The sequence below is a fragment of the Nicotiana tabacum genome, chromosome 19 (genome assembly GCF_000715075.1).
Source record: "Nicotiana tabacum cultivar K326 chromosome 19, ASM71507v2, whole genome shotgun sequence".
NCBI lineage: Eukaryota > Viridiplantae > Streptophyta > Magnoliopsida > Solanales > Solanaceae > Nicotiana > Nicotiana tabacum.
Window position 1 is genome coordinate 137,906,929 of NC_134098.1, and position 144,179 is coordinate 138,051,107.

At 39.7% G+C, this 144,179-nt stretch overlaps 4 protein-coding genes and 1 non-coding gene across 28 annotated transcripts; 3 read left to right on the top strand and 2 right to left on the bottom strand.

Annotated features, from left to right (window-relative positions):
- Positions 1-63,388: 63,388 nt before the first annotated feature.
- On the top strand, positions 63,389-67,322 carry LOC107803832 (pollen receptor-like kinase 5). Its single transcript, XM_016627618.2, has 3 exons — positions 63,389-64,982; positions 65,569-65,913; positions 66,783-67,322. Exons 1-3 carry the CDS (start codon positions 63,695-63,697, stop codon positions 67,115-67,117), a joined length of 1,968 nt encoding a protein of 655 aa, XP_016483104.1. The 5' UTR covers positions 63,389-63,694; the 3' UTR covers positions 67,118-67,322.
- Positions 67,323-71,309: 3,987 nt separating this feature from the next.
- LOC107803839 (putative CRM domain-containing protein At3g25440, chloroplastic) lies at positions 71,310-74,511 on the top strand. Of its 5 annotated transcripts, none has more exons than XR_012703011.1 (5): positions 71,310-71,554; positions 72,004-72,472; positions 72,858-73,152; positions 73,367-73,557; positions 73,653-74,511. XR_012703011.1 is itself a non-coding variant. In XM_016627629.2 (5 exons), exons 1-4 carry the CDS (start codon positions 71,466-71,468, stop codon positions 73,490-73,492), a joined length of 1,086 nt encoding a protein of 361 aa, XP_016483115.1. In that variant the 5' UTR covers positions 71,312-71,465; the 3' UTR covers positions 73,493-73,520; positions 73,642-74,511. The 5 variants fall into 5 exon arrangements, 2 of the variants coding, with proteins under 2 accessions (XP_016483115.1, XP_016483116.1); XM_016627629.2 differs by having other exon boundaries at positions 71,312-71,554; positions 72,858-73,259; positions 73,367-73,520; positions 73,642-74,511; XM_016627630.2 differs by having other exon boundaries at positions 71,312-71,554; positions 72,858-73,259; positions 73,367-73,520.
- Positions 74,512-75,164: 653 nt separating this feature from the next.
- On the top strand, positions 75,165-75,237 carry TRNAV-UAC (transfer RNA valine (anticodon UAC)). The gene has a single exon. It is a non-coding gene; the product is annotated as a tRNA-Val (tRNA).
- Positions 75,238-75,480: 243 nt separating this feature from the next.
- LOC107803838 (uncharacterized) lies at positions 75,481-89,642 on the bottom strand. The gene is made up of 13 exons (XM_075238713.1): positions 89,226-89,642; positions 81,662-81,735; positions 81,333-81,416; positions 81,128-81,208; positions 80,620-80,700; positions 79,704-79,796; positions 79,012-79,191; positions 78,830-78,897; positions 78,376-78,427; positions 77,518-77,571; positions 77,340-77,432; positions 76,799-76,865; positions 75,481-76,121 (listed from the first exon to the last, which is right to left on the bottom strand). Exons 1-13 carry the CDS (start codon positions 89,365-89,367, stop codon positions 76,030-76,032), a joined length of 1,161 nt encoding a protein of 386 aa, XP_075094814.1. The 5' UTR covers positions 89,368-89,642; the 3' UTR covers positions 75,481-76,029.
- A 4,282-nt stretch (positions 89,643-93,924) lies between these two features.
- LOC107803837 (protein LNK1) lies at positions 93,925-100,901 on the bottom strand. Of its 20 annotated transcripts, none has more exons than XM_075238720.1 (9): positions 100,668-100,901; positions 100,211-100,319; positions 98,639-99,195; positions 98,112-98,451; positions 97,945-98,019; positions 97,143-97,748; positions 96,145-96,293; positions 94,471-94,606; positions 93,925-94,392 (listed from the first exon to the last, which is right to left on the bottom strand). In XM_075238720.1, exons 2-9 carry the CDS (start codon positions 100,268-100,270, stop codon positions 94,300-94,302), a joined length of 2,016 nt encoding a protein of 671 aa, XP_075094821.1. In that variant the 5' UTR covers positions 100,271-100,319; positions 100,668-100,901; the 3' UTR covers positions 93,925-94,299. The 20 variants fall into 20 exon arrangements, with proteins under 20 accessions (XP_075094821.1, XP_016483111.2, XP_016483112.2 ...); XM_016627625.2 differs by having other exon boundaries at positions 93,925-94,404; XM_016627626.2 differs by having other exon boundaries at positions 97,945-98,022.
- Positions 100,902-144,179: the final 43,278 nt, after the last annotated feature.

Genomic DNA, 144,179 nt, shown 5'->3' on the forward strand with positions numbered 1-144,179 from the left:
AGGACCCGCAAAATTGGAGAAGTTGGCAAGATATGGCATAGGACTTCATGAACCATTTTTGATTCAATACATAGATCACTCCTGATCTGTTCACATTGGTGAACCTGCAGAAAAAACCATCTGAGTCATTTCAAGAATATGCACGACAATGGAGGATAGAGGCTTCCAGGGTGCAATCACTGCTGGACGACAGTGAACTAACCAAGTGCTTCATCCGAGCCAAAGAGTGAATACACTTTGAAAAGATGATGGAAATGACGGGTCACAAGTTCCCCGAGTTGGTTAAGATGGGAGATTTCTTAGAAGAGGGCATAAAATTTGGTAAGGTGCAATCTATGGCAGCAGTACAAGCGGCCAACAAGGCCATCCAGTCAGGTTCGATCGGTAGCAGAAAGAAAAAGAAATAAGAATCGTCCCTACTATCAAACTGGACCATCTCATGGAAGCACCTCTTATTCCCCAAACAACCACTCACCACCACCCACTTACGCTCCAATCTATAACACCCAACCATTCTACCATCCTCGACCACAATAAACCCTCATCGAGCGAATAACAACCAAAACCCACAATGACCATATGCTCTTGTCCAAATCACTACTCACCAAAATCGACATGTGTATGCACCGCGTCCTCGTCCCAACTTTGAAGAAAGGGGTCCTAGAACCTATATCTTGATTGCTGAGCTTCTGGCCCAATTGTTTGAAAGGTTAAGAAGATTAGTATTGATACACCCAATCGAGAGAAGGTTTCCGGAACATCCCTCCAAATATTTTGATGCCACTAAGATATGCGTGTATCATTCTAATGTGTCAGGGCACGCTACTGAAGACTATTTTAAGTTGAAAAATGAAATTGAAACCTTGATCAAGAGCGGAGCTATCCAGTACACTCCAGCACCGTCTAAAGTGAACTGCAACCCATTGCCAAATCATCGAAACCAGGGAGCCAACATGATCACATTGGACGAAGAATATGACCTGAAGGGAACAATTGTCACTATCGGAAATTCAGAAGCCACAATGATCCCTCCTTAAAAGGATCCCATCATTACAGTACAACTAAAGCCTATATTGACAGTTCAAACTTATATGCAGTAGCTTGTTGATGTTACTCAGAGTGAAGAAGATCGGGAATACAAAACTGACCCATAGACCTATCAGCAAAAGGGAAAAGCCAAAATGATAGGCTCCGCCGTAGCCCATGGTATGACTAGGTTTGGGAGATGCTACGCCCCTGAAGAGGTCAATCGAGGAAATCCAAGGAGAGAACAAATTCCAAGAAGGAACATATCAAACCCATAAGCCGTGGAATTTTGGAAAAGGATGTCAAATAAAGAGTATTCTATGGAAGAACAGTTAAAGAAAACTCCAGCGTAGATATCCATCATGGATCTACTGATGAGCTCTGAAAGCCATAAGGATGCTTTGTTGAAAGTACTAAGCGGGGTAAGTGTACCAAGTAACACCACCAGTGAGGCATTGACCGCGACAATTGGGAAAATGGTAGAAGCAGACATGATCACTTTCAGAAGAGACGAGCTTCCCATCGAGGGCGCAAGTCACAACAAGGCTTTTCACAACACTGTCAAATGAGGAGACAAAGTGGTATCTCGAGTGATGGTTGACGGAGGATTAGGAGTCAACAGATGTTCGCTCTCCACCCTGCGGGAGTTAGGAATTCATTTGAGGGATGTCAAGGAAAGCCACGTAAGGGTGGGGGCTTTTGACGGTTCGTAAAAGGATGTTATTGGAGAAATTTATCTAGCCTTACAAATTGGGTCGGTCGACTTTCTAGTATTATTTCAAGTGATGGACATTTCCTCTTCTCACAATTTACTACTAGGCAGGCCCAGGATACATATGGAAGGGGTCGTGCCATATACCTTACACTAATGCATAAAATTTGAGTGGGGATGCAGGAGATTGTGGTCCACGATGAGTGGGGTCGCTCCACCTATTTGGAGTATGCTGTCCCATTCATTGAAGAACTAGATGGAGTTGCTTTCCACGCTGTAGAAATCATGTAGACTATTGAGGAGGAGGAGACTGAACAGAATCTGGGAATGCAATCGTCATACAGATCCAAGATGGCCATGAGGGAAATGATGAAATACGGATACAGGACAAGAACAGGGTTGAGAGCCAAGTTAGATGGGATCATAGAGCCAAATGAAAACAGTGGGCAGAAAGGAAGGACTGGCATAGGATATCAACCTCCAGAAGGGAAAACTCGCACCGTTAGCTTTGGTAAAAAGGCTTTTGTGCCAGAGCATGTTTCAAGTCCGGGACAGAGTTCAACGCCCGAAGATGATATCATCGACGGGATGGGAAAGTTGTTCGTGAATATGATTAAGGAATGCTATAAAGGAACTGACATCAAAACACAGACTATCAGGGATGTTGAACCAGGGTAAGAGCTATAGAATTGGACAGTCGGTCCATCTTTGGTTCGCCGGGAGTCTTGGTAGTATAGAACTGTAAAAGTCTTCTTTTGAAAAGAGCATGATCAATTGAGGCATGTCCCGTGTCTGTACCTTTTTGTCATTTGCCTCTTGTGAACGCTTAAGACGTTCCCCTTTTGATGAAATAAAAATAATTATTTTCCTAAATATCACAACTCTATTTTTACTGCTTTATTTATACCTAGATTTTCTTTTCAAACCGATAAAAAATTGCGTTCCGCGATTATGACATGTAACGAAACCGCTGAGCGCAATGATCCGGATTGTGGATTGTTGCCTCGCCAATTCATGCCAGAGCAGTTGGTTCTGAAGAAAAGCTTTCCCCACCAAGAAGAAGCTAAAATAAAGTTTGCACCGAACTGGCAAGGTCCTTACATGGTCCACAGAGCACTGTCTGGTAGAGCTCTAATCTTAGCAAAAATAGACGGAAGATTCAGCACGAAGCCAATCAACTCAGATACAATCAGTAGATATTACGCCCGAAGACAGATAGAGTTAGGATTTTGATGTAACATAATTACGTTCAACCTGACTTCCAACGGAGGGATATGTAGGCAAACTATGTAGGGTTCGGTTTCTCTCCCCCCTTTCTCTTGTAATAGAAAAATCAAATTTCATTTTGTATGTTGTTCAGGAACTACACCAACTTGATTTCCTCATAAAGGAAGATGTAGGCAATCCTCATCGGATTCAGTCATCTTTTGTAATTGAACTATGTTCTGGCCTGATTCCACTTGGATACGTAGGTTGTCTAAGTCAGACTCGACCATTTTAATTTCTTAATCTCAACATTTTGCATCTGTTGTAATCGAACTATGTCCCTACCGGATTCCGTTTTGGATATGTAGGCTGCCTGAGTCAGGCTCGGTCATTTCATCGCATTTCATCATTATCCCACGAGCTACATACATACCTGATTCCGTTTTGGATACGTAGGCAACTCGAAATGGTTCGGTCATAACCTTAAGAAACCTCTGTGATGCATTAGTATTAATTTGGATGCAGTCACAATAGTAAGTAGCCGCGTTGTCAGAGATACCATGGAAGATCAACATCAACGGGACAAAGTTCTCGAAGAGATACGTTCGCGTGTGGAGAACCCTTCGTAACATGTCATAATCCGGAATGACGACATTTGCCTTAAAAGAAACAAGTATTTTCAAAATATGTTTACTAAAATTATATATAAAGTAATCTATTCCATCTATATAAAGTAATCTGTTCCATCTACCAAACTCTATGGAGCAATCATGTCAAAGGCTGGGGCAAATCAATACCATGGTCGACGCAAACCAACTTTTTCCCCCTTACCTATTAAGAAGTTTTCTTTGAGTGCAGGATCAACAGGGAGTAAAGAATCGTTGGGACCACACTGGGGAAAATGACGAACCCGTCACCTTACCTAAGATATCTCTCCTCCTTTTATTTTAAAGTTTCGAGAACAACTGAGGCTAACTCTTGAATCTATTACAGATGCTTCGGAATCAGATAGTTGATGCAAAAATTTGTAAATAGCAAACCGTCTGCTCAATCAATCAGGGCACCTTATACAAATCGCGCGTCAGTTTCACTAATCGAAACCTTGTATATAGAAAATTGTCAGCTCAATCAATTGGAGCGCCTTGTTTAAATCTAACGTCAGCTTCGCCAACTGGAGCCTTGTATATAGCAAAATGCAAACTTCGCCAATGAAAAGCGATCCTCAGCACCACTCCTTCAATCATGAATGTCGGAATAGACAATCGCAAACCTCGTCACCAACGTTCCGCCAATCGATGGACGTAACTTAGCTTCGCAGTCAAGAGTGTAACACCCCGTACATTCGGACTAGGTGTGAATATGTTAAATGGGTATTAATTTGATATTTTAGACATATGAAGTCCTAGCGGGATGAGTATGGGTGAAAATAGTTGTTTCAGAATCAAGATGGAGAGTGAGGTGTATATGATTCAACAAAATCAACTAAGTTTACAAAAGGTCTGTCTTCCAGCAGGATTTAGTGCAAATATGTAAGGAATTTGGTAAACCTCAAGAGATAAAAGTTGTAGCCCTTTGAAATAGCTCTCCAACGATATATTGTGGAGCCCGAACAGATCTATTTGCAAAAGATTATGTGCATTTTACAGAGAAGTGCGCAATATGCGTGCCCAGGTGCGCGCCCAGGGGGTCACATGCGCGGCCGCGCACTTGTTACAGTGCTGCTACCATTTTGCATGGTCAGGTGCGCGAGGGACCACCTGGGGGGGAGGGGGGTCATATTTAAAGTCCTACTTCGTCCCCCACACCCCAAAACACAAAAACTTGCTCCAGAAAGGGAAGCTCAAAACCTAACTCCTCAAAGGTCCCTCCACCATCCAAGGTAAGTTCTAATGGTGATTCTAAGTTGATTTCAATTCCCCAAACACCTTATTAACATGGTTAAGCCCTCCAAATTATTAGATATTCAATTGGGGCATTATTGTTGAGAGAAGAAACCCTAGAACTCGAATTCAAGAGGATTAAACATCAAAAAGGTAATGTCTTCACCCTCTAATTGATTATACCATTGGATTAATGATTATATACTCTATATTCATGAGATATGAGTTGATGGGTTTGATAGAAAAGCATGAAAAATTATAGGTTTGGTTTGTTGATTATTGATTATTGGTTAAGGATATTGTTTATCTTTGGTGAAGAAGAATGATTTTGATTATAAGAAAGTTGAGATTTTAGAATTTATCTAGGAGCAAGAGAATGGCTTGTTGGGTGTAGAAACACCATTAATAAGGGCTATGAAGCTTTATGCCACCAAGTGTTTGATAAAATGCCTAAGTGACCAAAACATGAGTATTGTTGCTAATTTGGAATCCCTTTGACTTGTATTGATATAAATTAAAGTTGAAAGGGTTGGTAAATATTGTATTATGCTCAAGAACAGGAAGTTAAGGTATGTAAGGCTAACTCTCTATGTTTGAGAATGTTAATGATTCTCCCTACACTATGTTTCTTTTACCACGTTACTAATTGCCTCAGAAATATAGTTAAGCCTAGTTCCTTGAATAGTTGCAGAACTTCTATTCTCTAGCTTCATAACTCGTTCATCACTTTCATTCTGAACGTTGTGAAATCAGTGCGTAATCAATATAGACTTGGGTTTGATGCCCATGAGTCTCACTCTAGATTACTCATCATGTTATAAACAGTTGAAGTTTCAGTTTTCATAATCAGTTCATGAATACATGTATCAGTCTAGTTCTATTATGCATTCGAGCATTATGTAACTCAATATGATTCAGTATTTCAGTATCATGTATTGCATTATGATTCTCAATTCCTAATTTTAAATCCCTGAATATTGAACCCCTGTATTTGGGCCTAAGGCCGCAGTTAATGCTTTATGCATCTTTAGGCCTGAGGACGCAGTTTATGCTTTATGAATCTTTGGGCCTGAGGCCGCAGTAATGTATACGTATACCTGGGCCCGAGGCCGCAATTTGTGCACATATATATTAGGCTTGAGGCTGCAGTTTATTTATTCAGATAAACAGGTGGTTCATCATTCAGAAGAGGGAGTATTCATATCCTTACTTCCTTTGTTCTGTTCAGTTATCAGTTATCATTTCAACTATCAGTTATTAGATATCATTATCATTTCAATTATCAGTTATCAGTTATCAGCTATCAGCTATCAGTTATCATATTAGTTTCAGTTTCATTAGCTTAGTTTCAGTTTCAGTGTTTATAATTCTTTCATTCAGTTACTTTACATACCTGTGTAATTCAAATGTACTGACGTCCCTTTTTTGCCCGGAGCCTGCATCTCACGATGCAGATAATGATTTACAGGTTGACGATTCAGAGCGCTAGGATTCTCGTACCAGCTATTTGGTGATCCCCAATTCTTTCAGGGCATTATCATTACCTTATAGTCTTCAGTATTTTCAGACAATCTATGTTTTCAGTGCTTCATTAGAGGCTTCATAGACTAGAGTAATAGTTAGACAGAGTCACAGGCATGTAAGGTTAAGCAATGTTGCTACATATATGTTTCAGACTTATATTAGTGTTTCCGCATTTCATTTATATTATTTAGACTTTCAGTATATCAACATGTGTTAGTTTATCTTCCACATTCAGTATGTTATGATATCACATGTTAATTTAGCCAGCCAGTTGGTTCGCTCGGTCACATGTAGTCAGCCACCGAGTGTCGTGTTACGTCCAAGCCCAGGTTCGGGGCGTGCCATAGAGTATCTCTTAGGCATGATTATATTTCATTTTGCTGTCACCTTGAATGTTTTAATGTTTTGTTCGTGCAGCTTTAGGCATGATTACGATCACTCTCGAGCAGAGATTACTTTATATTTTTCAGTTCAAAGCTCTCCCAACAAGCGGAGACGCACTCTGCAAATCAAGCTCTCTCAACAAGCGGAGATATTTCTTAGTGCAAAGCTCTCCCATCAAGCGGGGGCACACTTTACCAATCAAGCTCTCCCAACAAGCGGTGGCAATTTTCAAAATGCTCCGATAGCTGCGGAACAGTACTCAGCCGGCTAACAAATCGAGTCAAGATCAAGTATCCCATCATCCCAATCCCAATTAACGGCTCGTTGGCAGTCAGGCATCATCATACCTGCATCATTTACATCGCATCTTAATATATTCTGCATTAGAATATATTGGTATGCGTGTATTTCATTTGTTTTGAAGGAACAAACACCGCAATGTGGAACTACTTATTAGCAGCAGACCGAACTACAACGCCATGAGGACAGCCAATCTAGTAGCGGGCTCAAGATCCCAACTCAAAATGACCAGCGAGCTTAAATTTTCAAATCATTCAAATCAGGCCGCAAAATTCAAGCCATCAAGAGTGACCAATCTTACATCTCACTGTATCGTCACAATACGATATTGGGACACTTCCTGCGAGTGCTGCTTTCCCAAAGTCCCTACTCCAAAACTACATGAGGCATGATCCTCGTTAAGCCCGAGGTATGTAAGCAATTCAAATCCAGAAATCGGCCCAATATTCCTAAATCTTTCAGATTTTTCCTCTACTCCGTCCTGCAATTCACCATCCTTATTTCCCACAATACCTGCCTAAAATTCGGGACAAAATTGGCTTTGGTTAAATTTCTTTGCCTGAAAACTCTTTCATCGTCTCCGATCAAAGAGGGGCAGATGTTGATGGCCAATTTTGACCCTCCCTTTTAAAATTAATTTATTCACGCCTAACAATTTACAACAAATACTTTAAAATATTTTTCTATTAATGAATATCTATTTTATAAATTATTAAGTATTAGTTTCAAAATTAATCACATAGTACTAATATTGTGTAATTACAAATGTATTTAGCATTATAAAACTAACTTTTGTATATACATTACATAGGTTTATAATTTGACAAAATTACTCCTTAATTTCTAATGAATTAGGTTATTGTATTAATATTTTTGAAGTTAGTGCTATAATTCGAAATATGTGTCATTTATAGAAAATTAATAATTAGCAACATATAGTAATTATAATTTTACCACATTTTTGAAATTGTTAAGTTTATTTAAATTGATTTTAAAAGGGGTTAAAAACTAAAAAGCTACAATTGCAATTCCTTCACTAAACACAAATTGGCTATTAGTTAAATCATTTTTGGCCCAAATTTGCAAGCCCAAACGGAAAACAACCCAGTCCAAACACCCCATCCCTTTCCAACTTAGCAATCCTTGACATTACCTCACAACCAATCACGAATTGACACGTCACCCTCTAATCACACTCACAAAACAAACACAAGCAATCAGGGTCGTTGATTCAAATCATCAATGGTCACAAATTATCCCTATTTTTCCTTTAAATCTCGACCCACTATCATAAATTATCTTAGTCGTTAGAACATACAGATCCAACGGTCCTCGAAATTTCCCAAAATTGATTTTCTAAGATATGTAACACCCTGATTTATCAGAACCGTTGTTCAAATGATCCAATGGCCCAGATCTCTTCCCCCTGTTTTAACTCAGAGACCATTTGGTCTCACCCCCGAAACCCTAAATCATTTCCTACCCGCCCAGCCGTCTTTCTTTCCCATTCTTCTCTCTTTTCTCTCATTTGCCCTAATGCCATTAATCAACAAACCTTGCACAAATTAGTGCAAGGTCATGAAATCAACCTCAAAAACATCTTATTTGTCTCCCATATCAAGTATTCCCGTTGAACCATTGCCAATTTCATCACCAAAAAAACAAATCTCCCAAAATCTAAACCCTAATCGCAAAGATGAAACTTCAAATAGCTACTGACCTTTCAAATCCATGGCATGCATGGTTGTTCCTTTTGTTCCTTCACTCTTAGTCCCGTCGTTCTTTCCATTTTTTCCTTTCGATTTTAAAACCCTAGTCGAAAAAATCAGACCAAAAGGGTGAAACTTCAAACTCGCCTGATTTCTTCTTTCGTTCTTTCAAGCGAGCAGGAAGTGTTAGTTGGCTTCATCATCAATATTCGACACCCAGAGGTCAAATGCAATGACCTCTGGGTATTAGGGTTCTGACCGATGGTCTCTTGTGCTTCAACGTTCAACGACTCACTCCACTCTAGTACTCAGGTGAAATCATTACTGGATTTCCCCCCCTCTGTCTCCTGATTTTCACTCGATTAGCTATCATCATCTACCATGCGTCACTCTCTACTACTGGTTTTGAATTCGTGAAGCCCTAGAGCATTGAATGCCACTATAAAAAGGGGGTTTTAATGTTCTCACCAACACACAATCTAACACCAACACACCAACACAATCTAACACCAGAACAACCTAACACTGAACGCATACAGTCCAAAACACTAAGAAAAGGGTTTCTTATATTAGCTCTCTTACTGGTTTTCTCTCTTTTGCCGAGTTTCTTTTGCTGGTTAGAGTTTGAAAGCTCTGGGATCTTTGAGCAACAAAGGAATTTGTTTGGTCTGCTGCCCTTAAGAAGGTCAACATCTTTCTCTCCCTCTTTCTTTCGTACATTTCTCTTAATGATTTAGATATGTCGATGTTAAGTTCTAAAGATTAATATTATGATGTATGTGTTTGACATTTGATATTTATGTTCTGTTAGTTTGACAATCTTTTATGATCACCTTGTTCTGTTATGATTCTCTAGAATAATAATCGATTAGGTAAATGGTAATTATTGATCTTTGTTCTAAGATTTCTTACAGTCTCCATGCCTAATTTCTTATATGTTTATGTTCAATGTAAACTTCATAGATCTCAGTGACTTACAATGAACTCATTCCTGTTTTATTACACTTTTGTAATTTTTATGAGTTTTAGAAGCCATAAAAATTCTATTCCAGAGTCGTTTGCTCAAACGTCAAATTCCGGTCAACTATTTTCATTCAAGCTTCAAAAATAAGAATTTTTCTTTCAATTTAATCCCGAATCATATGAGAACCAAACTCGGCCACACGCAAGTCACACTACACATTACGAAGCTTCTCGAGACCTTATGCCGCCAATCGGGACATTAATTCTCAAAATGACTAGTCGGGTCGTTATATTGCCCCCGTCTTAAGCAAATGATCGTCCTTGAATGTGTCAAGAACCATTCCGAAGTCATCAAATCACTAAGTGAACTTACCATACATACACACACAGGTGTTCCCACGTCACCCCAATCCACATGAGTCCGACAATACCATCTCAACTGAACCGAAATTACCATATGAGTCCCACGTCACCCCAATCCACATGAGTCCGACAATACCCCAATCCACATTACCATCTCAACTAAAATTTGTCCCTTCCATCAATACCAATAAGCCTTAGAACCGAAATTATCACCATATGATCATCTCCAAAAGACCTGATTCCTACATCCACACCCGGTATCAGCCTCAACCAGCTGCAACAACTTATGCCTACACCCACAAGGTACAACCATACGATACAACACATCACACATATGCTTATAACAACATCTTTGATCCCAATAGTTGTCCGCAATTAAATCCAACACCGGCAATTAGCCTCATATCCATTCGAACCCTGTTTCAAACCTCCATAACACTGACAACGATGCAAGAAACATGAACTCTGACGCCACCGGGGCACACATCTCGCAAACTAAAACTCATTAAGCATAACATGAATATGACTAAATACACAAGGAAACACATGAAAGAACTATCAAGCAAGCCCGGAAGGCATCACTCCCTATCAGTACCATAATACGAACCAATTACACAAGGGAGTACCATAATATAAATCCACCGCGGCACGTAGCCCAGTTTAAACATATCGAAGCGTATAACACAGCGAGGGTCTCACCTTCAACTCTTAATCGCAAGTAGAATACATATTATACCAACTGAAACATTCCACTAATTCAATTTTACCAACAAAATCAAAACACATAGTGAACTCCCACACCGGTAGGGTATCTAAATCACAAATCGTAACCCATCACCCATAAATCACATCAGAACTAGCGAAACAAGAAACATAAAAGTCACTTCTAGTCTCATAACTCTCAAAAATGAATAAAACAAAATAATAGACACGGGCTACCACTATAGAATATCCCGACAGGGGTAAACACATAAGTAGAGCACAAGATCACAAAACCCACCCATATGTGAAGTAAAACAGAAGAACTCACCCTGATACACAAAACCGTAATAAGATACGAATGATGATCATCTATAAAAAATTGAAACCATAACTGTAAGACATCATCTATAGCATCAGCCTCAGCCTTACTGTAGAAAGTATATCAACGAGTCCGGACTCTCCTTCTTGGGAGCCCTCTACTCGCCTGACTTGTACCCCAAGCTGGCGGTGCAGGGATATCAGCAACTGGAGTAGAACTCATAGCCTAAATACCCCGCTGTGACACGTCTGTCTAGAGTCTGGAGTAATCTCTCACCATGTAGTTGGTATTTCTTCACTCAAAGAAACCTCTCCGCTGACGTGGCTATGGAAGTTGTCCGGTACGGGTACCCTTAGATCCATGGGTACTTGAAACACCGTGCAAAACCTGAAGTGCAAACTAAATTGTATGACCCACAAAAACCTCTAACATGTTGTACCCTGTCTCCAAAATAGGAACTAATAGGTCTTTCCGGTCTACTAGGCCTTTTTGCCTCCCTGTCCTCTCTCTCCTGACCCCGCATGACCTCTATTCGGTGAGCGATCTCTACCACTTGCTTAAATGGAACATCCGACTCCAACTCCTAATCCATGTTGAACCGGATATCATGACTAAGTCCCCCAATGAACCTGTGGCCTCACTCTCTAACTGTAGAAACCAAGTGGGTGTATGTCTGGAAAATCGCTGAATATAATGACATACTATGACACTGACGTAGTACCCTGGTGAAACTGCTCATACTCCACGCGCCATTCATCCCAAAGGGTCTGGGGAAGAAACTCTCTCAATAACACCTCTAAAGACTGAACCCATAGAATTAAAGCTGCATCGGCCGGACTACCCAACTCATACGCTCGCTATGACTAATATGTTGTTCTTATAAGCTGGACCGTAGTAAAAGCAACCCCTCTCATCTCCACAATGCTCATAGCACGGAGAGTACGGTAGCACTCCCCTAGGATCCTATGCGCATACTCTGAAGCCAAACCGTTAAAAGTAGGAGGGTAATACTTCTTGAACCTCGCAAGTCTAAGTTGTTCTTCCTCATGTGTTGCTGCCCGAACCACGGGATTAACTGGAACAACAAGCTATGTCAACATGACACCTGAACAATGTGGGCTCGCTGCTCTGGAGTATGACGGTGGGAGTCTGAGATCCTCCCTCGATATGTGAAGTAGATGATGTAACCAGAATCAACCCCGCCTGAACCAATGTACCGAACATGCTCTGGAACTGTGCTAAAGTCTCCTGAAGTCCTGGGGTAATAACAGGCGCCTCCGGTACCTGTCCCCCAACCGGAGCTGTTCGCGGCTCCTCAACTGATGCTCTGACAGGTGTTTTAGCTGTCGCACGTGCTCCTCCTCGGCCTCTGCCTCTGCCCCGGTCCCTAGCAACACCGGCTCTGGGGGCAGCATTGTCGGTAACTACTGCTCATGTCCTCACCATTTGTGAGAGAATAGAATGAAAAAGGTTCAAAATCCGATATCAATAAAATCGCATGATAGGAATAAAAGAAGTGAAACCGTCCTAATAGTTTCGTAGCCTTTCGAAGATAAGTACAGACGCCTCTATACCGATCCGCAAGACTCTACTAAACTCGCTTATGACTCTTAGCACCTATGAACCTAGAGCTTTGATACCAACTTGTCACGACCCTAGTTTTCCTCCATAGAATGTCGTGACGGCACCTAGTCTCTAAGACTAGGTAGGCATAACACTTACTGAATTAATAGAATAAATCAACCATCAAACGAAAAATATGAGATAAAAACCTTATACACAATTACAATTCTCAAAACCGGTAGTACAAGTCATAAGCTCTACTGAGTTCACTAAGAGAATCCTTAAGTACAATTGTTCAGAATGGAAATCAAACAGTACAAAAAAGAAATCAGAAGGTGACTCCGAGGCCTGCGAATGTGATGATAGGTTTACTTTGAGTCTCCATAGCTCGACCAACCAGCTAAGAATCAACATCAACTATGGCTCCTGGATCTGCACAAAAATGTGCAAAAGCATAGTATGAGTACACCACAGCGGTACCCAGTAAGTATCAAGACTAACCTCGGTGGAGTAGTGACGAGGGACAGTCAAGACACCTACCGGACTAAACAACCCGAATAAGTGTGAAGGTGAATTAACAAAGGAAAATAGAGGAAAACCAACAACAACTCGATAAGAACAACCGCTCTCACACCAGATTTGTTCAAGCATTTCCACGAGGTACCGAAGCTCATAATCACAACTCACGGGTCCCAATTCTTGAACCCTAATCACTTGGCACCTTGTGCCCACATTTCAATCCACAACAACACGAACGACTCACGTTCCAAGAAGACAACTCTCACACATAAGGCAAGTAGACAAGAGTACATGTAATGGTCAATAACGTTAGGACTCATCTCCTTAAACTGATATAGGTGATTCATCTACATGTATGCTTGTGCAAGTGTTATACCATAATTCAAGTCCGCAATTAAGAGTGGAGATAAGGAATGACACATAAGAAACGATCACCACAAAATATACAGTGTAAAGAAGACAACAATGAAAAAGGACGTAACGCCAAGCATGACAAGATTAGCTACATAGAACTGAGCAAAAAGAGCAACACGGAGGAAAACAATTAGCAGTATGCTAAGGAAAGCAACAAGCAAATACAAGTGGACAGAAAAGGGAAAATGACAATAGAGCCCTCCCGAGGTACCGCCTCATAGTCTCAAATAGTAAAATGAATCACAACAGCATGGAAGAAACCTCGTGCAACAATAACAATAGCATGATAGAAATCTCGTGCAACAGTAACAACCGCACGACAGGAACCTCGTGCAATAATACGACCGCACGACAGAAACCCCATGCCACAATAATAATCACACGGCAAAAACCTCGTGCCACAATAACAACCATACGGCAAAAACCTCATGCCACAATAACAACCGCACGACAGAAACCTTGTGCCACAATAACAATCGCACGGCAAAAACCTCGTGCCACACAACACTAAATACAATAGCAACAACGATAATAACACAAGAATACGACAAGTAAATCAACTCAGGAACTCCAGAAGACAAAGAGACGGAAGAACGAGCTCACAGGGAAAGACACAACAGGAACAAACAAATACAAGTGCACAGAAAAGGGAAAATGACAACAGAGCCCTCCCGAGGTACCGCCTCGTAGTCTTAAATCATAAAATGAATCACAACGGCATGGCAGAAACCTCGTGCAACAATAACAATAGCATGATAGAAACCTCGTGCAACAGTAACAACCGCACGGCAGGAAACTCGTACAACAATATGACCGTAGGCAGAAACCCCGTGCCACAATAAAAATCGCACGGCAAAAACCTCGTGCCACAATAACAACCAAGCGGCAAAAACCTCGTGCCACAATAACAACCGCACGACAGAAACCTCGTGCCACAATAACAACCGCACGGCAAAAACCTCGTGCCACACAACACTGAATACAACAGCAACAACGACAATAACACAAGAATACGGCAAGTAAATCAACTCAGGAACTCCAAAACATAAAGAGACGGAAGAACGAGCTCACAAGGAAAGACATAACAAGAACAAACAAATACAAGTGCATAGAAAAAAGAAAATGACAATAGAGCCCTCCCGAGGTACCGCCTCGTAGTCTCAAATAGTAAAATGAATCACAAGAGCATGGCAGAAACCTCGTGCAACAATAACAATAGCACGATAGAAACCTCGTCCAACAGTAACAACCGCACGGCAAGAACCTCGTGCAACAATACGAACACACGGCAGAAACCTTGTGCCACAATAACATCCGCATGTCAGAAGCCTTGTTCTACAATAACAACCGCACGTCAAAAACCTCGTGCCAGAATAACAACCGTACGAAAAAAATCTCGTGCCACAATAACAACCGGGTAGAAACCTCGTGCCACAATAACAACCACACGGCAAAAACCTCGTGCTATACAACATTGAATATAACAGCAATAACAATAATAACACAAGAATACGACAAGTAAATCAACTCAGGAACTCCAGAACATAAAGAGACGGAAGAACGAGCTCACAAAGAAGGACACAACATGAAATAATGGTACCATATGGCAATAACTCAACAAGGAAGAGATACTGTGTAGCAAAGATCCCACATAAGTACAATTCAGCGATAAGAGGGATAACGAGAATCAATGGCTCCAATTAAGGTTAAGTCAACAATGATAAGGGATAACAAAACTTCAATTAGGGTTGAGCAATTACGGAAAAGATTCAACAAACTCAATTAAGGATAAGCAGATTATGGGAAAGACAATAATAACTTCAATCAAGGATGAGAGATTACGGAAAGGATATCATAGCAATAAAAGAAGCAACAACATCAGTTAAGGCACATAAGAGTTTAATCGATAATAAGGGTATAACATGAAGCAATTAATTCTAATTAAGACACATAAGGGTGAATTTAGTAAATGGGGAATTTAACATAACAAAAACAACTTCATATCTAATGTATGTAAGAACCTAAGAGCCCTAAATGGTCAATTTCCACAAATAGGCCTGAGCACGTACTCGTCACCTTGCGTACACGGGCTTCACATGACACAATTAGCACCAAAGACTCAAATCCTAAGAGGTAGTTCTCCCACACAGAGTTAGGCAAGATACTTACCTCAAAGAAGCTAGACTGCTACTCTAAAATGACCTGCTCGAGTGAAACAACCTCCGAACGGCTCAAATCTAGCCAAAATAACTTCAATTCATAAATAAAACTAATATAAAACAAATTCTGGATAATAAAACTTCAATCTTTAACAAGAACTAAAAGTCAACCCAAAAGTCAAACCCCGGGCTCACACCTTGGAACCCGATAAAATTTACAAAACCCGAACACCCATTCCGATACGAGTTCAACCAAATCAAAATTATCAATTTCCGACATCAATTCGTCCTTCAAATCATCATTTTATATTTTGAAAGATTTCTTCAAAACTTCCCATTTTCGTCAACTCAAAACACTAATTATAAGATAAAAATAAAGATGGAATCATGGAATATAATAAATTTCGGGTGAAGAACACTTGCCCCAATAATTTTCTTGAAAACCAACGAAATATCTCCCAAAATCGAGGTCTACAACTCAAAATATGTTGAAAATGGACAAACCCTCGACTTAAATGATTCTGCCCAGGTATGACCACACATGCGACATAATTAGTTGCTTCAGCGGCGTCGCTTCTGCGACAAATGAACTGCACCTACGAACCCCACTGACCAGCTTCCCTCTGGCACCTGCGGACATCATTCTGCTTCTGTGCAACCGCAGTTGTGCAAGCCCAGATCGCTTATGCGCTCCATCTTGCCTGTGCGTCCAATATTCCGCTTTTGCGGAGCCGTAGATGCGCACCAACTTTTCGCATCTGCGAAGACTTCTAAGCCTATCCCTTCTCGCACCTGCGTCTTCATCTTCACACCTGCGACCATTACTCCTGCACCCAGGGTCTGCATGTACGACCATAATAGGCTCAGCCCAAACTAGCCTTACCCAAAAATGTTCCAATTGATCCGAAGCTCATTCGAAACTCACCCGAGCCCTTCGGAACCCCGTCCGAATAAACCAACAAGTCCCATAACATAAAATGTACCTACTCGAGGCCTCAAATCACATCAAACAATGTCGAAACTATGAATCGCACCTTGAATCGAACTTATGAAATTTCTGTCACGACCCAAACTCCCTCCGAGAAATGTCGTGACAGCACCTAGTCTCTACGACTAGGTAAGCCTAACAGATTTCAAAAATATCGATAATGGAAGCAAAACTAAACAGTTAACGGCATTAGATACTGAATAACCAATAATAATACCGCTCGGCATATACAATAACCAGAACACTAGACGTACACAGTTTCCCAAAACTCGAAACATCATAAGTCACAAGCTACAGAAAGAAACTAGAATCTTTATACACCAGAGTCTAATAAAGGAAATATGGAAAGTAGATGACATAGGAGAGAATAGAGGGGGGACTCCAAGGTCTGCGGACATGGCAGATATACCTTGAAGTCTCCGTACAGCATCAAGCACTCTCAGCTAGTAGCGGGGCTGATAAGAAGTACCTGGATCTGCACACAAAACATGTGTAGAAGAGTAGCATGAGTACACCACAACGATACCCAGTAAGTGCCAAGCCTAACCTCGGTAGATTAGTGATGAGGTTAAGTCCGGGCCCTACTAGATATAATAACAAGACAGATGATATAATAAAAAATGAAGTAAAACGGAGAAGACAACAGCAAGTATTCACAAAGAAATAACAACACCACACAATGATATAACAACAGGGGCGCTCCCGAGATACCGTCTCGTAGTCCCAAAAGTAAATATAAAGGGAGAACTCCCGAGGTACCGCCTCGTAGTCTCAAAAGTAAATATGCAGGGAGAACTCCCAAGGAACCGCCTCGTAGTCTCAAAAGTAAATGTGCAGGGAGAACTTTCGAGAAACCGCCTCGTAGTCTCAAAAGTAAATGTGCAGGGAGAACTCCCTATGAACCGTCTCGTAGTCTCAAAAGTAAATGTGGAGGGAGAACTCCCGAGGAACCGCCTCGTAGTCTCAAAAGTAAATATGCAGGGAGAACTCCCGAGAAACCGCCTCGTAGTCTCAAAAATAAATATACAGCTAAACCGATAAATACAACAGTTAACAGCAAGATTTCTACAGTTCATACTGATAAAGAACAAGGAAAAACAGGAAATCAACTAGGCACGCTTCACAGAGTTCGAATAAGCAGTTAAAACACATAGACATGCGATATTAGACTAAACAAGATAACTACACAGGTTGGTATAACTCAACTAAGAATGAAAACAGGCTAATACTCATTTAAATGGTATAACTCAAATTAAAGGGAAAATAGTTTGCTACTCAGTAAAATAAATCGGGTTTTACAACAAATAGTTTGTGTACGTACTCGTCACCTCACATACACAGTGCTCACATATCATAATAGTATCAAATCCTAAGGGGATTTCCCCCACACAAGGTTAGACAAGCCACTTACCTCGAACCAAGCTCAATCAATCCGTAAGAATGCCCTTTCCTCGATTATCCGACTCTGAATGGCCCAAATCTATCCAAACACAATTGCATATCATAAATACAACTATAATAGGCTCATCTAATTAATGAAATCAATACTTTAACAAAATTTCCAAAATTCTCCCTAAAAGGTCGACTCGGGCCTACGACTCGGAATCGGGTAAAAGTCACAAAATATTAACACTCATTCACTCACGAGTCTAGCCATATCAAATTTACTAAAATCTGACACCAAATGGTCCTTCAAATCCTCAAATCAAACTCTAAAAAATCCCTAATCTCAACTCCCAAATTCCACCTTAAATACACACTAACTAGGTGGAAAAATAAACGGGGAAGCAAGATTATTGATCAAAAATAAGCACAAGGGACTTACCTCAAGAAATCCCTCAAAAATTCTCTCAATAAATCGCTAAACCCGAGCTCAAAATGTTAAAAATGAGCAAAAATCGTGAACCCTTGCATTTAAGTGTTCTGTCCAGAAATCTCGCACCCGCGACGCCCGCTCCTGTGAAATTCTTCTGCTTCTGCTATCCCTCACACCCTGGCCCCTTCCGCTTCTGTGCTCCATCTGCCGTATTTGCGGATGCACAAGTGCGGTTATACCTCCGCACATGCGACCTCTGGCCTCTTCCTTCCAAACCGCACCTGCGTCCATTGGCTCGCTTCTGCGGGCTCCCAGTTGCGGTCAATGTTGCACATGTGCGATTACACCAGGTGCAGTAGCTTCAGCTATTCTTCCAAAACCAAATTTGATCCGTTAACCATCCGAAATCAACCCGAGGCCCCTGGGACCTCAACCAAACATACTCACTAGTCCTAAATCACCATACGGACTTAGTCGAGCCCTCAAATCACATCAAACAATGCAAAACACGAATCACCCTCCAATTCAAACTTAATGAACTTCAAAGTTTCGAACTTCCACAATCGATGCCTAAACTTATCAAACCACGTCCGATTGACCTCAAATTTTGCACACAAGTCATATTCGACATTACGGACCTACTCCAACTTTCAGAATCGGAATCCGACCCCGATATCAAATAGTCCGCTACCGGTCAAAATCTCCAAAAATTTAACTTTTGCCATTTAAAGCCTAATTCAGCTACAGACCTCTAATTCACATTCCGGACACGCTTCTAAGTATAAAATCACCCATCAGAGCTAACGGAACTGACGAAACTCTATTTCGGAGTCGTCTTCACATAGTTTTGACTACAGTCAAAATCTTAGAACTTAAGCTTCTGTTTGGGGACTAAGTGTCCCAAATCACTCCGAAACCACAACGACAACCTCTCAGTAAGTAACATAAGCAGAAAAAGGTACGGGAAAACAATAAATAGGGGATCGGGGCTATTACTCTCAAAATGAGCGGCCAGGTCGTTGCATCCCTCCCCTTTTAAAACAATCATCTGTCCTCGAACGAGCATAAAGACATACCTGAAGTGGTGAAAAGATGAGGATAACGGCTGTGCATATCATGCTCGGTCTCCCAAGTTGCATCTTCGACCGGCTGACCCCTCCACTAAACCTTCACAGAAGCAATGTTCTTTGACCTCGGCTTTCGAACCTGCCTATCTAAAATAGTCACTGGCTCCTCAACATAAGATAGATCTTTATCCAACTGGACTGAGCTGAAATCCAGCACATGAGACGGATAATCGTGATACTTCCGGAGCATAGAAACATGGAATACCCGATGAACTCCTGCTAGACTGGGAGTCAAGGCAAGCTCATAAGCAAACTCCCAACATGTCGCAACACCTCGAATGGGTCGATAAGCCTTGGGCTCAGTTTGCCCTTCTTCCTGAACCTCATAACGCCCTTCATAGGCGAAACCCGGAGCAAGACCCACTCTCCAACCATGAATGCAACATCGCAAACTTTCCTATCTGCATAACTCTTCTGTCTGGACTGGGCTGTGCGAAGTCAATCCTGAATTACCTTCACCTTATCCAGGGCATCCTAAACCAAGTCTGTACCCAATAATCTAGCCTCGCCCGGCTCGAACCATCCCACTAGAGACCGACACCGCCTACCATACAGAGCCTCACACGGTGCCATCTGAATGCTCGACTGATAACTGTTGTTGTAGGAAAACTCCTCAAGTGGCAAGAATTGATCCCAAGAACCTCCAAAATCTATCACACACACACAGAGCATATCCTCTAATATCTGAATAATGCGCTCGGACTGTCCATTCGTCTGAGGGTGAAATGATGTGCTCAGCTCCACTCGAGTACCCAATTCATATTGTACGGCCCTCCAGAACCGTGATGTAAACTGCGTACCCCAGTCATAGATGATAGATACCAGTATGCCATGAAGCTTAATGATCTCGCGGATATAAATTCAAGCCAATTGCTTTGAAGAATAGGTAGTCATCATAGGAATGAAATGAACTGACTTGATCAGCCTATCCACAATCACCCAAACTGCGTCCAACTTCCACTGAATCCGTGGGAGTCCAATAACGAAATCCATAGTGATCCGCTCCCATTTCCACTCCGGAATCTCTAAGTTCTGAAGCAATCCACCTGGATGCTGATCATCCTACTTTACCTGCTGGTAATTCAAACATCGGGCTACATATTCCACTATGTCCTTCATTCTTCTCCGCCAGTAATGTTGCCTCAAGTCCTGATACATCTTCGTGGCACCCGGATAAATGGAGTACCGTGAACTGTGAGCCTCCTGAAGAATCAACTCTTGCAACCCATCTAGATTGGGCACACATAACTTGCCTTGCATCCTCAATGCACCATCATCCCCAATAGTGACCTCCTTAGCATCACCGTGCTGGACCGTGTCCTTAAGGACAAGCAGATGGGGGTCATCATACTAACGCTCCCCGATACTATCATAAAGAGAAGACCGAGAGACCACAAAATCCATAACTTGACTCGACTAAAAAATATCCAATATAACAAACTAGCTGGCTAAGGCCTGAATATCTAACGCCAATGGCCTATCTGCCCGGCGACTCAAAGCATTGGCCACCACATTGGCCTTCCTGGGATGGTACAAAATGCTGATATCATATTCCTTAAGCAACTCCAACCACCTCCGCTGATGCAAGTTAAGATCCTTCTATTTGAAGAGATGCTGCAAACTCCAGTGACCGGTGTAAATCTCACAAGGGACGCCGCACAAATAGTGCTGCCAAATCTTCAAGGCATGAACAATAGCTGCTAGCTCAAGGTCGTGGATAGGATAGTTCTTTTCATGCACCTTCAGCTATTTGGACGTGTAGGCAATCACCCTACCATCCTGCATCAACACCGCACCGAGACCAATCCGCGACGTATCACAATATACTATATAAGACCCTGAACCTGAAGCTAATATCAATACTGAAGCTGCAGTCAAAGCTATCTTGAGCTTCTGAAAGCTCTCCTCACACTTCTCTGTCCACCTGAACGGAGCACCCTTCTGGGTCAGCCTGGTCATAGGTGCTGCAATAGATGAGAAACCCTCTAAAATCAACGATAATACCCCCACCAAACCAAGAAAACTCTGGATCTCCGTAGATGAGGACGGTCTGGGCCAACTCTGCACTACTTCAATCTTCTTCGGATCCACCTGGATCCCATCACTCGATACTACATGACCCAATAATGCCATTGAGTCTAGACAAAACTCACACTTTGAGAATTTTGCATATAACTTCTTTTCTCTCAGGGTCTGAAGCACAGTCATCAGGTGCTGCTCATAATCCTCCTAAGTCCGGGAGTATACCAGAATGTCGTCAATAAACACAATGACGAATGAGTCAAGATAAGTCTGGAACACACTATGCATCTAGTGCATAAAAGTTGATGGGTCATTAGTCAATCCAAATAACATCACAAAGAACTCGTAGTGACCATACCGTGTCCTGAAAGCAGTCTTCGGAATATCTGGATCCCGAATCTTTAGTTGATGATAGCCTGAACGTAGGTCAATCTTGGAAAACACTCTAGCACCTTGTAACTGATCAAATAAGTCATCAATATGAGGCAATGGATACATGTTCTTCTCTATAACTTTGTTCAACTGGCGGTAATCAATACACATCCGCATAGAACCAGTCTTCTTCTTCACAAATAAGACAAGAGCACCCCAAGGTGACACACTGGGCCGAATGAAGCCCTTATCAAGCAACTCATGTAACTGCTCATTCAACTCCTTCAATTCAGGAGGAGACATACGATATGTAGGAATAGAGATGGGCTGAGTGCCCGGCAACAAATCAATACCAAAAATCAATATCTCTGTCAGGCGGCATGACCGGAAGATCAGCTAGAAATACATCTGGAAAATCCCTCACTACTCGGACTGACTCAACTGTAGGGGTATCATTACTGACATCTCTCACATAAGCTAAATACGCGCCACACCCCTTCTGAACCATTCGTTGAGCTTTAAGAAATGAAATAACTCTGTTGGGAGTATACTCAAAGATACCTCTCCACTCTAATCGCGGTAATCCTGGCATATCCAGCATCGCGATTTTGGCGTGACAATCAAGAATAGCATAATGGGGCGACAACTAGTCCATGCCCAAAATAATATCAAAGTATACCATGCTAAGTAATAACAAATTGTCTATGATTTCAAAACCACTAAGAGCAATAAAACATGACCGATACACATGGTCCACAACAAGGTAATCTCCCACAGGAGTAGACACATAAATAGGGGAATTCAAAGAATCCCGAGATACACCAAATATGGGGCAAAATAAGAGGACACATAGGAATAAGTGGAGCCTCGATCAAATAAGATCGATGCATCTCTATGACAGACCGGAACAATACCTGTAATAACATAGTAGGAAGCAATTGCCTCTGTACGAGCAAGAAGAGCATAATATCTATCATGGCCTCCCCCTCTAGGGCGACTTCTACCTCCCCGACCTCCACCTCGAGCTGGCTGAGCAGGTGGGGCGGTAGCTGGTGCTGGAATCATAGCCTGAGGACCCGGTGGAGCACGCGGTGTCTGAGAAGTCTGTGGAGGTGCACCTCTCCTAAATCTGGGGCAATCCCTCACCATATGGCGGGTGTCGCCACACTCAAAACAAGCCCTCAGAGGGCGTGGCTGTTATGGCTGGCTTGGGCTAGGTCTGTTGGACTGGCCGCTAAAAGCACCCCGTGTAAGAGGTGAACTAGATACTGGCGGCGCATAATAAGGCTCAAGGGTCGTAGAAGGGGCTGGAACACCACTGACGGTTGGAAGAGCTGAATGAACGGGGAGACTCCCATAATCCCTACCATGGCGAGTTGCTGGGACACGAGCACCAGAATAAGAACCAGTCTCTCGAGACCTCTTGGTCTCTCTCTCCTCTCTATCCCGGGAAAGCATGACCTCCAATCTCCTGGCGATACTCACAACCTACTGATAAGAAATATCCATCTCCAACTCTCTGGCCATACTAATCCGGATACTGGGGTGGAGTCCCTCAATAAACCGTCGAACCCTCTCTCGAATTGTGGCAACCAAGGCCGGTGCATATCGGGCCAAATCACTGAAGCGGACTGCATACTCTGACACAGTCATAGCACCCTAGCGCAGCTGCTCAAACTCCATGCGCCATGCATCCCTAAGGCTTTGAGGGACATACTATCTCAAAAATATGTCCGAGAACTAAGTCTATGTAAGTGAAGTTGCCTCATACGGACTACTCAACTCAGAAGCACGCCACCCCTGATAGGCTGCTCCTCTAAGTTGGAAGATGGTAAAAGAAACCCCACTCGTCTCCGCTACGCCCATAGTATGGAGAATACGATGACACTCCTCCAGAAAACCCTGAGCATCATTTGTAGCCAATCTGCTGAAGGTAGGTGGGTGGTACTTCTTGTACCTCTCAAGTCTGAGCTGCTCCGCCTCATAAACTACTGCCATAACCTCGGGCTGAACTGGAGCTACCGGCTGCATCGGTATAATCTCTGGAACCTGGTCGACCTGAACCCGCTGCTCTGGAGTACTGGCTACAGGAGTCTGTGCTCCTCCCCCGGCCTGAGATGTGGCAAGAGCAAGTGGAATCAATCCAGCCTGAGCTAAAGTACTGAACATGCTCAGAAACAGGGCTAGATTCTCCTAGAGGGTTGGTGCAGCAACAGGTATCTCAAGTGTCTGCCCTCTAGCTGGAGCTACTGGGGGCTCCTCTGTAGCAACTCGTGCGGGTGCTCTGGCTACACCGCGTAAACGTCCTCAGCCTTTACCCCTGCCCCGGACACTCGCAGCTCTAGCAGGGGGTGCGGGTGCCTGGTCATCAGATCCACATGTACGTGTCCTCACCATCTCTGTGAGAATAGAATACAGAAGTTTAGAATTTCGAAGTCAACAATTTCACACGACAAGGAATCAAAGAAGTGAATTTTTCCTAACAGTTCCATAGCCTCCCGAAGATAAATACAGACGTCTCTATACCGATCCGCGACTGTACTAAAATTTCTTGTGACTCACGACACTTATGAACCTAGAGCTCTGATACCAACTTGTCACAACCCAAACCCCCTCTGAGACATGTCGTGACGGCACCTAGTCTCTACGACTAGGTAAACCTAACAGATTTCGAAAATATTAATTATGGAAGGAAAACTAAACAGCTAACTGCATTAGATACTGAATAACCAATAATAATGTCGCTCGGCATATACAATAACCAAAACACTAGACGTACACAGTTTTCCAAAACTCGAAACATCATAAGTCACAAGCTACAGAAAGAAACTAGAATCTCTATACACCAGAGTCTAATAAAGGAAATATGGAAAGTAGATGGCATAGGAGAGAATAGAGGGGGACTCTAAGGTCTGCGGACGCGGCAAATGTACCTCTCTGTACAACATCAAGCACTCTCAGCTAGTAGCGGGGCTGATAAAAAGCACCTAGATCTGCACACAAAACATATGCAGAAGAGTAGCATGAGTACACTACAACGGTACCCAGTAAGTGCCAAGCCTAACCTCGGTAGAGTAGTGACGAGGTCAGGTCCGGGCCCTACTGGTATATAATAACAAGACAGATGATATAATAAAAAATAAAGTAAAACAGAGATGACAACAGCAAGTATTCACAAAGCAATAACAACATCGCACAATGATATAACAACAGGGGCGTTCCCGAGATACCGTCTCGTAGTCCCAAAAGTAAATATGCAGGGAGAACTCCCGAGGTACCGCCTCGTAATCTCAAAAGTAAATATACAGGGAGAACTCACGAGCAACCGCCTCATACTCTCAAAAGTAAATGTGTTGGGAGAACTCCCGAGGAACCGCCTCGTAGTCTAAAAAGTAAATGTGCAAAGAGATCCTCGTAGTCTCAAAAGTAAATGTGCAGGGAGAAATACCGAGGAACCGCCTCGTAGTCTCAAAATTAAATGTGCAGGGAGAACTCTCGAGGAACCACCTCGTAGTCTCAAAAGTAAATATGCAGGGAGAACTCCCGAGGAACCGCCTCGTAGTATCAAAATTAAATATGCAGGGAGAACTCCCGAGGAACGGCCTCGTTGTCTCAAAAGTAAATATGCAGGGAGAATTCCCGAGGAACCGTCTTGTAGTCTCAAAAGTAAATATACAGCTTAACCGATTAATTCAACAGTTAACAGCAAGATTTCTACAGTTAATACTGATAAAGAACAAGGAAAAATAGAAAATCAACTAGCAATGCTTCACAGAGTTCAAATAAGCAGTTAAAGCACGTAGACATGCGATATTAGACTAAACAGGATAACTACATAGGTTGGTATAGCTAAATTAAGAATGAAAACACGCTAATACTCATTTAAACGGTATAACTCAAATTAAAGGGAAAACAGTTTGCTACTCAGTAAAAAATGAATCGGGTTTTACAACAAATAGCCTGTGTACGTACTCGTCACCTCACATGCACAGTGCTCACATATCATAACAGTATGAAATCCTAAGGGGATTTCCCCCACACAAGGTTAGACAAGCCACTTACCTCGAACCAAACTCAATCAATCCGTAAGAATGCCCTTTCCTCGATTATCCGACTCCGAATGGCCCAAATCTAGCCATCTATAATAGGCTCATCTAATTAATAGGCTCATCTAATTACAACTATAATAGGCTCATCTAATTAATGAAATTAATAATTTAACAAAATTTCCAAAATTCCCCCTAAAAGGTCGACCCAGGCCCACGCCTCAAAATCGGGTAAAAGTCACAAAATATGAATATTCATTCACTCACGAGTCTAACCATATCAAATTTACTGAAATCCGACACCAAATGGTCCTTCAAATCCTCAAATCAAAATCTCCAAATCTCTATTCTCAACTCCCAAATTCAACCTTAAATACATACTAACTAGGTGAAAAAATAAATGGGGAAGCAAGATTATTGATCAAAAATAAGCACAAGGGACTTACCTCAAGAAATCCCTCAAAAATGCTCTCAAGAAATCGCCACACCCGAGCTCAAAATGTTAAAAATGAGCAAAAATCGTGAACCCTTGCATTTAAATGTTTTGTCCAGAAATCTCGCACCTGCGACTCCTGCTCCTGCGAAATTCTTCCGCTACTGCGATCTCTCACGCCCTGGCCCGTTCCGCTTCTGTGCTCCATCTGTCGCATCTGCGCACAGATGCGATTATACCTCCGCACCTGCGACCTCTGGCCTCTTCCTTCCAAACCGCACCTACGTCCATTGGCTCGCTTCTGCGGGCTCGCACGTGCGGTCAATGTTGCGCAGGTGTGATTACACCAGGTGCAACAGCTTCACCTATTCTTCCAAAACCAAATTTGATCTGTTAACCATCCGAAATCAACCTGAGGCCCCCGGGACCTCAACCAAACATACCCACTAGTCCTAAATCACCATACAAACTTAGTTGAGCCCTTAAATCACATCAAACAATGCTAAAAATATGAATCACCCTCCAATTTAAACTTAATGAACTTCAAAGTTTCGAACTTCCACAACCGATGTCTAAACCTATCAAACCACATCCGATTGATCCTCCAATTTTGCACAAAGGTCATATTCGACATTACGGACCTACTCCAACTTTCGGAATCAGAATCCGACCCCGATATCAAAAAGTCGAATACCGGTCAAAATCTCCAAAAATTCAACTTTCGTCATTTCAAGCCTAATTCAACTACAAACTTTCAATTCACATTCTAGACACACTCCTAAGTCCAAAATAACCCAACGGGGCTAACGAAATTGACGAAACTCCATTCCGTAGTCGTCTTTACACAGTTTCGACTACGATCAAAATCTTAGAACTTAAGCTTCCGTTTAGGGACTAAGTGTCCCAAATCACTCCGAAACCACACGACAACCTCCCGGTAAGTAACATAAGCAGAAAAAGGTACGGGGAAAATAGTAAACAGGGGATCGGGGCTATTACTCTCAAAATGGCCGGCTGGGTCGTTACAATTTCGAATCTTCCAACTTCTAAAACTCATGTCGAAACATATCAAATCAACCCGGAATGACATCAAATTCTGCATGCAAGTCCCAAATGATATAACGGAGCTAATACAACTATCAGAATCACATTCTGACTCCAATAACACCAAAGTCAACTTTCGGTCAAACCTCTCAACCTTCCAAAACTTTAACTTTCCAATTTTTGCCGAAATACTCCAAATTACCCTACAAACCTCCAAATCCAAATCTAGACGCATGCCTAAGTCCGAATGAAGCTATTGAACCCATAAAAATTTCATTCCGGAGTCGTTTATTCAAGGTCAAATTCCGGTCAACTGTTTTCATTCAAGCTTCAAAAATAAAAAATGTTCTTTCAATTTAATCCCGAATCATCAAAAAAACAAACTCGACCACACGCGCATGCCATACTATACATTACGAAGCTGCTCGAGACCTTATGTCGCCGATCGGGACATTAATTCTCAAAATAACCGTTCGGGTCGTTACATGTTAAAACCAATTGATAGCTTTAGGAACTGAAGCATGATCACTCCATACCTATATGCTGAGCTAGATTCATGTTGAATTTGAACTTGTTTGATATAATGTTTTCATCTCCTTGCTCCACTTGCATGATCAGTTTGGTTTTGTAATGTGTAAAGTTCTTATACCTATTTGAAGCCACTGCCTTATTTATTCTGCCCATAAGCAGTTGTCTGAATGTTGCTAGCTTTTTGCTTAATTCTGCAGCACCATGCTCTGTCTTGAACCATGATCAGTCCTTCTTTCTATTGTTAATCTAAAACTGAATCTGACTGTCTAATCTTGTAATGTCCATTTGTTGATATTGTTTGAACATGATAACTTGCTAATACTGTTAGAAGCATGATCTTATTGAGACCTTAGGGATCCCGTGTTTAAATCTATAAGTTTGTAATCATGATAAAGGTTCAGTCCCACAACCTTGATAATATCTATGTAATAATTGCTGACTATGACTGTTGGTTTGAATCTGTTGTGATATCTTCAAGTTACCAAGTAATATTATCAATATCTGTTTGAATATGTTATGCCTTGGTAATTCATTCCTGCAATGGTGTGATTATGAAACCTCTTTGTATTTGTGTATATTTTAAACTTGGCCCCTCTCCCTTTAGGTTTCCTTGATATGTTTCCCTATTTAGTATCATAGTAGTATGTATTCTCTTGTGTTGTTTTTATTAAGAGGAAAGTATATATTTGGAGTAAGTAATACCTTAATACTTAGTTTTCATTGGAAGGGCCTCATTGGCACTTAAACCCATAAGGAAAACATGACGTTAGTGATTAAGGGTATTTGGGCCTATATTCTTAAGGCCCAATCACGTGTCTCTTTACTGTTGGGCCCAATAACGTGTCTCTTCACTATTGGGCCCAATAACGTGTCTCTTCACTATTGGGCCCAATCACATGTCTCTTCACTGTTGGGCCTACCTTCTTAAGGCCCAATCACAGAGTCCAGTCCTCTTTCCCTCAACTCATTTATCTTTATTACTATTTTGTTTATTTAGTTTGTTGTTTCTACTAGTTTAATATTAGTTGCATTTGTTATGTCTTTATTGTTGTTTATCTCTTATGTATATAACACTCATATATTAGAACACATGCTCTTTTTTATGCTTTAATATCATATTAACGTAGGCAAGCCTTAAACAATATAGAATTAAAAGGGAAAATTAGCTAATAGTAGATCCTTAGTTCGCTAATTATAATTTGCTCGCTAATTATTATTTTTCTCACTCAACCTTTTTCCTTTTAAAATTTTGAAAATCCAAAACTTGGTAAAACATCATCTCTATTTCAAAAAAGGGAAAATCAGATTTCAGTTTCACTTTCAAAAGGAAATCAGAACTTCAAAGAAATGTCGCCTTTAAGGAATTTCCAGCAAGTGACCCTTTCTTTGAAAATCTTTCGAATCTAAGGTAAATTCTAGATATGCTTCCTCACAAAACATCCTTTTAGCATTATGTAAATAATCATCCCCCAGATCAAAGTGTTTTCATAACTCAATAGCTTTTATAAACTTATAAAATCTATACCGCTTATGTACCAATTTCAAAACTCTTTTAACATCTCTTATGAACCCTTTCATAAACTCATATCCCTTTAAGACCCCGCATTCTTTCTTTCAATATCATACTTAGGTGTATAGTAAGAAGCCTCCCCTATTACTAATCAAAGCCTTTTTACAAATAATTGATCCCAAACTTAGTCTAAATCCTATGGAGCTACCTCAGGTAGATTTTAAGGGGTGCCTAACACCTTTCCCTTAGAAGAACAAGAACCCTTACCCATAATCTTACCGGTTAGAAGACCAATAAAGAACATGACTTAGTAATGAAATATGTACCCTACTATACCTTTAAATATTATGTGGCGACTCTCTTTCATCAACAACAGAGAAATCACAAGTTGAATCATGTCTTGACTAGTGCAAAATAGGGCGCAACACCGATCATGAGCATGATAGGGGCCAGAGTAAGAGAGCGAGATCTTCAGGTCCTTCTGGTGAGTTTCGACGTGGTCAGAGAAAGAAGTACCTGAGGTATCCAACCAAGCCATCGGCTAGTGCACCCCCTCAGTTTGCCAGTAGGAGATTTGATCGTTCCACATATTCAGGGCCTAGATAGAGTTCCAGGGCCTCTAGTTCTCACTATAGAGGCGAGTCAAGTCAGATGAGGCCGCCCTTGCTGCGATGTGCTTAGTGTGGTAAGCAGCATGTCGGGCAGTGCTGTGTGGGGTTGGGTGTTTGTTATACTTGTGGTTATCCAGTCCATGTTATGAGAGATTGTCCAACGAGAGGTGGTGCATGTATAGTTCATCCAGCGGAATCTGTAGCTAGTTCGTCATCATCAATACGCCCCCTATGCAAGGTTCACAGGCACGAATCGGTCGTGGTAGAGGCAGAAGTAGAGCATCTAGGTCGAGCGGTCCGCAAAATCGCATTTATGCATTACTGAGTCGTCGGGATCATGAGTCGTCACCTCATGTTTTTACAAGTATATTATTAGTCTCCTCATATGATGTATATGCATTAATTGATCCAGGTTTTAACTTATAGTACAGCACTCCGTTGGTTGCTAGTAAGTTTGGGATAGAATATGAGTTGATTGAACCTTTTGAGGTGTCTACAACTGTTGGGGATCCAGTGATAGCTAGACGGGTATATAAAGATTATATAGTAGTAGTTCATAGTTGTTCTATAGTAGCAGACCTGATTGAGTTAGATATGGTAGAATTTGATGTTATAATGGGTATGGATTGATTGGCTTCTTGTTACGCTAATGTTGATTGTAGATCAAAGATGGTTCACTTCCAGTTTCCAGGGGAGCCAGTTCTGTAGTGGAAAGGTAATACTTCATTGCTGAGAGGTAGGTTTATTTCCTATCTCAAGGTAAGGAACATGATCAGAAAGGGCTATATTTATCACTTAGTTCGGGTACAGGATGTGAAAGAAGAGTCACCGATCCTTTAATCTATCCCGGTGGTTAAAGAGTTTCCCGATAAGCTTCCAGACCTTCCGCCAAAGCGGGAGATTGAGTTTTCTATTGACATATTACCAGATACTCAACCAATATCTATTTCTCCTTATAGAATGGCACCTGCAGAGCTGAGAGAGTTGAAAGAAAAATTGAGGGATTTACTTGAAAAGGCTTTATCGAACCCAGTACATCACCATGGGGAGCACGTGTGTTCTTTGTGAGAAAGAAAGATGGTTCCTTACGGATGTGTATTGATTACAGGCAGTTGAAGAATAAGTACCCGCTCCCAAGGATTGATGATTTATTTAATCAGTTACAGGGTGCCAGGTATTTCTCGAAGATAGACATGAGGTTTGGTACCATCGGGTAAGGGTTAAAGAGAAAGATATTTCGAAGACAACATTCAGGACCAACTACGGGCACTTTTAGTTTCGTGTTATGTCGTTTGGTTTGACCAATGCCCCAGCAATATTCATGGACTTGATGAACCGTGTGTTCATACCCTTTCTACATTTGTTCGTGATTGTATTTATAGATGATATTTTGGTTTACTCTCATTCAAAGGCTGAGCATGCAAATCATTTGTGTTCTGTGCTCAGAGTTCTACAAAAAAGGAAGTTGTACCCAAAATTCTCTAAATATGAATTCTGGTTGAATTATGTAGCTTTCCTTGGGCATATTATTTCAGGTGAGGGTATCCGGGTTGATACACAGAAGATTGAGGCAGTGAAAACTTAGCCTAGACCCACAACACCGACGGAGGTTCGTAGCTTCCTGGGTTTGGCAGGTTATTACGAGAGATTTGTAGAGGGATTTTGTTATCTTTCAGCACCATTGACAAACTTGACTTAGAAGGCAACTAATTTTCAGTGGACTAATGCTTGTGAGCGGAGTTTCCAGTCCTTGAAGGATAGATTAACTTCAGCACCGGTTCTGATACTCCTAGAGAGGACCAAAGGTTATGCTATCTATTATGATGCTTTGGGCATTGGATTGGGTTGTGTATTGATGCAATATGGTAAGGTTGTCGATTATGCTACTAGACAACTAAAAAAGCACGAGAAGAATTATCCTTAGAGTTAGCCGCGGTGATCCATGCACTAAAGATGTGAAGGCACTATTTGTATGGCATTCATGTTTATATCTATACAGATCATAAGAGCCTTCAGTATATCTTCAAGAAAAAGGAATTGAATTTATTTCAGAGGCGATGGTTGGAGCTATTGAAAGACTGTGATGCTGATATTTTATCCATCCAGGGAAGGAGAATGTAGTAGTCGACGCCCTCAGTCGTAGATCTATGGGTAGCCTATCATATTTATAGTCAGAGAAGAGTAAGATAGCCTATAAGATTCATCAGCTATCTAGTCTTGGAGTTCGATTACTGGATTCAAGTGATACCAGAGTTACTATTCAGGACACGACAATACCCTCTTTAGTAACTGGAGTGAACGAATGCAGTATGAGGATCATGTGCTAGCTCATTATAGATACAACCCCTCAAAAAGAGAAGACAATATTTGAGATTACAGGAGATGGAGTCCTCAGATATCGAGGTCGATTATGTATTCCTAATGTGGTAGGGCTGCGTCGGCGGGTTGTGGCGAAACTCACTATTCTCATTATTCTGTTCATCCAGGAGAAATGAAGATGTATCATGATATCAGGGAAATATACTAGTGGGATGAAATGAAGAAGGATATAGCAGAATTTGTTGCTTAGTGCCCTAATTGTTAGCAGGTTAAGATTGAGTATCAGAAACCCGGTGGATTATTACATAATATAAAGATTCCAACTTGGAAATGGGAAATAATTAATATGTATTTCATCATAGGCTTACCTAGTACCCAGCGTAAGTTTGATTTTATATGGGTGATTGTTGATAGACTTACAAAATCAGCCCATTTTCTGCCTGTCAAGACTATATATTCAGCATAGGATTATGCAAGGCTTTACATTAAGGAGATAATACGACTTCATGGTGTCCCTATAGCTATTATTTCAGATAGAGGTACTCAATTTATAGCTAATTTCTGGGGGGGTCCTTCCAAAAAGGATTGGGGACTCAGGTAAGTCTTAGTACAACAATTCATCCCAGATAGATGATCAGGCTGAGCGTACTATTCAGAAACTTGAGGATATGCTACAGGCTTGTTTGATAGACTTAAGGGGTAGTTGGGATGATCATCATCCACTTATTGGGTTCACATATAATAATAGCTATCATTCTAGCATTCAGATGGCTCCATACGAAGCACTTTACAGATAAATGTGTAGTTCACCTATCGGATGGTTTGCTGTTGGGAAAACTAAGTTAGTAGGACCAGAGTTGGTACAATAGGCAGTTGAGAAGATTAAGCTTATATAGGAAAGGCTATTAGCAGCTTAAAGTCGTCAGACATTCTATACAGATAATCGACGACGAGACTTGGAGTTTCAGGTTAACTACTGGGTATTCTTAAAGGTATCACCGATGAAAGGCATTATGAGATTCGGTAAGAAAGGAAGCTTATCCCTCAGTATATTGGACCTTATAAGATCATACGCAGAGTAGGCCAGGTAACATATGAGTTAGACTTGCCTTACAGCTTAGAGTATGTACATCCAGTCTTTCACGTGTGTATGCTCCGTAAGTGTATCAGAGATCCTTCTAGAGTCATTCCAGCTGACGATGTTCAGGTCACAGAGCAGCTATCATATGAGTAATATCCCATTGCTATACTAGATAGACAAGTTCGGAGATTAAGAACTAAGGACGTAGCTTCGGTTAAAGTACTTTGGAAAAATAAGAATGTGGAGGAGATGACTTGGGAAGCTGAAGAAGACATGAAGTCTAGGTATCCTCACTTGTTTATGCTTCCGGAGGAGGAGCAGACTGAGACATCACATCCTTTAGGTGTGTATACGATACTGGATTCTTATGTTAGGTACTGTCATTAGTCGTATGAGGCCATTGTTGTTATTGATGATCGTGGACCCGTGTGGCTTTGTACTATTGTGTTTGCTGTATGACAGGCTAGTAGTATTGCCATTACAAAGGAGACTCTGCCAAAATTTCTATAGATATCTAGGAGTTTAACATTCAAGGACGAATATTTCTAAGGGGGGAAGTTTGTTACATCTTGTGCGTCCCAATGTGACGTATAATAAATATGAGACTTGTTAATCATAATTTAAATGATTGTAGATTCATAATATGACTATATATTATATTTGGATATAAAATGTAAAGTTTGGGAAAAAATCGGATTTAAGTTGCGAAAACACCGACTAAGGATTTTCCTTGTACGAAGCGTTTTGAGCAATATATTTTTTATGTTATATGAGGTCTTCTTGGGATATATTATATACAAAATTGAACGTCTTGGAATGTAGTTTCCAACAATCTTAACCGTTCATTCATACGATATTCGTATAAAAAGATATAAGCGTCGGAAGAAGGGACAATGTTAGGGTGCCAAGCTAACACCTCTTTGACTTTTCAAAAGTGGATATATATGCCTTATGTCGTCTCTTTCTTCATTTTCCACAGACCACGAACAAAATAAGACCTATAAACTTACCCTTAAGCTTTCTACAAGGGTTTTAAAAAGGATTAACATCTCGGGTACGAAATCAATGAGTGATAATATTAGAACGATTCCTATGACGTAAGTATCATTATACTACCCCTTTTTTTCTTTGTAGTTTGAGTTTTTGAAGGTACCTCATAGTTAATAAAATGCCTACTTGCTGTATTTAAGCTTTTAAATCTCAATGAAGGTTGATAAATTCGTTTCCTAAAAGTTAGGACTCACTGGACAGTGATCGGAGCCGGGAGTTCGATTTATTCCACTTGTAGTGGACTGTTTTTGTAGTCCACTCATGTTGGACTCTTGTGCTGCTGATTTATGAAGTTTGGAAGGATAAAGGGCGTGGAGAAATGCCACATGTGGTAGGATAGTGGGCTGGTCGCTCGTCGTTGCAATTTCAGGCTAATTGATAACTTGTTGGTTGGGTGTGTTATGGTATATTTAGGCCTTTTGTTGTATTAAAGGACCTGAATTGTAGTTAGGTTGTTTCTGAGTTTTTGATTGTATTGTTTTGTTGTCTCGCTTATAGTAGGCTTGAGGAAGCAGTAAAATCAGGGGAAATATTGCCCGTTTTGTTACAAATTAAGTTACTTTCGTTCTATAAGTTAGAGAGCCATTCATAGCTAGACAATAACTTCCCTGTCATTGTTGTAGATTAAGGTGCAGTGAGCTGAGTTTAGTATTGTTATTGGACAGATTTCTATAAGGTATGTTAAGGCTATCCCTTCTTTCCTTTTGGCATGATCCATATGATACAACGAAACAAGCAAACACGCAACTTTCACAAATGACTATATTCTTAGAAGTACTAGGGTTGCCTATGTTCTTGATTCCCCATATGTCCTATTAATATATCGTCTATTCATGCTTCTCAGAAAATACGTAAGTTGATAAAGTTTATTTCGTGATATTAACCGAAGGCATGTTGATCTTATGCCATCCTGAGAGATCTTATTAACTTACTTCTTATGCATTGCATTCATTTATACATGTATATTAACCCATGACCATGCCAATGCTATGCAACTCAGTGATAAAATCATGAACAGCCCCTCGGGCTTACCTCACAATCACTCGTATACAGCCCCTCGGGCTTACCTCACAATCACTCATAAACAGCCCCTTGGGCATACCTCACAATCACTCATGCCTCCCAGTCACTCATCACTCGGCACTCGCACTCAGTAGGTACCGGCACTCACTAGGTGTGTGTAGACTCCGGAAGGGCTCCTACAGCCCAAGCGCTATATTGCTGTGGTATGCAGCCCGACCCAATACTGCTACAACGTGCAGCCCTATCCATATATTACTGCAGCGTGCAGCCCGATCTATTATCATGGCCCAAAGGCTTGTTGCGGCGTGCAACCCGATCCAACATTTACTGCGGCACGCAGCCCAATCCAACATAATCATTCTCACAATCAGGCCCTCAGCCTCACTCAGTCATCAATCTCTCCAGTCTCTCGGGCTCACATTGTCATGAAAATATAAAATAACCCAAAAATGATGATATGATATATCAATAAATAAAAATAGAGACTGAGATATGATATGTATTGAAATGAATATGACTGAGTATGAATTTTCAATTTAAAATAAATAATTCATAGCAATATGACCTATGTGGGTCCCAATGATACGGGCACATAGCCTCAACATGATTTTTAATCTACTTTTCATCTCAATTTCTTTAACTCATAAAACTGCATGAAAATGACAAGATTATTTAACTACAAAATTTCACACAAACAGTTAGGTCACAATTTCTATAGTGCACGCCCACACGCCCGTCATCTAGCATGTGCGCCATCTCCCAATAGTTCACATAATACATATATTTAGGGTTCATACCCTTATCTCCAAGATTAGAAGAGTTACTTACCTCAAACAAGCCGAATCCAATGTCGAGCAAGCTAAACAATGCTCCAGAAATTCCATTCTGCGCGTATCAACTTCCGAACGGCTCGAATCTACTACACTTAATTTGATTCAGTCCACACAATTTATAGAAATTAATTCCATATCAAAATGTTAATAATTTCCACAAAATCCGAAAATATGCCCCCAAAAATCACCTGTGGGGCCCACGTCTCGAAATCCGATGAAACTCACCAAATACAACAACTCATATAATTACAAGTTCAACCATAAAAGTTTCACTCAGATCCGACTCCAAATCGGTATTCAAACTTGAAAAATTCGTTTTGTGACATTATAGAAATTTTCTTCTATTTCTCTTGAAGATTCAATAATCTTACACCAAAAATGAAGATTAATTCATGGAATATAATCACAAGGGAGTTGAGAACACTTACCCCAAGTTGTGTGGAAAACTTCCTCTCCAAAATCGCCAAAACCGAGCTCCAAAATGTCCAAAATGAGAAAAATCTTGGAACCCTCGTTGTTAACCACTGCCCAGGCATTACCGCACTTGCGGTGCCTGGGCTCGCACCTACGCATCCGCATTTGCGGAACAAATTGCGCGCCTGCGGACAATGCCAACCTTCCAAAACCTCGCATCTGCAGCGCCCATTCTCGCATCTGCGGGCTCGCAGATGCACAAACCCTTCGCACCTGCGTTAGCCCCAGGCCAGACCCAGTCCCACTCTAGGCCGCTTCCAAGGCTTATTTCACGCACCTGTGATAAAAAATCTTCGCAGGTGCGATCACATCAGTAGGCAGCAGTTCCAATATTTCCTTATGTCCGAATTTGATCCGTTAACCATCCGAAACTTACCCGAGGCCCCCGGGACCTCAACCAATTATACCAACAAGTCCCATAACATAATACGGACCTACTCAAGGCCTCAAATCACACCTAATAACATCAAAAAGACGAATTACACCTCAATTCAAAATCATCAAATTTTGAACTTCCAAATTCTACATCTTGTGCCGAAACACATCAAATCAATCTGGAATGACTTCAAATTTTGCACACAAGTCACATTTCACATTACGGACCTATTCCAATTTCCAAAATCGGATTCCGACCTCGATATCAAAATGTCAACCCCCCAGTCAAACTTTCCAAAATTCAACTTTTGGCAATTCAAGCCTAATTCCACTACGGACCTCCAAATAATTTTTCGGACACGCTCCTAAGTCCAAAATCACCATACGGAGCTATTGGAATCATCAAAACTCTATTCCGGGGTCATTTACACATAAGTCGACATCCGGTCACTATTTTAACTTAAGCTTTAAACCTTGGAACTAAGTGTTCCAATTCATTCCAAATCCTCACTGGACCCGCACCAATTACCCCGGCAAGTCACACAACAACTGTAAAGTACAATTTGAGTAGTAAATGGGGAAACGGGGTTGTAATACTTAAAATGATCGGTCGGGTCGTTACATTCTCCCCCACTTAAACATACGTTCATCCTCGAATGTGCCAAGAGTTGTTCTTAACGTTCAAATCTTTATTCCACCTTACCACGCACATACCCAGGGGTGATCTCATGTCACCCTATTCCATATAGGCCTGACAACACAATACAACTGAAAGTCCTTCATTTAACCTTAGCCCAAAAACCTTGGAATTCAATTCCTAACCTTCAAAATTTCTTTCAAGTCATGAATCTTACATTTACAAATTGTATGAGTTTGAACAAGTTGTATCAAGCCATAACCATCACCATAAAAACTGACATAATCACCTAACATACTACACAACTCGCATGCTCGTAGCACCATTCCTGATAACAGTGACTACTCCAAAACCAACCACATACTAGTATTAAACCCATATCGAACCAAACCTCATCCCAAAACCTTCGTACACTGTTGATAATAAAAGAAACACGCGAAATTTAATGACCACTTACCATATCAACAAATCACGGAGCTCTCAAGCCCCAACCAGAACCATAATCACTTTCTAAGCCGACTTTCAATATTATACTCCCGAATATACTGAAATCAAACCTGATAGTAACTATTCTAGGTCCAATGACCTTATATTACTAAACATAACTATTCCACAGACATGCCGCACCAATATAACTCAGAGCCACAACCCGTGCCATCCGTGCACCAATACACAACAATTCAAATGTACCCAGTCATGGAAAATGACTCAAATGAGAGAACTTCCCCGCCAGATTAACAAGTACCATCACAACAAAACGTTGAAAATTCACCATACACCATAGAACCATCACCCGATCCTAACACAAGGTTCATACCTTAACATAACTCTGCTGCAATGCGTGACCCCATCCAAACGTTGGTCTATATTATATACCCCGAGCCACCCTGCTCCAAATTAATAATGACGGAGAGGCAAATGGCAAAAATGCCACACGAACCTAAAAGGACATAATCATTACGCTATCGATCATGCAATACCCAAATACTCATCACGCTCAAATTTCGCTATAAGGCTCAAATAGAACCACACCATCTGTGCACATAACCAATGAATAACAACTCCTCGTAGCACAAAGGAGTAACTCACAGATCATTTCAGAACACGGATAAGTTCAACATCAACCGAATGGCACATCTTAATTGGGCCTACCAATGGACCCCCAAATCAACTCGGGTTACCCACAAATAGATAAAAATCCCTCCGAAAAATCCATAATGACTGAATCACAACACATTCTATCATCTGGCTAGCTCTGGCCAAAACTTCACAGTCCACAACCAAGAAACAATCTGTTCCTGAGGACTCCCAATCTCCAAATCCATATAACACGCGAATTACCCTATTCGATTCCATCTCCATTGCCTGAATGTCTAACACATCTCTCATACACGATCATTCTACGAGGAATATTTCTCCTATTCTTTCGTGCCACATAGCAACGTGTTAAAATCAGCAGTCGATCAACCAGGAAAGTGCCGCAATATCTATAAAATATCCATAATTCAGTGCGCCTTTTTGGAATGTACCACTCTACTCACGTAATACCAAATAGTTATAGCATTCATCTAAACATCGAAAATTATTCATGCCCTCTAAGAATTTATGACCTCCCTTTCAAAGCTAAATAAGCCAACCTTAATCCCACACAACATACTGCATCTATCATGCCATCATTTGAAAAATACGAGAACCTCATAATCATTCTGAGTCACAAGAAAAATACATATCCGATCAGCCAGAAGCCTTCCATTTGATCCTATCCGGTAGAAAATAACAATACTCAACATGCTCTTCAGGTCGGTATGAAAATACCCATCTCAACCCGTGGTAGAAATCCTCGAGAATGCTTTGAAATCCATTTGCACATAATCAAGCCATCAGAGTGAACCTCTCTAGATCAACCAAGCCACGTAGGTCGCCAAGCCCAGGTGTATTGCCACAAAGCATGTGTAGAAAACCCTCACATCATAAGCATCCAAAGAACCGATCATATCCATTACCATATTGATCCAACCTGCTACCCAGTTGTCTTATTTTCTCCGAGTTTCTTCCAAATTTGTCTTCAAACTAATACTTCGCCTTGCTAAAACACCACGATCTTTAGCCACATCTCACCCCACAAACCTAGCATAGAACCACAACGCCCTACGACTCATAAGCAAATGTATTCTTCTTAAGCACCTTCAAAAATACCACAATTGTAACTCTCACTCTAAGAATACCTTATGTGAATTTGAAATTGTTCTTTTAATCTTCCTTATAAAAAAATATAGAATCCATAGTCATACAGAATTTCCGCAAGTCCAGGCACCACCAAATGACAATCTCAGATTTTATCCATACACAAGTCCGGAAATATTCTCAATTGCTATATATAATTCTCAAACTCACTAGAATTTTCTCGGGAGTCACCAACTTTGCTTAAATCTAATTGCACCGCCCAAATGGGCCAAAAGACACGTGCCCCATTAGCACAACAATACTCGAAGAAGTAACTCTACTTTAACACCACATATCAAATTCATACTCCGTGCGCACTACATCATTCACCAATAACAACTCACTCAAACCATGATTTTCATATACTCATATGTGCAATATAACCCTTAACCAGGAATTTTCTTATTCGAGTCATCCTCGATCTCAACTTCTGCAAGTCATAACCAACCCACAAGTATGCCTCATACCAAAATTAAAATTTAACACCTAACCATGAAATCAAGTTATTAATAGCAGACTCCCCTACTTGGCCCATAGCCATAGATTAAAACACTCCATAAATCACAATACCCATATCATATTATTGTCATAATACCGTAGTCAGTGCCACAAAATTCTTCTCAAGCTTATACAACACCAACCATAAAAATACCTCAAATCATCCGCTAAGCTCGCAATCATTCCCTTGACACTTAAGTCGACTTCCTCAGCCAGATTCAAATTCTAATCTCCACACACATGCCCCACTGGTAGAAAAGAAACCCTCCACTCACATTACAAGGAGCACACCTACGTAGATTACTCTCCAGGAGATAACCCACCTACCTAGCCTCCAATTGGCATCTTGTTATATCTTTTCGAAGCCACAATTACTACACAATCACTTAATCCTTCCAAGTCCAAACTTATTAACAAGACATGAGAATTTAATTTAACCCAAAATCTAACAATGTGAAAGATCCTTCAAAATATTCATACTCGAGACTGTACGCCACACCAAATCGAAAATCAAACACCCAATGGCCTTTCCTTTACATTTCAAGGAAACACTTCTCGTCATATTCAAATCGTCTTAACACATCCCACCTTTACATCATACTCATCACAAAGTCATTCTGCCGCTCATCGAGCCACAAATTCCACTCGTAGGGACATTACCGGACATATGAGTCCAAATGTACAAGTTACCACTGAAGCTACCTAGCTTAAGCTGTGGCCCAACCATGGCCTCAAGTCCTCCAAACTTGCCCATCACCAAAACATAGAATACACATCTTGCACATCATCCCTGAAATCACAAGCCGGCGATACACAGCTGATACCGAGCGCCCATGTGCGCATACGAATACGTGGAAGGGATTCAAAGAGTTATGTCTCAAGCTGAATCAATCCCGCATGATAAGTAAAGAAAGATGGGAAGTATATATCCTAAATGCCCTGTAGCCTCTCGAAGATAAGTATGGACGTCATCATACCGATCCACAAGACTCTACTAGACACTTGCTCATGACTTGTAGAACCTATGAACCTAGAGCTCTGATACTACCTTGTCACGACCCAAAATCCAACTAGTAGTGATGGCACCTAACCCAACCCGTTAAGTAAGGCAACTATTCACTATCCAATTCCAATGTAACTTAACAAGACAATTATTAAAGAAAATATATGAAACCATTACATTTCTCCAAGAACTAGTAGTACAAATCATGAGCTTCTAAGAATAGAGTATACAAAGCTGGTATGAAATAATACATCATCTATTTGAAAAGTACATAAACAGAGTTTTCATGAATCTAAGACTACCATGAAAAAGAGGCAGCAACAACCGGTTCTTCAAATCCGGCAACTATCGAACACAGCAAAAACGACAGCCAATATCTGCACGCAATGTGCAGAAGTGTAGTATAAGTACAACCGACCTCATGTACTGAGTAAGTAACAAACCTAGCCTTAAGTTGAAAGTAGTGACGATCTTCCACCAAGGTCGGGTCCAAAACTACTAGTTCACAATAGTCCATAATAACATAAAGTAAATAATACCAGAAGTAACTCAGAGATAAAATGCTCAGCCAAATCATGATTTCAAAAATAATAGGTCTTCCTTTCAAGTACATCAGTGAAAACCCAAATCGTTTGCCGAAGTTGTCAAAATATGAATTAGTTTAAAAATAATAATTTCTCCCAAAAATCTTTTCAATAATAAATGAGATGCTTTATTTTCCTTCCAGATAACCCGTGTAAAAACAAATGCATCACTATGCCCATCTGTCAAAATGTGTGAGAAATCATGAATGATGTGATGTTGTACAGCATGAGGAAAATACATCTCTATGCATGTATGTCATGTGTGCATGCCAATGCTATGCAACTCAGTGATAAAATCATGAACAGCCCCTCGGGCTTACCTCACAATCACTCGTATACAGCCCCTCAGGCTTACCTCACCGTCACTCATAAACAGTCCCTCAGGCATACCTCGCAATCCCTCATGCCTCCCAATCACTCATCACTCGGCAATCGCACTCAGTAGGTACCGGCGCTCACTGGGGGTGTGTACAGACTCCGGAGGGGCTTCTACAACCCAAGCACTATATTGTTGCGGCGTGCAGCCCGATCCATATATTATTGCGGCGTGCAGCCCGATCCAATATCATGGATCGAAGGCTTATTGCGGCGTGCAACCCGATCCAATATTTACTGCGGCGCGCAGCCCGATCCAACATAATCATTCTCACAATCAGGCCCTCGACCTCACTCAGTCATCAATCTCTCCAGTCTCTCGGGCTCACAATGTCATGAAAATATAAAATAGCCCAAAAATGATGATATGATGTATCAATAAATAACAACAGAGACTGAGATATGATATGCATTGAAATGAATATGACTGAGTATGAATTTTCAATTTAAAATAAATAATTCACAACAATATGACCTATGTGGGTCCCAATGATACAGGCACATAGCCTCAACATGATTTTTAATCTGCTTTTCAGCTCAATTTCTTTAACTCATAAAACTACATAAAAATGTCAAGATTATTCAACTACAAATTTCCACAGAAACAATTAGGTCATAATTTCTATAGTGCACGCCCACACGCCCATCACCTAGCATGTGTGTCACCTTCCAATAATTCACATAATACATATATTTAGGGTTCATACCCTCAGCTCCAAGATTAAAAGAGTTACTTACCTCGAACAAGCTGAATGCAATGTCGAGCAAGCTAAACAATGCTCCAGAAATTCCATTCTGTGCGTATCAACTTCCGAACGGCTCGAATCTACCACAATTAATTTGATTTAGTTCACACAATTTATAAAAATTAATTCCATATCAAAATGCTAATAATTTTCACAAAATCCGAAATTACGCCCCAAAAATACCTGTGGGGCCCACGTCTCGAAATCTGACAAAACTCACAAAATACGACAACCCATCTAATTACAAGTTCAACATAAAAATTTTACTCAAATCCGACTCCAAATCGGTATTCAAACTTGAAAAATTCGTTTTATGACATTATAGAAATTTCCTTCTATTTCTCTTGAAGATTCAATAATCTTACACCAAAAATGAAGATTAATTCATGGAATATAATCACAAGGGAGTTAAGAACACTTACCCCAAGTTGTGTGAAAAATGTTCTCTCCAAAATTGCCCAAACCGAGCTCTAAAATGTCCAAAATGAGAAAAATCTCGGAACCCTCATTTTTAACCACTACCCAGGCATTTCCGCACCAGCGGTGCCTGGGCTCGCACCTGCGTATCCGCATTTCCATAACAAATTGTGCGCCTGTGGACAATGCCAACCTTTCAAAACCTCGCATCTGCGGTGCCCTTTCTCGCATATGCGGGCTCGCAGATGCGCAAACCTTTCACACCTGCGTTCGCCCCAGGCCAGCCCCAGTCCCACTCTTGGCCGCTTCTGTGGCTTATTTCACGCACATGCGGCTTCGCACCTGCGATAAAAATCTTCGCAGGTGCGATTACACCAGCAGGTAGCAGTTCCAGTATTTTGTTAAGTTCGAATTTGATCTGTTAACCATTCGAAACTCACTTGAAGCCTCCGGGACCTCAACCAATTATACCAACAAGTCCCATAACATAATACGGACCTACTCAAGGCCTCAAATCACACCTAATAACATCAAAAATACGAATTACACCTCAATTCAAAATCATCAAACTTTGAACTTTCAAATTCTACATCTTGTGCCGAAACACATCAAATCAATACGGAATGACTTCAAATTTTGCACACAAGTCATATTTCACATTACGGACCTATTCCAATATCAAGAATCGGATTCCGACCTCGATATCAAAAAAAATAACACCCCGGTTAAACTTCCTAAAATTCAGCTTTCGGCAATTCAAGTCCAATTCTACTACGGACCTCCAAATAATTTTTCGGACACGCTCCTAAGTCCAAAATCACCATACGGAGCTATTGGAATCATCAAAACTCTATTCCGGGGTTGTTTACACATAAGTCGATATTCGGTCACTATTTTAACTTAAGCTTTAAACCTTGGAACTAGGTGTTCTAATTAATTCCAAAACCTCACCAGACCTGAACCAATTACCCCGGCAAGTCACACAACAAATGTAAAGTACAATTTGAGCAGTAAATAGGGAAATGGAATTGTAATACTTAAAACGACTGGTCGGGTCGTTACAGAGTTTCAATTGATTTGGCATTGCTCATTCCAAACTTTTGAATCCATTCCTTCGTATACTTGGCTTGGCAGATGAATATGTCACTTTTTGATTGATGGATTTGGAGTCCAAGAAAGAATGTCAGCTCTCCCATCATACTCATTTCAAACTCATTCTGCATAAGATTCGAGAAATCCTTGCACAAAAGAAGACTAGTACTACCAAATATGATATCATCTACATAAATTTGAATAATAAGATTACTTTCAGTAGATATTTTGATAAATAAAGTAGTATCCACCTTACCTCTGATGAACCCATGATTAGTTAAAAAGGAACTCAATCTTTCATACCAAGCTCGAGGGGCTTGTATGAGTCCATAGAGAGCATTAGCTAACTTATACACATGGTAAGAAAATTGTGAGTTTTCAAAGCCATAACGTTGTTTTACAATACCTCCTCATCAATGAAGTCATTTAGAAAGGCAATTTTGACATCCATCTGAAATAGTTTAAAACCTTTAAAAGATGCATAGGCAAGCAGTATACGAATTGATTCTAATCGTGCTACCGGTGCAAAGGTTTCATCATAGTTGACTCCTTCCTGCTGCGAGTAACCTTGAGCTACTAGTCTAGCTTTGTTTCTCACTATCTTTCCTTCTTCATTTAGCTTGTTTTTGAACACCCACTTTATTCCGACCATAGTAGCATTTGCTGGCTTAGGTACTAGTTCCCAAACTTAATTCTTGTCAAATTGATCAAGTTTGTCCTGCATAGCCTGTATCCACCTGGAGTCTTTTAGGACTTCATCAACTTTTTTGGTTCTACTTGAGAGATGAGTGCAATATTTGCCTTCTCTTTGAGAGATCCTCTGGTTTTCATCCATTTGTTTGGATCCCCTATGATATACTTTTGAGGATATTCAGGTTCGCTTCTCCATTCATTTGGTCGGGTTCCAACTATAAAAGTAGTTGACTCCTTTTGTAGTTCAGTAGGATTACTCACAGGTTCACTAGTTGACTTTGTGACTATGATTTTCTTTTGAAGTCTTCTGTTCACTGATCTTTGGCTGATTTTGGCTGATTTCTTCATCACCTGCAATGATTCCTTTCTCGGCCATAGTGTTATTTTCATCAAATATAACATGCACTGATTTTTTTACGGATAAAGTGCATTTGTTGTAAACTCTAAATGATCTTCTATTAATTGAATAACCAAGAAAAATACCTTCGTCACTTCTTGGATCAAATTTTTCAAGGTTATCCTTACCTTTATTATGAATGAAACACTTACTGTCAAATGGATGATAGTAGCCTATATTGGGCCATTTGCCTTTCCATAATTGATATGGAGTTTTATTCAAGATGGGTCTTATAAGACATCTGTTAAGAATGTGACAAGTTGTGCTTACTGCTTCTGCCCAAAAGTTATTTGGCAATGAATGTTCTAATATATTTGTTATGGCCATATCTTTTAGGGTTCGATATTTCCTTTTAACTACTCCATTATGTTGAGGTGATCTTGGAGCTGAGAAATTGTGGGTATATCCTTGATCATTGCAGAAATCTTCAAAGACTCTGCTTTCAATTCTCCTCCATGGTCACTTTGGATGGTTGTGATGAGATACCTTTTTTCTTTTTCAAATCTTTTTACAAAAAATCACAAAAAAATTCAAAACTTCATCTTTATGAGATAAGAAAATTACCTATGTAAAACGAGAGTAGTCATCAATAATAACAAAGACATATCATTTACATCAAATGCTAGTAGTTCTAGTGGGTCCAAACAAGTCCATATGAAGCAATTGTAAAGGCTTGGTCGTAGACACAATGTCTTTATTTTTTAAAGAGTTTCTAGTTTGTTTATTAATCTGACATGCATCACATACATGATTTCTAGAAAAAATCAGTTTGGGAAGACCAATAACTAAATCATGCTTGGAGAGTTTCTCAATTAGATGCATGCTTGCATGACCAAGTTTCTTATGCCACAGCCATGGATCATCAGATATGGATGCTAAACAGATATGACTATCTAGATTTTCAATGCCATCAAGAATATAAATATTCTCATACCTTTTCCCTGGAAGTATTGTTTTACTTGACACATCTTCAATGGCACATTCTGTTTTCTTGAATTTGACTTCGTACCCTGAATCACATAGCTGACTTATACTCAAGAGATTATAGTTAAGTTCATCCATAAGGTATACTTCTATAATATCATAGTTATTGTTGAAAGGTACTGTGCTGGTGCCAACTATTTTTCCTTTTGAATCATCACCAAATTTGACACTTCCTCCATTTATCTTCGTAACTTCTTTGAAAAGATTTTTGTTACCCGTCATGAGACTGGAACACGCACTGTCTTAATACCATTTTTCTTTGCGACTCATTCTGTGGTGCTCCTGTAAAATAAAATTATCACCTTCTTTTAGGTACCCAAGCTTGCTTGGGTCCTTGCTGGTTAGTTCTACTGGAATCAGGATTGTTTTGGGGTTTCCAAATCCATCCTGAAATATTAAAATTACGAAATCTATAAAAAAAAATATTTATGTCCAACTTTGTTATGGTAATGACACACAGTGGTTGATCCAGTTTTCGATCTACCACTTGTGTTAGTACTTGTGGACTCTGTTCTAGCTGGTCCTTTTCCAGTTGACTTGTAAGTCGCCTGGTTAGACTTAACAGAACTGTGACTGGTGGATTTGTGCATACCATTTAGTTGCGTTTGCAATTCCTGAACCTCATCTTGAAGCACACCTCTTTCGATCTCACATACTTCAAGTTTAAGTTCCTAGTCATTCTTTTTCCTATAGAGTCTTTTCAATTCATTCAACATCTTTTGAGACTCCTTTAGGGTAAGATCAAAGATTATCTTGCAATTCATTACATCTATCACAGTTATAGGATCTTATCTCACTTGTTTCACCTCGTGCCATCAAAATAGTTTTCAATATCTTCTTTGCTTTCATCATCTGATGTGTCTTCATCAGTTGTAGACATGTAACTTTTTACCTTCCCCAAAACTTTACTCCTTTTTAGTGCTTAGATGCTTCTTTTAGTTCTAATATTGTTACTTTGCCTATTTTTGGCCTTTTTGCTTCTTTTTTTTCTCTTAAAATGAAAATTACAAAAATATTTTATTTGTTTTAGCTAATTGAAATTTTGCCTAGTTATTTTTAATTTATCTTACTTTGAATAATATCGAAAAGTCACAAAAATAGGTGTGGTTAGTTGTAGTGTTTGAATTTAATTAGCTAAAATATCTTTGCAATTTTTATTAAACAATTGAAAAAAAAAAGAAGAAAAGAAAAGACAAAAATTCTTATTCTTTTTTCATGCATGACAAAATTTTCACGTGACCACTCACTTGGGACCACTTATTTTTCAACCTCATCAATTCATTTTACATTGCACATTCACATAAGCTTTGTCCACAAATTAATCACTGTGCACATGTTTTTCCTTCATTCCCATAGCAACGTCCCATGCTACACTTTTCACTACTTTTTTTTTTAATTACTAATTTCACTCACACTTTTCAGCTCTATCCAACTAACCAATTCACTCACTCTCGAGTGGTCCACACGTTTTTAGTCCTTTTGTCTTTCTTTCTTCCTCCCCAAGCACTCACCTACACACATATAAAGGGGAGGACACGGACATAGCAATAGAGCAGGGAGGACAGTGGAGTGAAAACGGGAGAGGAACAGAATAGAAAAAACAGAGTGAGAGGGAACAGACCTCAGGGAAGACAGAGACAGTAATCCCTCTTTCTCAAAAAATTACCGCCGTCTTCACCAAACAACCACCCATCCAGGGCGGAGCTACGGGTTCGGGCGAACCCAGTAATTTTTTCCGAAACTTTATATTTGTATTGAAATATTTACTAAATCTATATAAATATATACTACCAAACCTAATAATAAAAGTGGTCTTGGTTTGACGGTAAGGATTGTGGGTTTGCTGGGAAAGATGGGGGTTCGATTCCCGCTAAAAGCAGTGCTTTGTTTTAAAATTTAGAACTTACACACTTCAAATCCTAGTTCCGCCTCTGCTGACCCATCTACACCGAGCTTTACCATAAAATACATTTTTGTATGGATCAAAATTTGTAGAATATTTGAAATAAGATAATACTAAGGAAAGGGTTTTCGAACCGCCGTTGGTCTAGGTAGATCAGGAAGTTGTATGGATCAAAATTTGTAGAATATTTGAAATAAGATAATACTAAGGAAAGGGTTTTCGAGCCGCCGTTGGTCGAGGTAGATCAGGAAGCAGTAAAGCGCATCGCCGAAGAGTCAACATGAGTCGAGGTCGAGGTGTCAATCATGGTCGAGCTCGAGCATCGTCAATGAAGTTGTAATGGTTAGTTTTCGAAATAGTGTATTAAAGGAAATATTCGTGGATATTCTCTGTATATGTACTATTAGGGTTTACTAGGATTATGTTTCATATAAATAGGAAAAAGAGCGAGAATAGAGGCACGTAAGACTCATTTTGTAAGAACAACACTTTGAAAAAGATTCATTCTTCACTCAATACAAGAGTTTACTTTTCACTAAGATTCTCGTGGGATCCGAGGATTCCCCCATCATTTGAGGATTTGTCGTTCGATCATTGTCAGGTGGAAGGTTCTTTTGTTCCATCCCTTGCTGATTAAATTATTCCTCTTAATTACATGAGTGCCATTATATTGTCATTTATTGTATATCACACATATTGCTACTGTTCTTGATAGTAGGAGGCAGTTATTACATAGAATCGTTATTGCCCTCATAAATGCCATTCAACCGCCTTTTTTGATTTACAAGATTTGAGGATATTATTCTTAACTAGGATTAACTTATATTTAATTTAAATTAATTATTTGGACCAATATTTATATTTTTGGGTCAAACAATTTGGCGTCGTCTGTGGGAATTTCTTAGCTAAACGTTTAGTCTCCTCTAGATCTATAACTAATGCCAGTCACTAACGTCACAAAGCCCAAGATCTTTTCTCTTTTCTTATGCAAAATCTAACATGGCAGGTAACCGAGAAGAAAGGGTGAAGATAACAAGTGACTTACCTACCAACCTCATAACCGTCCTCAATGAGAGATGTGAAATAGCTGGTGAGGATACGACGTCGAGTGCGTCCCCTAGGCGAGATGGGTCGCCACCCCTACACTGCAACATAATAAAATCTCACGACAAAGGAGCCACTACATTTGCGGAGGAAGGGGCACCCCCAACTGTCAAAAAGCTTCTTGAAACTTGGTTGGCCGACACGCTGACGAGCATCCTTAACAAACCCACCCTAGGCTCAACTGCAGAAATCGCAGGGACTGCTACGATCCAACAAACGGACGAGCAGGGTAATCATCTACCCTGTCCAATGACAGGTACAACTCATAATGACATTGATAATGCAGGTGATGATGCCTTTACACCCATCCTAAAATTGATGGAAGAAATAGAGAATGAAAATAAGGCACTCCGAGATCAGATGAAAGATCATCAGGAGCAGGTCGATAGAATACCAAGCGCCCTTAAATTGCTACCGAAAAGAGACGCCAGTTATTTAATAGAGCAGTCGTACAGTGATGATATAGCTCCCCATGCCAAACCAAAAAACCTTCAAAATGTCATCCTACCTCAAGATATACGATGGCACGACCGACCCGAAAAATCATGTGACCCATTATGTCACCGTCGTGAAAGGCAACGACCTCGCAAAAGAACAAGTGACCTCCATTTTGTTGAAAAAAATGGGCGAAACCCTCAGGGGAGGAGCATTAACATGGTATTCACAGCTACCAGCGCGCTCCATAGAAACCTTTAAAGAGATGGCCGATAAGTTTGTAACGGCCCATACAGGGGCCAAGAAGGCCGAAGCAAGAGTGAACGACAAATTTGCCATTAAACAGGCCATAGGGGAAGGGCTGAGGGACTTCCTCGCCCGGTTCAATCGAGTGAGGATGACTTTGCCGAACGTATCTGAAGGAATGGCGGTTGCAGCCTTTCAGAACGGGCTGAGCAGGGATGGTTAGAGAGCAACCAGGAAATCATTGAGTCGGCTGATGAAGTATCCCCCAACCACTTGGGACGAAATACGTAATGCTTATTATGCCGAAGTCCGAGCAGGTGAGGACGGCCTCAATGGACACACCCATCGACTGACCTTGGTACAGGCCGAATCCAGAAAAGATCGAAGGAACTATGCCAGAAGAGATCTTGCAGCTCCGCGACCTAACAGGGAACGACATCAGCCATAGGTCAGAACGACCGTTGCGGCCTCCCCCGCTACGAAGAGAGCCCGTCTAGACAAAGGACAGGGACTCATCGGAACGAAAGAGGTATGCCCCATTTACTATCAGCTCACAAATTTTGTGTGTCACTACAGAGATAGTCTATGCTTTGGAGAAACTCGGACCGAACGTAAAGTAGCCACAGAAGATGAGGTCAAATACGAGTACCAGAAAATCCAACGCCCTCTACGAGTTCCATCAAGAACGAGGGCATAAAACCGAGGACTGCATCGCCCTAAGGCAGGAGGTCATAAACATGTTGCGACAAGGACACCTCAAAGAGTTGCTAAGCGACCGGGGAAGGACCAACTTCTCCAGAGGACACTAGCAATACCAAGGACTGCCAAAACCACCCTCGCCAGCCCGTACCATCCACATGATCATCGGCGACAGCGACGACTCATCCATCAACAACGTGAAATTCACCACAACCCACAAGCTCAAGCGATCAATCACCCACGAACGGTATAACAGACTCGAAGAAAGTATCGTCTTCGTTAAGTCAGACACCAACGATTTGACCTTTCCTCCTAATGATGCACTTATTATTACCTTTCGAATTTTAGATACCGATGTAAGATGCATTATGGTAGATGACGGGAGCGGCGCGTGCATTATCCATCCTCGAGTACTTGCACAAATGAAACTCGAAGATAAGATAGTGCCTCATTGCATCACGCTAACTAGTTATAACAATGCAGTCGAGCGAACATCTAGAGAAATCACACTCCCCGTTCTGGCCGATGGTGTCACTCTAGAAACCGCATTCCACATCATGGATCAAGACACAACGTACAATTCCATAGTAGGGAGACCATAGATACACACCATGAGACCCGTCCCTTTCACCTTATACTAGGTCGTCAAGTTCCCAACTCTATGGGAAATATTCAGTATACGAGGGGAATAACGCACATCTCGAGAATACTACCGCATCGCCCTAGACGTCCCTGTCAACCAACAAAAGAAGGATAAATAAAAAGAGGCATAGCAATCACAGGGTCGAGGTCGGCACATAACGACAACGGGGACGGCATCAGAGAACCAGATATGGACGAAGCTGCATGATCAACCATAGAAGACCTCGACCTCGTTCAATTAGACCCCAACGACCACAGCATGAAGGCTTACACCGGGTGCAAACTGCAAGAACCAGGTAAATTCCGTCAATTCTTAAGAGCTAACGCAGATTTGTTTACTTTCAGCCATGCAAATATGCCAGGTATTCCAAAGGAAATCGTCACGCAAAAACTGAACGTCGACCCATTCCACCCCAATACGATAGGTTAGGCATAAGTTTAGCTCCGCAATTAATGATGTGGTACGTGAAGAGATGGAAAAATTGTTGGAAAATGGCTCCATCAGGGAGTCAAACTAACCCCAGTAGGTCACCAACGTGTTCATGGTGAAAAAGAAGAAGGGGAAATGGCGGATGTGCGTGGACTTCATAGATTTGAACAAATCATGCCCCAAGGATTTGTTTTCATTACCCCATATCGACCAACTCATCGATGCAACGGCCGGGCATGAATTACTGAGCTTCTTGGACGCTTATTTAGGTTATAATCAAATCCTCATGGAAAAAGAGGATCAGGAAAAAACCACATTCATCACCCATTAGGGGATGTACTGCTACAAGGTCATGCCCTTAGGGCTAAAGAACGCAGGGACAACTTACCAAATATTGGTGACGAGGATGTTCAAGGACCAGCTTGGCAAAACAATGGAAGTCTATATAGACGACATGTTGGTCAAGTCCAAAAGGAAAGAAGATCACATAGACCATCTAAGAGAAACCTTCGACATACTCAGAAGATACGGAATAAAACTGAACCCCAAAAAGTGTGCATTCGGTGTGGCCTCAGGAAAATATCTTGGTTTCCTGGTATCACAGCGAGAGATCAAGTTCAATCCTGATCAAATCAAAGCCATTGAGGGGATACTGGAATGCTTGACCACTAAAATGTAGGTTCAAAGGTTGACTGATGTATCGTCGCCCTATCAAGGTTCATTTCACGATCGTCGGATAGGTGTCACAAATTCTTCGGCGTACTTAAGAAGGATAACGGCCTCCAATGGAATTTTGAGTGCGTCCAGGCCCTGAAGGAAATAAAAGCATACTTGTCATCGCCACCATTGCTTTCAAAATCAGAGCCAGGGGAACGTCTCCTCGTTTACCTTGTTGTATCCAAAGTAGCTGTGAGCGCAGTCCTTTTTCAAGAAAATAAAGGTACGCCATCCCCCATCTATTATATTAGCAAAACATTAGTTGACGCCAAGACAAGGTAACCTCACCTCAAAAAACTGGCACTGGCCTTAGTCGTAGGTTCGCGAAAGCTTAGATCGTACTTCTAATGCCACCCTATCTCGATTGTCACACCTTTCCCCCTAAGAAGAATTTTGCATAAACCCGAGCTATTGGGAAGGCTGGCCAACTGGGCCATCAAGCAATGCGAGCACGATATCACGTACCAGTCACGAACAGCGATAAAGTCACAAGTGCTCGCTGACTTCATCGCCGACTTCAGCGCAAAAGTAATGCCCGAAGTTAAAAGAGAAGCCACCCAAACTTCCCCCCAAACATAAGACCTCTGGGTCCTGTACACTAATGCCCCAAACTTCCCCCCAATGATTCACCAGGCGGGCGATCACCTCCACTCGGTCACCTCACCTTGGCTGTTCATCAAATGGTGAATGGACATTGTGGGGCCCCTCCCAGCAGAACGAGGTAACGTACGATTTCTTTTGGTTTTAACTGACTACTTTTCTAAGTGGGTGGAAGTAAGAGCATTCGCCCAAATACGGAAATAGGAAGTAATCACCTTTATATGGAGGAACATCATATGTCGGTTCGGCCTCCCCAAAGAGATCAGCTGCGACAACGGACCCCAGTTCACGGGAAAGAAAACCGCCTAGTTCTTTGAGAAATGGCATATCAAAAGGATACTCTCGAAGCCATACCACCCCGCAGGCAACGGGCAATCAGAGTCCTCCAACAAGTCGATACTGAACATCATGAAGAAAAAGCTTGAAGATGCCAAGGGACTGTGGCCGAAAATATCACCAGAAGTATTGTGGACTTACCGAAAAACTCCAAAAATGAGCACAGAAGGTACACCCTACTCTTTGGTCTATGGGACTGATGCAGTAATACTAGTCGAGGTCGGAGAACCCAGCCTAAGGTACTCCCATAAGAGCGGTACGAGCAACGACGAAAGCAGAAGGCAGGAGCTTGACGAAGTCGAAGAGCGAAGAGATATGGCCTATATAAGAATGGTCGCCCAGAAACAAAAAGCAGAACGTTATTATAACAAAAAAGCAAAGGTTGGGCCACTCAAAATCGAGTACTACGTTCTTAAAGCTAAAACACAAGCGAGCAAAGGCCCACGGGAAGGCAAACTAGGAACAAACTAGGATGGTACGTACAAGATCACAACAAAGGAAAATAAAGGATCATTCCAATTAGAAACAATGGAAGGAAAGTTACTACCAAACAACTGAAATATTAGCCACCTCAAATACTTCAAATTTTAAAAGATAAAGCATCCCCCAATCATACTCTTTTTTCCCTCATTGGAGTTTTGTCCCAGTTGGGTTTTCTCAAGGAGGTTTTTAACGAGGCGATGAATGGAACACTTTAAGTCAAAGCACGCGAGGACGACGCCGTGACTACTAATTCATTGCTCGACCTCCCAAGTACTCTCTAGGTCAACCAATGAATGGACTAGATAGATTGGGACTGGAACGTCAGTCAAAACCCGAAAAACTTGTAGATTTATCCAAGTATGTAACCAAATAAATAATACCGAGGCAATAAACTTTACGGTTATCAACACATCTTTCTAAGATTCAGGTTATGTTCGACTTTGTTCGAATTAATGCCTACTGGCCCTCGGCCATAATTAAATTTAGGTTATGTTCGACCTTGTTTGAACTAACACCTACTGGCCCTCGGCCATAATTAAATGTAGGTTATGTTCGACTTTGTTCGAAATAACACCTACTGGCCCTTGGCCATAATTAAATACAGGTTATGTTCGACCTTGTTCGAACTAACACCTACTAGCCCTCGGCCATAATTAAATGCAGGTTATGTTTGACCTTGTTCAAACTAACACCTACTGGCTCTCGTCCATAATTAAATGTAGGTTATGTTCGAACTAACACCTACTGTCCCTCGGCCATAATTAAATGTAGGTTAAGTTCGACCTTGTTCGAACTAACACCTATCGGCCCTGGCCACAACTAAATTCCAATTATAGCCGACCTAGTTCGAACTAGCATATACCGGCCCTCGGCCGCAGTCTTGACAAAAGACCATGTTCGACCTCGCTCGAACAAATGCCTATCAACCTTTGGCTGCAACTCACCATCAAGTGATCACGGCCAATAAAAAACTAAGACAACCAAGCGACATAATTAAAAAATATATAAATACAAAAACAAACCATAGGAAGAGAAGAAGCTGCAAGACACGAAGTTGGCATTTCATATTTTAAACATTCTTTACTAAGGCTCATGAAGACCCCACCAACTACATAACAAAAGATAATAAAAAAGAGAAGAAGAAACATTACTGGTCACCACCACCAGGGCCTTCCACGCCTTCACCGCCCTTGCTACCGACGTCCTCGCCACCTTGGTCACCCCCGCTTACACTACCCACGCCATCGGTATAAGCGGTAGCATACCAAGCATCCTATTCAAGATGGTCTACGACTTCATCATCTCCTTCTTCATTGCCCTCAGGAGTAGCGGGATCATACTCGTAAGCGACTCGAGCTTCCCAGGCTTTAACACTGACATCCTTGAGAGCGGCCTCAAAAATAGATTCCGCCTTGTACAAATCTCGGTACACATCTAATTGAGCTTCGGCGTGAATTTATTCCTCATACGATGCCCGAGGAATGTTGGGAAATTTTGAAGTATGGGAAGAAGAGGGTTGTGCAAGCAGTTGAGCCTTCTCAACTTCCAATACGACCACTTGACCATGAAGGAAGGCGTTATCTTTCTCCAGCTCTCTAACCCTCCCATGTAGTCGCTCATCTATAGCTTTCGCCGCAAACTGGTCGTTGTCCTGCTTATCCCGAAAGGGTGCTGTTCGCTAGCTCGAGCACCTCCAATCTCCTCTGAGCATCCACACGGGGAGATTTCGCCTTCTCAAGCTCTCTTTGCTTCTCAACAACTTCACCCATAAGGCCCCGCAACTACTTGCGCTTGAAGATCGCCCATTCTTCTAATTGCCTATGCAGCTCAACTACTTGCGCTTGAAGATCGCTACACTCGGCCTTCACGCCCTTACTTCTTTCAAGCTCCTCCTCCTTACTCCGCAACATCCCCTCAAGGATGCTGCAGTTCTCGATGGACTTTCCCAATTCATCATCCTTCTCCTTTAACTCATCTCGAAGGGCCTGCATGTCGCCCCCTTATTAAGTCAACGACGAAGTTCCCAACGCTTGCATCGATACTCAAAGTATTTGTTTTTAAATCTCATAAAAATTTCCTACGCCTCCCCTCCCTTCGAGCTCTCTGAATCTCCAATATCATCGTCGGCCACCAGAAAAAGAAAAAAAATAAGTCAGAAACAAAAGCAAGGATTAAAAAACGGAGAAAATAGGACGCCAGAAACTCACTCTAAGGACGAGACAAGCAATGCTCCTCAATAGAGTATTGTCGTCCAACTCTTTAAGGGTCTTACCCTCCGTCTTGTAAAAAAGAGGGGCAAGGATGGGGACCACATCCTCTGTGTTCTTTAACATGTCACGATCTATAGGGATCGGGATGGTCCTCGTGGACCCCTCCAACCTTACCTCAAGTTGGGTGAAACCTTCCTCTATCATTCGCAGATTGACGTCATCAATATCTGAGCCGGTCTCGTAGCCTTCCTCAGCAACATCTTTGCCCCTTTTAACGGTCGGCAAATAAGTATCATCAGCCGGTTATGAATTCGACGGCTCAACTTGCTGCAAAGTGTCTGAGACCGCGGTGGCTAACTTGTTTCCATCATCACGGGGGCATACGCATCGACATCGGGCTCCTACGACCCCGGAATCTCCGATACCGGTTCACCCTCATCTCCAATGATGATAGTCGTCATCTCGCGCAGTGAATAATCACCTCCCACCACGTCGACAGTGCGGGCGACCCCGTCATTAGTATCCACGTGCCTCCTCTTACGGGCATCAAATCTTCCTCGCCTGTTGCCAGCTCCTCCTCGTCTTCATCTATGAGACGGTATAATGAAGCGGTCTAAGAAGGAGCAGACCGAGATGTACTAATAGAAGGAGCCGAGGCACAAGCAGCGGTAGCAATAATCAAATGAGGGATCGGGGCACGAGTCGAAGATGACACCATCGAGGAAGGAGCGGAAGCAGAGTCCTTGGCATTCTACCTCTTTCTGAATGCGGGGTGGGAGCTCTCGATCTTGTCGAAGACCTCCTGGTTGAAGTTAAGGAAAATACAGAAAAGAGCGAAAAACAGCCAAAGAGAACCCAAAAAGGAAAATAATCAAGAAGTTGTTAATAAAGATGACTTATAAGTCGGGGGAGGATGAGGACCAAACCTTTTGACGAATCCCGGCCACTCACGTATCCCCACGATGTGAGGAAGAAACTGTCCTACCCAGTCAAAAATATCGTCGACCAAGGGACAAGGCAAATGCATAGCTGTACAAAAAAGACGGAGGGTTAGAACCACAGCCAAGCACGACGAGAAATTAGATACTTACAAATAAGGAAGTCGTGTACTTACGAGTACAATTCCAAACCTCAGGAAAACCCTCGGGATTGGCCACCACGTCCTCAGTTCTGACGAAGAAGAAGTTGAGCCAGAATTGGTGGTTAGCCTTATCATCCAACTTCACCACCAAGCACTTGCCTCCTCAGTTGCAGAGATTCAACAGCGTCCCCCTATAAAAGTTGGGAGCGAATAGGTGCGTCAAATGTCGGAGTGAGTGTTCGACCCCGGCCAGCTCCGTAAACTTAGTAAGCATCCTTAAGAGTTTGTAAACGTATGGTGCAAATTGAGCAAGACAAATACCGTAATAGCGACAAAACTCCTCTGCCAGCGAAAGAAGAGGAAAAGTGTAACCGACGTGGAATGGGTAGGCGTAGAAGCTGCAGTACCCAGGGCAGTGAACCTGCATCGCATCCCACCCGGCAGGGATCAGCTCGATAAGGTTGGGGAGACCATATTTTTCCTTAAGCTCCATCAAATCAGCCTCTGTCATTGCTAATTTAAAAGTTTTGGGATCGACTTCAGGCAGTTTCAAGAAGTCAGACCTGATATCAGGGTTACGAGGAACTATCTCTTCCACTGTTGGGAAGCTTCCATCCTCGGTGGCCGCAAAAACGTCCTCCGCATGAGGGGGAAACACCATCGCTCATGGAATCGCGTCGCTCCCCTCGCTTGACTCAGAAGGTACATTAGACATGTTCTCGACGAAATAGGGGAAGGTTGTGAACAATAGAGGATTAAAAATGATATGGATCATTAGAGAGAAGGGGAAAGATGTATAATAATGGAAGAAGAAGAAGATATAGGGTTTTTTTATGAAGGAAATCTTTAAAGTTCGGGATTGCATCCTCCTATCCCTATTTATAGAATTCGGATGTCAGAACCAAAGTTTGCCTTATCATTGCCTGACATCATAATCAAAGCGACATGACCAATCAGGAGTCCCACACAAAACGAAGTGATGCATCGGGAATACGCGTCATGATGACGCGTGAGGTCATGATGTCATGTGAATCATGGACAGCACAACCCTAAAATTTGCGGCTTACGAAGGGCCACGTTGCCAGTTCGCCCCAATCCTCATGACTCGATCAGCTCATGCAAACGTTCCAACCGCAATGAACACAATTCGCTCATCAAGCGCTCTTGAGGTCGGCCTCAATAAGCGGAGGGACTAACTGTATGGGTCAAAATTCGCTCTAGAATATTTGAAATAAGAAAATACCAAGGAAAGGGTTTTCGAGCCGCCATTAGTCGAGGTGGATTAGGAAGTAGTAAAGCTCATAGCCGAAGAGCCAACATGAGTCGAGGTCGAGGTGAAAATCATGGTCGAGTTCGAACACCGCCAATGAAGCTATAACGGCTAGTTTTTGAAATGGGGTATTAAAAAGAATATTCTGTAGATATTCTCTATACATGTACTATTAGGGTTTACTAGGAATATGTCTTGTATAAATATGAAAAATAGTGAGAATAGAGGCACGTGAGACTCATTAGTAAGAACAACACTTTGAAAAAGATTCATTCTTCACTCAATACAAAACTTTATTTTTCACTAAGATTCTCGTCAGGTCCGAGGAATCCCCCATCGTTTGAGGATCTGTCGTTCGATCATTATCAGGTGAAAGGTTCTTTTGTTCCATCCCTTGCTGATTAAATTATTCCTCTTAATTACATGAGTGCCATTATATTGTCATTTATTGTATATCACACATATTGCTACTGTTCTTGATAGTAGGAGGCAGTTATTACATAGAATCGTTATTAGAATCTTGATAGTACGCCTGGTTCTGAGATCCGTCTATTAATCTAATTTGAAAGGAAGTTTCTATTGAAGGTCCATTTCTCTTCACTGATCCTACATGATTTCTATTTGTGTTTTCTTATTTCTAATATCTATTTTTATTCTAATTGCTTTGTCGTGGTTGCTGTGTAAACAATTCATGATTTATACTTGAGTGAGTGCAAATGTTTTCACAATTTCGCTAGGAATTCAATTTGTTTAGACTTGAAAGTACTATTGTATTAGATAAATGGACAATTGTAAATTGATTACAACCTTGGATGATAACTGGACCGTAGGTGATTGGGGTTAAAATGCACAGAATTCAACCTTGGATATTTCATTATTTCTGTTATTTTCTTGTTACTTTCTTTAACCGCTAGGAGCTTTAGGCCGACCACACCCTGGTAGGCAACTTTTAGGACGTTTTCTTTATTTTTGGCATCAGAGGCGAAAGGTTGTTCCTTTAGTTATTATTTTATTTAGGGAATGCCCTGTAGATTTTGTATATATTTTTATTCGGGGTATGCCGCGTAGTGAATATAATTAGAGGCCGTGACGGACATCGACGGAGTGAGCATAGTACAAACTTTTAGTATTTTTCTCTTATTTTATTTTATTTTCTTTTATTTAGGTGGGGACAACCTCGAGCCTCTTGTGTGTTTATCTTTCTTTGTGTGTTTTTGCCTCAGTTTGAGTATTCTTTAAAGCCAACTAGATCAAGTATGCAACCATACTTGTTACGGGACTTGGAGAATGCCTAACACCTTTTTCCGAGTCAAATGAACCCCCTTACTTGGATCTCTGGTGCAGACTATGTTTTCGAGTCTAAACGTGTTTTAAAAGAACAAATCATTTCTAAAAAATGGTGACCTGGAACACCGAACCCAAATGTCAGGTGGCGACTCTGAAAAATCTTTTAAAACACAAATCTTTTTGTCACTTTCAGTTGAAAACCCTTTTGAACTTTAAAAAATCACTTTATATCTATTTTAAAGGGGTTAAGGGTAAAAAAAAAAAAAAGGGTGTGACATCAGTCCAGCAGCCAGAATATTTATTCGTATCATTTTATTAAATAGTCATGAAGCACATGTTTGCTATTTCCTCATGTTCAGAGTTGTCTTCATCACTCCAGCTTCCGAAGGATTTATATTTGTTGAATCGTCTGGAGACTTTTCTTTTAAGTTCAGGGCATTCAGCTTGAACATGGCCATACCTTCTGCATTCAAAGCACTTTTCGTCATTTTTGTCTTGTTCATTGTATTGCCTAGTTTGTCTGGATAACATGCTTCCTTTTATTTGTATTTCTATACCTTCTCATAGATCTATTCCTGTTTCTTGATACCATGGCAATTTCTTCTTCAAGAGTTTCTGGATCATTATCAATATCATCTTCAGGTCCTTCGGTTGTAGTTTTGAAAGCAATTGTTTTCTTCTTTTCTTCCTGACTTGTTTTCTTGAGATGAGTTTTCTCAAATGCTATAAGATCTCCTTGTAGTTCATCATATGAAAGTTTGTTTAAATCTTGAGATTCGAGTGCAACTACTTTTGTCTGCCATGTGGTAGGCAAACTCCTCAGGATTTTTCGAACTTGATCACCACTTAAGTAGGGGTTTTCGAAAGCTTTCAGATCGCCAATGATTTTTATAAATCTTACAAATATTTTCTCAATGGATTCTCCTTCTTTCATCTGGAAGAGTTCATAATCATGAACCAACATGTTCATCCGGGTTTCTTTCACTTTGTTGATTCCTTCATAACTTGGCAGTATCACAACTTAAAATTTTTTCATACTCTTCTCCACTTATAGCATTATAGAGCAAGTTTCGTGCCTTAGCATTAACTTGAACCATAGCCATTTGTTCGTCTGTGTATTCATCTATATCTTTAGGATCAGCGGGTGGTTAAGCTGCTGCTGGCAGTGGATAGTTCCCCTTTTTTATGACACGTCATACTTTGACATCATAGAATTTTGCATAAATTTCCATGCGTACTTTTCAGTGAGAGAAATGTTGTCCATTGAAGTATGGTGGTATTATTTGCGATGTCCCTTCTTGAAAGAGTGCTCCAATTGTTACTTGGTTTGACATGATCTTTTCTCACTAGTTATTAAGCAAAAGATAAAAAGTGTGAGACCTAATCTGATACCAATTGAAAGTACAAGAAGGGGCTGAATTGTCACTTTTTCTTTTTGCATTCTAAGTAGTTGACTAGTTTACCAATTAGTCGACTGAAAGATAAGAACAAAATATAAGTAAAGTAGAAGTAAAGTGCGGGAATTAAAGACACCAAGATTTTTATACTGGTTCGGATTCAATATGAATCATACGTCTAGTTCACGTGGGTTGCAAGGGTGCTCTCTTTCAGTATTTGAAGTTTCTCGATTACACAGAGTTGATGCTGTTTTACACCAACAGCTTAGTTACTATGTCAATTCTCTCTTCTTGATACAATGTCTCACCAGTATTTATCTCTTTTTCTTCTCTCACTAATTATACAGCAGATGTAAAGCGAACTACAATGCTTGTTTGGAGTAGAATAAAAAGAGTGATAGTGGTTCGTTCAGAGTATGTCTCCTCACAGCTGGTGCAGTAGGTATTTATACTTTGTGAGGCCTTCATGTCTTGTGAATCTTGAGAGATTGAAAACCCAAGGGAGTTGTTGTCAAAAAGAATCGTAGATTGATTCTTTCCAAGAATAATTCTTTTGTTGATTTGCCTTGAATCGTGGACCTGGTTTATTTCACCCTTTATTAAGTGGATATTCCCAATGTCAAATTCCTTGATTTTTGCTTAGATAGACGTCTTTATGTGGAGGAATCTTCAGCGGATAATTTTGTGCCCTTGACCTCCTTTGATTTGGAATCCTTCCTATAATATCCTGCTTGATTGATTTTACTATTCCCTTTGATTGATTTTGCCTTTTGATTTTCCGCTCTTCCTTCCTTTTTCGTCTTAATTCTTTTATACCTCTTTTCCATTGCTCAGGATTGTTTCTGCATATAAGGAGTAAATCGTTATTTTGTGTCATTAAAATCAATTTCGATCTAACTACACGTCCCTATTATTGGTTTATCCAATACTAGATCTCCAGGATTTATCCTTCAGTTTGCAAGAGGGTGTTAAGAGTCCCAAATTAATTGAGGGTATGAATTGTAGTCCTTTTATATGGTTTTAAATGATTTCTCACCTCATGAGCTAATGTTTGGGCTTGAATTTGGCTCAATTAGCTTTTCTTGTGTGTGTCTGCACTCTCGTAAGGGGCTAAATCATCCCAAATATACTCTTGATATGGTGCGACATTGTTCGTTTTAGGCCAATGCCCGCACAGTTTTCCCAAAATGTCTCGCACTATTAAGAAATCTCTACATCTTATACTTATATGTAGGTTCCCAATCTTTTTAGCTATCAATGTTAGACTTAATTCGCACCCCCAACAAAATATTTTGTTCAACATACTTGTATTCCCGTGAATTGAGGTATGTTACATACTCTGGCATTATCTATAAGGCTTCAAACGGGAAGAGACACCAAGTAAAGAGCTTTGTAAACTAGATGATCTAAAGACAATTCATTGACCTGTTGTTTGAGACAACTGGTGCTTAATTCAAATTCTAAACAAGTGCAATGTTCTGAATTAAATTTAACTCGATAATGATTTCGTGAATTTTAAACATGGTACATCTCAGTATATACTTTTCCCACCCTTGTATCTCCTTGCAATTGCAGCTAGCTAACACACTTGTCTAATAAGATAAAAAGATCTTGTTTTGCGGCTTCCCTAGGATTCTCAGCTGAGAATTAAATACAAACCAATTTCTCGTTATAATCGTCCTTGTTTTCTTCTCTCAACAATGAAACTCCCACAGCTGTCAACTCCATCCCCTGTTTTTGAACCTTATTTCCTTTCCAAAGCAAAACATTTATTTGTGTGTAACTCTTTGCCTTTGACAATCAAAAAATGGGTTCTTCTCATATCTTCACGCACTATGTTATCTTGCTTTTCATAGTGAAATTATGTACAATGGCCATAGCACAAGATGGTTCTGCTAACGGTTTCGACGGCGCAGAGAGAGAAGCCCTTGTAACAATCAAAGCTGATTTCAACAATCCTAAAGTACTCAAAAGCTGGACAGGTCTCATGTGTTACTTAAATAACACGCCGAGTTGGTTTGGTATAAGCTGTATCAACGGTCGAGTCACTGGACTTAGGCTAGAAAATCTTGGCCTTATTGGAAAACTCAAGCCAGATGCACTTGTCAATCTCACTCAGTTACAAACACTTAGTTTCAAGAACAACTCCATATCAGGAAACTTGATGGACTTCTCCAAAAACAAAAATTTGAAAGATATTAATTTATCTGGTAATAGATTTGATGGAGAAATTTCACCTTCTCTTTTAACACTTAATTTGTTAGAGTCATTGCAGGTACAAAACAACAACTTGAACGGTCCGATCCCTGGTTTTAATCAGTCAACATTGAAAGTTTTCAATGTTTCAGACAACAATCTTTCTGGTGAAATTCCAAACACAACAGCCCTTCAGAAATTTGGCACTTCCTCATACTTAGGTAACCAAGATTTATGTGGTCCTCTTTTTTCTATCACGACGTGCACTATCAAGAATAGTGATACATCAACTCCAGGTCCAAGTGATGATTCACATAATGATTCTTCAAATAATTCAAAATCATCCATGTGGACTCCTATTTTGATAGTAATTAATGTTGTTGGTATGGTTGTACTTTTATTCCTTTTCATTTACTACTTCAAGAAATCAAAGAAGCTTAAGAAAATGTTGACGAATAAGAATATGAAATTAATGGAGGTAGAAAAAATTGAGACTAGTAAAATGGAGACGACGACGACGACGCCAACAGAAACCAGAAGTGTGGAATCAAGAAGTGTGGGATTAGAAGTGGAATTAGAGAAAGGAAAACTGATATTCTTAGGCAGTGAAATAAATTTTGAACTTGATCATTTACTGAGAGCATCAGCAGAAGGATTGGGAAAAGGAAATTTTGGGAATTGTTATAAGGCAATGTTGGTAGATGGACCTACTGTTGTGGTGAAACGTTTAAGGGATTTGAAACCTTTGACGAATGAAGAATTTGTGAGACAAGTGAGAGCTATTGCTGATCAGAAGCATCCAAATTTGTTGCCTCTTCTTGGATATTATAATACAAAAGATGAGAAGCTGTTCCTCTTGAAATTTGCACCTAATGGAAGCTTATATAACCGCATTCATGGTATGTTATATTCACTGATTTTATTCTTATCAAGTTATTGATCTAGGCGCATTGTAAGAACTACTATTAACTTTAGATGGTAGAGACAAATTCCATTAGCCCGTGTTTATACTAATTAAACGAATTGATACAAGACATATGTCAGGTAGAGATGGATATAAACTTTTATCAAATAACCATAAATGATGTGAATCCTCCTCACTGTTGTTATTATTAGATTAAATGGTTTAATTTGATGTAATCATGAGTTGCGAGTAAATTTATTGTCCTTGACATCCCAATTGCTTATTCCGGAATATGGGGGATATTATTTCCTTTAAGATTAATTTTTGCTCCAATGGCAAAAAGTTGGGCTGTGATTAGATTAATTTCTATTCCAAATATATGACAAGAGTGAACTCCTATTGTAAATCTTAATGGTCAATTATTTGCCAATGATTAATTTAACTAGAAAGTCAAATTTAACAAACAAATTATTGGTGAAGTTAATTACGTTCCCTAATAAACTCGCTTAGCAATTGTTAAAGAAAAAACTTTAAATGTTGTTGCATATATAACATAAATTTTTCGTTGGAATGTATAATAGGAGGAAAAGGGACGAGAGATAGGATTCCATTTCGATGGAGCTCAAGATTATCAGTTGCTCGTGGTGTCGCTCGAGCACTTGAGCATCTACACCTCAACTGCAGCTCCTCCCAAGCCGCCGCCGCCGCCGTTGTTCCCCACGGCAACCTAAAATCCTCCAACGTTTTACTAGACGAAAATGATGATGTTCGTGTCGCTGACTATGGCCTCACTTCCCTTATTGCACTTCCCATTGCTACTCAACGAATGGTTTCCTACCGATCACCGGAATATCTAGGCTTCAAGAAAGTGTCCAAGAAATCTGACATTTGGAGCTTTGGCTGTCTTCTTCTGGAATTGTTAACAGGTTAGTGACAGAGACACCCTTTAATATAATGTTTCATCCAATATTGTTTCCTAGGAAAAAGGTTTGAATACACATTAAAAAAATCATTTAATAACATTAATTATATGGATTACTTGAAAAAATTACCCATTTATCTCTCCGTAAATTACCTTTATCTCTTTTATTAATTTTTTAAAATAAATTAGGAAAATATGATCAATGCCTTCTTAATTTTCTAAAGAGACTTATTTTAAACAAAATTGATTCGGCTAAAACAATACTACTACTACTACTTATTTTGAACTTAACAGCTTGTTTGGATGTTCGTTACCTATTGTGTTGTATCATATTATTACTTTAAATACGATGTATGTTTTTGGTTGTTACTTAAATTTTATTGTATCGTATCGTTAAATTCGTCGTTACGTAACGACGAAATATGTCACTTTATGTAACGATCGATTTGGTGTGGTTGCGTCGTTATCTTGTCTTTTTCTCTCACCTCACCCTTCACTATTATTAAATAATTTTATTTTATCATTTACCCTACCTTTTTATATAATAAATTTACCACGTATCATAATTTTTCTTTATAATATTGCAAATTTATTTTTCATATTGCTGGTGCATGATATCATGAAATAACGGCAAATGATACAATCTATCCAAACATTGTATTCATCAAACGATACAGTATAATACAATACAATACGATACATTATGAAACAATGTGTAACAACCATCCAAACAAGCCGTAAGAGAGTATGTATTATTGTATACATAAAAAATAAAAAATATCGCTGCAATTTCATACTCATTATAACTCAAACTGTAATAATAGACTGACACTGATTATATACAAATCTTGTGTATATATGCTACTATAAAAGGTAGAATTTCTTCACATTCTGCTCCGCCTGGAGTTACCGGTGCGGATCTCTGCAGTTGGGTTCATCGGGCGGTCCGAGAAGAATGGACGGCTGAGATATTTGACACTGAAATAGCTGTGCAGAGAAGTGCCAACTCGGGGATGCTTCGATTGCTGCAAATTGCTATAAGGTGTTGTGATAAGTCGCCGGAGAAAAGGCCGGAGATGAGTGAAGTGGTAAGGGAAGTGGAAAGTGTTAAGGGTGCGGTTGACTCTGAAGATGAAGAGGATCTGTCTTTGTCAATGGATCAATCTATGACAGATGATTCTATAGCAACTGCTACTCCGTCTCGATAAGATCAGGAGATATTACAAATACTTTGATAATTTTCCTTAGTTTAATTTAGAATGTACTGAGGTATAACGTGTGCATGTAATATTAGAGCAATTTTTATTTGTGAAATTATTTACTATGAGAAAAGAAAAGTGGTTCAGGCCTATGATACTATTAACCTGATTGAGAAGTGATACTTTTGGAGAGAACAATTTATGTTTGGCTTATCACTCAAAAAAGCACTTTTGAGCAATAATTTTTGTTTGGCCAAGTTTTTCAAAAAATGCTTTTAAGTATCAAATTACGAATAAGGACATGAATAGATTTACTTAATAGTTAACATTATACGTAAATAAATAATCTTAAAATTTTGTTATTACAAGCAATAATTAAATCTTTTCATTTTATTTAAGTAAAATATAAAAATAAAATTTAAAAGTACTTAATTTTTTTAATATAAGTTAAATATATTAAAAATCATTCAACAAATATAAAAGTATGCACCCCTAAAGTCACTATATATTAGGAAGTTATCCTAAAAATATTTAAAAATATTTATACATTAATATCCTAAGTATTAGGTTTAACGGTTATTTTGGTATATACTATATTTTGTTAAGGGTATTTTTGGTAAGAAGAAAAGTCAAAACTGCTTCTGCTTCTGTTTTTGGGAAGAAACTATTTTTTTCTGCTTCTCAAAAACTGTTTCTGCTTCTTCCCAAAAGTACTTTTTTCCTCCAAAAAAAACTTGGCCAAACACCTCAAGTTAGGTAAAAAAATGCCTTTGAGAAAAAAAAAAAAAAAAAAAAATTTGAACTCTTCAGAAGCTTGGCCAAACAGGTTATATGTTAACTTCGTATCGCTGCCTATCCTAGGACAACACAATCAACTAAAACTGGGTCGTACATTTGGTTTATGGTCTAGTTATGACTTATGAAGGGGTAAAATTAAAGAGATTATTTATGCGGCAAATAATAATGTAAAGATTGTTATGCAATGAATAATAATAAAAAAACTCATATGAGGTGAATGATAATACACAAATTGTTATTCTAATGATTGTCTAATTTAATGGATCTTTTTGTCCGTAGATACTCTTAATTTCGTGCATATTGTTAATACATGTATTTTTGTCTTACGTTTTATTCATATAAAATAAAACATAAAATATCGCGTAGAAATTGTATTGAAAGAAGTGAGGTCTGCTTAAGTGGTTTATTGTTTTGCAGTTGGTTTTGAACTGCACTCAGCTTCTTTAATCTTGTAGTTAGCACTTAGCCACCCTTATGTTTGCGTATGGTAATCGCTAGCTATATTATTGCTTATAATTTTATTTCTTTCTTTTTAATGAAGTCAATAAGGCAACGACAGCTTTAAAAACACATCGAATGATTCCACGTATTACTAGCACGGATCAGGACATGACTTCGTGCATCAACTAATTAATTAACCTAGACAATATCGACCTCTTATTGTTTGGAGAGAACGAACGAAAGAAATTAGAGTAAATTTTATGGGTGTCATTCAACTATGTGTTGATTATGCAAAAGTTATTTTTCTTCTTTTTGTTACGTAGAAAAATTTTAATTCTGTGTTCATTGTCCAAAAGTCATTTTTCTTTCTTTTGTTACACAAAAATCATTTTACTTTGTTCTATCTATCACAAAAGTTACTTTGGCCAGATTTTATAATACTTTTATTTGAAAAGTCTATTATGCCCTTGACATTATAAATTTTCTCATTTATGTAATACATTTTATATTATATACTACTCCCTCCGGTCTACAATAAATGACAATTTTATTTTTGGTACACCCATTAAGTATTATTCTTATACATGGCATTAGCAACACAATTCAATTCATGGACAAGAATGTATAAAGATAGAGTTGTCCTTTGAAAATATTTTCTAAGCCTTTGCAAAGAAAGTATACAAAGCTAAAGAATGTGGAGTATTTTTGTAAACAAATAACTTTATTTTTAAAAGATATGCAATGTATGTTATTTTTAATATATCAAACCAAACATTCGATAAGAAATAATTCCAGCATAATTAATTACGACATAACTAATCTCAACGTTACTAATCTCAGTATTACTAATTCACCAAATTCAATACTATTCTTATACACCCTAAAGACACCCCTTAAAGATTAAACACATGAAAGCACTTTATGGACAAGACATTAATAGGGTAAGTGCACGTATAGTCATTCTCAGGGATGCTATTTAGAAATTAGCCAGTACTTATTTTGTCCTGAATTTTTAAACTAAATATATTAACTTCAGGACAATTGAGAACATTTTTGTCCTGAAAATTTGAACTGAAGAACTGAAATCCAGGACGCACTGGCTAATTCCTAAATAGCAGTCATTTAAAGTGGCTACCTGGTGTCATCTCTAGGGGTGGGCGTCTGTCGGTTCGGTCAGTTATTATGAAAGTACGGTTCGGTTTATCGATTTTCGATTTTGTAATATTAATAACCAAATCAAACCAAAGTATTTACGGTTCGGTGCGGTTTTTTCAAAGTTCGGTTCGGTTATTTTCGGTTTATTTTTTCGATTTTAAACGGTTATAGGAACAACAAGTATTTACGATTTTTAGGAACATCAATAAACAAGGCTGGAATTTATTTGTTGTTCGTCCAGCCCAGCAAATTGTCATTTTGACTTTTGAGAAAGACAACCCAGCAACAAAAAAAGACAGTGGCAGACGGCAGTCTAACACAAGTTTTACTGACAATAACACTCTAATTTGAAACTACACTATAAATAAAACCAAGAATAGACTATATAGAACAAACACACAGAGAACAGGGAGGCCTTCGGTGCAAACAGAATACCTAAGTAGCAAAATACCGCACAGTTCAGCAGTGGCAAACTAGTCCAAAACAGTTTAACACAGTGGCAAATCTAGCAGCTACCAAAGTCCAAAATAAGTCTAGAAATACCATCACCAAACAACAAAACAGTGGCAAACTAGTCACTAACCCACAAGCCACAAAGTAAGTCTAGAAAATGATACTTAAAGTCTTAAATACGAATCACTGGATGAGGCATGAGACACTTCTTAATATGCTTCACTAAGCCATAAGTGCCATAATACTTTGGATGACAATTATAAACTCTACCACAATGAAGATACTTTGCTTTGCGGGCTTCTTCATTTACTTTAACTAGCTCAAAATGTTCCCAAATAGATGATCTAGCTTTAGAACCACGAGGCATAGTTGAACCTACAAAAAAAGAAAAGTTCACAAGTTAATAAAATATTTTTAATTATAAATAACAAAAGAATATCATAAAATAAGCAAATCTTTAAACTTACCAATTGTTCAAACTATGCATCAACAATACTATTATCTCTTTCAACAATGTAAGTTTCTCTTCCGCTCGTTGCCATATCTAAATATAATTTGATAAAGTGTGTCATTTAAACTTACAAAGTAAACTAATTTTCACTAAAACACTCATATAACGCAAAATCTTATCAAGTTCAATTTGCTCAAGAAACTCCAAATCTTCTTCAACATTAATAGGAGTACCCTCACATAAAAGCTTTTAATGCCATCCATTTTTATAGAGAGCCTTGAGGCTGGAATTAAGATATTAAACCTTATAAGCTTCGTCAGTTTTGCAGAAAAGAGTCGAAAGAAACATATTCCTATAAAGTAAAGGTAAAGCTTATCAAATGAGAGAACTTACATAAACGTTTCCTAGATGATAAGATGCTTTGGTATTTGGCATGATGTTTTTTGATTAACACAACGATAAGTTGCAGGCTCGCAGAAGAAGGAAGAACCAAAAAACCCTAAATCTAATTTTTTATTTAGGTTTGGGAAATGAGAATTGGGAAGTGACTAAGTGTATTAGTGATTTAGTCAGTGTAACCTATGGGTTTGGGTATTAGACAGACTATCAGTAAGTTTGGGTTTGGGTACACTAAATTGGGCTTCAAAGTTCAAATAGGTATTGGGCTTCAGCCTAAAATGGGTAATAACTAATACCCAAAATTTCGGTTTTTCGGTTAAACCGAAATACCAAAACCGTAAATTGCACCGAAAAATCAAAAATTAATAATTTAAAAATCGTGCACATACCGAAAAATCGATTAAACCAAAACCAAAACATCATAATTTACTGTTCCACGATTTTTTCGATTCGGCCGGTATTATGGCCACCCTGGTCATCTCATCTGTACGACAACATTAATTGTTAATGGCTTTGGCATTAGGCCACCCCAATAGCCCAATTTCAAACCGGGTCCATAGTTCTTGGGGCGGGCTGGTGCGTTTGGCGGGTCAAAATTTCAGCAGCTGAGAGAGTAAACTGAGAGTGACTGAGCAACCAGAATTCGCCGCGGTGAAGATCATGTTTGCAGTAAAGAAATACATTCGAAACTCTTCCCTCAAGTTTTGGAGCTTCATTTTCAGCCATTCCAATTTCAATGTCGCCTCAAGGTACTCATTACAGCCACTTTCGTACCTAGGTTTTTAATTAGTGATATACAGAATTTATATTAGTTTCCAATAAGAAGATAATTTGTCGTGTTGATGACATGAGTTGAGCGTAAATAAAAAAGTAAGGATTCGTACAGCCAACCTTAACTTGTTTGAGACTGAGGCGTACTTGTTGTAATTGTTGTTGTTGTTGTTGTTATTCCAATAAGAACAGAAATTCTTCATTTGTCAAATGGAAGGGTGAATTTTTTTCCTCTTAATTAGAAAGAATTATCGGTACCCATTAAAAAAACATTAATTATTTGAATTGAGGCTATTCAACAGTTCCATCTTTGGCCCAATGCTATAGGTTGTTATAAATTGGTGAAAAACATTTCTTTTATATTTTCTGTTAGTTATTTATGAGCATTTGCAATTTATCTGCTAATTGGTTTTTTCCATTTATGTAGGGGATCTCCTCTTATGTTTTGTCACTCTGGAAGAATTCTTCCAAATCGTGCATATTTGCATAAAGCAACTTCCTTTACACGTTTTCGTAGTCATGTCAACTCCTCAATTTCCAGAAACTATCACCAAATGAGATTAATTCGTAGATTACCATGTCAAGATCCTGCAACCAACGCTTTGCGGCCAAGTTCATTAACTTCTGGGTCTCGTGAGATCGTTTTGAAACAGGTCCATGCGAGACAGTTCTCTAGTCCATCGATAGAGCTGAATACAGAAAAAGGCGTTGTCAGATTTAGATTTGGTCAAGAAATTGGAAAAAGTGGTGGTCAGACAAAGGCAGAGCGTGTGGTGAAGAAGTTTAAAATGTCTAAAAAAGCAAAACTGAATGAACTCAGACTTTACAGACTGAAGGCAAAGAAGAAAATGAGATCTCCAAATCCTGAAGTTAGGATCAGATACAAACTTGAGAAGGTCAGAGCCATTGAGGGTGATGATATCCTTGTTTAAGATATGTTGAGCAGAATGTTTTGCCTCTATGTAGTAATTTTTCCCGGTTAATATTACCAAGCATTCGAATGGTCTTCTGTCATCATGACTTACACGTTTTTTTCTAAAAAAGAAGTTTGAGAAAAAGAAAATTTGTATGTCATTATTTTTTGACAATATTGTCTTGCCTGCTCTAATTTCTGATTCTGATATGTCGGAGAATCATTTATCCATGTATATCAGGCCAATGTAGCTTTGGCATGTTTGCCAAAACTGTATCACTTTCTTTTGCAATGGTCCAAACTGATGAAAAAGAAGAAGAGTGTTGAAATTTGACTTCTTAATGTTGGTTGTTGCATATATGTTGTAGGCAAAACGAAAGGAAGCTTGGTTGATTGAGAAACTGAGAAAATTTGAGGTACCTAAAGCTCCAGATGAACCGCATGATCCTGAAATTTTAACTGAAGAAGAGAAGTTTTACTTAAAGCGCACTGGTGAGAAAAAGAAAAATTATGTACCGGTTGGAAGGCGAGGAGTATTTGGAGGGGTTGTTTTGAATATGCATCTTCACTGGAAGAAACATGAGACAGTTAAGGTTGTTTGCAAGCCTTGCAAGCCTGGGCAGGTTCATGAATATGCTGCAGAGCTGACTCGGTTGAGCAGAGGTATTGTTATTGATATTAAACCAGACAATACCATAATTTTCTATCGTGGAAAAAATTATGTTCAACCAGACGTCATGTCTCCTCCAGATACTCTATCTAAAGACAAGGTGATGTATGCATTTTTCTTGTGATGTCGTGCTTGAATCAACCTGTATGTGAAAATTAAAAGAATTTATTCAATAGACGATTTACTATTGGCTTTGTAAAACTGTAGGCCTTAGAAAAGTATCGATATGAGCAGTCATTGGAGCATACAAGTCAATTTATTGAGAAAATGGAGAAAGAGCTGGAAGAGTATCATGAATATCTTGCCCGGAAGAGAAAAGAAGAAAAGAGTTGAAGCTGATGGTTTGAAGTTAACTTCTGAGGTATAGATGCAATTCTGAAATGTTTCTACCTCTCCAGGCAAGTAATAAAAATTGTTAAATTGTTAATTACTTAAAGTTGTTCCCGAAGCTTAGTGCTGGTTGTGTCTTTTGATTATCCTAGCACTTTCGCAGTTGAGATGAAAAGTGTGATGGCCAATAGGAGTGGATCTGAAAGAGGAAGGAAAGGAATCATTTGCCTTGCATGGTAGCAAATAAAAAGAGACCGAGTTAATTTTTCAACCCCTCAGAAGTTGAATGAATGGAGTAGGATCACTCTTTAACTCTCATCAGTCATCTGTTCACGTGCAGAGAAAAATTAGAAACCCTCGATACACCAGCCCCTTTGCAATCCTTTTGCCAAGCATGGTATAAAGGTATATACTAGCTTCTTCGTGCTTACTGCTGAGCTGACAACCAGCTTGAATCTTGAATAGATTTGTGGATGTTATGTCAAGTAAAAGAGTGTTTGTCTGGAAATATGTCAGCTGAATCTGTCAGCAAAGTTTCTATATTGAGTGAGGGAGTTAAGCTGGGGAAATTTAATGGTAACAAGGCTTGTCAGTGAAAATTAAAGGTAAAACTTCATGTTCTCATGTCGCAATATGAGTGAACTTCATCTGTGAATTCTCTGATTGGCTGATGTAGTCTTTACCATTCAACCTATTTCCTGGTGTTACGTTGCAAAGGGTTCATTTTAACAAGCAATCGAAAAGCAAAGACACTGTAAAATGTGTTGCAATCAGTTCAAATGCTTGTGCATTTAACTTCTCTGATGGTCAGCGCAGCCTTCTCCTTTTAACTCAGTTTTCGGATTGAGTATTCTTGCTTGTATTCAGATAATTTTTTAATGGAAGATTCAGCTAATAGCTCCCCTGAAGAGCTATCAAATCCATTGAAGCTTTCTTTCACACTTATTGTTTGTTGTTTAAGTATGTCGGTACAGTCCTTGTAACTTCGCCTATGTGTTCTACTGGTTGATATTTATTGGCAATTATAGAATAAATACAACTTACCCCTTCATGAGGGCAGGTCTTGCAGATTTGTCGACTAATTTTACTACTTCAACAGCCGATCTGAACATAGTGTGTTGGCCTTGAAACATCTGATGGAGTTATAAATTGGTGAATGTAATGGATTCAGAGGACATATATAATCATCTGAGTATGGAGTCGTTTTTTAGTCGATTATTTGTGCTAGTGCCAAAACTCCTTCAGTTTTATGTCAAAAAATGGCAGAACCGAGATTGTCCTGAACTATTTCTGATAGAGTGGAAGCCAAAAAAATCATAAGTATTCCGAGAATCAGTATCTTCTTATATCATATAGAACTACTGAATCATTCTTGCTTCTCTTTTCTTATTGTTCTCCAAATATAAACGTTGAGTTATTTACTACTAATAGGGAAAAAGAATCAGCGATCGGGATTTAGCGCACATCCCTTCTTTAGTACCCAATGTGGGTATAACTGAAAACCTATGGATTTTGGTTCCTTTTTCCTTTCTTCTTTTTCAAATTTCAAGTTCAAAGTGGAAACCTAAGCTGAGATTTTGTACCTCTTCCTAATGATATTACATTTTGTTGGTTTACGCGTTCTCCTGGAAGTAAAAACGATATGTAATAGAGAAGTTTCTACAAACAACCTGAAGTTGCTGTGGTGTAGTGGTTATCACGTCAGTCTTACACACTGAAGGTCCCCAGTTCGATCCTGGGCAGCAACATTTTTCCTCGATTGCTCTTTTTATTTCGTCTTTTTGCTTTTTGGTTGCCGCTCTTTCACAAATGAGCCAAATCACGAAGAAATAAATAGTTATTGCGAAATTGACGTCGTCGGACCAAAATCTACAATATCTTAAGACGTTCTATCACAAAGAAACTTTTTTCTTTTCTTTTTGATTTATTAATTTCTAAAGCGTCTTCGATTAGATTTGCTGCTTAGTTGCATGACTGAATGTACCAAGAAGTACAAAACTGAAAATCGCATTCTCGAAGAATCTTGTATTTATGAATCAATGTGCCGATTCTACGCTGCTAACATTCAGGCTCGTGTGGACATCCTAAAAGTATACAATTCAGTGGACAAAAGTCAACTTATACCACTCAACAATTACAATTTACTCTGTTTCTGGGAGAAAATTCGGCATGCAAAATTCAGTCCAAGCTACAAAAAAGATCATCTCTATCAATTGAACAGAAGTACAATACCTAAGATCATCTAACTCACAGGTGAAATACGAAGCACAATGAGAATGAGTTGCAGCAGAAACTACAGAAGTTATTCATATTCTGCAGTTGTGGAATTTTGCCCTTCTTAACGTATTTTACCCTTCGAAACTGATGCATATGTCTTCCTTTTTGTTGGAAGGCTTATACATAATAAATAACCAAACAAAACCATCAGAAGGCCCGAGGATGGAGAGAAATGAACAAATATCCAGTACTATGCACTAGCTACTGCTGAAGACCTGAAGTCGAAGTCGAAAATGATAAAGCGCTAGCTTGCAGTAGTGTCATTACCCAAACTTCCCGAGTTCCACTTTCTTCTTTATCGCCTTTTGACCATGGTAAATAAATGCATCTACTATTCCAGCAACTGTGAAGACACCTGAATTAAATGATAAGAACGATGTAAGTATCTTGTAGGTTGTACGAAATTAACACTGAGAAGCAAGCAAAGAACAAAGTGATTTAAAAAAATGAACATTCACCACTTGGTTGACCAGAGCAACAACTTAAGACGCTGTTGATTGAAACAAAACAGAAAGCAAATTTTCAATAAACAAAGTTGGGGACAGAATTCTGTTTAGCACCCTAGTCACAATGAAGTGTTGCCAGATCTTATAAAAAGCAAAATCTGATTTCTAGAAGAGAAAATTGCACAAAGAAAGATGGCTTGAAACAATATAGACATTCTCCCATTTTTATATATGCCCTTTTTCAGATTTACCATTTTCACAATTTATGAAGAGAACTGAAAAAGCAATGTAACTAGTCAAGCTTAAAGCAAATCAAGCATAATTCCCAATGATGGGAAAACTGGTATCTGGTGCTTGAACCAATTCCTGTTTACATTTTGGAAGAGGGGGCAAAACCTCTCTAGAGCAGCTCAAAAGAGATCTTCCAATTGTCCAGTTTCCCCTGATTTCTTCTCGGGGGCATAAAATTAAGAACTTCATATTCTACCTCCCTTCGGAAGTCAAAGAATGACATAATCCTCCAACAATCACGAGTAACATTAATACAAGAAAGGTCATCTGAATACTATATCGGACAATGAGTTACCTCCAATAATTGCACAAACGCTGGTGAGGAAATGAAAGAATGACACATGCTGCTCCGTGAAAGTCACCTGCAACAAGTAACCAAATTGGAAGAATAATCCACCTTGTCCCATAGAAAATCTAACCATTTTTGAAGAAAAAAAAACTTAGTTCTCTTTTTTTAATAACCGATAACTGCACTATTATAGGCTTCAAAACTCGGTGGATAATAGGCGCACCCCTCTTCCCTTAATCATTTTTGGTTCACAGCAAGTTTCAAACTCATAATGTGCCTTACCAGGCTATCACACATTCTGCGTTGTGCTACTTTTACCATTTAACCATATTTCAAATATCCCGTAGTCTCGCATTGGAAGCTTTCACTTTCATGCTTGCATGTTCATGATTGTGATTATTCAAATTGGGATATTTTAATGATATAATAAAGAAGGGAAACTCCTCCCAACTATATTCAAATCCATCACTTCCGAGCCCTACTAATATAAATTTAAAAAAATAACTTAGAAAGAGGAATAAAAGGGGAAAAATGCAGGAGATTTTACCTTGATTGGCGAGAGGTCATAAAAGAAGTAAACTCCGGGAGGTGATTGGAAAAGACCCATCTCTGAACTCTTGAAATGCTCGGTCGCTGAGAACTATACATAACCAATGTCCTTCATATTACAAAGACTGACAAAAATCCAAGAAAGAATGTTCACCTCAAAAAGATCTACAAAATACCTGATTTGAATCAATAGTACGGCCTCTAAAACCTTTATATATTGTAGGGACCACCTGAAACACCAGCAGACATGCTGAGCAAACTCTTATTTCTCAGCTTTGAAAACAGAAAGTTTGATTTTTGCCAATTAATTCCATCTAAATCACAGTATAGGTAGAAGATATTCGTCTGTTGTGTCACAGTTGTGCTTTTCTCTGTCAACAGTTGGTGTTTGTCTTTGACGTAACTCGTGCCAACTGCCGGCAAGACAACATTCGCAGACCACGAAGCATGAAAATGAATTCATTTAAATTTTGCTTCCTCTATTTTTCTTTAGTTTTTACAATAGCAACTAAGATTTACTTCCAAGGTGTTAATTAATTATTTATATTAATTAAACACTGTAATGACACGCAATTAGCATAGATTTACAGTGCACTTTTTGGTCTTAAACTAAGGCTTCACTTATGCAACAAGTTCAGCCATGTGGATTATTTTTTAAAAACTACTGAATTATTTACTCTTCTTTTCTTTTCTTTTCTTTTTTGAGAATGGTAACAGTATATTCATCGGCACAAAAAACTGCTGCTGGTAGCCAGATTTACAATTATTTACATAATTTTAAATCCTACCACAGCTTTACGTACACTTAAAGGAAGAGTCTTGGGTTCATAGAAACTTGATATTTACAATCTTGAGTTGCCATGCTTCTCCTGTACATGGTCCTTTTTTCACTTCAATTATGTTACTTTATTTCCTTCTCTGCCTCGAGCCAATTTCCAACATCACATGCACACTTATCAAGAATACACATATGCATGCAAATCAGGAGGAGAAAGAAGCAGAAAGGAAGAATGCTATATCACACAAACACTGACTTTTAGAAAGTATTGATACACTCCATGCTGTGCTTCCTGCGTCCAGTGAACCCTAAAAGGTAAAAGAACCAAAAATTCTCAGGCAATATACAAGTGCAAAAGATAAAATAAGAAAGGAAGTGATATGTTCTCCATTTTTTATTTTCCCCAGGGAGAGGGTGGAAAAGGAGATCGAGGGTATGTGATAGACGTAAAGAAAATATAATAAACATCGCTGTTCAGCAAGAATAGAAAGATGAATGTGTCAAATTGTAATTACATGGACAACCAATGATCTAAGCTGAAAGGTCTTCCATCTTCTAAGTGCTAATTGCAATTTGTAAATAAGCTTGACATTATAAGTTGATAAATGCATGTTAAACTTCAAGATACACAGGAAACTGCAAGTTAACCTTGAACTATAGTTAGGAGCACAAGGCGATACATAGTAGAGTGCAGAGAGTAAGGAAATTACCCATCAAGTGGATTTACAACTCCAGGAATAGAGTCGCCAAAAGCTATCTTGTTTACCCTATGACTGATCTGTATGACATAAAAAAAGATGTTAATTGAGTGTTGGTCAACATTCCTAAATAGATCAAAATTATAAGACAACAATTTATTTTTATAAGTAATTTATTTTAGAAAGCATCTTACATTATAAGTATCTGATTGTAAGGCAATCAGTTCGAAGAGTTGAAAGCTTGACTGGTGAAAGCTTTTTCCAGCAGCAAAGTGAAAATTCCCAGCCACTTTATTGACCTCTAGAGATCCATGGATGTTACATCCTTCACCTTCTTCATCTTTAATCTTTTGGACAAAACCTTCCCTTTTACACTACAAGTTAAAATATCAAATAAGCAACATCAGAATAATAAAAAGAATGACCACTGATGAATAAGTAGGTTAATAATATCCTTCTGCCATAATTAAATATAATAAAACTATTAGCACGTCCTCTGCTGCTTTCCATTTTATTCATCCTTTCCACTATGCAAAATAAAAACTTCTACCTCCCCACTATATTGTGTTGAACAATTTTACTGTGCACTCTCTTTCACTATTTATTTAGACTGTCTCCAACTTACCCCGAACCCCTTACGGTGGTGAAGCAACAAGCTAACACAAAATAAACTGGTTGAAATAAGCTTGTCAATGACTTGACAATAATAAATTGACAAATTTTTCAACAATTTTTTTTCTGCCTTTGAAGTCAACGGCCACATGCTAATAACAGTCAACAAGCAATTGAATGTGCCTACTCTTTGTTTATGTACTTAATGTTCTGTATTCAGTGTGGCCATCGTGGATTAATTAAGAGCAGGTATGATTTGAACATGAATGTAAACCTGATCGATTAAATCAGTATTTGTTATCGCCCAGCCTCTCTTTCGATATGCTTCACGAACTTCTTCACATGTATTACAACATTCATCATCTGCCTGCAAAAGACATGGGAGACAGACGTAAAATATATGGAATGTAGTCTTTGGCACTATGTTCTTACAAGGGACAAATAGCTAATCTGTCAATGAAAATAAGAGTTCAAAGTTCAAACACAGACCAGCTGCAGCAGCCTCCGTTCCAGAGAACAGAAAGCAAGGAAGCAAAAATTTCATCCAACAAGAAACCAATTGACTCAGAAAATGAGACCCAGAGAGCGATTTTAGGGAATGAATAAAAACCATTTCACTCTCATAGTGGCGGCCATTCTTTCACCCTCATGTCAACCAAGTAGTTATACTGATCTAGCACCATCTAATCATGATTTCGGTCCTTTCTGGGTTTTTTTAATTAATAGGTACCATTAATTTCTGTGCTTTGAACAAGCTTTGACAGAAAAGTGGTTCACTAGGTGATTCATTCTCAACAAAAGTGGTTCAGTATGTGATTGCAATGACAAGAGTGATAAAAACATACCCTTTACTACTAGTTCAAGATTCATTAGTTTTAATAAATCATAACAAATCGTGAAATTTTTGTTTTTTAGTACTTCAAACAGCAGCACCCAGACCTTCCTGCCCCAAAGCCAAATAGTGGCTTTCCACTTTGCTCCAATGGTTGCTCGGACACCCAACCTCACAGTTGGGGGAGGATGTCCCTTTCCACTAGGCTACTCTCTCCCTTGTTATCATGACAACTTCATGTTCACCATTCTGGGAATGTACATTTGGATGGGTTTAGAATAATACCCATTAAAAGCCAGCAACTATCTACGCTAATTGAAGGAAAAAATAGAGAAGCCTAGCTGAAGTTGAAAAGTACCGTTTCTGCACCAAAGCATGAACCACAGTATGTTTCATTGTGCTCAAGTCTGCCACCGTGCTTCTGCAAAGGCCTCTCGATCTACACAGGAACAAATAGGAGAGAGAGAGAGAGAGAGAAAGAGAGAGAGAACAATACAGTTAGTGAAGTATAAGCATACAGTAAATCTAAACTAGAATAAAGCATACAGGACAATGTGAGATCTGAATCACCAGGCTACACAGCATACTTGCCCTTTACTACAACACCCATGGAAGGACATTAGGTATAACCATGCAAGTGATTCATAATGAGGCATCACAATTCTCTAAAGCATTAAGATAACTGACACCATAAAATGCAGCAAAGTATTATATCATGAATGCGGAATTCAATAGCAGAATCATATGGACTAATAAGCAGAGGAATATTGCAAAACATTCATGAATGCATAGGCCTTCATGTTCAAATAAGTAGATAAATAAGCAGCGGAATACTGCAAAACATATAGTATCAATCACCAACAAACCTTGGGAGCACCAATTCCATCTTGTCTGACTTCAATAACAGCTCCATGGGAGTCAATCCTCTTTTTGAATATATCGTGTCGCTGCAAGTTTTTTGAAGTGAAACAAATAACATGAGTTTTTGAGAAGAAGAAACGCGACATAATAACTATAGTAGAAGTAAAAGAAAAAACAATAAAAAAATGTAAGATTATGTGGATCACATACTATGTCAAAATGTTCTTCTCCGCTAATATCCCTGGCATCAAGACTGAGCAGTGAACATGGAACAGCTGGAAAAGTGATATCAAACTGCTTGAAGAACAAAAGATATATTAAGTCTACATCTGCAGCCACAGAAAACGTAAGTTTCGCGGGCAGATTTTTTTGAAGCATACTGGTTTGAAAAGGCACTTTCAGCTATTATATCTGCCGAAGATAAAATCAATATTCTCATAGAAAGCATAAAATCTTGAAACATGAAAGGAAAAAAATGCTCTCAGAGATCATATATTATGAAGTTTTAATTGACATCTTAAGAAGACAGTGAACTTTACATGTATATGTAATTTTCCTCCCCTTGAAGTATCTACAATGAGCTGTGTTTCAGTATAACTGTGGATATACAATCCTGCAAAGCAAGAAAAAGATCAATGAATAAGAAATTCTGGTTGCCATTTTTTTAATCAAGAAAAAATTCTGGTTGTTATGTGAACAGGGGAGTGTTCGAGCTTTGTTGTAACCCACGGAGTAGCTACGCTGTGATATATGCTTCGCTCTTCAGAGTCACATAAGATATAACTTTAAAAAAAAAGATCTTCAAGTTTAAAAAATTCTGGAACAACTATAAACCATGGAAAGTTTTTAAAGAGAAACTCACATTTTTGAAGAACCAAAAAAAATTTCAAACAAGGTTAAAACTAAGAAAAATTATGAATAAAATCAGTTACTAACGCACTCACACACATAAAGTAATAGTAGATGCAAATGAAATACTTCTTCAAATAGGGACAATAAAACCTTTGCAAGTTCTATGAAACTCTGTATTTATCAAAAAAGATTCTCTGAGCATCCTTTCATGCCTAGTAGCATGTTTAGCAGAAAAGTAGTAGTTCGTCCACAAAAGTGAAAGGTCCAAGAAAAAGGGGAAAAAAAGAACATCTACGTTTAAGAGTTGTCAGAAACTGCTATCCATGTAGGACATCAGCTGACCATTGAATCTTATGTTTAAAGCTAACTATCAAAAAATTATTAAGCTTTTAAGCTGAGTGGTGGTAAATGGTAATCCCCAGAACCTTAACCTTGAGACTATAATCCCTAAATCTTTGAGATTAAACATTTCTCTTTGTGGAAACTTCCAATCATCTTCATCTCTTAAAACTTGAAAGTACTTCAGCCAATTGTCAACATATTTCGAGATGATAGTTGCATCTTTTTTGGACAAAAAAAAAGTTTGACAAGTCAAATTCGGTCGTACTGAATCACCAAAATGGTGCAAAACATATGCACGTCATCATAAATGTACACTCACATAAGTAGGCCCCTCTTTCTTTTCCCAAGCAAGCAAAAAAATTATTTACATAGGTCTGCTGGAACCGGGTCCAGCATCCACCCAGCTCAGCCCAAGACAAACAGTAAGCAAGAACCCTAGGTCTGCTAATGCATGCCTCAACAGTACTTTCTATGGCCGAGCCTCTTCTATCTCTTCTTATTCCTAAACTTCCACCACACCCATCAAGAGCCAAGCTCCCCGCGACCAAACCCCAGTAAATTCCCCCAGCAACCGCGCCCTCACGCGCCGCCAACTCGCATGTCTTTCCGGCGAGATCCCAGCCACGCGCCGGCGCGTGTGGCCTTTTCCGGCAACTTTCCCCAATTCCATTAGAATTGATCCTAAGGGGCCCAGTTTATTTCAAGCTGCGCATGATAAGGCTCCTAAGCATATGGGAACAGTCGTTCCTCCTTCCTCTGGCCATGGTGCTTCACACAGTGGCACTCCTTCACCGAGCTCTAGTGACTTGTGCCCCTCTACGATGGCCGTTGTTGCAGGGGCAGAACCGGCTAAGGATGGTGCTGTTAATCCACGGCCCACCGCCTCTAATGGACCCGATTCCATCAACCCCTCACCTGCTCCTGGGCTTAGTTGTGCTGAGGCCACACTTAAAGTTTCTTCTTCTTCTTCTGGGGGTGATTGTTGAGCATGCCCGAATTGATGTTAGTGTCAGACCAGTACTTTCAATTAATATGCCGCCAAGGGTTCCATGCTCTCTTCCACCATGCTACACTATTGATGGTTCTGGACATTCCTATAGCAGCGGCGTGTTAATTTTAGAGGTTGCTGACCCTCAAAGAAATGGTGAAACCCTTTCAGAGGTTAAAACTCCTAGTGCTAGCAATGCTATGGTCTTGTATTCCTCTGATAGTAGCAAGGAAAGGGCACATATAGAAGAAGCCTGCCCAAGTTTGTCAAGGATCGGAGGAGGGGATATGTCTTTCTGGATGGAGGATAAACTATTAAACTTTGGGAAGTTTCTAGGTGTTTCTGTTGAAGGGAAGGAAGATAGGGTGTTAGAACTGTTGAGGGAGATTGAGCAACAATCTCTTTACGATGGTGCAGGGAGGGAGTTGGGTAAAGGTGTTGAGCAAAATAACTTAAGGGATGTAGTGGTGTATCAGAGAAGGGGGCGAGTGTGTGATAAAGAGAAAGGGACCTCGGCTGGGGGGTGGGGAAATGGGGGCTATTGTCGCTTATGGAAGTTAAGATCCTTTCATGGAATATGAGGGGGATGAATGATCCAAACAAAAGGGCCATCATCAAAGTGGGAGTTAGGGAGTGGGGTGCCAACCTAGTTTGTTTTCAGGAGACCAAAATGGAAGTTTTGTCAGATGCGATCGTGAGAAGTGTCTAGGGAGGTAGTTGGGTGAAATATGACTGGGTCCCAGCAGCGGGAAGTGCCGGGGGCATTCTACTTATGTGGGATGATAGAAGCTTGGAGGTAAAGGAGATTAGGAAGGATGTTTTCTCTTTGGCAGCTCTCGTCAAAGATAGAGTGAGTGGGGCGGAGTGGGGATTTGGGGGAGTGTATGGGCCGGTAGGGGAAGGGTCCAAGGTGTCTTTCTGGGAGGAACTGGCCAATATTATGGGGGAATGGGACATTCCATGGGTTCTAAGGGGAGACTTTAACACTATTAGATTCCCGGAGGAGAGATTAGGGTGTAGTGTGATTTCGAGGGCCATGGAGGAGTTTTCTGACTTCATCAATGATCACTTTCTCATTGACCTTCCTCTGTCAGGGGAAAGGTTTACTTGGGTCAGGGCGGAGGATTCCAACTCAAGTTCTAGACTTGATAGATTCCTAACATCTCCCTTATGGGATGAGCTGGTGCCGAATGTGCTGCAGATTCCTTTACCCAGGTTGACTTCAGATCATTTGCCTATTTTGCTAGATGGATGCAGAGGGAGGGGGTGCGTGCTCCCTTCCGATTCGAAAACATGTGGTTGAAAGTGCCAGGATTCGGTCACAACGTGAAAGAATGGTGGACAAGCTACGGGGTATCAGGGTCACATTCATACCGTCTTTCGAAGAAACTCAAATTGCTCAAGGGAGATATTCTTAGGTGGAATAAGGAGGTTTTTGGGAGGGTAGAGGTTAAAATAAGGGAGCTTATGCATGAATTGGGGGATTTAGACAGAGGGGAAGGGGCAGAGTAGTTAGACGAATCTGAGAAAGAGAGATTGGGGGAGGTTAAGAGGGAAATAGTCGAGTTAGCAATAGCTCAGGAGACTAGTTGGCGGCAAAAATCGAGGGTGCTCTGATTAAAGGAGGGGGATTCGAATACCAAGTTTTTCCATAGGGTGGCGGTCGCAAATCGAAGGAGAAACTTCATAGAGTCCTTAGTTGTGGATGGGGTGAGGATTGAGGGAGAGGAGGAGGTAAAAGGGGCAATAGCGGGGTTTTATGAGAACTTATATAAAGAGGAAGTTAGTTGGAGGCCGACTTTGGGGAGAATAGAGTTCAACCATATAGGGGAGGGAGACAACGAGTGGCTAGAAAGGGCTTTCGAGAAGGAGGAGGTGCACGAGACTGTGTCGAGTTGTGCTGGTGATAAGGCCCCCGGGCCTGATGGTTTCTCCTTGGCTTTCTTTCAATTCTTCTGGGACACCATCAAGGGGGAGTTGATGGAAGCCATTGAATACTTCCATGCGAATGGTGTTTTCGAGAGAAGTATCAATGCTTCCTTTATTACTATTGTGCCTAAGAAAGAAGGTGCATCTTGTATCAGAGACTACATGCCTATTAGTCTCGTGGGGAGCATTTACAAGATTATTTCTAAAGTGCTTTCCAACAGATTTAAGAAGGTACTTGACATGACTGTTTCGTCCTCCCAGAATGCGTTTGTGGAAGGTAGGCAGATACTGGATGCTGCCTTGGTGGCAAATGAACTTGTAGACTCCAGAAGGAAAAATAGAGAACCCGGCTTACTATGCAAAGTTGGATCTTGAGAAGGCTTTCGACCATGTCAATTGGGAGTTCCTGGACTTCATTATGATGCGGATGGGGTTTGGGGAAAGATGGAGGGGATGGATAAAGTTCTGCATTTCCTCAGTCAGATTCTCTGTCCTGGTTAATGGTAGCCCGTGTGGTTTCTTTGGCAGCTCCAGGGGTCTCAGGCAAGGTGACCCCCTATCCCCCATGTTATTCATTCTAGTGATGGATGCTCTGAGCAAAATGATGGATCGTGCGGCGGGCGGAGGTTTCTTGAGAGGATTCTCAGCTCCGATTGGGGTGCTCAGTGCCCGAAGAGTCTCACATTTGCTTTTTGCGGATGACACACTGGTTTTCTGTGATGCCAACATGAATCAGTTGACCTACTTGAAGCAGGTCCTGCAGTGGTTTCAGTTAGTATCAGGACTCAAAATCAACATCGGCAAGTGTGAGATTTTCCCGGTAGGTGAGGTTACTAATATTGATGCCTTGTCTGGTGTTATCAGATGCAAGGTAGGCTCCCTTCCCACTACTTACCTGGGCCTCCCTTTGGACGCTTCATATAAGGATACTACGGTTTGGAATCCAGTGATCGAGCGGGTTGAAAAAAAATTAGCAGGGTGGCAGAAACGGTATTTGTCAAAAGGATGTAAGGAAGTGCTTATCAAAAGCACTTTATCGAGTATACCCACCTATTACTTATCACTGTTGCAAGCACCGGTGAGCATCACAGAAAAATTGGAGCGACTTCAAAGCAACTTTCTGTGGGATGCGGCGGATGGAACTAGAAAGTTTCATCTAGTGAATTGGCAGACAGTCACTTCCCCAAAGAAGTGGGGTGGACTTGGAGTGAAAGATCTTAGGGTATTTAACAGAGCTTTAATGGGAAAGTGGTTGTGGAGATTCGAGGTAGAAGAGCATGCTCTATGGAGGGAGGTCATAGTAGAAAAGTACGACTCAACGGGAGGGGTTGGAGGACCAAGGCGATCACAACACCTTTCGGGTGTGGCATGTGGAGGAGCATCATGAAGAATTGGGAAGCATTCAGTGGCAACATCACTTACAGGGTGGGAGATGGAAGGAGAATCAACTTTTGGAATCATAGGTGGTGTGGAAAGGATACTCTCAGGGTCTCCTTCCCCCACGTCTTCAAAGTTTCAAACCAGAAAGAACTGATGGTCCAACAGATTCGCAAGGAGCATGAAGGGGGTAGTATGGGACCTCTCATTCAGGAGGAACATGCAAGATTGGGAGATTGCGGAGCTCCAAGTTTTGTTGGCGCTGCTATACGGGCAAGACAGGCTTCAGCCATCCTGTGACTCTTGGAGATGGGGCTTGCGTGGCGATGGTTTGTTCACCGTAAAGTCCTTTTACCAGAGTATGTTGGTGAGAGAGGAGACCACTTTTCCATACTCCTCGATCTGGATTCCTAGGGCGCCCACGAAGGTGTGCTTTTTTGCATGGCTAGCGGCAAGGGGAGTGATCTTGACTGCTGAAAATCTCCGAAAGAGGGGAATTACACTTGTTAGTTGGTGCTACATGTGCAAAAGCTCAGGGGAAGAAGTTGATCACCTTATGTTACATTGCCCTGTGTCCTCTGCTTTGTGGAAGGCAATCCTGAATCTTTTTGGTGTTCAATGGGTGATGCCAAGCACTGTAAAGGAAATGTTACATAGCTGGGGCGGTTTTCGTAGAAGAAGAAAGCAGAAGCGTGAAAGTTCGCCCCGTTAGCTCTCATGTGGGTAGTATGGGGGGAGAGAAATAGGAGAGCTTTTGAGGAGATTGAGTCTTCTTTTTCACATCTTAAGAATAGTCTTTTATCTTTGATCGCTTTTTGGTGCACTCATTTAGCCCCTACTTGTATAGAAGATTGGGCGTTTTTTGTAGAGAATCATGTTCTGATGTAAATTCTCTACGTCTTTGGTATACTTCGTGTATACGGAAGTTCTCTCCCTTTTGATTAATACAATTTACCTTATAAAAAAAAACTAAGCCGGCGTTGAGAATTACAAAAAATGGGGTCCTCTTATACAAAATATCAATGTTGTCATGAACTAATGAAGTCTATCATGTTATTATTTACCTCGGAAGCATCTTCTAACTAGCACAAGATATCACTAAACATAAAGACCTATATTTTAATATACGTACAGCTCTAACTTTGCCCACAAAACATCTCTGATTCCTTTCCTTTGGTAAAATCCAACATATACATGCTGGAAGAGTTCTCCAAATCTTTCTCAGATCTTTCTTACTGAAGTTACAAACCATCTAGAAGAAGAAAAGAAAGATCATTCACTGATGGTGGCATCAACCAATTGGCCCCAAACATGCTCAAAAAGAAGTTCCCAGTTGCCTAGCAAGTGGACAATGCAAAAATAATAGGTGACTGCTAATTTCCACTCCACCCCCACATGCAGGTTACTCTGGATCTTTCTAACCTTTATGTAGGCTACTCTTGACCTCTTACCAAGCCTTCTACGCAAAAAGGAATCTTTCTTTACACCAACAATATAAATGAACTCTTTACATCTCTTGAACTCTTCAGTCTTCACATTGAACCATCCTCCTATTTCGCTCATTCCAAATTGTTCAGGAACAGCATAACAGGCCAGCTTTCCATGGTGTTTTCATCTAGCTCAAATCCTCCTTACCTCCAGCTTGTTAAATTTACTAACACCATACTGGGAGTAGCCAATGAATGTCCAATAGTGAACACACCACTGCCTAAAGATGTTAGTAAATCTGCAGCGTAAAAAAAAAGTGATTTACATTTTTTTTTCCATCCACTTTGCACTGCAACGCCAACACAATAACTTACTTGGATGATGCAGCACATTTACGTGAGAGTTTGAGAGAAAAATATCCTCAATATCATCGTAAGCCTGTTACCTATTTCTCATATAGAATATAATTCGTCAATCCCATTAAACCCCACCACAAATTAAAAGTGATTCATGTACTTCAATCCTACTCAATAAAGAGATTCTTTCTCTTACTTACCACTAAAAACTCAATAACAATGTTCCGTGACTACAATCTCACAGCTCCTTATCAAAAACTACAATCTCACAGCTAGCCGCAGTCATTCATATAGTATCCTCTATTTACATTCCAGTATTCCACTAATCCTTTTTAACCAGTTTAGGAGAGATGGGATAGGTGTAATAATGGACAATCATTTCCCTTGCTTATACACAGTAGCCTTGGTTGTTAGACCCAGTATTTTTAACATAGAGCATAGATATGTGCGAAATCCACAGAATTTAAAAAAAAAATATGAAACTCTGAAAGTGCAGTGGGTTCAGCGTTAAGAACCTTAGGGGTTAAACAGGACAAGTTTAAATCTTGAGCCGCCTCTGAAGCAACACATAACACTTCCCTAAAGCAACTAATGACGCACAGCATAAATCATATAAATGTACAAATCACATTACCAAATTGTAGTTCTGGAAGTTTCTAAAGCCATTGGAAACAAAATGGAAATAGAGAACCAATCAATTAACTACGCCTCGATCCCAAACTAATTGGTACCACTAAACAAATCCTTTACGTCAAGTCTGTTCTATTTTCATTCTAATTAACAAATCAATAAAAAAAAGGAACATTTGAGATGAGAATGTTGGAATCGTACCGAGCTCGTTGACGAAGAGAACGAGCATAATTAAAGAGGCGACGAGGGTAATAATACCGCCGGAAAGCGTACGGTTATAGAAATCCTCATTGATTTTAGGGTAAGCGTCCAAATTCCGAAGCTTACTGAACATTCTTTCCATTTCCACCGCCTACCTTAACTCATAACCGAACTTTTACAACAATTGAGAACACGGAACGTTGAAAGCTCCGAAGCTATCTCCGGTTCAGACCAGCTTGTACGCCGCCGGCGCCGGCGAGTAAAATTGTTGCCTTGGGTTTAACGATTGGGCCTGGGGCTTTACTTATGGTACTAGACGAGAAGATTCTTTGGATTCAACAAATGATTTGATAATAGCGGCAATGGTCAGCTAGTCAATGCATCCACATTGTTATGTTACTTACTTTGACTAGTTGCGCCGGTTGGATCGGCCAAAACGTAAATACAATAGTATTAATTGATGGACGGAAAAAAAACACAATACTAGTACTAATTCCAAAAAATATCTTATTCACAATAAATAAACAAATATATATATATATATATATATATATATATATATATATATATATATATATATATATATATATATATATATATATATATATATTATTAGTCTTTAAGAACTTGCGTTGCACATAGACGTACATATTCATAAAAGATATTTGTAAACTATAGTTAAATAAATAGTAAGGGTAAATTAGTTAAATTATACTTTTTATTTTAATAATAAATAAACTAAAAGAATCACTTCAAACAAATTAAAATTATAAGGAAGATAAGCATAATATTGAAAACTACATGGACGATTAATCTTATGAAACAATGTTTGAAGGAAGATCTCTAAAATTATCCCAAAAAATAAACGTGTACAAAAAAATAATTGATACGCTTTTAATTTGTTCAGTTAGAGTTTCCAAAACTTTTTATCAGTGTAATGATAATAAATACAATATAGAGATGCTTGCCCCATCCCTAATATTAACATGGGTTAAAACATAAAAGAATATACCCTAGATTACATTTTTAAATTAAAAAGTATTAAGTGGATACGATCTAATAATACTTAAAACCTCATAAAACAAATATAATCTAATTACAAATAATATTAATTGATATGGAATAACGTATATATATTAATAGAATATGCATATATGTATATATAGAGAACTAATTTGATAAAGAACATATCTCTTATTCGGGTATTTTGAAGAATTAGCGGAGATAGTGTTTTGAAAACAAAGTAGGAAGTAAATACATGCAATGGATTCCTATTAAAAATGAGATACAAAAAAAAATCTGAACAGTAAACATGCAACAAATTCCTATTAAAATCAAGAGAGATTCGACAAGAAGTTTTCTTCGTGAACGTTGATTCTTCAAAACAAAGTTCTCAATTTTAAATTTTAAAATTTTGTCCAATACGAAATTATTTGTATGAAAGAATTTAGCTCTAAATGGTATCTCAGGGATATTTTAGTCGTTGAACATTTAGCGTTTAAATTATTCGTACTTTTATAATATATATATATATATATATATATATATATATATATATATATATATATTATAATAAAAGCACGAAAACCCTTAGGCAAATATAGATCGTCTTTTTTATCCTTTGAAAATAGATTTCATATAGGACAAAATCATAATTTAATTATTCTTCTAATATATTAAATTTTGAAATCAACTAAATTTTTTCTTATTTGAATTTTTAAATCAATAAATATTTTATTAAATCTTTCCTTATTTGAAATCTAATGGAATCCAAATATTAGGATTTTAAAGTCGAATAAAAATACATAATAATAAGCCATAGAGATCAAATGTATGATTTATTTTAATAATTTATTTGAGATGAGATACATAGGTAAATTGTAAGATATGTGATCATTTGCAGGATCTCAAATTATTATCCAATACTAGCATTTTAAAGATAAAATACCCCTAGAATATTATACACCCAAATAATTCAATTAATGAATCGATCGGTCAATTTGATAATTAATCGGATAAAGTTATTCAAGTCAATTTTTATTTAATATTATCCATTGAAAAGTTACTCCATTTATCATCTATTTTACTTATCCTCGATTGTGAATACAATATTTATTTGTAGTGTTCTTCTTCAAAAAATTTTTTTATATAACTTGAGAAATTAACTAATTAGCAAAAGAATGCAATTTAAATTTTTTTTTCTTTATAACTTGAGAAATCAACTAATTAGCTCACAGTTTCCTTTTATTTAGCCACTAATTAGAGTTGTATTTACTCTTAAGTCATTGTTTAAAATATATTTATTCTTTTAGCTAGTGCTTTAATAAACTTTTACCCGCCCGGACGAAAATACCCTTGTGCTAGACATGATGTCCTTAACTTCATGAGTGTTGTGTAGATATTAAGGACCAACAACAACAACTCAGTATAATCCCACTAGTGGGGTCTGGGGAGGGTAGTGTGTACGCATACCTTACCTCTACCCTGAGGTAGAGAGGCTGTTTCCGATAGACCCTCGACTCCCTCCCTCCAAAAACTCTCCACCTTACTTTTGGGGTGACTCGAACTCACAACCTCTTGATTAAGGACCAAATGTTCTGAATTAGCACCTTCTGTTTTAAACTTTAGGACATCCTGTCATTGACTTCATATGTGCAGTGTATGTTAAGAGATATCGTGTCCTTAACTTCATGAGTGTTGTGTAAATATTAAGGACATGGTGTCCTTAACTTCATGAGTGATGTGTAAATATTAAGGACAAAGTATCATGTATTTGCACCTTCTGTTGTTAAACTTTAGGACATCATATGCTTTATATGTGCAGTGTAAATGTTAAGGACATGATATCCTTAACTTCATATATGCAGTGTAAAGAAAGGGTAAAACCGTCTTTTCGTATTAATTTTAATAGAGTAGTGGTTATTTTTGCTCAGCATTAAAAATGTTGGATAAAAACTAAATACCACATTAAAAAGTGGCTACCCCACGCCATTTCTACCCCTAAATACCCAACGTTTTCAGGACTCTATTTTCTTCAACAATTTAATTGTTCTTCTAAAAATTCACACAAATCCAAAGGAACTAATGTGCTGCTTTACTTTTTTACGCAAAACAATGTTGAAATTTATGTTCCATAACTATAAAGAAAATACTTTTTTTTTGTTGCAAAAGAAAGTACTCTTTCTACGACCTGAAAACAAAGTAATCATTTTATTTTAAAATACCTTTTCTACATCATGAAATACTCATTTTGTTGAAACGAAAAAAATACTTTTTCTACATCATGAAAAGAAAATACTTTGTCTACATCACGAAAATAAAGTACTTTTTTTTGTTAAAATGAAAAAAAAGACTTTTTTATATTATGAAAAGAAAATACTCATTTGTTGAAATGAAAAAAAAAATCTATCTATAACATGAAAAGAAAGTACTATTAATAATATTTTTATTTAGGGTGGGGATGGGGAGCGAGGGTGGAGGTGGGGTGGGTTGGGGTGGGGGTGAGGTAGGGTGGGGATGGGGAGCGAGGGTTGGGGTGAGTAGGTAGGGGTGTGGGGTAGGTTGGTGGGGATGGGGAATAGGGTGAGGAAGGTTGAAAAAGTATTTTGAAAAATGTTCACTTCTTTTGGTAGGAAAAATATTTTCCTCTAATTGGAGGAAAATGAGTTAATGAGAAAAATATTTTCCAAAACATTTAAGCCAACCAAACATGAAAAAATTGGAAAATATTTTCCGAAAAATGTTTATCTTCGTACCAAACACACCCTCCATCTAATGTTTTTTTAATTTTCTCTAACCATACTAGATTATACTTGCCTTGCTCTAACTTAGAATAAGATGCTTGTGATAAGTGTCTATACATTGAAATTTTTGAAAGACTTCAATTTGTTGATTGTGATGACATATTGTAGAAAGAATTGTATAAGCCCATATACATGAATATTGAGAAGTCAGCTCATGGCTTCATACACTTTTAGCTACCTTTTACTCTCTCCCGCAGGGACGCACACATGCCCACATACATGATATTTCAAGACTGAAAACGCACGAGGTGCCAATTAATGGATGGTGTGAGAAGGTACATCACTCCATTCCTGTGATATTCAACATGCTTATATAACATTACTTTCACATTTTGTTGAAATCAGCCAAGTGTAGCATATCCATTAAAGGCGAGATAGAACGTGATGGATAGTAAAAAAAAGAGTCGCGTTAGCAACTTCCAGATGCCTCTGCACTATCCAAAATACACCAAAGAGGACTATCAGCACATGCCCGAGTGGATGATAGACAGGCTTCTTGCTGAATATGGTTTACCTGCTGATGGCGACTTGGCTAACAAGCGAAAGTTTGCAATGGGTGCTTTTGTTTGGCCTCATTCTCCAGCCAAGCCCTCATCCCATACAACTACATCTCACCAATCAACTTTTGTTAACAAAAATGTAGGAGCAGCTGCTGTTCAGAATAAGTAATGAAATATCTTTCACCGCTCACCTCTCTTTCGAAGTACTGTTCTACAACTACTCATTTGTGTCAATATATGAGAGAATATAATATATATCTTTAAATATAACGTATCTGAAGATGATCTATCTTGTATTGCAATTAAGTTATATCCTATAGAGAGCAATTCCGCTGTGAATTAAATTTTGAATTAGGTTTAAAAGGGAAAAAGGGAAAAGATCCATAAAACCACAGATAAACGAACAGGTCGGAGCATCTTCCGCACTTGCAAATATCAGTTTATGGAAACTTTCCAGGTATTATCTACTTACATACAGACAACAAAAAGAGTCAGTTGGTCCACTCTACGTATACACAAGAATGGTTGTTTTTGTATGCCTTCTAAGTGTAGAAGGGTTACAGTCACTACAGATGGGATAGAAGGAAACAAAAGTAACCTGATTGTGAAAGCTCATACAACGATATGGTCTAACATGGACCAGAAACCGGGGTCCCCCACATAACACTGAAAACATAAAGGTTCCTTGTAAGAGATCTTGATAATTTCTGTACGTGACCTCCCACAAGGATTGAGAGTAGACACCATCATTTGCTTCTTAAATAGTTATGGTCAATGATCAGTTCTATCTGTTTGAGGTGCAATTTCTCCCTGAGAAATCAAGTTCTCACCCATCACTGGCGTGCTAGACAATGACCCATGAATCTGCCATTGATTCTATTGAGGATAAGATTTCATCTTGCAGACAGTTAAATATGAATATTGGAAGCAAGAGAAACCTACCAAGGAAGGCGACTTCAAAGTCCAGGAGTCACGGGCAGGGGTTACAGTTGAATCTGAAGGCCTGTGGAACAGCAAATGTGCAATAGATCGATCTATAGGGTTCGTGTCTGTTTCGATGTCCAAATATCCTGTGGACCTGAAATACAACCCCTTCGATGTTACTGACCAAAAAGTGATGTCAAAAAGAGATAGAATCTGTTACATGTGTTGCTCACCAGCTCCACAAACCCAGCACCCCTGCACCGATTTGCTTTTTAAAGTATCATTTCTGACTTGACATAGTATCCCTCTTTCTTAACCAACAGTACTTTTTCTTAACTGAGCATGTTGTATATACACTGACATTTAATAAATCGAGGACTTATAATAAGAAAAACCACCAACATATTTTGGCAGAATACATACACTCCTGCAGTACCATCCTGTCAATTGAGACACATGTCATGCATAAAACTCATCCAATATTATCTTCACTTCATTATGTATTTTGTATGCCATTTATCAATCCTTTAGGTAAGTTTATTTACGTATTTACATATAGGGAATGATATAGGGAATGATAACAATCAATTCTTTTGATACATAACTTTATCTACCACATTTATATTGTACAGTTGATATGTTGAATATACCACTCTTACTGAGCTAAATCCTCGCTTCTGCTGTTAAATATGTGAAATAAATCCAAATTTCAGGATTTTTAGGTAGAAGTGAAGAACACTAATAGTTTAAAGATCTTATCTTAGCACCAAATTTGAGCATTCAAAGAAGAATGCCGTTCCAGAGATGTTGACTATTAGTCGATGGCCCTAGAACTAGTTAAGAACTGTTCAGAAACATCAACTTTCTGTTCCAGTATAACTTTCTTCCTGTACAGTTTATGAAGTATTGATTCATCCACATCTTCTGAGATCGACCCTGTCTGTCTACTCAAAGCGATTATATCTAGCACGGAAAAACCTGCTTCGGCTCATTTTAGGAAGAGAGCAAGAGGATATTGGAGGAGATCATCTGCCTATCACCAACAGGAGCTGCAGCGTATGGAAACCACAAGGGATTCATCCAAAATTACCGTTTTAGTTGTTCAGTGAATTTTTCTGATTTTCATTATTGATCGTCTACGTGTAGAACTAGTACAATTTTTTTTATAAGATGGGTAGTACTAGTATAATTTCACTCCATACTATTAATTTCACCTGGCCAATGGCTAATCTCAACGAATAAACTTGTATAGACAAGCTTTTATGTAGCAAAATATAACTCAATGGACAAACATCTGCACAGTACTAGATTTAAATTAGGATGCTACTACTTAAAGTTGGGCTAGTATTCAACAACTCGCTGAACACGCCATCGTTGAACTAAGCAAAGCCAAGCTCAACAATGATGTCAAAATTAAACAACCAATCAACTATATAAACTAATACCAGATGATTAATTAACCCAAAATAAAAGGCAACATATATAGTTTAGCAATGCCATCGTTGAACTAAGCAAAGCCAAGCTCAACAATGATGTCAAACTTAAACAACCAATCAACTATATAAACTAATACAAGATGATTAATTAACACAAAAAAAAAAAATAGACAATATAGGAGAAGTAATATGAGAGAGCCAAGACAACAAGCTATTCAGCAAATAATGCATATAGATACTGAGAAAGGATCCATACTTGTTTGTTCCCTCGCTAATCAGTGATCCGCTGGCCCCTCCATCATCTCCAGAGCCATTATTGAGATTAGCATGTCTATGCCTTTGTTCAGCACTCCGAGCCAACCGGTACAAGCTATCCCTTATACATAGCTTTGTCCGTATGTCCAACTAAACCAAGAAAGTTGAACGTCATCTATTTTACAAAGATGTAATACTAAGAAGTCAATTTCAACTACAGGTTTAACTTTGAAGACCCACTTTTAACACATCTGCTAACAAGCCCATCCTAGCCAAAGTACACTGGACTAACATATGAATAATTACCAGAGAATACTGAAATATAAGTCATACGTTTGGATGATTTCTGCATAATCAGCCTAAAACAACAACAACAACAACCCAGTATAATCCCACTAGTGGGGTCTGGGGAGGGTAGTGTGTACGCAGACCTTACCCCTACCCTGGGGTAGAGAGGTTGTTTCCGATAGACCCTCGGCTCCTTCCCTCCAAGAACTCCCCACCTTGCTCTTGGGGTGACTCGAACTCACAACCTCTTGGTTGGAAGTGGAAGGTGCCTAAATATACCAATCACTTGCCTACCACTTGCAACAGCGACATGCACTAAAAAGACCATCCTGAAGCATGCACAAAACGAGTGTGCAGTTCTACAAAATCGGAACAGTCCCGTGATGTATGTGTGCAGCTACAAGAGAGTGTAGCAGGAGATCTTTGATATACTACATCCCTCTTCAAATATTGTAAGATGAAATACTTTGGGATATACAAAGTATAGGAATATGAAATGTTTTTATATATATGACACCAGATCAAGAAAATAACTGCGATTAGCACCAAGACTGATTGCACAACACCAGTCTACTTTGAACATGCATAGGAGAGTATGTCATACATGCAAAGTTGAGTTAACTCTTTTGCAGCTTAAACTCTTAATAAATTCATCAAAGAAGAAGAAGAAGAAGATTATAACACAGTAAATTTCATAGTGGGACTGACTACCTGTTCCATGACACGTTGAAGCTGATGAAAATTAGCTGCTTCTTCTGAATTTTCATCCAACCCAGAACTTATAGAAGAGCACTCCTGTACAACTGAGGATCCTAATTCTGCTGGAATCCCCATGCCAACCCCTTCAAGATCACGGTTATTTTCAACCTTAACTCCGGATTGGTGGAATAACTTCTCCGCCTTTTCATTTATTGTCATAGCAGCCACCTGAAAAGAAGGATCAGGAGAACCCTCCATGGACTGTACCTGATTTGATGCATAGGAGTCCTTGGGAGAAGGAGACATGAGACCATTATTTTCGTGCTTTGTAATTGGTAGAGTTGGATGGAGAGCACTCCTATCTGAATGACCGTAATCTGAATGCATGTAAGAAAAGCTACCCCCCAAATAGCCAAAATCGGGCACTTGAGCTTGCTTTTGCTGCGGGACACCTGCAGATGTGAAATTCACTTGAGTTCTTGGGGGGCCAGAAGGATGCTTCTTCTCTTCTGGAACGCTATCAGTGTAATTGAATGTGTCGCCATTTTCTAGATAGCCGCATTTTCTTTTACCCTCAGATCGATTCTGATGCTTGGAGTGTTTCCTTTGCATGCTATTCTGGAAAGAAGACACCATAAGGAATTTAAAAATAGGAGGAATAATTGTTCACATCAGGATCAATGCATTTAATAAGAAGCTGATGGTATCAAAGACAATATCATCCAGAAACTCAGGAACTGTTCCTTCAACCAACACTAAAATTCAAAGAGGAAGAATGCACCTAAATTGGAACTACCATCCATTCTTTACTCACCACTACATCATTGCTGATTCGTGGTTGGTTATTAGATGCAATCTCGACCTGTACTCCACCACCCTGTACCCCAGCCTTCTTCAAAACAACCACCTTATAGGTAAGCTGATGCAAAATATGATTTTAAAGATAAAAAGAACGATATTCACAGAGACTGAGTAATATACCTTCTTGTCAGGTACTAACTCGCACTCTGAATTACTTGATTCATTTACAAAAGACAATTGACTCAGATTTACCGATTCATTTTTCTCGGAGGACCATGAACTGCCATTATAGCCAAGTGATTGATTTTCAGTGACAGAAGTATTAGTTGAAATGTTTGTTTCCTTTAGCTTTGAAGTTTCATGACTTGCAGATGTACTTCCAAGTGCAGTGGATGCTGGACATGGAAACTTAAAAGCTGACGTCAATCCATCTCCAGATCCTTCAATAACATCTGATGATGAAAGCCAACCTAGGTCATCTTCACTACCAGGTCCAAATCCAAATGTTGAATCACAACTCCTGAAACACATTACCATTGTTAGTATTTTAAACAGACTATTCATTTTATCTATATTCACATCAAAAACTGACATAGATGTCATGGGTAGAATACTTTTTTTTTTTTGAATTTTGTTCACATCTTACCCCCTAAAAAGGATAAAAGGATGAATAAAGTCCGTTTGACTGAAATGAAGAAAGCAATTACCTGAACATCCTGTCAACATCCTCAAAGTTCTCTATCTCAGGCCAGCTATAGTATAAGAGATCATTAGAGTCTTTACCCTCGCAACTATTGTCCAAAAAGCTGAGATCATCATCGGCCTGAGGAATGGGACCAACTGGATAGCTATATGCGTTTTCCCCCACAGCAGCATTCTTGTCATCCAGAGGGCGACCATTAGAACAGGATTTGCTCTCAATTGAGTTTACATTATTACTCTTGATACGACGACTGGATGTCCTGGTATTTTCAGATGGTGAAACGTCTTCGACTTTGGCACCATCAGGTGCATCGGCCCAGGGGTCCTTTTCCAGCATTTTGGTGTTTTTATTACTCAATGGAGGAAGTATTTGCTCCTTTTGCTGATTAGCATATTTACCAGTAGATTGATCGCCTGTGTTACTTGTTAAACCAATTACTTCATGGCGAGGTTTCTTACGGCTATCATTCTGGGAGAGTGGTTCATCGGTGTGTGCACTACTTGGATGTGGCACTATATGATCATCGCTGTGGCAGAACTCATCCCAAGATATATCTTCAAGCTGTAACACCAGTTACAGAATTTTAGCTGTAAGAACGGCAGAGTATACTTCCATAAAATGAGCAAATCAAAACTAGAATTTAAATTTTGTAGTATGAGGAAATGACAAAGCACATATAATGGTAGAATGCTCTTGGTCTCCTACAAGGATATAGGTTGAGATCACCAAAGGATGAAATGACTAGCTAAGATTCACCAGCAAAAAAATAATGTTACAAATGAAGCAAAGGCAGTTTACTAAGATAACAGAAATTTTAATAAAATGGTGGTGTCCAAGCCAGCTTATGAGCAACTCGACTATTCCACCAGGTACATGCATCCTCCTATTGGTACAAGTACGGGGTAACCTTCTTTTTTTAAGAAAAGAGATACGGGGTAACTTTGCCCACATTGCTTAAGCAAATGAAAAGAGATCACCTAACTCTCTGTCAACTGTCCTCTTATTACTTCTCATTGAGGAAAGAGAATCTAAGCTACTTCCGAAGCATGAAAGAAAATTGATACAGGGAGCAGATCAGCTGAGGAAAAAGGAGGACTAAATTGTTCAACAGAATTTCTGGTACCTCTTCTTATGTAAAGAATAGCAAATGGAGGACAATGAACAAGATAATGGTGCACTTTCAGTATGATTTACAGTATACCTCTTTCTGAGGGTGGCAAAGACAAATTGAATTTCATGAACAGCAGTTGATCCTAATGTCAATTTTCCTCTAATAAAATTACGTAAAACAGAATTAAATGGTAAAGAAAGGCAACTATTTAACATCTTAATCACATTCAATGTGTTCAAAGTATCCACCTTCTCCATTCCCCCAATCACTTGTCATCAAAGGAAACCTATACAGATTGAAATGAATCTAATCTCGGCGGCACACCAAACTAAGGCAAATTCAATGTACTCACTCGCTAGCCAGTAAGAAGAACAATGAACAACGAACAACGTTAAAAGGGCATCAAATAATAATAATAGCAATTTAAACTCAGCTACACCCGTCGAGGAATGCAGAAATTCTTACCTCGTATAACTGCAAATCTAACATTCCTTTGATTTGTTTCAACCAGCACTCAAGCCACATGCAGCACACTGGTCAGATGTCATATTCAAATCTCAAATCCTTCTTTTATCTCCGTTCACGAATCAGCCAAATCAAAAAATGAAAAAACAAACATTAGAAACAATTCAACAAAATCATTTTCCTGCTCCTACTTTTAAAACAGTAAGATATCTATCAAAGCTACAAAATTTGAAGGCTCTAAATCAAGTAATTAAAAGCAGTAAAATTTTCTAAAAGTTACGACTTTTGAGTAGTAAATTCGTAATTTCTATTATTTATTTTTTTTGAGAAAAATCTTCAATCAGTTCAAAAGCTGAAAACTCTTATTGTTGAGGTTCATGCAGTAAGAAGCCAATAAAAAACAGCAAAAATTAACCGAGCAAATACCACTTTACATAGATCCTGCCGGAAAACTCACCTTAAAACAGATAAGTCGTCGGAAAGACACGACTTCGCCGGAAATCAGTACTTAACGGCACAAGGACGGCAGTAGAACCCTAATTTGATGCTCGCAAATACAAATCTCGGAGGTTCTGGATAGAGAGAGAAGGGGATAGAGAGATAGAGAGAGAAAGACAGAGCAGCTTTGTTTGCTTTGAAAATTTTCAGGAATATTTTAATATTTTTTGTATTTAATAAAAACAAGTGTCAGGCGTGGAATGCCCACGTGGCAACGCGGATCAAATTTGAGGTCGCCTAGCTTAGAGAGTGGGTATCAGAATTCGTGGTCGAGAGAGAGGGTCGTGATACGATCCGTTTCCCCGACCCGATTGGTCCACGTAAGGACAAACTGACACGTGTCAGTAGAGCCCTACTAGTGGTATAATATGCGGAACCACGTGTCGGTAATAACTGGGCCTTGCTTTCTGCTTCCGTTTACTGCTTTGCTTAAACCACAATTATTTCAATATTTTATTTCTTGTTAAACTGCACTTATTGATGACAGACGGATTGATTATTGTGGTTAACAGATTAATTTAATGTTTTTGTGATGATGACTCATTTGGTTTTTCTCCATTATTTTAAAATGGGCAAATATATACTCGCCCCTTAAACTTGACTCCAGTTTCCATTTTGACACATTAATTTAGCGCTTTTCCTATTGAACACTTTAATTCTATTTTGATGTATACCATTTAAACACAACGCATGTCCGGCCAAAGGAGCGTTATGTCCACACATGATAAGCGCGTGAATATTATTAATATTTGCTTAGGTGGATATTCCAATAGTAAAAATAAAACACACCCGTTAGACCCACTTTAAAACACCCGATTTTCCCATTTTTTCTTTCAAGAATGCCATAATTCCTCTTTCGTCTTCTTCCCTTGCGAATTCGCCATTTTCCCCTTCTACTGAAGATTAGGTGTCCAAGCTTGAATCTTGATCTGATTTATTCCTCATCTTTCTCGTTTATCAGTTCCATGTCACAAAAATCAACAACTTCTCGCAATGGAATGAAAATTTGCCACTGTGGATTTAATGCGCCACTGACTATATCATGGTCATCTGCAAATTCAGGTCGCTGATTTTATGGTTGTAAATTGGTAAGTCGATCGTATTGTTTTTGTTAGACCCTTGAATTTCTTAATAAAGAAATTTATTTTTAATTTTTTTGGCCGCATTTCTTTTTGAATTTGTAGGGTCGAGGTGGCTGCAAATATTTCAGATGGCATGATGATGAAATGCCTGACCAAGCTAAGAGGGTTATACGGGGTCTGTTGAAGAGAGTCGAAAGAACTGAGAAAACAGTTGCGCGGTTGAAGTGGTTATTTGTTGTGGTGGTGGTGCTGTTTCTATGGATTTGGCTTTGGTGATGCTGGTGGTTTGAAGAACAATGTAGTATTTTTATGATATGCTGGTGCTAATAGTGTTGAAGTTGCTGCTATTAGTTCAAGAAAAATGTAGTATGTTAGAAGTAGGTACTAGGAATTTGATCTTTTGTTAATGTACACTATCTTGTTATGAATGAAATGGAAATGACCAATTTTAATGCAAATTTAAATTTAGCTGCACTTTCATAATGTGTTATGAATGAAATGCAAATTCATATTCATGAATTGAAAACATAACTGCCTAAACATTCCATTGCATAATGTGATGGACTAGCATTACATCCAAGCTCAAAAATAAAGCATTGTTTTGGTCTACAAATTACAAAAAATAGAGCATTGTTTTCCCAAACATATAACTTCCCAAACTAATAAACTCTAATAGAGCATAACTGCCCAAACAAAAAACTGGTAGTGACATCTTAGATAACATAAATAAAAACTGATCTGCTTCACAGTGTAGATGCAGCTGAACTTGTTTGACTTGAAGAACCTTTTTTCCTTGCTGCACTCATTTCCTGAAGTTGTGACCTTGTCACTGCATTTCTTCCTTTAAACTTCAATCCGGAGGCTTAAATCCAATGTATATGTTAGTTGCAGATGCATCCTTGAATGTCCCAGCTGATATGACTCTCTCATATGATATACCAGGCTGTAAAATACAATAAATTAGTAAAAAACAGAACAATTCCAGCCCACAAAACTGCATTATAATAAACTATACACCCTTACATTCAGGATAGTAGTTCGAGTCATAGTGTTAGTGAAAATCCCAAAACCAGTATGCCTTGGCCTTTTATGTCCAATGGTTGCTGCATTAGCCGATCCCCCTCCTAGTGTAGTTCCTCTTCCTTTTCCCCTACATAGTCCATGGCCTCTTCCTCTTCCTCTTCCTCTTCCTTTACCAATCCCAGTTGATTGGTTGTTGCTTTGTCTTTTGACAACACTTGTATCCTCACATATAGAGAATGGATTGCTTTGTTGAGATGGTATTTCCTGAGATGATCTTGGTGGAGGTGGTGGCATATTTTAACTTTTGTTGAGTAGCACTTCTTGGAACATGCTGACAGAAGTAAAAGAAAAGAATATCAGAATTGCAAAAAAAGAATGTAAAAGACAGAATTACAAATATCAGAACTTACCCCTTTCCTGCATCCAGATTTGTTATGTCCTGTTTGTTGGAAGTTTGAACAAGTCATCTTTACCCCTTTCTTTGATAGTTTACCACACTTTTTTCTTGCTTCATCCTTGGCTTTTCTCCTACATCTCTTTGGTCTACGTGGCATAGGTTTAGGTTCTGGAGGTTCTATAAATGGATTTGTTGAATCCGACCATATCTTCATGTTGGGAATTGGTTGAATGAAATGCTGGTAAGCTTTAAGGAAAGTTTCCTTCCTATACCAGTGGGCAATATAATCATCTGGGTCCATTTCTCTATCATAGAATGCGCATACTGCATGTTAACATGGAATGCCCCTAAACATCCATGATCTACAAGTACATGTCATGGTCCTAAAATCAACAATGAATCTGTACACACCTTCATCAACTTCAAACCCATGTTCTGCATTCCACATAACCTTACACCTCCTAGAAAGGGTTTTGTTCTCTTCCAGTATCATCCTAGCCATTGGTGCAATGTCAATAACCTAAGTCTCAGCAAACTTCCTCATTTCAATGGTCCTATTCATGATTTTATGTCTAATTTCTTCCAACATAGTTATAACAAACTTGTGCCTAGGACCTACTATTCAAGAATTGAATGTTTCACACATGTTATTCTTAATGACATCACACTTTGAATCTTCTCTAAAGTATGCCCTACACCAATACTCTTTATCATACTTCAACAAGTCTTCACATATCTTATAACCAAACTTATTCATTGCTTCCAGTTCTTCGTTGAATTTTACTTCATAAGATGCTTTGGCACATCTCCAGAATTATTTTCTCCTTTCTTCACCTCTCCAGTTCTTGGACCAGTTAGACCAAATGTGTTTAGTACACATTCTGTGTTCTGCCATTGGTAGTAATTCCCTTACAGTTGGTACTAGTCCCTACAAAAAATAGTAATAACTGTTAGTGGACAGTATATATAAATTGGGGAAAAAAAAATTAAAAGTTGATTGTAACTTTACCTTTTACATATCTGACATAACAGTTAAGCCAACACCATCTCCCAACTGTAAATCTGCAATCAAATATGTGATGAACCAGCTCCAAGAGTGTTTTGTCTCTTGATCAACTACAACCCATGCAATAGGAAATATTTGATTGTTCCCATTTCTACCAACTACAACAATTAACTCACCCTTGCATATTTCCTTTAGAAAACAGCTATCAAATCATATAATCCTTCTGCACCCTTCTAACCATCCTCTTTTCAAAGCATCTAAACATAGATAGAAATAGACAAACAAATTCTTGCCATGAATAGTCTCACTATCTGTTCTGATCCAGCATGAACTTCCAAAATTTGTTTGCTTAATAATATCAGCATAATCAGTAAGTCTGTTAAATTCCATCCTCCAGTCACCCATGAATTGACTTATCACCCTACACTTAGCCCTGTAACAAACAGTCCTTCCAACATACAAACCTAACTTATCCCTGACCAAATTCTAAATCTCCCACAACTTAATATTTGGCTGGAAAATAATCCTATCTTTATACTTATTAGTAATGTATTTAGAAGTACATAATTTATTCTTATTTTTGGTGTTGCACTTATGAGCTGGATGGTACTTCTTCATAGTAAAGTCACATGAATCTCCATAATTGCTTGCATACAATTACTAGTTATACTTGGCTCATTTACACTTAACTCTAACCCTATCCTTTTCATTAGGCCTAATTGTTAGTTGTACTTTGTTCTCCACAACATACGAGGCTACTGCTTTTCTAAACTCTTTAGCATTTTCAAATACCATACCAAGCTTAAAAATATCAAGGTAACAGTCAGGGTCAAACTTTACCTTTTTACTTCTCCTTCTAGAAGGTATGTCAATACTCTTTTCAGCTAAAACATCTAACTCATCTGTGCTATCATCACTTCTAATATCAGAACTGGTGTAGTAGTCTTCATCCCCTCCTAATTTTCCAGCAAACTTGTCCTCCTTAGATGGTCTGCCAATATCCTCAAAACCTTTATCTATTCCAGCTTCTCCCAGAATAATCTCTTCAGTTGGAGTAGGTTTCTTTCTTTGTTTCTTCTGTTTTTTCTTCTTTCTTCTTTCATGCCTTAATGAAGTGAGCTCTTCATTCACATCACTATCATCTTCGTCAGGAATGTTATCTAATTCAGACTCACTACTTGACAGATCCGATGCCAAACTAGCATCTATGTTTGTTATTTTTTCAGCCCCTTGTAAATTCTCATATTCAACCCCAACATCAGCTAGTTTTTTCTCAGGCACAGATGTGTTATCTGCGGTGCTTTCTTGGACATTTATATCCTCTAGAACATTAGATGTTGCTCTAGCCTCTTTATTTAATGTATTTTTACTTGGTTCAATAACTTCTGGCCTACATAAAAGGCCACATGGGACAGTCTCATCAATCAACACATGCTCATTAACTACATGCTTAATATACAAATCTAAATAATCAAGATAATTAAGGTGACAAACTATATTATATAGTTGTTCATCATTTTCAATCAAGACAAAGTCATTAGATTTAGGATTAATTAAATAAAAACCCTCTACCTCAGCATAACCCATATCCTTTGTGTAGGACAGAAGCTCAAAAAGAGAAAAGTAGTCCTTGTCTATTATGTGACCATCCTCACCCCTCTCTGCTACATATCTCGGGACAGGATCCTTGACAGTATGTCCACCATGGTGAAAATCGACAAGAATATATTCGTTTGCAGACATGTCTAGACCCTCGAAACTTCAGTCACAACCAACTCCAGTCACGACCAGCTCCACTTACGACCAACTCCACTCACCACCACGGTCAAAAGAAGCAAACAATTACCCGTATTAATAATATAATGGCCAAATAGTTGACGGACAGTTGAATCTAACTCAAAATCGATGAAGATTCCACCGGGAATCGGTCTCAATATAGTTTATTTGGGTTTATTAGGCTAAAGAAAGGGGATTTTGGGTGGAAGATCGATTAAGTGAGGCGAGGTGTGTGAGTAAGGTAAAAACGGAATTTTTTATCCGACCTGGATAAATAAACACGTGTCAGACTATTATTGGTATGTTATTTTAAAAACACGCGATTAAGTTTCTACAGCCCGGTCATGCATTGTGTGTAAATGGTATAGTCCAAAGTACAATTAAAGTGTTCAATAGGAAAATAGCTAAGTTAAGGTGTCAAAATGGAAACTGGAGCCAAGTTTAAGGGCCGTACACCTATTTGGCCTTTTAAAATCTAACAACAGTTTAATACCTATCAGGAGCATGCTTAGTGGATCACCTAGAATTTTTGGACGGCTAAGCACTTGTATTTTATTTTGACTAATTATATAACTACCCTGTTTAATTGATTAGCAGTTGTAGATCAATCTCCAACTCCCTGAGACGACTATGGAGGAAAATTGTCGCATATGAATAATGTCTCGGTAAGTGAAGCTTTTGCATCGGGTATTTTTTTTTTATTCCATTTAAATTTTATTTTTTGAACTTATCCTATGTGCATCAGTGGTAATTAAGGTAACTTTTCCGCGCTTGTAACATGTTATTTTGTATATTCTTTTAGGTTTTTCTTGTGAAAAAAATGAAAATTGCTAAGAAATGGGTTTGTCGTCTTGATTTTTAACTAGAAATGAGTAATTGCTTAAAGATGTTGGTGTCATTATTAGGTTTTATATAAACTGTATTAGTAATTAAGTCGATTCTTTAAATCCACCGCAAAGAGTAACGTCGAAATTGTATGAATAATCTGTCTTTTTTTCTGTTTTAGGAACTTTAATTTCACCTATTTTAAATCAAATCATGAGTCAACTAAAGGTAGATGCTCGCCGTTTACCATGAGTTGGTGCTGCTGGAGAACATATTTTCAATTTAGAGCACTACAAGCACCTAAGTGTCGTACCTCATTTCATCATTTCGTGAACGGCCAGAAATCATTGTCAAAGAATAAGACGAAAACTTGGGAAAGATTAAATAATGCCAAACAATGGGATGACCAAATCTGAAGAATTCTCGACCTTTTCACTGCATTAAAAAGAACAAAATAAGACGCATTCACATATTACTCCTCGTTACATTTTTCAAATGTTGCAAAAGTGTTTATAACAATTAAATTTGTAAGTGATTTTAAGAAAACGCAGACTAATTTAACATAAAACGATAAATTAGATTACAATTGAAATAAATAATTGTAAAGTAAATGCAAACCACACGAATGGAACAGTCTTAGCCTTGAAAGATTAATCACCCTCGAGCCAGATATGCTTCGAACGGTGTCAGAGCACAGAAGAACAAAAACTTAAAGAGAAATAATAATAATGTATTGCTTTGGAATGCGTGTTATAATGTCCTTAATGAATTATCAGACCCCTTTTTATATAGTAGAGGAGTCTTACTTTAAGTACAGTTTTATAAAAGGTAAAAATCCCTTGATCTGCTGATTGCCGGTTCCTTAATGATACATGCCGAGATTCTCGCCGCAACATCTACACGGTTATGTATATTTCGGTCTTCAGTTAGTTATGCTAACAATATTTCTTAGAGCTCTTTCGGGGCTAGGGTCGACTCCGGGGTCTCGGACTCAATGTTCTCGAAGGAGGTATCCTGACCCCGGGCTCTAGCCTGGTGTGACTCGGGGCCGATCTTCAGTCTTGCATTGTTATGTTCCGAGCTTGTCCCTTGATGTCGTAGGAGAACCCGATCTTGACCGTATACAGATAGTCCCCTTATTTTTCGGAGAGTAGACGACGAGAAACGACATGAGCTTCCAATTCTTTCTTCGACATCACATGACAGAAACGACAAAACAGTCGAAGCGTCTCGTCAGTCAAGTCATAACGGCATTAAATGTTTGTCAGTCGCTGGTCGGACACTCCTGGATGCGAACTGTCATTGTAAAACTATAAATACCTCCTCATTTGCTCATTCAAACTTTACATTCAAACCTTCTGCCCTCGTACCTTAGCGATCTTAATATTTTCAAGCACTTATTTTTCGGTTATTTGAGATATTTTTATAAGAACTTCTGTTCCATCTTCATCCCAAAGCATCAAGTGTACTCTTTCAACTTCCCATTTTTCCTTATTTTTTCTTTATTTTCATAGAAATGGCGAAGACTTCAAAAACTATTCCCCAAAAAGAAACTCCTTTTACCTCGCGGTCGGCTTCTGAAGAGACCATTTCGTGTACTGCTGTCAAGGAACCAGTACCAGAACCTCCTCAGAAAATGTTCATTCCAGGGGGGTGCCCGGTCAATGCTGATTTTAAGATCGAAAGGCCCTCTTCAGTACCAGGCCGGTGTGAGGAGGTCTCGAGGTACATATGCTCGATCACCGAGGATATTCTTTCCGAAGTCAAAAAGGATTGTAATTGGGTTGTCAAACATGTGGTGGTTCCCGAACCTGACGAAGCCATCACCACCCACGTCGAGGGATTTTTAAGTGCTTACACTTATCCCTTCACGCTGGGCCCCTTGGACCCAGTTATCATCGACTTTTGCAAAAGATATTAGATAACCCTGGTCAAATTCACCCTTCTTTCTGGAGGATCACAATCCTCCTCTGTTTCTTTGTAAGCAATATCGAAGGGTGCCTTTTCACTTTCAACCACCTCATGTGTTTATACAGTCCCTGACTCTACCGAGGGGACTGATCAAGCTAGCCCATCGAGCCAGTAAAGCCCCGTTCTCGAGTATCGATGAAGATCGGGACCTGGGCTGGCAAGGCTGTTTCGTTCGATTGAGGACCTCAGACTTGATCCCAGCTGAGCACATGTCGTTCCTTGAAAAATGGAACATGTCACACAAGTGTAATTTTGCTTCCAAGATTTAATTTATCGCCTTTTTCCTTTCTTCTTATATGCGTTCTGTGGTGGTGCAGCTATTGCTCGGATCCCGAATCCAGTTACTCGACTCAAGGAATGGGTCGAGGGCATCGTATTACAAAGGCCTTATTTCGAGCGTTCGTGGCACAAGCTTCCAAAGGGCCAATGGGAGGCCCGTTCGCACGGTGAGATCTCTTTCATGAGTGCTCTTCGGTTTCCCTTTTGTATCACTAAGTCCTAACTTGTTTTATTTCCTTTTGCAGGTTTGTCCAAGGATGTCAAAATGAGGCCCCCATCCAGTAGCGATGATTTCCCCACCGAGTCCCCTACTCCGTGATAGGGTGAAGAGAAGAAAAGAAAAGAAAAAGGGCTCCGAGTTCTCCGAGCTCAGAGAAGAAGAAGCCAAGGAGAAGGCTGGTGCGTAAATCCAAAGAAAGCACCAGTGCTCGAGCACTATATTCAAATTCTCTCTATCAGCAGAGGGATGAATCTGAAAAAGAACAAGAATAAGCCTTAAATCTGGTGGCCCGAGAGTCTTCACGACTCGAAGGGCAAGGGGCATCCGAACCGGAGAGAAATGAGGTCGATCTGCCTCAAGTTAGGGAGGTCGATGAGGAGGCAGTGGCCGAAGCTTCTCGGAATATGGGCGATGCCTCTAAAGTAAGTACACAGTGTGGTTGGCATCACTGAGTCGCCTTCGTTCACTGAGTTCATGTTCAATGAGGCTTAGATGGTGAAAGAACAACCTAACGATGGGGTCCTCGGAGCAGACGACCCCTTCTACGGCGTTTTCTATGGCATGGATTCTACCGCCATGGAGGACGTCACCGGGTTGAGTGACTTGGAGGTGCCAAAGAAAAGTCTGTCTTTAGGGACAAGCAGGCCTTCTTCAAGCCCGAAGCTAGTTAACCAGTTTCCAGCTCCGAGTGTGAATCCCAATCGGAAGTGGTCGATCATCATCTCCATTCCGGAGGATGCCTAGATCCTTTTCGCCCCCGTAGGGATGGCCAGCTATCTTCGATGCTTGGTGACCGAGGAGGACCAAGCTAAGATAAACGAGGTAGACTCGCCCTACCAGTTCAATGAAGCACAACATGCGCTAAACCGGGTAACTTCAAATATCTATTGATGATTTCGATTCATACTTAGACTAACTTGTAGATAAGCTTAATATTTTTCTTTGTGTATGCAGGCCTCAGTGCTTCATCATGAGGTCTTTCTCCGATATCAGGATAAGCTAAACCAGCTTAAGGCCGAGGTCCGAGGGCTCACTGAGAAGAGAAATTCTTACAAACTTCTCAAAGAGCAGTGTGAGGGGGAGGCTAAGAGCCTCCGAGCTGAGCTAGAGGTGGCTCGGAAGGAGAATGCCGATTTGGTTGAGCAGGTAAAAATATTTGAGGTTAGTGACGATGAGCTAGGCTCTGTGACTAACGGTCGGAGCAGGTCCAACAAAAAATTGATTGGATCGATCAATTGCGAGCTGAGATGGACGCTGTCAAGGCCGAGACCGATGAATGGAGGGGCAGGATAGGTCGCCTGGCCTAAAAAAAGGAGACTACTCGGGCGCAGCTGGTTTCGGCTGAGGCCCAGTTTCGAGCGGCAAAATAAAAAGCCAGGGTGCAGGCCAAAAGGGTTGGGGAGCTCCAGTCTCAGCTAAGTATGGTCGTCTCCGATCGAGGAAAGCTTGCCAAGGAGATGGAAACGGCCAAGTCGGTGGTGGTTGTTATTAAAGACGATGCTGACGAAATGGTGGCCCAATATAAGGCTGATGCCTAGGCAGCCTAGGTCCGAACGAAATATATCGCCGAGCATGCGAAACGACAATCTCGAAGGGAGGTCCTCGAGGAGATTCATGCTCGGAGTTTTGACTTGTCGGCCAAAATTGAGAGTGTTAAAGGGATCGAAGCCGAGGCCAAGTGGTTGGCTTATCCCAAGGAAGACTCAGAGGGTTCGAGAGGATCCGAGGGTGGAGGAGATTACGAAGGCCCTGGCGACGAGGCGAGCTCCGGTAAAGACCATACCGTTTAAGTGTCTTGCACATTTTTTGTATTTTTGTACTTGTGTACTTTTGTACTTTTTTCAAGGCTGTTTGGCCTTTGTAAAGACTTTACGTATATAATACAAGGCTTGTTTTTCCCTTCGACAATCTCTGAGTTTTGTTGTGTATTTTGCCTTATAATTTATGCGTGCAAAGATAGAAATGCCTAAGCATGATATAGTTAGGTCATGTTCGGAGTATCAAACAGGCCTTGCTTTCGACATTATTTTGTTTAAGGCATTATGGGGGTTTGGTATGACCGAAAACCTTTCCCCAAAGTACTTATAATTTTTAGGTTATAGTTTGCCGAGGGTAGCCTTTAGAACCGGTTTTGAAATTTTTCAAGGCCTTGTTTTTTTATTACGGGTCACGAATGTCTCCGAGCCATTTTAATATGGTCGTAGCCTTCTTTGTTTGGGTGTTGCTCAGTGGGATTGTTACCTCGAGTTATCCAGGCTTTTCTAAGATAACAGTCCCCAAATGGGGATGGCTGTAGCCTTTAAGGTCCGGGCGTTTCCTAATAGGTCTTTGTTCCCCCAGGCTCTGATAGCCCTAGCCGTCCGTTTTTGGACGAAGGTGTTGCCCAATGAGCTTGTCACCTCGAGTTATCCGGGCTTGCCTAAGATAACAGTCCCCGAATGGGGATGATCGTTTGAACCCGGATAAGGCGGCCCTTAGGCTCGATACCTTTAGGGGATCGTATGTAGGAAATTCCTTAAGAAAGAAAAGAAATTTTCAAGGGACAAGATATTTATCCGCAAGGTAGAGACTTTTTTTTATTCTTGTGCGTAATAGTTACACATGAGTACAAGCTTTATGCTAGGGCTCGAGCAGTCTATGCGGACACAGTTCATTTGACCGTTTGACCCTTATAGTAAATCCTATCGATCAAGCCGAGACCATTCAATAATAAAGCTTCTTTCCTTGCTAAAATTATTATCCGAGGGTAATGCCCCCAGTGTTCGGGGCCATTTTTAGATAGGCCTCAAATACTGTTGTCGTGATCTTCGATACCGGTGAAGACCCGGCCTTCAATTCTAAGTTAGCACAATTTACTGTTGCCTCATTAAAAACTTTGCCGAAAAACCCATTTGGGACAAAACCAGTTCAAGGGGAAAATAGTGTAACGCGTGCTTTCAGGCCTAAAGATTGTATCATACTTTGATGATTACCTGTAAGTGTTAGTTCAGGATGCAAATAAATAAAAGGAAATGAATGAGGTCGTACCTTAATAGTAGTATCGCTTCAAGTGAGCTATCTTCCAGTTGTTCGGTAGTTGCTCACCATTCATGGTTCCGAGTTTATACGATCCTTTACCGGTGATCTCGATAATTTGATAGGGGCCTTCCCAGTTTGGTCCCAACTTCCTTTCGTTCTGGTTTCGGGTATTTAGCATAACGTTTCTTAATACCAAGTCCCCGATATTGAAATGTCGAAGATTGGTCCTTCAATTGTAATATCTCTCGATCCGCTATTTTTGGGTAGCCAACCAGACAAGGGCTGCTTCGCGCCTTTCGTCTAATAGATCTAGGCCCATATTCATAGCCTCGTCATTTGATTCCTTGGTTGCAAACCTGAGACTTGGTTCTCGGACTTTTACCGGTATCAGAGCTTCAACATTGTAAACCAGTGAGAACGGGGTGGACCCGGTACTGGACTTCGACGTCGTACGGTATGCCCATAAGACTTCGGGCAGGATTTCCTTCCATTTTCCTTTGGCGTCGGTCAACCTCTTTTTGAGGTTTTGGAGAATGGTTTTATTGGTCGATTCTGCTTGTCCATTCCCACTAGGGCGGTAGGGTGTCGATATGATTCTTTTGATTTTATGATCTTCGAGAAACTTGCTTACTTTGATGCCGATGAATTGTTTCCCGTTATCGCATACGATCTCGGCCGACATTCCAAACCGGCATATGATGTGGTCCCAAATGAAATCGATAACTTCTTTCTTTCTGAACTTTTCGTATGCCTGGGCTACGACCCACTTAGAAAATTAGTCAGTCATAAACAATATAAATTGAGCCTTACTGGATGCCCATGGAAGGGGGCCAATGATATCCATTCCCCATTTCATGAACGACCATGGTGACAAAACTGAATGCAACAGCTCCCCGGGCTGATGAATTATCGGAGCGTGTCTTTGACATTCATCACACTCCCATACGAACTCCTTTGCGTCTTTTTCCATATCGATATAGTAGTAGCCGACTCTGGTTATTTTTCGAACCAATGATTCGGTGCCTGAATGATTTTCACAGGTGCCTTCGTGGATTTTCCTCAAAACGTACTCGATATCCCCTGGTCCTAGACATATCGCGAGTGGGCCATCGAAAGTTCTTCTGAACAGGGTTCCATCTTTGGACAGGCTAAACCGGGCTGCCTTTGTACGTAGGGCCTTCGATTCTTTTGTATCCGAGGGCATTTTTTCGGTCTTCAGATATTCTATATATATATATTTCTCCAGTCTCAAGTTAGGCTCGTTGAGTTAATCTCGGCATGACCTTATTCCACTACCGATCTCATAAGTTGTATGACTGCCCTTGAGTTAAACTCGTCGTCCTCGACCGATGATCCTAAGTTAGCAAGGGCATCAGTCTCACTGTTTTGATCCTGAGGTACGTGTTGCAAAGTTCATTCTTTGAACCGATGTATAATGTTACTTGCAACTTATCCAGGTACTTTTGCATCCATTCCTCTCTGACCTCGAACGTCCCATTAACTTGGTTTACCACGAGGAGGGAGTCGCACTTGGCTTCGATCACCTCTGCCCTCAAGCTTTTGGGTAGTTCGAGACCTGCAATCATGGCCTCATATTCGACCTCATTGTTAGTCAATTTAACAGTTCTAATAGATTGTCTAACTACATTGCCTATTGGTGGCTTCAATACGATGCTAAGTCCGGACCCTTTTGAGTTTGAGGCGCTTGCCGTAAAGAGGGTCCAGATCCTCGAGGAGGTCCCTGAGTTTATTAATAACTCTCTTTCGACCTCGGGTATAAGGGCAGGTGTAAAGTCGGCCACAAAGTCTGCCAAAATTTGAGATTTAATGGCGGTCCGGGGTCGATATTCAATATCGTACCCACTGATTTTCACGGTACATTTGGCCAACCGGTCCGAGAGCTCGGGCTTATGTATAACATTCCTTAACGGGTAAGCAATCACGACACATATGGGGTGACACTAGAAGTATGGTTTTAGCTTTCTAGAGGCGCTTAGCAACGCGAGTGCCAGCGTTTCTAGGTGAGGGTACCTAGTTTCAGCCTCACCTAGGGTCCTGCTGACATAGTAAATTGGAAATTGCGTACCTTGCACTTCCCGGACCAGGACTCCACTTACCGCTATCTCCGATACTGCCAAGTACAAGTATAGTTGTTCGTCTGTCTTTGGCGTGTGAAGCAACGGTGGGCTCGATAGATACTGCTTGAGTTCTTCCAAGTCCCGTTGGCACTCTGGGGTCCATGAGAAGTTATTCGTTTTCTTTAATAATGTGAAGAACTGGTGGCTCTTGTCGGAGGACCTCGAGATGAATTGCCCCAGGGCGGCTATGCGCCCGGTTAATCTTTGCACGGCCTTCACGTTGTCCACAACCGTGATATCTTCTATGGATTTGATCTTATCGGGGTTGATCTCGATTCCTCGGTTGGATACCATGAACCCGAGGAATATACCTGATCCAACTCCAAACGCACATTTCTCCGGGTTCAGCTTCATATTGTATTTCTTCAATATGCTGAAGGTTTCTTGCAAATGTTTTAAATGGTCCTCTGCTCGTAGGGACTTGACCAACATATCATCAATGTAAACCTCCAATGATTTTCCTATTTGTTCCTCGAATATCAGGTTTACTAGGCGTTGGTAAGTGATACCGACATTTTTTAATCTAAATGGCATCACGTTATAGCAGTATGTGCCATACTTAGTAATGAAGGAGGTTTTTTTCCTGATCATCCGGGTTCATCCGTATTTGATTGTACCCGGAGTAGGCGTTGAGAAAACTGAGGATCTCGTGGTCGGCCGTGGCATCGATCATGCGATCGATGTTGGGCAAAGGGAAGGAGTCCTTGGGACATGCTTTATTCAAATCCTTATAGTCTACACACATTCTTAATTTATTCCCTTTTTAGGGACTATCACTACATTTGCTAGCCAATACGGGTATTTGACCTCCTGAATGGACCCTATTTTAAGGAGTTTAGATATCTCGTCCTTGATGAAAGCATGTTTGACCTCGGACTGGGGTCTCCTCTTTTGCTTGACTGGATGGAACCTCGGGTCCAGGCTTAGTTTGTGAGTGGTTATATCTGGCGGGATTTGTGTCATATCAAGGTGGGACCAAGCGAAACAATCTTCATTAGCTATAATAAATTGAATGAATTTTTTCCTGAGCTCAGGGCTTAACTCCATACCCAGGTATACCTTTTGATTGGGCAAGCGTTCACTCAATGCGACTTGTTCCAGTTCCTCGACCATTGATTTTGTAGCATCGGAGTCATCAGGGGCTATGAAAGATCTGAGGACCCCATAATCATAGTCTTCATCAGTCCCCCATTTCTCCGATTGAGTCGAGGATGGTGTCGGTGGTTTCTATTTAGCTTCTTACTTTGCGGCCGAACCCGGCCCCTTTGTCGTTGCAAGTGCGGATATCAGAATCGCCTCTTCGACCGCAAATATCTTTTTTGCGGCTGGCTGTTCTCCGTGGATTATTTTAATCCCATCTGGTGTTGGAAATTTTAATAGTTGGTACAGAGTCGAGAGTACTGCCCTCATGTTGTGGATCCATGGCCTCCCGAACAAATCGTTGTACCTCATGTCTCGTTCGATCACATAAAACTTAGCTTCCTGGATGGTCCCGACTGTGTTCACCGGTAATGTTATCTCCCCCTTAGTGGTTTCACATGCCATGTTGAATCCGTTTAGTACTCGGTCTACATGCACAATTTGATCTTGTAGACCGAGCTTCTCCACGACCCTCGATCGAATGATGTTGATCGAGCTACCTGGATCAATTAACACATGCTTAACTCAAAATTTATTTACGAATACAAATATTACCACTGCATCATTGTGGGGTTGGATAATCCCTTCCGCGTCCTCGTCGTTGAAAGACAAGGTTCCTTCTGGTATGTAATCTCGAGTCCATTTTTTCCTCGTGATGGACGCTTTGGTACATTTCAACATCGGCCCCTGAGGGACATCCCCACCGATGATCATGTTAATGACGTGTTGAGGTTCTTCTTGTTCGGTTTGTTTGTTAGAATGAGTATTTTAAAAGGTATTTTTGGGGTGAGTCCCGAGGCGAGGCGTACCAAAAATGCCTCGAGGCGAGGGTGAGGGGCGAAAGTCTCGTAAAGCGTACGCCCAGAAGTTCGGGGCATACGCCCGGGCGAGTTTTTTGGTTGAGGCGAGATTTTGTGTTGGGGCGCCAGCCCAAGAGACATCTTTTTTAAAAGGAATTAAAAACATTAAATTTAAAAGTAAAACATTTTAATATTGCTAGAAGCCCTAAATTAAAAGTCTTTCCCAATTCTTTCTGCTAGTCTGTCTCTGCCAAGAGCAACGATTTCACATTTTTTGCAACAAAAAACTTCATTCTCCTCCATACATCAAATTCAAAGTTTAATTTACAGGTTTGTTCCTGCATAAAAAGTAAAAACTTTATTATTTTGAACTCAACTTACTTTTCGCTCTTTTTATATTTCACTGTTAGTTTGTTTGTAAATATGTACGTAATTAGTTTTTCAAGTTCGGTGCTTTTCTTGCTCTCTTTCAAAATATGTATGCGTGCTTCTATATGTATTGATTAGATTTATGAGAAAGTGGGTAACTGGGTAATGCGTGTATGTTATATAACTTTGATTTTTGTATATGGAATTTGATTGTTGTCGAGGAAAATATGGAATCTTTTTCAATTTATATTTAATTATTTATCTTCATGAGTAGTCCACATACTACAAAGTAAAAGATCCTTTTTTTCATGTCTAAATCTTTACTTTGTTTTACAAAATAAAAATGAAAAAATTAAGACTTTTAACTCATTTCTGTTGTAGTAGCAGGTGAACTATTCAAAAATCAAAACTTGTAGAAAATGGATGAATTGGAGTCTAAAGATGTTAGCAGAAAAGATCCTGCATGAAAGTATACAATCTCAAGAAAAGATGCTAGAAAAAGTGAAAATTATTTTTTGAGACCTGAATGTTGAATTATTCTTTTTGGTCCCAAAATGAGAGTTGATGTAATTATGCTGAACTTTTTTAAGCAAGCTTGTGCTTGTAAGTTGTAAGTAGGTATAATATTAATGGATTGCTTTGACTAAAATTTTGTGGGGATAAATATATATATATATATATATATTTATCTATTTAATAATATTTTTTATAATTTATATTATTTTATAAAATATTAAAAATTAACTACTCATGGGGCTTACGCCCCGCTGAGGCATACGCAAAACGCCTCGCCTTACGCCCACGCCTTTTAAAACACTGGTTAGAATCCCTATTTCTGAAATGATTCTTGGCTCGGTCGCTCAGGAATTCTCGACGATGCTCGTTGTTGAATAGTCGGGCTACTTCCTCTCTCAACTGTCGGCAAATCTCCGTTCTGTGGCCGTGAGTGCCATGATCTAGTTAAGATCCTTTTGGGTTGGATCAGATTGTAGAGGTCGAGTCCATTTTGTATCTTTGATACGTCCGATAGCTGATACAATGGCGACATCATCGACGTTAAAGTTGTATTCCGATAACCTCGGTGCTTTTAGGTCTGATGGGCCTGTCGAAGCTGTTTTTGCTCATGAGTCCCCGGTTGCTCTGACCTCGATCACTTCTCCTTTTATTTCTCATAGTGTTCCGTCCGGACCCACTGCTTCTTCGGTCTCCATTATACGGCCAATACCGATCCCTGTTTGATCTCAATTCACGATCGATGTCTCTCTTGACTCTGTCGATGGTTCTGACGGGATAAACAAACCCCGAAAGGGCCCCGAGTTGATCATCATCGACTCTGATTTTCGACTGATACCGGACGTCAACCCAAGTAATGGTCGGATATTCTATCAAGTTTTATTTCAACTGCTGTGAAGCCATTGAGCTTCGAACATTGAGCCCTTGGTTGAAAGCCTGAACAACCCAATCATCAGCGACTGGTGGCAGGTCCATTCATTCCATTTCAAACCAGGACACGAACTCTCTGATCATCTCATTATCCTTCCATTTTACTTTGAAAAGGTCCGATTTCCTGGTCTCGACCTTGATGGCCCCGTCGTGTGCTTTCATGAAAAAATTCGCAAGCATAGCAAATGAGTCAATAGAATTAGGAGGTTAGTTATGATACCATATCATATCTCCCTTTGACAGGGTCTCTCCGAACTTCTTTAACAGGACAGACTCGATCTCATCATCCTCCAAGTCGTTCCCTTTGATGGCACATGTGTAAGAGGTTACATACTCATTTAGGTCGGTCGTTCCGTTATACTTAGCAATCTCGGGCATGTGGAATTTCTTAGTAATCGGCTTTGGAGACGCATTCGGAGGAAAAGATTTTTGCACAAACTTTTTGGAATCCAGGCCTTTCAATATCGGCGGTGCTCCTAGGATTTGATCTACCCTGTAATTGTAGGTTTTCACCTTTTTATCATTAGCTTCGATTTTCTTGTCCCCTGATTCTACCCGTTTTGTCAGTTCTTTGAGCATCTTTATTATCTCAGAGTTAGCCCCCGATTCGTTTTCATTTGGCCTTTCTGCAACCGGTTCATCCCTGCGGGTGACTTCCCGGGGTGGATCATTTTCAAATCTGCTCGGTGCATGACTTTGGTTCTGTAACTGAGCTATCGTTGCTTGTTGAGCCTGCAACATTTCGAAGATCACCCATAGACTGATCCTGTCTCCTCCAATGTTTTGTGTATTTTGAGTTGCCGATTGGGCTCTACCACGGACGTTATTCTCGGGGTCAGTAGAAGGTTTGTGTCAATAGCCATATGTGAATTAGCGTCAATCGGGTCCGCGGGCAAAATTCCGATGGGATCAACGGGCGGTACCTCGTCACCGGGTGCTACGTTGTTATTTTCACCACGATGACCTGACTCATTGTCAACATGTAGGGGTGCTGATTGAGAGTTCGACATTTTGAGTTTTAACCTGCAATTAGAGATACTTCAAAGAACAAGTGTAAAATAGTGTGTATTATGGAGATTGATATCAAATAACCACTATTATACTTAATCTCACGGTGGGCGCCAAACTGTTTACCCTCAAAATCGGATAACAATTGAATTTGTAAGTGGTTTTAAGGATACGTGGACTAACTTGATACAAAACGATAAATTATACAATTGAAATAAATAATGATAAAGTAAATGCAAACCACACGAATGGAACAGTCTTAGCCTTCGAAGGTTAATCACCCTCGAGCCAGATATGCTTCGAACGGTGACAGGATACAGAAGAACAAAAGCTTAAAAGAGAAATAATAATAATATATTGCTTTGGAATGCGTGTTACAATGTCCTCAATGAATTATTAGACCCCCTTTATATAGTAGACGAGTCCTACTTTAGGTACAATTCTATAAAAGGTAAAAATCCCTTGATTTACTGATTGCCTGTTCCTTACTGATACGCGCCGAGATTCCCGCCGCAACATCTGCCCGATTACGGATATTTCGGTCTTTTGTTGGTTATGCTAACAATATTTCTTAGAGCTCGTTCGGGGCTAAGGTCGATTCCGGGGTCTCGCACTCAATGTTCTCGAAGGCAGGTATCCTGACCCCGGGCTCTAGCCTGGTGTGACTCGGGGCCGATCTTCAGTCTTGCATTGTCATGTTCCGAGCCTGTTCCTTCATGTCGTAGGCGAACCCGATCTCGACCGTATACGAAATATATATATATATATATATATATATATATATATATATATACACGCATTGGTTCTTGTAACTGGTTTATACCACTATATTTGGCTGGTCTGGTTTCTCGTTCTTCACTTACGTTACTTGTATATCCTGTAATCTCTTGACTATTGAGTATAATACAAAATGCCAGTACATGCGCATTGTTGACATTTCATTTGGGAGAAACTATAGTTACATTGTTGGTCTAGCTACTAATCAAACTCAATAATATCAAATAATCTGCAGAAAGAACAAAATGTACTATATGTCTAATTAACAACATTCCTCGCTTGAATTTATACATGTCTAATAATTTCCTTTAGAAATTAAACTTTTTTCCACATTTTCGTGCGTATGTCAAATTGTCGGTTTATTCGAATCCAAAAGTAAGATGGTGATAATTTTTTTTTATAAGTATATCGTAGTGAGAGAAAAATTCTTCCGTAGCATAAATTTTGTCAGTTATAAAACCTCAAAATAATTGTTTCATTAAAACGTATAAGAGAATTTCTGGAAACCATTTTAGTTTGGTCTTGTGACATTGTGGTTCAATTATAGTCTCTTGATAAATTGTTTGTTCTTCTTAAAAACATTGGATTATTATATTAACAGCTTGTTTGGATGATTGTTACCTATTGTATTGTATTCTATTGCATTGTTACTCAAATATAATGTTTGTTTTGATTGTTACTTAAAGTTTATTGTATCGTATCGTTAAATATGTTGTTACGTGAAGATAAAAAGTGTCATTTTATGGAACGACGAATTTGGAGTTACCTTGCTTTTTTCTCTCATCTTGTCATTCCTTATTATTAAATAATCATATTTTATCCTACTTTTTTATATAATAATTCTACTACGTATATTATTTTTTCTTAGTAATGTTGCAAGCTTATCCTTCATATTGTTATTTCGTGACATCATGAAATGACAACAAACGATACATTCTATCCAAATGTTATATTCATCAAATAATACAGTATAATGTAGTATAATACAATACAATATATTAAAAAACGTCATGTAATAGGGGGAAGATTGAAAAAGAGTTTTGAAAAATATTTTCTCTTCTTTTTTGGTAGGAAAATTATTTTCCTCCAATTGAAGAAAAATGAGTTCAGGAAAAAAATATTTTTCAAAATATTTAATCTAGCCAAACATGAAAAAATAAAAAAATATTTTTCCATACCAAATACATCCTAAAACTTTAAGCGATCTGATGGCTGGGATAGAATTGAACCCAAGTATCCTCCAATTATTCAAAGAAATACCTAATAGATTTGAGTTAGACATTTACCTTCTTTTTTCTCCTTTCATTGAACATAGCATAGTTTTCGTTTGACAATTCTAAATAGTGAAATTCATTGAAAATATTTCCTTCACGCTAATAAGTCGATGAAACGTGGCCAAATTTATAATCTAACATGTATATTTTGGTCAACATATATGAATTATAATGAACAAAAATAACTTTATATTGGTAAGCCTAATCCTATAATATGTCGCCTAATCCTAAACTCCCCCAGGCCCAAGAATATGAACTGTCCTGCTTTTCATATTTTGAATGTCCAAAAGTTATGTCCAGTTTCCAAAAAGAAAAAGCTGCTTCTCACATGTTTCAATAATTTTTAGTAATATTACATCAGCTGCGGCACCAACTTTTATTCTAAAACTGTTCAAACTTTTCACAGAAATTTCTTTCATTTCCATATTGGGCTCATTTTTATTGAATTTCAATAAAATTCAAAAGTTTACCCTAATTGTGTACAGCTAAATATATGAAACACCAAAAACGGGATAGAGATATTTTTTTTAAAAAAAAAGGAATTTGGAAATTACAAAATTATCCATATTAAAATTACTAGGATTTTAATGAATGGTCAAACCGGGAATTACAAAAATGCCAATCTCAAAGTTGTACTTTTATTTTGTGTGTCACATGACCAACGTTATCTATATGAGACTCCTTTTATTTGGCAAGTGGATCATGGGTCCTACTTGCCTACTTTGAAACATGAATAAAATCAAAAGGGATAATTTTACAATAACAATAACAACATACTCGGTGTATGTAATCTTTAAGTGAGGTTTGGGAAGGTAGTGTATATGTAAATCTTACCCCTATCTTGTAGAGGTACTACCTTGTAAAGGTAGAGAGGTTGTTTCCGATAGTCTTTCGGCTCAACAAAAGTATAAACACAACAATTTTGAAAAATAGATACGGTAATGGAGAAGCCATAGAAAAAAAAAAGCAATAACAAAAGCCAGAAAAATAAGATAACTGAAGCAAAAGAAACAACATGTAGTAATAGAAGTCTAAGAATAGGGAATACAAGACTAATACAAGTATTACAGGTACTGAAAAAAAATACATGCATGAAAAAGAAAAACGCTCGACACTCTAATTCTCGATCTCTACACCTTCCTATCAAGGGTCATGTCCTTGGGTAAGTTGGAGAAGTGTCATGTCCTGCCTAATCACCTCACCCCAATACTTCTTAAGCATACCTCTACCTCTCCTTAGACTCACCATAGTCAATCTCTCACACCTCCTCACTGGGGCATCTGTGCATTTCCTTTTCACATGTCTGAACTCTCTCAGCCTCGTTTCCCGCATTTTATCTACCATAGAGGCCACTCCAATCATGTCCAGAATATCTTTATTCCTAATTATATCTCTCCTAGTATGCCCACATCTCTATCTCAGCATTCTTATTTCTGCCACTTTCATCCTTATTAAATGGCCAACACTCTATCCTATACAATATAAATCGGTCTTACAACTACTCTCTAAAACTTACTTTAAGTGTTGGTGGTATATTTTTATCACACAAGATGGTGGATGCGAGCCTCCATTTCATTCACCCTCCTCCAGTACGATGCGTCATAACATCATCATCAATCTCCCATTACTTTATATTATTGACCCAAGATACTTGAAGCTCCCCTCTTGGAGATGATATGTGTATCCAAGCTCACTTACATATCACCCTTCGAAGTCATGTCACTGAACTTGCATTCCAAATTTTTTGAAAAGAGATGATGTAAACTTAGGGTCTACCAAACTATATAGAGAACCTGGTTCTCTATCAGTCCCCACAGAATACAACAATAAGTAAATATCATAACAATATTTACGTGAAAAACTCCCAACTCACGGAATTAAAAATCACGACCTACACTGGTAGGATTTCAACTTCACTACCTGAGCAAACTTTAGATTACAACCTATTGTAATCTAGGAATTAAACTTTTAATCCCTCACCTACTCACAACAACTATATTGTAAGCCTCTCTGTACTAATTCTATTACAAAGCTAACCATTTGACTAATTCTAGTCAAAACAACCACACAAATTATGGTTTAAAAGATGTCCTACGAAATGCTTCTGAAAAGTTGAGTAAGAATTATAAGTGAATAACATGAACAAAGACACACCAATATTAAAGGTCACACGATATAATCAATACTGGGTTTTAGTCCTTTATTCTGTTGCTGTTTTGTTCTTCAATGCCTCAGAGAGAATGAAGGCAACTGCACACTCAAGAGTAATCAATATTTAGGTTTTGCAAGTGTGTGTTGAAATACCTTGCCTCATGTTGATAATATATAAGTGAGGTCATCAAAGATGATGCAATGGAGTGTCCGGTACACAACGTGCTTCAATAGTATTGCTATATTATTGCGTGTACAGTGCAACAGCCTTAACAACTGTTAGAGTTGACTTATACTATGACCGGAGGAACTGATCTCTATTTGTTCCCTCTGCTGTTCCCTTGTCTGATTTCATTAAGAATTGAACCAGACATTTGACTCATTGCTCTGAACACTAAGGAATTGTAATGACTCGACCGATAGCCTCATTCCCTCATTTACTGCTCAATTTATTCTTTATAGTGGTTATGTGACTTGCGGGGGTGATTGGTTCGGGCTCGGTGAGGTTTTGGAATGAATTGGAACACTTAGTTCCAAGGTTTAAAACTTAAGTTGAAAAGGTTGACCGGATGTTGACTTATGTATAAACGACCCCGGAATAGGTTTTGATGATTCCAATAGCTCCGTATGGTAATTTTGGACTTAGGAGCATCTCCGGAAAATTATTTGGAAGTCCGTAGTTAAATTAGGCTTGAAATGGTTAAAATAGAAATTTAAGTTTGACAGTTTGACATGGGAGTTGACTTTTTGATATCGGGGTCGGAATCCAATTCTGAAAATTGGAATAGGTCCGTTATGTCATTTGTAACTTGTGTGCAAAGTTTGAGGTCAATTAGACTTGATTTGATAGGTTTCGATATCGAATGTAGAAGTTGAAAGTTCTTAGTTTCATTAAGCTTGAATTGGTGTATGATTCATGATTTTAGCATTGTTTGATGTGATTTGAGGCTTTAACTAAGTTCGTATCATATTTTAAGACTTGTTGGTGTATTTGGTTGAGGTCCCGAGGGTCTCGGGTGAGTTTAGGGTGGTTAACAGATCAAATTCGGATTTAGAACAAAAATTGGAAACATGCTGCCATCTGATGCAATCACACCTACGGAAATTGGCTCGCTGGTGCGAGCTCGTAGAAGCGTGTTCTTCACCGCAGAAGCGCAAAGGCCGTAGAAGCGGCTTTCTCCTCGTAGAAGCGAGCCCGCAGAAGCGAAAGGAGGCCAGCCTTGCCAAACCGCAAAAGCGGTTGGTTTCTCGCACTTGCGAGACCGCATAAGTGGCTAAGTAAGTCGCAGGTGCAGAACCCCTGGGCAATATACATTTAGAAGGGGTTCCGCATTTTTCCATTTTTGGACTTTCAAGCACGATTTTGGGGCGATTTTCAGAGGGAATTCACGGGAAAACTTGAGGTAAGTCACTTGTGGTCATTGTTAGTCAATAATATTGGATTATCATTGAGTATTTCGACTAGATTACGTGTTTTTGAGGTGAAATTAGAGGATTTGGGCCTAGGAATTTTAAATTAAGAATTGAGTATCCGAGGTCGTGTACCTATTGAATTATCTGCTAAATTTCTGTTTTATACCAGTCACAATTTACTTGTTTATTTTCTCTCAGTCTCTATTATTCCTTGTTGATACATTGTATCATTTCTGTTGGGGCTGGTTTTCATGATTACTGAGAGCCCGAGAGACTGGAGAGATTTATGACTGAGTGAGGTCGAGGGCTTGATTGTGAGATATTATACTATAGCACGTGAGTTGTCCGTGCGGATCCAGATATTATACTATAGCATGTGAGTTATACGTGCAACACTTGAGTTGTCTATGCAGATCCAGATATTATACTATAGCACGTGAGTTGTCCGTGCGGATCCAGATATTATACTATAGCATGTGAGTTTTCCGTGCAACACGTGAGTTGTCCGTGCGGATTATAGCGCTTGGACTGAAGGAGCCCCTTCGGAGTCTGTATACACCCCCAGTGAGCGCAGGTAGCTACTGAGTGCGAGTGCCGAGTGCTGAGCGAATGGGAGAACTGAGTGACTGTTGCCTTGAGAGGATGCATTGATTTCATTATTGTCGAACTTCAGTTGACATATATCACTATTTTGGGAATTTCTGAGAGATATTATCTATGTTTCAGTTGAACTTGACATGAAATTACTATTTTGGCATTAAATGTTGAACTTGAAAGCATGCCTACTTTCTTATGTTGGAAATTACTGTAATTGGACTTAGCTGTGAAGCTCGTCACTACTTTCAGTCCTTTATTTAGTATTGTTACTTGCTGAGTTGGTTGTACTCATACTATACCCTGCACCTCGTGTGCAGATCCGGGTGCTTTCGGATACTACGGCTGTTAGATCTCAGAGTGTTATTAGTTCGAGACTATCAAGGTAGCTGATTGGCATCCGCTGGCCTTGACTCTCTTCCTTTCAGTTATTGTACTGTTCTATATTTTCAGGCAGTGTTTTTATTAGTCAGACTTTATTATCATTTAGATGCTCATGTACTCAGTGACACCGGGTTTTGTGAGTGTATTTATATCTGCATGTGTGAGATTTTTCTACTGAATTTAAATATTATGTTTTCAAACTTAAGAGAAATTATGGTTTATTAAGCTTGTCGGCTTGCCTAGTATTGAGATAGGCTTCATCACGATAGGTTAGGATTTTGAGTCATGGCAAGTTGGTATCAGAGCATAGGTTACATAGGTCTCATGAGTTATGAGCAGGTTTAGTAGAGTCTTGCGGATCGGTATAAAGACGTCTGTACTTATATTCGAGAGGCTGTCGAACCTTTAGAAAAATTTCACTTTCTTGTATTCTATCGTGCAAATATTTTGATTCCGGAAACTAAATTTTTGTTATTCTATTCTCTCACAGATGGTGAGGATATGTACTACCGGATCGGACGGTCAGCTACCAGTGCCACCAGTTAGGGCCGTGAGAGGCCGGGGACATGGTAGAGGCCGGGGCCGAGGTAGAGGTCGAGGTGTAGCTCGAACAACAGTTGGAGCAGCACCTGTCGCACTACCAGTTGCTCCAGCTCAAGAGCAGGTTCCAGATATAGTTGAGTCGTCGGGACCGGCTCAGGCATCAGCTGCACCTATTGTGATTCCAGGCCTTCTCGAGGCTCTAACACTGATATTGACAGTTTGTACTGGCCTTGCTCAAGTGGTTTCGACTCAAGCCGCACCAACCACTTCTCAGGCCGGGGGAGGTACTTATACCCTTGTTTCTCGTACTCTAGAGCGGGTAATATAGGGACTTCAGATATCGGGGGCACTACCAGCCCAATCGGTTGCAGCTGCTCAGGCCCCGGTAGTCCCCGTTATGGCAGATAATGAGCAGATGGGACTTGAGAGATTTTGGAGGCTTCGACCTCCATCATTTAGCAGTGCTGAGTCAGAAGCTGCTCAGGGTTTTCTGGATAAGTTCCAGCGGATGCTTCATACTGTGGGTATTCTGGAGACCAATGGGGTCTCGTTCACTACCTTTCAATTTTTTGGGGCTGCCTTCAGATGGTGGGAGGCTTATGAGAGGCGCATGCCCGTCGGTGCAGTACCACTTACATGGCAGGAATTCTCCGTTCTCATTTTGGAGAAGTTCGTGCCGCAGTCTCGTAGGGAGGAGCTGCGCAGACAGTTCGAGCAGCTTCGGCAGGATGGCATGTCTGTGACCCAGTACGAGATGAGGTTTTTTGAGTTAGCTCATCACACAGTTTGGTTGGTTCCCACTGATAGGGAGAGGATTAGGACATTCACTTATGGCCTTACGTATCAGTTGCGGTTGCTTATGACTAGGGAGAGGGTATCTGGTTCCACTTTTGATGAGGTGGTTGACATTGCTCGGCAGATAGAGGTGGTCCGTAGCCAGGACCGTAGTGAGATGGAGGCCAAGAAGCTTCGAGGTTTGGGCGGTTTTGGTGGGGTACCTTCTGGAGGTTAGTCCTACCACAGCAGGGGTCGCCCTTATAGGCCTGCTCATACGAACCGTCCAGCTCATCGTGGTGCATCAGTTAGCCACAGTTCTTACAGTGCTCACACAGGCCAATCTTCATTCAGTGCACTACCAGCACAGAGTTCTCATCATGCCTCATCCGCTCAGGCTTCTATATGGAATTCCTCGGGTTATCATGAGCAGCAGTTCAATCAGAGGAGGGGTTGTTTCGAGCGCGGAGAATTTGGTCATTTCATGATATATTGTCCTAGGTTGTTGAGTGGGGCTCCACATCAGAGTTCTCAGCCAACGGCACCAGCACCGGCAGTTACACCACCCGCTCAGCCAGCTTGGGGTTTGGCTAAGCCAGTTAGGGGTTGCCCAAGAGGGGGAGGCCGATCAGGTGGCGGTCATGCCTGATTCTATGCTTTTCTTGCCAGGCCATAGCCGTTGCTTTAGATGTAGTGATCACAGGTATTATCTCAGTGTGCCACATGGAAGCTTCTATATTATTTGACCCTGATTCTACTTATTCGTATGTATCATCGTACTTTACTCATTTCCTGGATATGCCTTGTGAGTCCTTAGTTTCACCTGTTTGTGTATCTTCGCCGGTGGGCGATACTATTATTGTGGACCGTGTATATCAATCGTGTGTGGTAACTATTGGGGGACTGGAGACTAGATTTGATATCTTATTGCTCAGTATGATTGATTTCGATGTAATCTTGGGTATGGATTGGTTGTCTCCATGTCATGCTATTCTAGACTGTCACGCAAAAACTGTGACGTTGGTGATGCCGAGGTTGCCAAAGGTCGAATGGAGAGGTTATCTAGATTATGTTCCCAGCAGGGTAATTTCTTATTTGAAGGCCCAACGTATGGTTGGGAAGGGGTGTTTGTCATATTTGGCCTTTGTGAGAGATGTTGATGGAGATATTCCTACTATTGATTCTGTACTGGTAGTGCGAGACTTTTCGGATGTATTTCCTGCAAATCTGCCGGGTATTCCACCCGACAGGAATATTGATTTTGGTATTGACTTGGTGTCGGGCACTCGGCCTATTTCTATTCTTCCGTATCGTATGGCACCAACTGTGTTGAAAGAATTAAAAGAGCAACTTCAAGAACTTCTTGATAAAGGGTTTATTAGGCCAAGTATGTCGCCTTGGGGTGCACCGGTTCTATTTGTGAAAAAGAAAGATGGTACTATGCGGATGTGGATCGACTACAAGCAATTGAACAAAGTTACAATCAAGAACAAGTATCCATTACCGCGCATTGATGACCTATTTGACCAGCTTCGGGGAGCAAGGATATTCTCCAAAATTGATTTGAGATCCGGGTATCACCAGTTGAAAATTCGGGATTCTGATATTTTAAAGACAACATTCAGGATCCGTTATGGACACTATGAATTTTTCATGATGTCTTTTGGGCTGACCAACGCCCCAACAACATTTATGCACTTGATGAATAATGTATTCCAGCCATATCTTGATTCATTTGTCATAGTATTTATTGTTGATATCCTGGTGTATTCACGTAGCCAAGAGGAGCATGCACAACACTTGGGTATTGTATTATAGAGGCTGAGAGAGGAGAAACTTTATGCCAAATTCTTTAAGTGTGAGTTCTGGCTTAGTTCAGTGGCATTCTTAGGACACATAGTGTCCAATGAAGGAATTAAGGTGGATATTAGAAGATAGAGGCAGTTCAGAGTTGGCCCAAGCCATCTTCAGCTACTGAGATTCGGAGTTTTCTCGGCTTGGCCGGTTATTATCGTTGCTTTGTGTAGGGTATCTCGTCTATTGCATCGCCTTGGACTAAATTAACCCAGAAAGGTGCTCAGTTCAGGTGGTCGGATGGGTGTGAAGAGAGCTTTCAAAAGCTCAAGACAACTTTGACTACAGACCCAGTATTGGTGTTGCCTACAGGTTCAGGGTCTTATACTGTGTACTGTGATGCATCGCGTATTGGTCTCGGCGTAATGCTGATGCAAGATGGCAGGGTGATTGCCTATGCATCCAGATAGTTAAAGGTACATGAGAAGAATTATCCGATCCACGACCTTGAGTTAGCAGCTATTGTTCATGCCTTGAAGATTTGGTGGCATTATTTGTACGATGTCCATTGTGAAGTTTCTACCAATCACCGGAGTCTACATCATCTGTTTAAACAGAAGGATCTTAATTTGCGGCAGCGGAGGTGGTTGGAGTTGCTTAAGGATTATGATATCACCATTCTCTATCATTTCGAAAAGGCAAATGTCGTGGCCGATGCCTTGAGTCCTAAGGCGGAGAGTTTGGGCAGCTTAACATACTTACCGGTAGCAGAGAGGCCTTTAGCCTTGGATGTTCAGGCATTGGCCAACCAGTTTGTCAGATTGGATATTTCCGAGCTGATCCAAGTTTTGACTTGTGTGGTTTCTCAGTCTTCTATTTATGATCGTATCAGAGAACATCAGTATGATGACCCCCATCTGTTTGTCCTTAAGGAAACGGTTCAGCACGATGATGCCAATGAGGTCACTATTGGGGATGACAGTGTATTATGGATATAGGGCAGGCTATGTGTGCCTAATGTAGAGGGTTTGCATGAGTTTATTCTCCAGGAGGCTCACAGTTTGCGATACTTCATTCATCCAGGTGTCGCGAAGATGTATCAGGATTTGAGGCAGCACTATTGGTGGAGGCGAATGAAGAAAGATATAGTTGGGTTTGTAGCTCGGTGTTTAAATTATCAACAGGTGAAATACGAGCATTAGAGACCGGGAGAATTGCTTTAGAGACTTGAAATTCTGGAGTGGAAGTGGGAGCGTATCACCATGGACTTCGTAGTTGGACTCCTACGGACTTTAAGGAAGTTCGATGCTGTTTGGGTGATTATAGATCGGTTGACCAAGTCCACACATTTTATCCCAGTTGGTACTACTTATTCTTTGGAGCGGTTGGCCGAGATTTATATCCGCGAGATTTTTCTCCTTCACGGTGTGCCAATGTCCATCATTTCAGATCGGGGTACGCAATTTACATCACAGTTTTAGAGAGCAGTGCAACGAGAATTGGGCACACAGGTACAGTTGAGCACAACATTCCACCCTCAGACGGACGGACAGTCCGAGCGCACTATTCAGATATTGGAGGATATGCTACGTGCTTGTGTCATTGATTTTGGGGGTTCTTGGGATCAGTTTCTGCCACTCGCGGAGTTTGCCTACAACAACAGTTACTAGTCGAGCATTCAGTTGGCTCCATATGAGGCTTTATATGGGAGACGATGTCGGTCTCCGGTGGGTTGGTTTGAGCCGGGTGAGGCTAGGCTATTGGGTACTGATTTGATTCAGGATGCTTTAGAGAAGGTTAAATTGATTCAGGAGCGGCTTCGCACAGTGCAGTCTAGACAGAAGAGTTATGCCGAGAGGAAGGTCCGTGATGTTTCATACATGGTTGGGGAGAAGGTTCTGCTCAATATTTCACCCATGAAGGGTGTGTTGAGGTTCTTAAAGAAGGGCAATTTGAGCCTTCGGTATATTGGGCCATTCGAGGTGCTTAAGAAGATTGGAGAGGTGGCTTATGAACTTGCCTTGCCACCTAGTCTATCGAGTGTTATCCAGTGTTTCATGTATCTATGCTCCGGAAGTATGTCAGAGATCCGTCTCATGTTTTGGATTTCAGCACAGTGCAGTTGGATGGTAATTTGACTTACGATGTGGAGCCGGTGGCCATTTTAGACCGGCATGTTCGAAAGCTGAGATCAAAGAGCATAGCTTCAGTGAAAGTGCAGTGGAGAGGCCAGCCAGTCGGAAAAGCTACCTGTGAGATTGAGCGGGAGATGCGGAGCAAATATCCACACCTATTTGAGGCTCTAGGTATGATTCTATACCCGTTCGAGGACGAACGTTTGTTTAAGAGTGGGAGAATGTAACGACCAGGTCAGTCGTTTTGAGTATTACAACCTCATTCCATCATTTACTGCTCAATTTATGCTTTATAGTGGTTATGTGACTTTCCAGGGTGATTGGTTCGGGTCTGGTGAGGTTTTGGAATGAATTGGAACACTTAGTTCCAATGTTTAAAACTTAAGTTGAAAAGGTTGATCGGATGTTGACTTATGTGTAAACGACCCCAGAATAGAATTTTGATGATTCCAATAGCTCTGTATGGTGATTTTGGACTTAGGAGCGTGTCCGAAAAATTATTTAGAAGTCCGTAGTTAAATTAGGCTTGAAATGGATAAATAGAAATTTAAGTTTGGAAGTTTGATCGGGAGTTGACTTTTTGATATCGGGGTCGGAATTCGATTCTGGAAATTGAAATAGGTCCGTTATGTCATTTATGACTTGTGTGCAAAATTTGAGGTCAATCGGACTTGATTTTATAGGTTTCGGCATCGAATGTAGAAGTTGAAAGTTCTTAGTTTCATTAAGCTTGAATTGGGGTATGATTCGTGGTTTTAGCATTGTTTGATGTGATTTGAGGCTTTGACTAAGTTCGTATGATGTTTTAGGACTTGTTGGTGTATTTGGTTGAGGTCCCGAGGGTCTCAGGTGAGTTTTGGTTGGTTAACGGATCAAATTCGGACTTAGAACAAAATTGGAAACCTGCTACCATTTGATGCAATTGCACCTCCGGAAATTGGCTCGCAGGTGCGAGCTCGCAGAAGTGTGTTCTTCACCGCAGAAGCACAAAGGCTGCAGAAGCGGCTTTCTCTTTGCAGAAGCGGGAAGGCGACCGCAGAAGCGAAAGGAGGCCAGCCTTGGTAAACCGTAGAAGCGGTTGGTTTCTCGCACCTGCAAGACCGTAGAAGCGGCTAAGTAAGTCGCAGGTGCAGAACCCCTGGGAAATATACATTTCGAAGGGGTTCCGAGTTTTGCCATTTTTGAACTTTCAAGCACGGTTTGGGGCAATTTTCAGAGTGAATTCACGGGAAAACTTGAGGTAAGTCACTTGTGATCATTGTAAGCCAAAAATATTGGATTATCATTGTGTATTTTGACTAGATTACTTGTTTTTGAGGTGAAATTAGAGGATTTGGGCCTATGGATTTCAAAATAAGAATTTAAGATTTGGAGGCCAAGTTGATGTCGGAATTTGGTAAATTTGGTATGGTTGGACTCGTGGTTGAATGTGCATTCATATTTGTAACTTTTGTCGGGTTCCGAGACGTTTTGGGCACAATTTTGGATTTTTGTTGGAAAATTAGTATTTCCGTATGGAATTAATTCCCATAATTTGTATTGACTGAATCGAATTAATTATGACTATATTCGAGGCATTCTGAGGCCGATTCGCGAGGCAAAGGCATAGCAGGATAAATAATTTCACGGTTTGAGGTAAGTGACAGTTCTAAATTTGGTTCTAAGGGTATAAAATCTCGGATTATCTATTATGTGATCGGTTTTGAGGTGACGCACATGCTAGGTGACGGGCGTGTGGGCGTGCACCGTATAGTTGAATAATCTGTTGTTATCTGTACATTCTCCATGTAGTAGAGAAATTGAACCACAAATCATGTTTAGATTATGTGTTGGCACTGTAGGGACCTACTGAGGTCGTGTACATGTTCAATTATCTGCTAAATTGTTGTTTTGTACTTAGTCACAATTTACTTGTTTATTTTATCTCAGTCTATATTATTCCTTATTGATACATTATATCATTTCTGTTGGGGATGATTTTCATGATTACTGAGAGCCCGAGAGATTGGAGAGATTTATGACTGAGTGAGGTCGAGGGCCTGATTGTGAGATATTATACTATAGCACATGATTTATCCGTGCGAATCCAGATATTATACTATATCATGTGAGTTATCCGTGCAGCACGTGAGTTGTCCGTGCAGATCCAGATATTATACTATAGCACGTGAGTTGTCCGTGCAGCATGTGAGTTCTCCGTGCGGATCCAGATATTATACTATAGCATGTGAGTTATCCGTACAACACGTGAGTTGTCCGTGCGGATTATAGTGCTTGAGCTGAAGGAGCCCCTCCAAAGTCTGTACACACCCCCAGTGAGCGTAGGTACCTACTGAGTGTGAGTGCCGAGTGCTGAGCGAATAGGAGGACTGAGTGACTGTTTCCCTGAGAGGATGCATTGATTTCATTATTGTTGTACTTTAGTTGACATCTATCACTGTTTTGAGAATTTCTGAGAGATATTATCTGTTACAACCCAAATTTGCATACCATAGATCACGCCGTAAGTTAGTCGACGTAAATCCAAGAAAAGATTATCTTTGAGATGATAAGAAGTTAATCCTATTGGTCTTAAACGATACAAGGGTGTATAAGAGTGGTTAACAAGTATTAGAAGTTAAACGAATCAAGGATGTTGTAACTCATATTTTCGGGTAACACTAGAGGTGATTAAATATCCCAAGAGGTCTTGTTTTAATGTATTTGAATCATATAATATCCGCATCATAAGTCTTGAAGTCAAGCGAGTTATGAAACAAAAGTCGATAAAAGTTGTCGCAACTTAGGTTTATAATTTTACTTAAACTTTAGGTCAAATGTTACTGCATTTTTCTCCCAATGTGCTTGGAATTATGGGGTGATATACCTATAAAATTGAAGATCTATGAGTCTAGTTTCCAACGTATTAAACCGTTTGTCGATACGATCTCGGAATAGAGAGATATTCCCATTTTCGCGAGAGTGCGCCAAACTGCTCTCTATGGGGCCCACAAAGGCGGTTTAAGACATATGGACATATATAAGATACCTCAACCCCGTTTTAAGTCATTATTTTTCAGTATATTCAGACCTTATAACCCTAAAAACAGTCTCTCAAGGTTCTCTCATGATTCAAGACCCAAACAAAGGGCAAACAACACAAATCAAATGTCAGGAATCCCGTGGCGCTAGTAAGTTTCTTGTTCTTCTTGTTGTTGCTGATTTTTGTGTTGTTCCAGCTCGTGTGGGAGGTTGTTTTAAGTTTTTTATGTTCTGTAAATACACCTTCAAGTTTTTAATATCAACCCTAGGTGATTTCAAGTCTTCTAAAGTAATTCTAGTGCCGAAAAACCCGAATTAATTGCTAGTTTCGCTTCCTTGTTCTTGTGGCAGAATTGAAGGGATATTTCGTGGAAAATTAAGGTCAAATTGGAGTTGTTCTTTCTGTTTAAAGGTAAGGAACCTCTTACTCTATATATATTTAAGATTATCCAAGTTGCAGCTAAGTCGTTGAAGCTAGAACTTGTGAAATATATATCGAAAGGCTTGGTAGTAATGTTGTTGGTTGGTGGACTGTTTTGGAGGCTCAATATGATTATTAATGATGTTGTTTGGGCTGTTTGGTGATTGTATTGACTTGTGGGAAGTCATATAAATAGGGGATGTGCTGTCCGTTTCATCGTAAAATAGGTTGCGGTCGATACATAATAGTTACGACGCTTAAACGATAATGATAGTGTCATTTGTCTTATTGTAGACTAAGGAGTCGTGACATTTGCATAGCTTGAGGTTGGGCAGTATATACAAGGTATGTGAGGCTATCCCCTTCATTCTTTTTCATGACTCCGATTGTACATAATTTAATGAACGAGCTCCCAAAGATACTCTACTCTTAGAAGCTAGCAGTACTTACATTGCTGCCCTTCTTATGAAACGATTGATATTGATGTTACTTCTCTTATTCTTATATTATCAATGTTGTTAGTAGTTCCTGATTCTTATAAGATTCTTGATGAAGAGTTAATCCTAATAACGTGTACGAAGGATACCGACCTTACGTCACTCCGAAAGGTTCAAAATGTGATTCCAATGAGTCCAGCATGCATCATATATATGTATCTATTTTACTCTACCGAGCCGCGCTATAGTCGGCCAGGTATGGCACCTATTGTGCAACCACTGATCAGTTGGGTTTTACCGAGCTCCACGTGGCCGGGTACGATTCTACCGAGCCCTATGATGGCCGGGTACGTTTTACCGAGCCTATTACGGCCGGGTACGATATGATGATGGTGATGCCCACAAAGGCATATGTTTTAAAAGTTTATGTATATATATGTATGTATCATGTATTTCATGTCAGTAGCCCTCAGAGGTACCCAGATGTCACAGGTTGTATATTCTCTATCCCTGTTTACATTACTATTCTCACTTATGCTTTCCTGCCTCACATACTCAGTACTTTATTCGTACTGACGTCCTTTTTATTTGTGGACGTTGCATGTCGTGCTACAGGTCCTGATAGACAGGTAGACGCAGCTCCCCCACCACAGTAGGCTGTCCAGTTCAGCGGTTATTGGCGAGATCCCTTCTCCGGATTTGCCGTGGTCTTGGTATGCATTTTTGTTATAGACATTATGGGTATGTTGGGGTCCTATTCCGGCAATGTTGTAGCACTTATGTTCCTTTAGAGGCTCATAGACAGGTGTCGACTCATGTATGGTTTAGAATGCCTTGTCGGCTGATTTTTGTTGTATAGTCTTTCATGGCAGCATGGTAGCTCGTACCTTATATATAGTATCTTGACAGTCTTGTCGTCCCATGTTATGTATGTTCATGACATTATCTTTCATTGTTGGATGTTCATGATCCATGTCTACTATTTATATTGATCTTGTCGGCCCTTAAAGATAATAAGGAAGGTTAGATAAAATGTACGTTGGTGCTCGGCAAGTATGGCCCGGGTGCTAGTCATGACCCTCCAGTTGGGTCGTGACATTATCTATGTTTCAGTTTAACTTGACATGAAATTACTGTTTTGGCATTAAATGTTGAACTTGAAAGCATGCCTACTTTCTTATGTTGGAAATTACTATAATTGGACTTAGCTGTGAAGCTCGTCACTACTTTCAGTCTTTTATTTAGTATTGTTACTTGCTGAGTTGGTTGTACTCATACTACACCCTGCACTTCGTGTGCAGATCCAGGTGCTTCCAGATACGGCGGCTGTTATATCTCAGAGTGTTATTAGTTGGAGACTATCAATGTAGTTGCTTAGCATCCGCTGAGCAACTAGATGCTCATGTAGTTATCATTTAGATGCTCATGTACTCAGTGACACCGAGTACATGGGAGTGTATTTATATCTATATGTGTGAGATTTTTCTACTGAATTTAAATATTATGTTTTCAAACTTAAGAGAAATTATGGTTTATTGAGGTTGTCGGCTTGCCTAGTATTGAGATAGGCGCTATCACGACAGGTTAGGATTTTTGCTTCGTGACAGGAACCAATTGTATTAGATTCCCTATCTGGTTCTCTCATGAAGTTTGTTAAATTATCAAAACAAAAGACACATAACTTATCAATTTCTCCCTTTTTGATGATGACAAACCTATAATTTATATTCCCCCTAAGAGTGAGATCTCCACATTTCCCCCCCTACGAATTAGCCATATTCCCCCTAAGAACCTATTTCCTCCCTTTCAATTTCAATTTTCTTCTCCTTTTTGGCATCATAAAAAAAGTCAAACAAGTAAATGCAAAAAGTAGTCCAGCAAAGTTAACTCATACCACTTGTGTGCACACAATATAGCAAAAAATAAAACGCAAGAGTATAACATGCATTAAGTAGACGACAATGCTCATTAAATTAGGGAAAGAAGAAACATTGAAGTAATACCATAATTACAAACATACATAATTCTAACAAACTAGAGTACCACAGTCAACATGGGAGGACAACAAAAAGACACGGCAGGATTAAAAAGGAACTGGCAAGGAAGTAGAAAAGGGGATATTGGATGGGGAATAGAAGGACTAGGGAGCAAGGGATTTGAGGAGACTGTCAATGCGAGCATTTGCAGCGCTTTGATCGTTGATGAGCTGATCCTTCAAGTTCTCCACTTGGTTCCTTAACTCTATATTTTCAGATTTCAAACAGGCAACCTCTTCTCCTTGAGCATTGCTGGAACCAAGTTCTTTGCTGGCCTGATTAAGCTTAGACTCAAGAATATCATTCTTCGCCTTCAACCGCCTGATTTTCTCATTTGCATCATTTTGAGCATCGATAAGCTGAGAGATCGTGGAACTGCTGCCTATACCCCCTTCTTGTCCACACACTCACATTCCTCCAAGGTGTTCATGGTGAAATTTGTTTGCGGGTTCCCACTTATGCTATCCCCAAGGGGACCTCAAATCGTTCAAGGACTTTAGTGAGTAGGAACCCATATGGCAGTCCATGATTGCCATCCTTGAAATCTCACTTTCTTTATGTGCTCAATCATAATCCCAGGCAGATTGATGGGAGTATAGGCATCCAGTTCTTCAAGAAGAACCAAGTTCGCTATTGGGGCCATGAATCTCCTCTCATTCCTAGGTAGCAAGACCTTGTTCACCAACACAAAAAATAGTTGGTATTCTGGTAGAAATGCCTTATTGTGCACTCGTTCTCCCTTTTGAATAGCTTGAGGCTTGATGATTATTTTCTTAAGCTCTAGGGAACAAGTTCCCTCCACAGTTGAGAGTCCTTCAGTAGTCATCCTAAGAATCTCCCCAAGTAGAACCTCATCCATCTTTAAGTAATGGTGTCCCCCTCCACTGTAAACAAGTCAGCATAAAAATTGCGGACCTCCTCCTCATACACTTTTGGACTCTGGATGGTAAAAAGATGAGTCCACTTCTGGAAGTCACAGATTTCTACCAACTACCTCATTCCAGATCGATCAAGAATCTTAATGTCGAATAATCTTCCCCACAGAACTTTCTACTTTTTCAAATTAGCTCTCCTTTTAAGCTCAGATAGTTCTACTCTTGCCCTCTTTGAGGAACCAGGTTCCTCATTGCTACTTGGCCTCTTTTTGAGAGGCTTCTTCTTTTCAATAGTTTTCTCCTTCTCGACTGTCTTCTCCTTGTCAACTTATTCATCACCATCAACTTCAGTATCCTTTGCAGATAGAACCTTCTTTTGTTTCACAGAAACTACTTTCTTAGATATTTTACTAACAAGAGAAGCAGGTTCCTGAGCCATCTCCTCATCCTCAACCTCTACAACATCTGCTGGGCGCACATCCTCCTCATCAAGGAGTCTACTTTTCACAAGCCTTCTCTTTTTTCTTTTTCTCCTTATTCTCCTTCAATGCACTGTGAAGAGAAACCTTTTTCTGCTGCCTAGTGGTGGTTCGTTTAGGAATAGACTCTTTTGTGGCTGTCCCACCACTCCTAGCAGCAATAAACTAGGCTAATGACAGATTATCTAAGTCCTCTTCACTATCACCAGAGTCTCCCTCTGACACAGACTTCATCCCAAGGTACACCACCTCAAAAGGGACTATAATAGGGTTAGCAAAAGAGGTACCAATCATCACTGTCTAGGGGTTGTCTAGTAGAGCTTAGAATTTCATCCCAAGTAGGAGCAGAGAACTCCTCTTGGGCAGAGGGACCAGGTCCCTCTGTAGGCTCCCATGTGGTGCTTGGTCGCTTTGAGGCACCTGATCCCCATTTCCTTGTTCTCCCCACTGAATCCCAACAACTACATCACTGGACAAAAAATCTCCAACTAAAATTTTCATAGCAACAACAAGCTCTCTTACAAGGGAATGAGAGCCTGTCTTACATTCATTACCCAATAATGCAGTACCTGGAGAAGAAAATGGAGCATTACCTGATGTTGACGAAATGTTCAGATCAATCCCCTGAGCCCGTGAAGTTTCAGAATAAACAGACACATGCGCACTATCAACCAAACCAGAAATCATCATTTCAGTCACAAGTCCTTCCTCAAAACGCTGACTAGACACTTTTACTCCTTCATCCTCTTCTATTATTTCTTCGATGGTTTGGAGAAAGCGAGAAGTAGAGGTAGGTTGTTCTGATTTGACTTTCTCTATAGTAGCGGACGGTGAGGGTGAGACAATAAAGTTTTTATGGTTTTGGATTTTTCGGGTGCGATGGGAACCAGAACCAAACGGTGTGGGGGAGGAGACTATGGATAGTGTTTGGTTGGAAATTGGGGCTTTAGTAGGTAAAGGTTGGGGCTCTGATCTAGATGGTTGTGCTTCGTGAGACAGAGACATAGTAGGGATGTCATTAATGGCTTTGGGAGACTCAGATTGTGGTGAAGACATAGTTGATTCTGAGAGAACTAAGACACAAAAAGAGGGGTTGGGAGAAGAAAGGAAGTTTGACGTAGACAGTGATGAGAGATGGACTTTCTTTTGGGGTATTTAGAGGGAAAATAGGGACCAGTTACAATTAGGTGCGAGAAAGAGGAATGGGTAGTCGGATTGGTTTATAACAGGTGTGTCGTTTGGGTTTAAGAGGTATGGAAATAAGCGGAGGAAATTAATGATGTGACACACTTGCAGTTCAAAAAAATGCATATTAGTATAAGAGGAACTACTAACCTTAGTCATGGGAACCAGGTTCCCTGATAAATTTTGAAAATATGAGCATCATCCTTCCAAATAATTGCAATGTCATCAGCCACTTGTTTGTCCTATATTTGCCATGCGTATTTACCTGTAACGGTATAGAATTGAGTTATAAATTGGCAGAAAATACTTTTTAGCAATGTACCTTACCATCCTTTAATAGCCAATCACAGAGGGACCAGGTTCTCACTTCAACTTAATCAATTCTAACTCTAGACAGTTTCTTTCAAAATTCTCTCTGCTTAGTGCTTTTGTGAAGATATCTGCTTTGGTCTTCTATTTTGTAAAACTTCATACAGATGGGTCCTTTTTTAACATTGTCCCTCAGAAAAATGATGTCGCACATCAATGTGCTTTGTCCTCTTGTGCTGAATTGGATTCTTTGCCATATTAAGAGCACTTGTATTATCACACAAAAGTGGCACAGAATCAAAGGATACACCAAAATCTTCCAGTTGTTGCTTGATCCACAACAGTTGGGCACAAAAAGAAGAAGCTTCCACATATTCAACTTCTATAGTAGAGAGAGCCACATAGTTTTGTTTCTTTGTACCCCATGAAATCAAGCATGACCCCAAAACGTATGTGCCATTCCAGATGTACTCTTTCTATCCACCAGATAACCAGCATAATCAACATCATGATGTACCCAATTAAGTCAAAATTATCTCCTGAGATATAATAGAGGACCAGGTCCTGCGTTCCTTTGAGATACCTCAGAATTCTCTTGGCAGCTTTCAAATGAGATTCTTTTGGACTTGATTGAAATCTAGCACATAACCCAACACAAAACACAATGTCATGTCTGTTCGCTGTTACGTACAAAAGTGATCCAATGATACCCTGATACATAGTTTTATTTACAAGGGAACCGGGTTCGTCCATGTCTAGAAGAGTAGCAATAGCAATGGGAGTATTAATGGTCTTTGAGCTTTCCATCTCAAATCTTTTCAGAAGTTCCTTAATGTATTTCTACTGACTTACCCTAGTTCCTTTAGAGTTTTGCTTTACTTGTAACCCAAGGAAGAAGTTCGGTTCCCCAATCATGCTCATCTCAAACTCACTTCCCATAAACTTTGCAAACTCCTCACATAGAGAATCATTTTTTGCACCAAAAATGATATCATCATCATAGACTTGCACAATTATCAGGTTCCTCCCTCATTTATTCAGAAATAGAGTGTTGTAAATTTTCCATCTAGTGAAGCCATTCTCCATAAAGAACTTGGAAAATCTTTCATACCCTATATGAGGGGCTTGATTCAATCTATATAGAGCCTTGTCAAGCTTGAAGACATGTTCAGGATGTTCATGGCATTCAAAACCAGGTGGTTGTTTGACAAAAACTTCCTCCTTCAGATATCTATTCAGAAATGCGCTCTTAACATCCATTTGGAACAATTTGAATTCCATATGAGATGCAAAAGCAATAAGAATTCTGATGGCTTCCATTCTGGCAGCTGGAGCAAAAGTTTCATCATAGTCAATTCTTCTTCTTGATTATAGCCGTGGACCACCAGCCTGGCTTTATTTATTATTGTATTTCCAAACTCATCAACCTTGTTTCTTAACACCCACCTGGTTCCAATAATTATTCTATCTGAGGGCCGAGGAACCAGGTACCACACTTTGTTTCTCTCAAATTTATGGATCTCCTCTTGCATAGCAGCAATCCAGTAAGCATCTTTCAATGCTTCCTTGATATGTTTTGGCTCAATTTGAGACAAGAAGGCTGAGAAAGCAAACATGTTTCTTGCCTTGGATCTAGTCTAAATACTAGAGTCCAAAGGAGTGATTAAATTTTGAAGAGGTTATGGGCTCTTGTGCTTCCAGTTAGACACCTGGGTTTCAGTATGGGAGTGACCGAGTTCCTCTATGTGTGACCCATCATTAAAATCGATGGAAGTATGAATGCTGCTTCTTTGCTCATTATCAGGAGTGCCTAATACAACATCATCAACTCTATTGTCATCTTTAGTTACTGTGATGGAGGGACCAGGTTCTTCCCAATTAGCTTGAAGTTCTGTTGCATCTTCTTTACTAGTCTCCTTGGACTTGACTTATTAGATCTGCCTTCCCGTTTGCCATATAAATAATCTCTCCAGGGACCTTCGAATAATCTTCATCTTGATCATCCTTATCATGTGAATCTTTCCTACTTGAGTGGTGACGTTCATCAAAGATCACGTGTACAATTTCCTCTACGTATTGAGTCATTTTGTTGTAGACCTTGTATGCTTTGCTTTGAGAAGAGTAGCCACGAAAGATTCCTTCATCACTTTTTGCATCGAATTTTCCCAATGCTTCCTTACTATTATTGAGAATGAAGCATTTGCATCCAAATGCTCTTAGGTAAGTCATCTTTGGTTTTCTTCCATTAAGAAATTCATAAGGGCTCTTGTCAAGCAGGGATCTGATCAGGCATCTATTAGTCAAATAGCAAGCAATGTTCACTGCCTTAGCCCATTGGCACTCTACTGTCAACCAACATCATCCTTGCCATATCTTCAAGAGTCCTATTTTTCCTCTCCATAACACCATTTTGTTGAGGTGTTATGGGGCAAAACAATTATGACTTATACCATTTTCAGCACAGAATTCATCGAATTTGGCATACTCAAACTCGGTGTCGTGATCAGATGTAATGCTCACAATATTATACCCCATCTTTACTTGAATCTTCTTCACAAAGGCAACAAAGACTGGAAAGGTTTCGTCCTTGGTCTTGAGAAATAAGGTCCATGTGAATCTGGAATAGTCATCAACAATAACGAAGATTTACTTCTTTCCTCCTCTGCTAGGCATCCTCATAGATCAACACAGATCCATATAAAGAAGATCCAGTGGCCTTGACGTGTTACTTTCTTATTTGGTTTGAATAAGGGCCTGACTTGCTTCCCTTTCACACATGCATCACACACTTTGTGATTTTTGAACTTTGACTTTGGCAGCCCATGAACCAGGTCCTTCTTGATCAGCTTGTTCAATAGAGAAAAGGTTGCATGTCCCAATCTTCGGTGCCATAGTTCAGCATCATCATCAATGGCACTCAGGCATGTAAGTTCACCATCATTCAGAGAATCAAAGTCTGCAACATAAATATTTTTGAACCTTTTTGTAATCAGAACCACTTCACCAGTTATAAGATTGGTGACAGTGCAAGACTTGGACAAGAACTCTACTTTGTTTCCTTTGTCACAGATTTGAGAGACACTCAGCAGGATATATTTCAATCCATTCACATAATACACATTTTCAATTGAGTGAGAGTGTTTTCCCAATCTTTCCAACTCCTAGAATGTATCCTTTTTTGCCATTTTTAAAGGATACACTCCCATCTTGCAGGGCCTTAAGTGAAAGAAAATCATCTATTCTTCCCGTCATGTGTTTAGAGCAGCCACTATCCATGTACCATTTTTGATTGTTTCCCTTCACTAGTGCCTCATCTTCATCATTATCTTTATCCTCATCAGATTTTGCCATCAATGCAAATATGGAGTCATATTCTGCAGCTTCGCTTTTAACAGCCATCATGGAGGTGTCTCCTTGTTCATCATCACCCTCAAATTCACTAGAAAAATCTCCCCAGGCAGCCAGAGCTTGCTTCACAATATTATCAGCGACATCTCTTCTCTTGAACTTCATGTCGGGAACCGGGTTCCTCTTAACCATCTTGTCCGCATTGTGTTTGTAATGGTCCTGCTTGTGGAGAGGGAAATCATTGATGAAATGTACTGGCTTTCTGTACTTGTGACAAAAATCATATTCTTTAGTGTTTTTGCTAGAGCTACACTTCTTAAGAATTCCTCCATTTCTACGAACCATTTTTTGAAATCTCCAAGTAAGATAGGCCATGTCAGCATCATCACCACTTGAGTCACTGTTGTCCGCCTTAAGAAGTAGGTTTTTCTCCTTTTTGGGTTCTCTTATTTCATGATCCTTTTTCTTTTTCATCTCATAGGTTTTCAGATTTCCATTGAGTTCATCAATAGTCAACTTGTGCAGATCCTTAGCTTCCGTGATATCATTGACTTTGCTCTCCCGGGAACCTGGTAACACACTGGTGTTTTTCTGACCAGTTTGTTCCTCGGGATAATTTCTCCAAGGGAGTGGAGCTCATTGATGATGGAAGTAAAGCGAGTATGCATGTTCTGAATAGACTCATTCTCCTTCATCTTGAAGAATTCATACTCAGTAGTAAGCATGTCGATTTTTGATTGCTTGGCTTGAGTGGTCCCCTCATGTGTAGTTTGGAGAGCCTCCTAGATCTCCTTGGTAGATTGACAGGCTGAGATGCGGTTGTACTCGTCTGATCCAATTCCTCAAACAAGGATCTTCTTTGCCCTGAAGTTTTTCTCGATGGCCTTCCGATCAACATCGTTATTTTCCTTCCTTGTCCTTGGAAATGTAACTGTTCCCTCGCCAATGGTCTTCATGGGGACGAAGGGTTCGTCACAGATAACATCCTAGAGCTCTGAATCTTCTGCTATGATAAAATCATGCATT

Bases quoted from the DNA above. Each gene is read 5' to 3' on its own strand.
- LOC107803832 (XM_016627618.2), top strand. From the start codon at position 63,695: ATGGGTTCTTCTCATATCTTCACGCACTATGTTATCTTGCTTTTCATA. The intron at 64,983-65,568 runs GTATGTTATATT...AATGTATAATAG, and splicing joins CTTATATAACCGCATTCATG to GAGGAAAAGGGACGAGAGAT. The intron at 65,914-66,782 runs GTTAGTGACAGA...CTACTATAAAAG, and splicing joins TCTTCTGGAATTGTTAACAG to GTAGAATTTCTTCACATTCT.
- LOC107803838 (XM_075238713.1), bottom strand. From the start codon at position 89,367: ATGGAAAGAATGTTCAGTAAGCTTCGGAATTTGGACGCTTACCCTAAA. The intron at 78,898-79,011 runs GTAAGATGCTTT...TATGTCATACAG, and splicing joins TACAATCAGATACTTATAAT to ATCAGTCATAGGGTAAACAA. The intron at 76,122-76,798 runs GTAACTCATTGT...CATTTAATTCAG, and splicing joins CGTTTGTGCAATTATTGGAG to GTGTCTTCACAGTTGCTGGA.
- LOC107803839 (XM_016627629.2), top strand. From the start codon at position 71,466: ATGTTTGCAGTAAAGAAATACATTCGAAACTCTTCCCTCAAGTTTTGG. The intron at 71,555-72,003 runs GTACTCATTACA...CCATTTATGTAG, and splicing joins AATTTCAATGTCGCCTCAAG to GGGATCTCCTCTTATGTTTT. The intron at 73,260-73,366 runs GTGATGTATGCA...GTAAAACTGTAG, and splicing joins ATACTCTATCTAAAGACAAG to GCCTTAGAAAAGTATCGATA.
- LOC107803837 (XM_016627622.2), bottom strand. From the start codon at position 100,270: ATGTGGCTTGAGTGCTGGTTGAAACAAATCAAAGGAATGTTAGATTTG. The intron at 98,452-98,638 runs GTAATTGCTTTC...AATGTGTTTCAG, and splicing joins GATGTTGACAGGATGTTCAG to GAGTTGTGATTCAACATTTG. The intron at 97,749-97,944 runs GTGAGTAAAGAA...TCTTCTTTCCAG, and splicing joins GAATCAGCAATGATGTAGTG to AATAGCATGCAAAGGAAACA.